The sequence below is a fragment of the Chlamydotis macqueenii genome, chromosome 22 (assembly GCF_036417535.1).
Source record: "Chlamydotis macqueenii isolate bChlMac1 chromosome 22, bChlMac1.mat, whole genome shotgun sequence".
In the NCBI taxonomy this organism is placed as follows: domain Eukaryota; kingdom Metazoa; phylum Chordata; class Aves; order Otidiformes; family Otididae; genus Chlamydotis; species Chlamydotis macqueenii.
The window spans coordinates 7,133,626-7,277,296 of record NC_141577.1 but is presented as its reverse complement, the minus strand read 5'-3'; the positions used below and the strand labels follow the sequence as shown (position 1 = coordinate 7,277,296).

Sequence of the window (143,671 nt, the reverse complement as noted above, 5' to 3'; positions counted from 1 at the left end):
CAGAAACCCAAACTTTTTAGCAAAAAAATAACAACCCACAAATCCCCTTCAGAAAAGGCCCAAAGCAGAGCCCTGCTAAAGCCTGGCCCAGCCCCGTGACTGCCCACTGGAGCACAGCTCTCATTGACTTCCGTACAGCGAGTCTCCATCTGTGCTAACGAGGGCCGGAGCAGAGGCTGATTTGCGGGCTCTGAACGTGACTGACATGCCAGACTGATTTAATTTCCTGCTTCCACCAGCCAGACCTCTCCAGCCCATCGACTTTCTGGGGCTGAGCAACTGGCTAGACATAGCCCAGCTCTGATGTGCTGGCTTACTAACTGGGCAGCACTGATGTGGTGCAAGGGACGGTCCCCTTCTGTGTGTGACAAAACCCAAGGGCAGGCCAACTCCACCACCAAATGAGGGGGAAGGGCAAGAAGCCTACCAGGGTGTTCCTTCAAACTGGCCCCATGGGCACTCTGTCCTTAATTTTCTTTTTGGGCAAGTCTATCTAGTCAGTTACTATATTTTTATGCTTGGTTTCATGAATATTTCAAGTAGGAGACTCATCCTGAATTTGTTTCTTTTTTGTCTTTTCTTCCAGGAAATATATGTGTGCAAACTCCCTCTAATTTATGTAAATATGGAGGCGGAAGAGTTTAATTTCATTGTTGCAAATTAAAAGTTCCCTGACATTTCCAATTAGCTGGAGAGAAAAGCAATGCAACTATAAATACATCACAAAGCCAGCAAGTCTGCTCTGGCGTAAGCAGCATGCTCCCATCGCGACACCGAACGGTGAGGCTGCGAGGCGTGCTTGTTGCAGAGGAGATTGATGGCATGGTGGCCCATTGCCCTGGAAAGGTGTTAGAGAATTTGTGGCAGGGGATGGCTGAAAATTTGAGCACAAGGGCAAGGAAACTGCCTTTAGGGCTAAACCAAACTCAGTGTTGCTCCTCTGGGCTTATCCAAGGCTTAAGCTGAGGAGAGGAGTGTGTTTAGTATGCCAGCACGGTGATGTTCGACAGGGTCCTGGCTTCTGCAAGACAAAGTAGATGAAATGCCCTTTCTTGTGACCTGCAAAGCTGCTGCTGTCAGGATCAAGCTCACTGTAAACATCTCTGCCTGAAACACGTGTGAGTGAGACAGGCAGCTGCACTGAAGGAATGGAGGCCAGGAGTTGGTGTCCTGAAAGGAGAGCAGGAAAAGGACAGCTGCCTTCCCAGAGGAGCCCCGCACCCCTGATTGATCCCTTCCGTGAGGTCCCGTGTGGTCTGGACTAGGGGAGCACAAAAAGATGGAAAAGTCTCCTTTGCCCTTTGGTCTCTCCATACAGGAACCCGTGTGGTGGTGAGCCCAAAGGGTTGTTTAGTCTGTGCTAACCATACTCTGGAGGAATTTATGACACCCTCTCCACCGCAGAATAAGAAGGAGGTGCAGGAGTCATACAGACACCGCAGGGTGGTATGCGCTGCAGCTCTCCCTCTGCTCTCTTCCCCGAATGTTTCTACAGGGGATCCACCCGCGTCGTCTGACTCTGGGCGGCACCGCTGTGGCTCGGAGGGGTTGGAGTAAAGTGAGACAACAAGCACAGGCCTTCAAGTGAGTGGCGTAAATCTAATCCTGTATGATGGTTTTGGCTGCATTTAGGCTTTTTGTGCCTGGTTGCCCAGCTTGGAGGTCTCTCTGGCTTCCCCTGGGCATTAGGATGCCTGGGAATGAGCACTGCAATGCTTGTCATCTCCCACCAGTGCTCCTTCAAATGCAATACTGTCACGCTGATGTTCAGAGGTAACGTCCACGCTGCCTCCCAGGTCATTTCACAGTGAAGGGCACCCTGGCTTTTGGTGGTGGGTGTCTAAAATTCCAGTGACATCATTTCCCGTTTTACAAATCCATCAGGCTGCAGACAGAGTTGGGTACAGTGTGTTCAGACATCCCGCGTAAGGAAAACTAATAATAATAGTGGTGCTCTTTATTGGCTTCACACACCATGGCTTGTACTTCTTCTCCCCAGGGCCAGATAAAGTTAGGTGGTGTTGTTTAAGAAAAAGCACATTTTGGCACCATAGCTGGCAGAAATATTGAGCGCTTCATTTCTTCCCCTTCCCCCTCTCTTCCTCCTCTTGTAATCTTTGATAAAGAAAAAAGTGTTCTCAGAAAAAGGTATGCTAATTAACAATTAATTCTTCTATCTTATAGTGCTGAGACTGTAAGACCTGAAGAAGATGTAGAATAAAATTAGTGGTAATTAGCTTTTTAGAGCATTAAATAAACAGTGACATGAACGATGGAGAATTAATGTTATGCATTTATTTTTAACAATATTTATACAGGCAGTTTTTGAACAAGGCCCTGTGGCATTAGCTTTTACTAATACAGGCAAACCAGCAGTGAGAAATAATTACATTTAGTCTGCATTAAGACAACACCATGCAAATCAAAGGAATAATGAACAGAAGCCTGTTAATTGGGGTTTTGGAGGCTCTGTACTTGAATATAATATCTGGGCTTTGTATTCCTCTGAAGAATTCAGAAATTACCACCCTGCATCATTTCAGGCCACAGGCACGTGGCTCTGTAGTAAATACCGCTGGGAGGACGCAGAGCCGCCAGCCGAGGTGCAGGTTTCCGGAGTGACTGGTGGCTTGGGCTGCGCTGCGTGCTGCAAAGGGGATCGCCTCGCAGGAGCCAGGGAGTGGAGAAGGATGCTCAACTGCATCTCCTGCTGCTCCCTCCACAGCCCAGCCGCAGCCCTGCGAAGTGGGGCGTAACACAATGTTTGTCTCTCCGGTCCCTGTGAAACACCAGAGTGAGGTGCCCGAATTCCCAGAGGGGTTGCTGTCCCTGTAGATGAGGCAAGCAGAAAGGCTCAAGATTGGGTATTTCAGCACTGACAAAACAATTTTTCTGAGTGTATTTATTCTTTGCTGTTGTTGTTTTGGTCTTTTGAGGCACCTCTGTGAGCTGGTTTTCACCATTTTAACACCCTTGGCATGTGCTGTCATCCAAACTACTTCGTTGGTGAGCCCTCCGCATGCTCATGCTTTACTTTCCAGGGTCATTCACACAGATGAAACATCCCACATCCGGACATTTGTAACTCCTGAGCAGAAAGGGACAGAGAAAACAAAAATTTGGCTCCTAATCAGCTGAAACACCCACAGATCATCCATCTTCCATTATCACTCCAGCAAATGTAAGAGAGGAGAATTGGATGATATGTAAAACCTTGTTTGTGTTACACTGTTTTACTGCTAATAGGGTGTACTAATTAAGAAAGGAGCCTCAGCAGATGAATCCTTGACACAATTTTTAATTAACACTCTCTCCAAAGTTAGAATTGGACGGGAGAGAGGGGAGCAGGGGGAAGGGTCCTCCTCAGGTTCCCCCAGCCCAGCACCCGCGGCAGGAGCCCAGAGCTGTGCCTGGTCCCGTGGGCTGGCTTCCAGCCCACCTTTGAAAATGTCCATCTTAATTAAAAGAGAAGCGGCATCGGTGACAGTCTTCAATCAGGCATTTAATGAATAGCTGACATGGCGCTTAATGCAATCAGTCCGTTGTCATTTCAATGACATGACAGCAGGATCTGTATTAATATCATAACCTCTGTTTCGGAGAGATGGCAGGGGATGCTGAACCCTCCCGGCAGGGTTTTGCGGGGCTCGGTCCCTGCTCTCTGCGCTGTATCGGGTGTGTATGACAGCCTGTGAGACATGCCGGGTCTGCAGCCTCTGGGTGACCCTCACCAGGGCAAGGACACCCTTGAGGGGCTGTGGCTGTAGGTGACCAGTCTTTGAGTGGAGGAAAACCAGTAACAAGCAAAGAGCAGCATCACTCAGTGCCTACAGACTTAGATGGGGTGTGAGGGGAGGGGGGAAAAGTGTTTGGTTTTAGCTGAGCCCTGGGGAATGGGAGGTAATGTGTTTTCTTAAGTGTTTTTTAATTGTCTTCTCTCTTTTTTCTCTCTCTCTCTTTTTTCTTTAAATACCCAAATCAGGCATTGGAAGTTGATGTTAATTGTCAAGAAATTAAATTAAGCAAAAATTCCCCAAGTTGAGACGGTTTTGCCTGCAGCACGCTGCTGCGGAGCACGTCCTGATCTACTGCTCTGTCCTCCACCCTGCATCGTCCTCTTCCCTGGGCTGTCAGCTCACGCACAGAGGGTGGGAGCTGGTTGTTACCATTCTATTAACCTCCTTGCTCCTTTGGTTCACATATGTGGAACATTGTTGGGCTCCTGGGTTTGCCGATGTAGATCGGATTAGAAAGTAATGATTGAGATTGTAATGTCTGGCAGTAGTTTCTGTACCTTCTAAAGCTGATCACTCCTGTTAGTGTTTAACTCTTTGGTGTAACTATCAGTTTGTGTGCTGTTGGTATCGAAAAGGATTGGGTCCAACCACCAACACCCCTCACCCCATCTCCTTCAGTAACCCCATCCAAAGACCACGGCAGGAACCAAGCCCGTGTTACAGCATTCCTTCTTGCAAACAGGGAAACCAAGAGTTTAAAATAAACAGAACTTTCTTGGGGTGGGAAAGCAGCAAAATAAGAACTCAGGGTGACTGTATTTATATGTTAACAATCCTCATCGAGACATTTTTCCCCTCTCTGTTTCTTGTAGGGGGAATTTTATTCCCTGATGGACAGCCTGGAAGATGATGATACTCCCCTTGCAGAATGATTGCAAGGTAGGCAATGATGGTTCAAACCTGTGCCTTGCTCTTGACAACACTAATGGGGCTGCCAAGAGGGCACGAGAGTGTTATTTTCTCTCCACAGTCCGTTCAGAGCCAGCCTTCCTGCAGAGACAGCCCCAGAGTCGTAGTTAGGCTCTCGTTGTTGTGATGACTGTGGTGTGGCTGCTTGTCCTTTATCTTCAGACCCACCTGTCTCACTCCCATCTGGGTCATTCGGTGGTAATTGCAATCCTGTGACCGGTTAGGCTCTTGGGACATAAAAAGATCCATTCCTTCCAATAAGATAGAGGTCACAAACCACTCAAATCACGTTCACTTATGGGGTCATTCAGGGAAACAGAGCTGTAGGTGAGGCTCAGAGATATCCCAAATAGAAATCAGACAGCAAAAACAGGCAGGCAGAGAAGCCTTTACAATGCCCTCCTCTTGGAAGAAGTGCTGACAGATTCACTGGGTGCCATTTAGGTCCTTGAGTTGAATCAACTCTGTATTTTTCAAACAGCCACAGCCCGAGGAGGAGAAATTAAAACTGTGCATCCAGTCCTGATCTTGAACAGCCATGTTCAGCAGTATCCGACATAAGGTGCTGTAGAGAGGAGACCAAAAACCGCTGTGCTCCCATCTGCAGCTGAGTCAGACCGAAACGCTGCTCCAGAGAGGAAAATGTTTCCTGAACCCACCTTCCCTGATCATTTTCTGCAAAATGTATTAATTTAACTTACTGCACTCTTCTGATACACACTTTCTTTCTTCCTGCATATTTAAGTTTACTTCCAATCTCCCACCTGCAGCTGAGTGGCTGCACTTCTGCCAAGATCACACATAAAACACAATTAGGAAAGGAGAGATCAGCTAATAAGCACTTGCTATTCATTATGGGAAATTACAGCTTTCATGTCTTCATAGAGTAAACGCCTGTCAGCCCCAAACCAGAGACCTGTTGTGTCTAAATACCTTGCTTAAGTGGGTGGATAGGCTTAAACACACTGCAAATCATTCCTTTTTTGTAGCAAAAATAGCTGCTGCCATCCTCGGTGTCAGGGGACAGACACAATGGTATGTGGAAGGTGGACAGGACATGCTCTCCTCCGCTCTGCTTCCATGGCCTGCAGTGCCTGCTCGTTGAACCTTGTGTGGCAGCACCGAGAAGTGACTTTCTTTAGACCACCACAGCATATTCACCAGCGAACAGCAAACACCTTGAGGTCCGTCCTCATCCAGGTGAGCAAAATTTTCATTGCAGAGGTGGAAGATGGCTACTGAATGAAAGACAGGAGGCAGCTGCTGGAAGATGCCCTGCCTTTCTAAGGCTGAACGTGCATGCTGCTAGCAATAGCTCTGGCAGAGGCACTCTCATCACTAGGCTTTGGTTTGTGTTACAGAGGACGTCCCCTTTCGCAGACATGGGAAACGGAAGTAAAAGGCACATGAAGCAACCTGAGAAGAGCAGATTAGGGAGAAATACGGGATGAAACCCAGAGTCCCACTTTACGTCCAAGTACTAAAAGGGCTTTGCCATTCCTGCCTCTTTCATTTATTACCAGCATATTGCGTTCCTGCAAGAGAGTCCTGTTTCAGAAGGATAACCCACCCAAAGACCATCACCTCTTCTGGGGCATCCCAGGCCCACTGTCCATCCCAATTCAGAAGTTATACTCTGGCAAGCCAAACCGATGCTTTCTACAGACATATTCAAAGCAAAGAAGGTAGGAGTGCTGGCATGGTTGGGTGCCCCATGAGTACTCAAGGTCCAGGGTTTATTTAGGATGCCTGTGCCTTGTGTCCTGTGCCATTGAATCTGAGAGGAACACAATGTCTGATTTATATGATCAAACTTGCCTTACTTGCAATATTCCACCCTCCATTGCAGTTTACATCAAGCTGCTCTGTAAGAGGTATGGAAACTGTCACCCTGTCAGGGCAGGCTTCTGCCCTCTTGTAACAGCTTTGAATGGCAGAGCTTTTGAAAGTCAGAGCTTTTGAATGTCTATTGTAAGAATTTCATAAGCAGAGCAATGCTGTTGGCCCATTGTACGAAGAGGAGAGCTGGGGAAAATAGCTGTTTCGGGTGCTTGGATGTCACATCTAGCACAAAGTCTCACTGCTTTTCCACCCCAGCTCAGGGATTTTTGCCAAACTGCGTTTTTGGGCTTCGCAGAGTGCCTGTTTTACAGAAGATATGTGAGGGGACCTACCAGGGAGAGGTGAGTACCAGTGCTGTAGATACTCACCAGGGAACTACAGGACATAGGGTACAAATCCAATGCCTCCAAAGTTCATACAACCCAGACCAGCAGTGGAGCAAAATCCCAAGAGCTCCAAAGTACACAGCTCAAATCTGGGGATGGTGAACACTGAAGCCACAATTTCTCCCCAACTATAGAGCATCACCTCCACTGCAGGGCTGGCTGCAGGACAGGGATCCAAGCACACCGTGTGATAATTCACAACCAGCAAGGCTTCCCAGCCTGGACACGCACTGCGTGCCTGGCTTCACGCGTTAGGCAGGGACACATGGTCACAGCTTTTGGCCAGTTCCTCCTCTTACACGCTGGAGCAGAAATAAACAGAACCTTGTCAAAAACGAAGCCCTAAGTGATGCTGGGAAGCATCAATTGCCTCTTACATAATGTAAACCAATCCGTCATGCCCCAGGTTTCTTCCCGGTATGTTTTGGAGCTTGCACAGTGTACCAGGAGGTGTAGCTGTTGCTATGGCTCCCTAATTACCTTCTGTGAGGTTGCCGTAGAGAAAAGCCCAGAGCTGTCTTTAGAAACAATGGCACTTCAACTTTGTTTACATGGACTTTTCAGTTTTTACATAAAACTTTACATGAGCCAGAAATTGAACCTTCAGCCCACTGCAGAGCAGGGAGGATTTTATCACTGCAGAAACTAAACAAATATTTCAACATTTGCTTCTCTGTTTCGTACCACACCGAAACAACACTATTTTGAGAGGTGGGGTGAGTTGCTTGGTTGGCTAGATAGTGATTTATTTGCTTTATGAGTTTTCTTTTTTTCCTATTGAGAGACCAGAAAAGTTGAGAGTTGTGTCCAGGAAGAGACAGTAACCATTTGGGAGTTCAGCAGAGACAGTCTCTGCTCCAAGGCTCAGTTCTAGAAATGGAAAAGCTCCAAGAGAAATGCATCAGCAAGGTCACACATCCAGAGTAGGTGACAGGGTGGCAGCAAGTGCATTCTCCTGGACCACAGAAGAGACAGGTTCCAGTGCAGACATTGAAGAGGCCCTAGGGACCCCTCAGCCTTTTGATCTCAGTCATAGTTAGCCGGAAAGAAAACAGCCTGGTCTTTGATTATGTTTACTATTTCTTATCAAAATGAAGTAGGTATTGTAGGTCTAAGAAATTTTTGCTTACAGAAAAAAATGCATTCCCTCAAATAGGTGAGGTTTGAACAAACCCACATTTCCAAACAAGAACCAGCTTGGCAGCAGAATGTCTTTGTCCAACACTACCCACTGCTTTAGAGCTTCCTGTGAGGGCATGGGATGTACAGATCTGAGGCAATATAAAAGCTGCTGATAGTCATGACATTGCAGAGTGACTTTTTTTTAGGAAATAACTTACATTTACTGCACTGAAAATCCTTTTGTGTTGCACAAGGGGCATAAACAGTTGTAGCACTCAGAAAAGAGAGCCAGCTCCCATCAGCAGTCCCTTGGTAATGGGATTTGTGCAGGTCGTTAGGTAGGAAGGGAAGTGAAGATGCCACTTGGGATCGGGTGGTTGTGGTATTTTACAAAAGACATCTTGGGACCAGAAAGCACCTCATCACCGTAGTTGGAGACTGCCTCCCCACATCACTGTACCCTTCCATGGGTTGACAGCCCTAGGTCCTGAGACTGCCCATTCCAAAACCTGACTGACTAAAAGGTTGACACCAGGATAAGCTAGTCATGCAGTCTCCCTTTATTTCCACACCTCACCCATTTCAAGAGAAGGTGACGTGGGTGACCCTCTGACAGTATTTAGATTGCAGCAAGGGGGCTTTCTCCAGTACAAGTAGATATTTGCAGTGAAGGCCTCTGATGTAGCTCTGGTTGGCAGAGTCAGTGCTGCCGGGGGTGTGTTTTATCTTGTCCTGAAATAGATGTCTACACTGGTTAGAAGAATTGCTCCTCACAGTGCCTGTCTCTCTTCACTGACTTTGAAAGGAGTCTGTAGGGTCTACTTCAGCTGGAGTGGCACACTTCACTGACTTCTATCTAAGTGAGATGAATCCTATCCTGAACTGAAATGCTAGCTTTAATTTTTCTAATATCTAAAGTGACTGTGCATTTTAGAGGTGAGGCAAACATGGAAGATCCACCTCGACTTCATTAATTGACCTCAGCAATAACACTGACTGTGGAAACTTTGACGGACATTGATAGATTTCAGCATTTTGAGAAAAGCCAGATGAAGGTGGGCACAGTTAGTAATGAGCTGAGAAGTAAGAACTGATTCTCACAGAGTATCACCTCCCACAGCATGGTACAAAAGGAAATCTACAGATCCTGAGGGAACTGGCGGATGAAGTTGCCAAGCCACTGGCCATTGTATTTGAGAAGTCGTGGCGGTCTGGTCCCCAATGACTGGAAGAGAGGGAACATAACCCCCATTTTTAAAGAGGGGAACAAGGAAGACCTGGGCAACTCGAGGCTGGTCAGCCTCACCTCTGTGCCTGGCAAAGTCATGGAGCAGATTCTCCTGGAAACCATGCTAAGGCACATGGAGAGCAAGGAGGTAGTTGGTGACAGCCAACATGGCTTCACCAAGGGCAGATCATGCCTGACCAATTTGGTGGCCTTCTGTGACGGGGTAACAGCATCGGTGGACAAGGGACGAGCAATGGACATCATCTACCTGGACTTGTGCAAGGTTTTTGACACTGTCCCAGATGACATCCTTCTCTCTAAACTAGAGAGACACGGGTTTGATGGACGGACCACTCGGTGGATAAGGAGTTGGCTGGATGGCCGCACCCAGAGAGTGGTGGTCAACGGCTCGATGTCCATGTGGAGACTTGTGACAAGTGGCGTCCTCAGGGGTCATTATTAGGCCCGGCCCTGTTCAACATCTTTGTTGGCGACATGGACAGTGGGATAGAGTGCACCCTCAGCAAGTTCACCGATGACACCAAGCTGTGTGGTGTGGTCGACGTGCTGCCATGCAGAGGGACCTTGACAGGCTGGAGAGGTGGGCCCGTGAAGTTCAACAAGGCCAAGTGCAAGGTCCTGCACCTGGGTCGGGGCAATCCCAGGCACAAATCCAGGCTGGGCGGGGAATGGATTGAGAGCAGCCCTGAGGAGAGGGACTTGGGGAGTGATGATGGATGAGAAGCTCAACATGAGCCGGCAATGCGCCCTTGCAGGCAGAAGGCCAACTGCATCCTGGGCTGCATCAAGAGGAGCGTGGCCAGCAGGTCGAGGGAGGTGATTCTCCCCCTCTACTCTGCCCTGGTGAGACCCCACCTGGAGTACTGTGTCCAGTTCTGGAGCCCCCAACATCAGAAGGACATGGACCAGTTGGAGAGGGTCCAGAGGAGGCCATGAAGACGACCAGAGGGCTGGAGCAGCTCTGCTGTGAGGCCAGGCTGAGAGAGCTGGGGCTGTTCAGCCTGGAGAAGAGGAGGCTCCAGGGAGACCTTAGAGCGGCCTGCCAGTGCCTAAAGGGGGCTGCAGGAAAGGTGGGGAGAGGCTGTTCAGCAGGGCCTGTTGGGATAGGACGAGGGGTAATGGTTTTAAAATAGAGGGAAGCAGATTTATATTAGATCATAGGAAAAAAATTTTTATACTGAGGGTGGTGTCACACTGTCCCAGGTTGCCCAGAGAGGTGGTGGGTGCCCCATCCCTGGAAACATTCCAGGCCAGGTTGGCTGGGGCTCTGAGCAACGTGATCGGGTTGGAGATGTCCCTGCTCCTGGCAGGGTGGTCGGACTGGGTGGGCTTTAGAGGTCAACCAACCCCAACCATTCTGTGAGTCTATGAAATTCAGAAAAACTCTCCTTGCTGTTGCAATGATATACATAACTTTTCACAACACTGTCAGAATGACAGAGAATGCCGTACCCACTTTTTGGCATCAACAATATAATAGTTTATTAATACTGCAGTAGAATAAGTTAATTGGCTGGGGATAAATTATGAACGTGGCAGGAGGCAGGGGAGGTCTGTGTTCCTCTTGCTCACAATAAATGAAATTGAGCATTATTAATACAGAGCAAGATTAAAGCAATTTCTGTCTGATTCATGGCTCCTGCTTTCTCTAAAGACAAGTGAGGCAGACAGAATTGTCTGTTCCTGCTTTCAAGTCTCAACTATTTCCATCAAATTTGCACTTGCTTTCTGTCCTAACGAAGAGAGGACAAACAGTTTCTGCTACCACCTCAACTCAGACAGATGTGATCAGAAAAGCAGGAAATCCATTCAGCACCTGTGGCATCGTTTTGTGAAAGCTTGCTGTAACTTTTCATCTTAGTTGATCTGTCTTTATCAAAGGATAAATAATAAGTTGAAAATTGATTTTATATAATCTAGATTTAAAAACCAACCAACCAAACAAACAAAAACCCCAAAAACCAACGAAAAAAGCCCTCGGTACAAATGAAGCTGACTTAACGGCTGCTGGTGAATAAAAGTACTGGTGCTGTTTTTCACTGTGTGCTGGCATTGAAATGCTAAATAACCTGCAGACAAGCGACACTTCCAAGATGCCCTTCGAAGAGAGGTTATTAGCCCTTCACAGAAACAAAAGGAGCAATTCAGTTTGCAAACAAGCTGGAAAAGTTGGAAAGCAGAAGGCCAAGAAGATCACAGGGAAGCCAGCAACCAACCTCAGAGTCCCCTCTGCTGAAAGGAATGCATCATATGGGGAGGGACCTTCCTTAAGAAGGCGCAAAGATGACAGCAGAAGAGGCTGGCTTTTCAGGATTGGAAAAATGACACGCTATCCATCCAGACTTCCCAGAATAATCCGTGGTTTCTAGAGAACCAGAGGTAGTGGTGGACCACCTGCAGGTGGAAGCAGATGTGAGGACACAGGGACTGCTGGTGATTCAGCTAGGTCAATGGTCCTTTTCACCCAAGTTTGATACTAATGCATTCATTTTGCTCATTATTTGAGAGATCTTAGAATGGTTAGGGTTGGAAGGGACCTTCAAAGGCCATCCAGTCCAACCCCCCTGCAAGGAGCAGGGACATCTCCAACCAGATCAGGTTGCTCAGAGCCTCATCCAGCCTGGCCTTGAATGTTTCCAGGGATGGAAACGTTGAGGGACGCCACTTGTGACCGGTCTCTTATGGACATATTGCCATGAATCGAGTGTCTTTGGCTTAAAGAGTGTGGCAAAATCTCCCTCTAGTAGTTGCCCCGGCAATGAAAATTGCTTCAAATTTATTGGAAGTGAATTTTCCTTTTCTCCTTAGAGAACAGTTTTTCACCCTGAGGATGTTTGGTTTGATTCATAGTGTCTATACCTCTTCTGTATGGGTCACTGCAGTATCTCTCACTGCAGTGCGTAATGATGCATAGCAGTGGTCGTGGCCACTGAAGGAAAAATATACGTTGTGTGAGAGCAATAAGGATCCAGCTCCATCTCTCCTGAGCTTACTGTTATCATTTACATAAGTAAACTTGAGACCAAGGGAAATGTGAGTCATTGCCCTCTGATTCAGAAGCATTTTACACCCTGCCTGCATGAATGGAACTGCCCCAGAAGAGCATCAGGCAACACAAGATCTACCAGCCATGCAACCAGATATACAAATGCAAAATACAATGTCAGGTTCTCTCTCCATGTACTTTTTGTAATACTTCACCCCAATTTCCTTTTCATAGCTCTGCAATGACTGGGTGCTTAAAAGCTAGTCATTTTTTTCCCCTCAATGATACCAGCTGTTCTAATAGACGCTATTACCTCTGCCTGCAAACCTTGTCTCCATGGAATCCTTAGACCATCAGGGTCAAAGCACCACTACTATTTTCCCCTCTTGCCCATCCATCTCATAAGCACTCTCCCATTGTTCAGGTTCCTCACCACATTGTCCTCCAGGAGACTTCCAACAGCCCTCACCTGCAGATCTGTCTGCCCCTACTTGCTGCAGGTTTATACCCTTATGCCGTCTCTTGTTCTCTGTCACGTTTCTCTCAGTAGCCCGTGAAAAGTGTCAGATGTGTGACCTTTTTTACAATACTGTATGTGAGAGTACACTCCCATGCCTACAGTCTCTAACATTCCCTCGGTGTCCCCTCCAGAATCACAGGATGGTTTGGCTTGAAAGGGACCTTCAGAGGTCATCTAGTCCAACCCCCCTGCAAGGAGCAGGGACATCTCCAACCAGATCAGGTTGCTCACAGCCCCATCCAACCTGGCCTGGAATGTTTCCAGGGATGGGGCATCCACCACCTCTCTGGGAAACCTGGGCCAGTGTTCCACCACCCTCAGGCACCCCTCCTCGTCAGCTCCTCTATTGCCTGCAGGAGGAAGTTACCTTCCCCCTACCTTCCCCCTTGGATTTCACATGGTCCCTTGGTGGCCTGTTGTGACAGAAGGTCAGTGAGCAAGCTGCAGTCTCTACACCAAGGAGACCCAGGTGCCACAACATTTCTTTGGTTTTGCACTTTTCTTTAATCTCATACCAGCAAAGAATGTGCTTTTAGACATGAGATCCAAGGTCCAGCTACTAACACAGGAGTTGCTGCAATCAAATCCAAATACATCTGTCCATGCTCGTCGTATGAATTTGTTTTATTTTCTTCTACAACCAGGAATCGGAGCTCTCTGTTTCTCTGCAGAGCTGTAAATTGAAACTAAAGGGTAGATTGAAAAGGAGCCACTTGTACGATATAACCAGTGCCCTTCCTGAAGAACTTTAATACCTGAAACATCCTAAAATTTGTTTTGAATCAGGACAATATCACCTCAGTGCAAGGCAATCTCTGTATCTAAGAAAGGCTGCAAGGAGGAACAAGCTTGTCTAAGCAAGACTGGCAGTGTTGCCGGGAGGGTTTTGATTACTGGAGCGTAGATATCACTTCTCCCTAGTGGGATAGATTAAAAGCTTCAGCTGTGTTGTCCTTTACATTGGGTCACTGTCATCTTGGGGTATTGTGTTGGGTTCTGGTGGTGGACGGGCTACAGGGGTGGCTTCTGCAAGAAGCTGCTAGGTTTTCCCCTATGTGCCTTGGACCCGGCCAACTCCAGGGCAGACCTGCTGCTGGCTGGGGCTAAGCCACTCAGCGATGGTGGTAACACCTCTGTGATAACGTATTTAAGAAGGGGAAAAAAAGCAGCAGGTGTGGGCCTTGTGAAGAGCAAGGATATATTAAGAGGAACAAGAGCTGCAAACACCAAGGTAGTGAAGAAGGAGGGGGAAGGAGGTGCTCCAAGCAGAGATTCCCCTGCAGCCGATGGTGATGGCCATGGTGGAGCAGGCTGTGCCCCTGTAGCCCGTGGAGGCCACGGAGGAGCAGAGATCCCCCTGCAGCCCGTGGAGGACCCCACGCCAGAGCAGGTGGAGGCCTGAAGGAGGCTGTGGCCCGTGGAGGCCCCGCTGGGACAGCCGTTCTGGAGGGACTGCACCCCATAGAAGAGATGACCCACACCAGAGCAGTTTCACGAAGGACTGTGGCCCGTGGGAGGGACCCCATGCTGGAGCAGGGGAGGAATGTGAGGAGTTCTTCCCCCGACAACGAAGCAGCGACAGAAACAATGTGTGATGAACTGACCGCAACCCCCATTCCCTCTTTCCCCCTGTGGTGCTGTGGGGGAGGCAGAGAAAATCAGAAGTTGAGCCTGGGAAGAAGGGAGAGGTGGGGGCAGATGTTCTTAAAATCTGATTTTATCTCTCAGTATTCTACTTTAGTGGGGGGGAGGTGTTCTTAAGATCCAGTTTTGTTTCTTGTTACCTACTTCGGTTTGATTCTTAATAAATTAAGTTAATTTTCCCTAAGTTGAGTCTGTTTTGCCCGGATGGTAACTGCTGAATGACCTCTCCCTCTCCTTATCTCAAGTCTTGTGTTAGATTTTCTCTCCCCCTCAGGGAGGGTGAGCGAGTGGCTGCATAGTGTTTTGCTTGCTGAGTGAAGCTAAACCATGACTGGTATGCATTTTTTTTTTCTCATGGGGGTAGGTTCATCACTTCTGCTAATGCTAACAGGAATCACATGTTGGCAACAGGGCCACAAAAGTTACCCAAATCCTTTTACCCTCAAGTCATGTGGGAGATAACTTTGTCCAGAATAATAGAGTGCATGTACCAGAAAGTGCCTCAGTCTAAAGAGGGTCTTGCAGTATGTTGGAGAGAATCCTGTGCTGGAGGCCTGTGGTGATTTAGGGTGAGTCACTTACCCTTTGCAGTGCAGGTTTTTTTACCTGTAAAAGCAGGACAACCCCCCTTCTTCCTGACCCTGTTTTTCTCTTAGCCCGCTTGTACTCTTCACAACATGAGTTGGCTCTTGCGAGCAATTTGAATTGTACCTAACACAGATCTGAATTTTCCCAACATCTCCACCCTCCAAGAGGAAGCAGGACCTTTGGAAGCAGAAACTCTTTGGAGTTCCACAGCATGGACTAGTGCTTAGGTTCAATTTCGCAGGCCTGACACCACTATTGCGCAGTGCCCTGAGTGGAAGCTCCGTCAGTCATGCCGATACCCGGATTAACTTTCTGGCATACCTACCTGGCAACAGGGATTCCCACAGGCCTTCCAAGTGGCTGCAAAATGTTGTGATGTACGTGAACCCTCAACTTGTTTCCCAGGAGTTGGTGGGCTCCCAAGAAGGAGCATTGGAGAGAAAGCACAGTTGCAGCAGCAGGGTAGTGCAGTCTTGCTGGTCCTCCCATCCCTGGACCGTGGATGCTGCTGGTGTCAGCCATGGGTATTCTGCTCCTGCTACCACTCTGCAGTGGAGGCATTCTCATTCTGATACTTAGATCATCTCACAGCTGCCGCATTTCTGAGGGTAGGCCAGGGAGAAGCTGATACTTTGCAGCTGAGCCCACTGGCTTGTCAAAGAAATCTAAAAAAAAAAAAAAAAAGAGTAGGAAAAAAAAAAAGAGTAGGAAACATGAGGCTGCCAGCCTGGGAGCAAGCAACAGCTGGTGCTGGGCAGCACTGACACCAGTGAAATGAGCTGACAGTCAGAGGTCACCAAGGGTCACCAAGGTGGACACTGTCCCCTGTCCCAGGCATCACTTACCTCAGTCACTGGGGAGCCAGCGCCGTCTGCAGACTCAGGCCATTACTGTAAGAGCGGCCCGTGGCAGCGAAATAGCTGCGCTGGGAACCTGAGCTGCAATGTTGAGGAAGTTCTGCCCCACTTGGGTGCTGACAAGATTTTGGTTTGTGCTTGTCAGCAGAGGCACCATGCTAAAACAGCTGAGGAGCCTGGAGATCTTCTTCTGCCCTTAGCTTTGTGCCCAGGGCTCAGTGGGCCAGAAGTGCGTGAAAGCCTGGGTGAAGGTTGCTGAGGCTTGGACTCCCAGCCCAACACGCTCTCAATTGGCTATGACCAGAATTTGAAAATATGAAACTGATTCTTCCTGGTCCCAGCTGAGCAACGATACCCCATGAGCAATTAATGGCTGTACTGGCTGTCTGAGTTCCTGGGAACGACTGATCCGTGATGTCAGCCAGCAGTCGCCAAGAGGAGCAATGCTGGAAACCTAGCTGAGACACAGCTCCTACAATTTTCCCCTGCAAAGACATCCTCATTTTATCAATTTCTCTAGTAATAAACTGAAGCTGGTTTTCCTCCTCTGCCAGGGAACATTAGGAGATCTTTTATTTCTAACCTTGCCCATGCCTAGATGATTTGCCCTTCCCTTGTATTTCCTGACAGCTTCCTCTTTGGGAGTCGTCTTCTGCCCTAGGCTGCATCGTCCCCTCAGGCACCTCAGCACTTTCGTCCTGAGAGGTGGTGGGTTAGGAATGATGATTAAAGAGATGAATAGGAACAGCTTCTTGCTGTTCCTTCTTGCTCTCTTTCCCTGTCCTTACCCTGGATACTCCAATTGCTGTCACTCTCATGAGCCGAGCATCCTCCATTCCCAGTCAGGCCTGAACTCTGTGATGGATCACCCCTCCAGGCAGCTAAACAAATTCCTCCATGAGCTGCCAGAGCCCTGGCAGCGTTGCACTATCAAATTGAGTCCGTGGTACCTGAGGCTGCTCTGCCAATAGACTTCCCAAGCAGCTAGGCAGGCACGCCCTGCTGCTCAGAGGATGCTCTCCAGAATGGGTGATGGCAGGCGGTGCAGATAGGAGGGGGGAGTTTGATTAATAAAAGAAGCTATTCTTACTCCCCCGCTCTCCTCCCATTACTGGCATTTGAAAGGCAGGATTCACATTTCTTCTCAGCTCTGATGCTGTGTACAGATGTGAAGCTGCGTCTCTTGGGAGTGCTTCCACCAGCAGAATTCAGATGGGAGGAAATGGGCTGGCGACAGCCAGCAGACAATAATCTATTGGAAATATCCTCTGCAGATGTGCTTCCTCTTCATCAGCACTTATTATTATCAATAAGATTTCTTCTCTTCTGCCCCATGCTAAAAAGGGACTGATATTTTATCTTGGTTTTTATTCCAGAAGGATGACACAGATGAGTGAAAGAAAAGCAAGAAAATGTATCCGCTCTGGGTGGGACTGACTCCCATGCAGAGAGGATGAATGAGGCTTCTGGGTGACACTGTTCCACTGAAGCCTAGACACGAGCTGTACAAGGCCACATCTGTAGATCAATGTGGTCCTTTGGTTTTAACTGTGACGTGCCCTATGCTAGCTTTCACTCACTGAACAAAAGCATAGAGCATTTTTTTTCCTTCAGAAACTTCTCCTGGAGAGGCTCCAGCGCTCCCCTGAAGGTTTCAGTAGCTTTGTGGTCTGTTCCTTTTTAGCCAGGCAAGCCTGTGGCAGGGCTGTCATCTTTCTGCTCTGTGGCCCTTGTACCACAGAGCTGTGTTTTAGCAGTCAGGCTGAGTTCTCTGCACACAGCATCTCTGTCCTGTCAGAGGGCAGCACCCAGTTCATCAGCACCTGAGCTCAAGTGGCCTGAGAGGCTGATCCGCCCGTACGGGTGCTCAGCCTGCTCGAGATGCCCCTGTACCCCCAGCTGGCGCCTGGGGTTTTGTTGTCAGCTCTACCCAGCACTGATGCTGCTGAGCCTTGCTTATGCCTTTCGTTCTTCCAGATGTGAGAAAGGGATGCTGCGGTGGGGTGGTGTGTGAAATGTTTTGAGGTCTGCAGGACGGTGCAGAAGTGGAGATGGTGCTATCTGAACCTGCAATGTGATGGGCTGAAACTGTGAAGGATTGTGGAAAATTGAAGGTAATCAGCATTTCAGAGGTCCTGCAGCATGAGACCTTAGTTTAGCAGAAGTTCCTGATGCCGATCTTCGCAAGCAGCCATCCCTTAAAGTCTGTGAGGAGCCTTCACCTGACCGAGCGGTGAGCAGTCTGATGGCTGGGAGGTGTGAAGGGCAGAGGTCTGCTGGCTGTGGAGAGGCTTGGGCCATCACAGAACTCCTCAGGAAGCCAACACCTTTCCAACAGAAAATGAGGTAAGAAAACCTTTGGTTAGAGGTGTTTCAAGTGAGGGGTGTTATTTTGTTGTACTATGTGTAATTTTTTTAAGTGGGAGGAACATGAAACTTTGGGGGAGGAGGGAACTGAACCCCGAAATGAAAGCAGTTGGCTGTGTTTCACACATTGAAGTTATACTATTTGTTTCTTTTCAACCTGATCTGTGAATCTTTTTTTTTTTCTTTTTTTTTAAGAAAAAATAATTTTTCTGTGCTAATGTTTTGTTGTGTGGCCTTCCTCTCCACTGTCTTGGGTTTACTGTATTTTTGACTGCAAAACAGTCTGGTTTTCCAGTTCCAAAATCCCAAACAAAACATAATGTTACATTAGTTTGAGTCCAGAATTATTTTCTGATGGTTCTTTTTGGAAAGCTTTTTTTTCTTTTGTAGTAGAGTTCAAATATTTTCAGGGAAAAACAATGGCAAAAATTCATTTTTAAAAGGGAGATATTTTATCTAAATACTTCATTGAAGACACAGCTCCAGTGTGTTTTTATTTCACTGCATCTAATTTAATGTATTAAACCTTCTGAGAACTGGCTTTCATTTAAATGACCCTTTTTCTTTATTTGACTCAGAGAGGATTAGTGGAAAAAATTAGACTCTTTTTTGAGGGAACAACTGTAGGAAAAGGTTTCTTTCTTGAGCAGAATGAAAATGAGAATTTGAATGCCTTCTCCCACCCTGGGAGCTCTGGAAAAGCTTTAAATCCAAAACAAAACAAAGAAGAGCTAACCTCAAACAGTTGTTTGTGTTTGAAATAGTTTATTTTGTTTTATTTCCCCTCCGGAACAGTACCAAGGCTCTGGTTGCCCAGACTGCAAAATACAGGGGCTGCCTCTGGACACGGATCTGGGAAGGGCATGAGGATGCCCCATGGTGCTGCAGCTACCGAGAGGGTCTGGAGGGGATGAAGGACACTCTTGCTCCAGCTCAGAGAGGTTGGAAACCCTGGAGGTGCTGGCCCACTGCATTCCCTTGGGTACCACACTGCTTGCTGGGGAGAGGTCAGGCTTTAAACAGGATCCCCCTCAGGCTCTGGGTCCGTAGCACAAGGACTTCGCCAGGGATTTGGCCTCTGGTGCAGTCAGCTGGGAGCTGCTCTGGCCGTTACTGGTTTCACACAGGCCACCAGACCTGACCAGTGTGCATCTGGGACCCTGCTTCAGGGGCCGAGAGTGTGCAAGACAGGAAAGCTGGATTTTCTTTTCCAGTCTTTCTTTGTCCTCCTCTCAATTGCTTCACTTCTCTCCCCATCCACCACTAAAGCAGATATTTCCAGCCCAGACCAAGCAGATGATCCCTGGCAAGCCAAGCTCTAGCTTCACCACCATGTAATCCCTGTACTGAGCCAGGCACAGCTGGGTGACCCCAAGGTGAATGCATCCATCCCGCGGTGCCAAGGAGCTCTCTCCGTACCATCAATATTTTCCTACTTCTCATGCTGCTCTGGACAAAACAAAACAACAACAAAAGAAAAGAGACAAGCTGCTTGATTTTGCAATCTCCATAGATGTTGGAGGTAGAGATGGCCACAGAATAAAGATATCCTGTTCTGAGGAAATAAATAAGATGTTGATTGGCAAGCTAAATCCTCCACAGTGTCGCTGCCCGTATGACTGGAATCCCAAATGAGCCGAACTGCAACATGTTTTATCCTGTTTCCGCACTCCAAATGCATTTTTCAATCTATTTCCTTAAGCCTGCAGGACCCCTGTCTCAGATTCCACTTCCCATTTCTCCACTTGGACAGAAACACTAAATACAAGCTCTGCTTAGCGACGGCACCTTTCATTTCATTTCTCAGATTTCTAAGCACATCGGAAGGGTTAGCATCTGTTAACAGAGCCATTGTCATGGGATAATGGCCTGCTATTAGAGCTTTTTTTTTATCCTTTTTTCCTTTTGATGGCTGTGGGCCATTTTCCTATGATGTGAGAAATGATGTCTTGCAGTTTCTGGATATATTCTGGGATCAGCCTTGTCACGCAGCCCAATCAGTTCTCTGATCTCTCTTTTGAGAGAGAAAGGAGAAAACAGTCCCCCTGGGATGTTCTGTGCTAGCATGACAAAATCAGGCCACTGAAGAGGGGGTAGCTGATCCCAGGCTGAATAAACCCTGAGCCGAAAGACCAGCATCCCCAAGGAGGACACTGTGCAAAAGCAGGTGCCGAGGTCTGCCACGAAGTCACCCTCTGCCTTGAAATGCAAGCCTGTCTCCAAGGGAAATGGAGCTCCTTGTCCTCTGCACAGCCTGGAGAAATGGAAAGCATCAGCCTAGGCAGATAAATGCTGAGGTCAAAGTCTAAGAATTTATCAACTCTAGTTACAGTCTCCACTTGCCTCTCTTTAAGGAAATAAAGCAGCTGAAATGACCTGGAAATATTAAGTCTGAGATAAGCAGCCAGGTAAAATAAGACAGAAGAGTTGGAAAAGGGAGCGTGGGCAACAAGGGACAGCTTAGAGCTGCCAGGAGGACCATCTGCAGCCAGCTTCTGCCCGAGGAGCAGCCTGGCTTCCTGCATGACCATCCCTGTCTGGGGAGCAGCCCACCACGAGTAAAAGTGTTCTACCTGTCCCTGATAGAGTTGGCTTTTTTTTTTTTGTTTCATCCCCAGATCATGAGGTCAGGGATGGAGGTTGCCCCGATGGAGAAAAGAGTCCGTACAGCCAGGCACCCAACCCCTTCCCGTGAGGTCTGGCTCATGCACCATGTTAAGGGATGCAGACAGGGAGATGAGGGGGGATCACAGCTTTCTGAGCCCTCCTGAAGTCTGAGTGGAGAAAATCTGCTTTGGCACCAGAAGCCTGCTGGCCCAGGCTTTAGGTCAAGACACGGGGGTTACAGAGGATGCTGTAATGCCATTAATCTTCTTGCAAGGGCTCCTGTGCAGCATTGCGGAGTGCTGACAGCCAGCTGGGTTCGGACAGCAGTGGCCAACTTACAGGCTTGTTCGAACAGGGGCCAGAAAAACGGCTGGAGGAGAGATGCTAGGACACGGCTGTATGCATGGGAGGGGACCTCTGGAGCTCTCTGGTTCTGCGCTTTGCTCGGAGCAGGGCAAACACACGAGCAGGTTGCTCAAGGCTGTGTCCAGCTGACCCCTGAACACTTCACGTGTCCCTACCTTGACCCCCCTGCCCCTACCCCGCTGAACCTATGATAACTGAAAATCTCACATCCCTTCTTTCCTCATGGCCAGCCCATGCTGCTTAGTTTGGCCATCCTTGTTTCCTACCTCCAACATGACTCCCTGGACTTGGGGACTTCCCATTGGCTCTGTGCCTTCCTTTCCCTCACCTGGAACTACCTGGCAGGCACTCAGACAGCCCTGATCAGCCTCGGGGTTAATTAGTGCTCCCAAGCATGAAGGATGAGGTGAGAGCAGTCATTATTGCCAGTTCTGACTGGGCGCAGCATCATTTCAAGAAGGAACCAGCATCCTTTCCTTCCCGTTCCCTGCAGGAACAGGGATGAGAAGCCAGCACAGAAGAAGAGTCCTGTCAGCCAGGTGGTGCACAGAGGATGCAGGACCCAAACAGGGTGCGTCAGACTGGGGCGAAGCAGTAAGCAGGGCCTCAGCGCGGCCGTCCTGTAGCCCCACGTTACCGCTGCTGCCGTTGATTCCCTGTTCAGTGCCGCGCACCCCGCAGAGGTGCTATTTATTTATTCAACTTTTTCTTTTGATGCAAAGGTTAAACAAATCAAACATTACTGCCTCAGTGCAAATGACAAAGGGCTAAGTGGTGTTATCTTTAATTACTGTCAGTGTCAAGGAGAACAACCGGGTAGTGTTGTGTGGGTGTGGGTCTGGCCGGGGGGGGGGGGGAGAGCGTGGCAGGGTTGTAATTTGTGTTCAGACGGGGACATCTAGTGACCACGGTGACATACTGCAACGGTTGGGCGTCCCAGCGCTGCGAGATGGAGGGGGAAAGCCTGGCCGGCAGCCCCCTGCTGCTTGGAAAGCAGCTTTTGCACTGCTGGTACTGTTCCCCCACCTCACCCTCACTGCTGCCGCCGTGGGGCATCCTTTGGAGGGTGTTCCCAGGGCAGTGAGGTCTTAGGCCCAACTCCACTGCCCCCACAAGGACCATGGGGTTTTGTCTCTCAGGGTCCTGTCTATCTTGCCATTCTGTAGGGCTCCCCCAAAGCCAAGTCACCACCGCGAGTTCCCTGCATCCAGGACTGTGTGGGGCAGGGAACGTGCCAGGATGTGACATGGAGAAGCAGAGGGGATGGGCTCCCCACTCTCCCAGTTCAATTCACAGGGCATTAGGCGATGTCTGCTCTGAGTCCCTCTGCGCCTCCGGATCTGTCCCCTGGTCCAACATGCTGTCACCTGGCGCCTGCTCCACATCTCCCTCATCCAGAGATGTTTCTTCATTCAAGGCGTGGCAGAGGCTGTGGGTGGTCACCTGGAGCCAGGCTTCCTGCAGAGCAGATCTGCATCCGACCACCTGGCTGCATGCACGCAGCGCTGGGGCCTTTGATCCCAACAGCTGCTCTGCTGGGGGAGCATCTCCAACCCCTCCCACTGTAGCTGTTGTCCCAAATGTCCTCTGCTCAGGAAAACTTACCTGAAAAGAACACACACAGTATTTTTTGTTTTATTCATGCTCTAAGGCAGACAGCCTCATCCGGGCCAGGAAGCCATGTGCATTTTAAAGCAACAATCCTTTCCCTTTCACATCTATCACACTCCCTCTTAGGCACGCAGACAGCTTTCTCCCTCCCTTGGTCTTCATGCTCTGGTTCCCAGCTTATGGAGTGTGAGAGTGTAACCCAGACCTGCCCTCAAAGCCCCCACTGCCCATTGGAAGAGTACATGGTTCTCTGAGCCCAGCCACTTTGAGTGGCCAGTGTGGTGGGAGGAGAAGCATCCTGGTCCCTTGGGACACCCTGGCAACTGTCAAGGCCCAGGCTGGATCCTGTTTCAGCCAAATTGCCTCTAGCCCTCACACCTCAGCAGAGCTCTTGGGGGTCTGCAATGCGTCATCTCAGGTGGTCCATTTTTGGCAGACAGAGTTCTGTTGGCTTACTGCTGGTCTCATCTCGCCTTTCCCTCCCCCTAATTCTGATTTTGGGGACCAGCCCCTAAAAAAAAAATCTTTCTGTCACTACCTTCTCTCTGTGAGTTTTCTCTCTCTGCTCAGTTATTACTAAAAGAAAACAACCTCTGGGTTTGGGAAGTTTCCATCACTGTCCTATATGCTAAAAAGATTGCACTTCTGTTCCAAATATGCTTCCACTTCTACCATCGTACCTCTCTTCCCACATTAATGCCTACCTTAACTTCTTTTCCCCTTACACCTGCTGCTATCAAGATCTCCTACATGCGTATTTGAAATTAATCCTTTATTTCCCAAAGCAGCCCTTGCTATCAGCTCTAGCAGTAGGGCCAGTAATTACTTTCTTCCTATTAGTTGGTGAGACACCATGGCTAATTTGTGGGTACGCTGATAAAAACCAGACGTGTCAGGTGATTACACTGACATCTGCATGAAAGGTCAGGAGGCTATTTCCCCCATGTAGGTGGTTTATTAATTTTATGCCTTTCTGAAAGGTCTAGCGACAGAGTCCCTGTGACTCCGAGAGCCCTGGCACATGATCAGAGTGCAACCACTGCAGTACCCGCTCGTGTTCCTCGCTGTCTGCGGAGATGCCTGTACACATTAACTCATCAGGCAGTGCCGAGGGTTGCTGTCTGGTGATTGTGGATGTGTCTCCATCATCCAGGGTGGAGAATAAGATGTGTGTGGATGTGCTCAGAGGTGCAGGACGTAATGCACCCCATAGCTCAGCAGCTTTAGGATGGCCCTGGCCAGCAAGGACATTCCCTCCCTACCCATCCCTACAGCGCTTTCCGTGATGCATCAAGCACATTACGATACTGCTGTTGGCGTTCACCTCCATCCGGAGGAGAGGGCTGGCAATCTGATCTCCACCAAAGCACATAGCACTACCTGAGGACAGATGACTGTTCGGCATTTATTTTATCTCTAGTCTAATCTGTGCAGTATATAATAATGGGGGTAGGCCACAGAACAGTAAAGTACCACAACAACTGTAAAACTTGCAAAATAGTTCCTGCTGTGGTTGGTGATTAAAATCTAAATAAATCCAAATGACTATCTGAAGTATGAAGCCACTCACAATTTATTGCCAGAGCTCTGGACCTTAGCAAGTTCATAATCATAAGAATTACGCAGGGTGGTGTACTCTGGCTTGTTGAAGCCTCTTCTCAAGTTGAACATAAAATGACAAATAATAATTTGCACAACAAAATTTACTAGCACCTTAAACTGTCTGTTCATTGAATTACCTCAAAGGGCTGAGAGAGAGGAAGCTCGCTGCTTTTCACCAGAAATAGTAAATTCATACTGCCAGAGACAGGTTTCGCTGCCTGATGTTGCTTGGAGAAAAATCATAACAATAACTGGTCTGCTACCTACCCATTCATTAGCAGCAATTACACTGGATTAGTGTTACAAATTGCTATTGAAAGATGTTACCAAGCTAGAAGCCCTCAGTTTAATTGAAAGCACTTTTTAATTTGATTACTAATGGCCCTGTGTTATAATACCAATGACCTGCGTGAGAAAATTGCTTTCCCAGAGGGATGTGGTTGGCAGAAGTGCTCCGCTGGAAGACAGAGCTTCCACCCTGCCTTTGGGAGCAGGGGAGGCCTCCGGCTTTCCAGGGCGTGCTCAGCACCCACAGGGAGGTACGGGAAAAGAGGGCAAGGATTTTTTCCTTATCCAAAGCACAGCATCCCATAAACTATTTTGCCCAAAGATCTAAAGGAACTTGGGACTTGGTGGCAGCGTTGAGAAGGACTGGTCATGTGTAGGATGCAGCAGCAAAGAGAGGGAAAATAAGTTCCATGTCTACAGAGGGATCCTTTTACAACCTCCAGCAAGGTGGCTTTCGCTGTAAGCCCATCACTCCACGATTAGGGACATACAAGTGTTTTTTTTTCATTGCGTGCAGCATCTTTTGTTTCCAAGATAAGCAGGTAATTAGCTGAAAGAAAATGCAAAGAGACACTCATCAAGTAGGTTTCCATCTTGCTGCCGTTGGCAATCTATTAATGAAGCCTAATTACAATGTCAAAAACCTATGTTCTAGCCCAGTGACTAATTGACTTTGGAGATGCAAGAGCTCTTTTGTTGTTTTAAGGGAGGAGAAGGGAGGAAAAATAATTGTTAATTAGTTTAGTTCTGCTTTATCTGCAACACAAAACAAAATATTAGTTACAGAAGCAATTCTATGCCTGTTAATATATCTTGGCTCTCCTACCATTGCAGAGCATGGAAAAGCATTCTTCTCTGTTTAGACCTGCAAATTATTTATGGTCCACTCCTCTGTGTTCCTTGAGGAGGATTTTACTGTGGGAAGTAGGCTTGGTGATGCCAAAAGTTTAGCTTGGATTGGGGTTTCCAGTGAGTAAGGAGCATACATAGAGAAATATCAAGACTGCTACTTGACTGATTGGATGGGATGGATGGATGGCTGGACAGATAAACTTTAGGAAAGATAGGGAAAGACAGATGTAATGGTATGCTCTCCAGAAAAACTGAAAAAGAGAGCTGCTATGTCTGCATGTAGGGCCATTTCTTTGCAGCGTCCAGGAGTATTGTACAAAAAAAAAAGGAACTTAGTGATTTAGGAAGACACCATGTCTCCTAGGTTCTTCCTCAAGGTGGTCTGCAGAGATTTTAAGGAGCAATGCTTGGTGTAGCAGCCCTTCACATCCCCATTTGAGTCACTAGCCCCTAGGCATGATCCTACCTGGATCAGCCTCCCTAGAAAGGGCTGGGGATGGTTTTGCTACCCAAAGACATGAACAACATTGAGTTTTATTGAAGTTGTTGGATTGAACTGGCAATGGGCAAGGAAGGCTGGATGGATGCACTTTTCTGTGGAGGTGAAAATCCAGCACTCACCTAACATGAATTTATCACATTGCCAGAAAAAGTCAGCCAAACAGTTTAAACTGCAGAGTGCCAATAGTAATATCTTATCATGTAGACATTTCCATGGGTGCCATGACAGGAATTAAAATCAAATCCATCTTTTAGTTCCTGAGACTATGAACTTTTACTTCAAGGCATTTAAAGAATAAATAGGCACATAAGAAAATTAACTACAGGAGCTAATTTCCATGACTGGCAAAGTGATTATAACTGAAAAAGAAAAATAATGCTGTCATCGTCTTATCATATGGAAGTGAATTGCCTCTGATGAGATATTAGATTGAAGAGGCATAGAAAAAAATGGAAAAGGAGAAAAACAGAGCAAGAAATATGAAGTCCAGAGATATGTCAAGGAACCTGGACGTTAAACCATGTGTTCCCTGGGGATGAGATGAGTGGTAAGCTGTATGAATATGACAGAACATGACAGAAATGGCAACTTTACTGGCAAAAAAAAATGCTATTCTCTTTGAAACCCTGTGTCACAGGACAATAGTGTCATTTCTGAGAGTCATACATGAGGCTCCCAACTACACCCATGACTTCATCGCCACCTCACCTGTTGAGATTAGCCTGACAAGCAGTGAGGTTTCCAGCCCCTGAGCTGTGGTTTGTGTGGATCCCTCTGCATTTTTCAAAGCCCAATTACTTCCTGCATTTTCCTCTGGCCAGGAACTGCTGTTATCACTTTTCCTGGCTTTGTTGTGGTAAAAAAAAAACCCTCTAAACTCATCCCTGGGCATATGGTGCTTGAAGGATTTTTGAGCCCAGTCCATTACCCAGTGAACACAGTAGGGACCATGGTGAGAATTGTTAAATATTTCCATAGTAATGTTTTCTGGGCTATACTTGAACTCTAGTTTCAAACAGGGAGAGATAATAGGATCAACAACTCATTAAGCAACAATGAAAAGATGATACATAGGCTTGTTTGATCAACTACTGGACCTCCAGGACTTCTCATCCACATGGTGACATGAACAGTGGGGTAGAGTGCACCCTCAGCAAGTTCGCCAATGACACCAAGCTGTGTGGTGCCGTTGACACGCTGGAGGGGAGGGATGCCATGCAGAGGGACCTGGACAGGCTGGAGAGGTGGGCCCATGCAAACTTCCTGAACTTCAGCCAGGCCAAGTGCAAGGTCCTGCATGTGGGTCATGGCAATCCCAGGCACAAATCCAGGCTGGGCGGAGAATGGATGGAGAGCAGCCCTGAGGAGAAGGACTTGGGAGCACTTGTGAGACCCCATCTAGTGTATTGCGTCCAGCTCTGGAGCCCCCAATATAAGAAGGACATGAACTTCTTGGAGCAGGTCCAGAGGTGGGCCACAAAGATGATCAGAGCACTGGAGCACCTCTCTTATGAGGCTGAGAGAGCTGGGGTTGTTCAGTCTGGCAAAGAGAAGGCTTCAGGGAGACCTTAGAGTGGCCTTCCAGTGCCTAAAGGGAGCCTACAAGAAAACTGGGGAGGAACTTTTGACAAGGCCATGTACTGCTAGGACAAGGGATGATGGCTTTTAACTGGAAGAGGGTATGTTTAGATTAGACAGAAGGAAGAAATTCTTCACTATGAGGGTGGTGAGGCACTGGCACATATTGCCCAGAGAGGTTGTGGATGTTCCATCCCTGGAAGTGTTCTAGGCCCGGTTGGATGGGGCTTTGAGCAACCTGATCTAGTGGAAGATGTCCCTGCCTGTGTCAGGGGGATAAGAGCTCAATGATCTCAAAGGTCCCTTCCAACCCAAGCCATTCTATGATTCTGTGAGAGCCATTCTGGATCCATTGTTCCTGAGTCATGAAGATGAACCATCACAGCTCTCTATATTTCTCCTTATTTTCACACCCACCTCCTGGATTGCTACTCGCTTGCTTCCTCACTAGTCCTTTCCAGACCTTGTTTGTATGACAGTTCCTGTCTGTGAGTATTCAGAATCCCACCGTGCAGATGGGTTTGGCTGTGACACTGTGCTGATACACAGGTTTATTCAACAACAAGGTGAGATTCTGCCCTGTGTCAGGAGAGCAGCTTCTGGTAGTCCTAGCTAAAAAGAGCGGCTGAGAACCAGAGCATGAAGAAGCTTCTTTTCTTCTGCTTACTGCAGAGGATTTTCTTCCCCCGTTATAAATATATTCTCCTTCAGATGGAAAGTGATTTTTGCATAACCATAAAAAACGTTCCTTGGATGGGAGCAGAGGAGACTGAGTTGCAGCAGGTGAGGTGTTTAGAAGGTAAATGTGGGGGAGTCATTATAACCTATAAAGAGAAATAGGCTCATGTCCTGCTTTGTCTCAGTAAGACGTGCACGTTAGATAATCCTGACAAGCATGCCCTGTGGTGTCTGTTTCTACTGAGAAACTAATGAGAAGCTGAAGCTTAGAGGTCTAGGTTTTATATGTGTAAAATTAGACAACAAAAATCTCATCCCTGGAAGTTCAGGAGTTGGTTACTCTGGGATCTGGGGTATACAAGATTTGACTGAGAGGATGAGGTTCTGCTGCCAACAAATGACTGTAGTCCTTGAGCTAGTGCTTGGAAATGTGTTGACTCATTCCTGCAAGTCCAAGAGGACAACAAATTATTTTTGTCATGAAAGAAGCTTTTTGTTTTGAGAGAAGGGTCTCACTTTCTTTATGGAACTGCTTCTTCTCTTCCATTCAAGTAAAAGATTGTGACATGAGATGGAGGCTTTCCTACCCACTAACAAGACTATAGAGGGATGGTGTTGTCAGGCAACTACCTCAAAGTTTATGCAAAGAAATAAGTTAAATTAGTTTTTAAAATTTTCAGCAAACTTTTAATATTCACCCAAACCACATCTGCTATGGTGACATTTTTGAACAGGCCAAGTTATTCTGAAAAGCTTGTCACATAGACCCATGTATAAATATTTTGATACAAAAAATAAAAATAAAAAACCCTTCAAATCCAACCCCTTGTGCTCACGTTCAATGGTGTGCCATCGTACCATGAATAAACACGGCCTCCTCACTCTGTGCCTACCCAGACTACAGCTGTAGGAGACAGGCAGTGTAGATGCTTCCAGCCCGCATTGCTTTTCTTTGTCTTGCCAGTGCCAGGAATCCAGGAACAGAAGAAGAGTCTGAAAGGTGTTGAGATGAACTTACTGGCTTTGAAGGTGCTTAGAGGTTTAGGATAAGGAAGAAGCTGGTGAGCCTCTGGTCAACACAGTAATGAAGGCACCACTTCCCTTGGCAGCAGCTCCAGCAGCAGTTCCCTGTGTTTTGGGTGCTGATGATGTTTTGTAGCTTCAGCTGAGGATGTGGAGACCAGAGAGCTGAGGAGCAGGGGCCCATCTCCTGGGGCTGATGTTACCAGTACTGCCTTGTGTTGTACAGAGCCACGGCCGCTGGCTCGTTGAACGTTGTCAGGACTTACCCAGAACAGGTCTAGCTCAGACAGGTGCTAGTTCACCGAGACATTGTGAGAACATTCTCTGGCTAGGAAAGCTGATCTTTTTTCCTTTCTATACTGTACAGCAGCTATGGATAAACCCAACTAGCAGGAGCATCCTATCCTATCTCGTCTGCAACACACGCTCAGAGATAATGACTATATTTCACCTACTTACTGACAAATGCATCATGCTTACAATAACAAGCTGATCAGCGGCTTTGACATTTTACACTCGGTGTCTGAGTTGCTTTTAAGTCACTTTGACTTTTAAATTAAATTACCTCATGCATAGAAACAAAAGATGCAGAAGAACACAGCAAGGATTCACAGAACTCATAATCAAGTACTTACTGACACATATATATATTAAGCTTTAAATCAAAACCAAATCTTTCCTTTTTTTTTTTGTTTAATATATGCACTCTATACAATGCAACAAATGTTAGCAGGGTCTAGCTCTCAGTCACAACCAGGGCTCTGCCCCTTATACGACATCTGCTCTACTGTTATGCTTCTTCCCTTTTAACAACTGCAGGTAGACTAGACCCTTTAAAAAAATACAATACACTGGGGCTGAGCTGCCCTCCTTTGTAAGTGAAGGAGTTCTGTTACGTTAGGAAGGAGGAAATAATCTCGTTTCGGGATCTTAGATGATCTTGTTCTCCAGGGCTTCGATCCTTTTTGCCACAGCTTCCAGTGAGCAAGAGTTAAGGGGAAAAAAACGACAGTGCCCGTTAGTGATTCATTGCTCAGGTCCTGCCCTGGCTTGCAGAGCGATGCTGAGTGGAGGTGCCTTGCTGGGAGCAGGGAGCAGAGGAACACTCTCATCGTCTCCTCTGGCATTTTCAGAACTGCTCAGGTTGATGGACTTTTACTGAAAGCAGGAAATATTCATGCCTGCACACACACTCACGTGCACTATACATTTACTGTAAAGGAAGAGTGAAAAAGGTGAGAATGATGGGAGTGTGTTTGGAGTGGCTGACAGGACTCCTGACCTTGAGCAGCACTGGTCGCGTGGAGAGCAGAGCCGGATGCTTTGCTTAGAGTTCTGTAGTGTGTTGCAATTTTCTGCTCTTTTCACTAATTACTTTTCATGGTGTGCCTGGGAATGGCAACCTGCTGGGTGAGAACTGCTGATTTTCTCTGACCTTTTGCATAACATAAGTCATGGATTTCACTCAATTTAAGTTAAAGAGTAGAAAATATACTGTGCAACTGACATAGCAAAGCACAGAAATGTGTGAATAAATTAGAACATTGATTTTTAAAACTATGTTCTCTCCTTATTCTCAGTAATGTAAAATCTCTGTAGTCCTGTGTGAGCCCCCTCAAGGTTTCAGTAACTCCTCTCCCCATGAGAAGCTTGGATCTTATTCACAACTTTATAATTTTTCTTGTTTCTTTTCAATCACTTACCTGTGGTCTTTCTGCAATACGGCAGGACCCAGCCTGGCAGAATGCAGTCCATAAACTCAGTTCAGATGGGGTCCAACTCACCTCACTGGAGATTTTTGCAGCGAGCAGTTATTTGACAGACAGTCTCTCACAGCTGAGGTTGAGCCAGCCGGGAGAAACCGGACATGGCTGAACCAGGTTAAATCCAGTTAACTGAGCGAATCAGCTGCACCTGTGCACAGTGGTTTTGTCTGCTCGCAGTCCGGTGTGCTGCTCTCAGCCCTCACATTCTGGCCTGCTTCACAGCACCTGCAGCTTGCAGAAGCAGCAGCATCATCCCTGGCCTCCACCATAGTTACACTGGCAGCATTGAAGCATCTTTCTAAAAACTGACCTAAGTCTTGGTGCCCACGGCTCGTTGCTCTCTTGCAGTGGTTTGACTTATTCTACTTGGCTCTGTTGGGTTTGTTCCACTTATTCTTTGTCAGAGCAGTGGCTATGCAACCTGGTGCAGGGATGTTACATACGTTCATAACCCAAGTGTCTTGTTTCCCAGCTTCCCAAACACCTACCCAACCTTCTTCCCCCACACATAGACATTCCCCACTGGTCCCTCTAGAAAGCACAACCCAACCCACTGAGGTCTGTGCAAAGACAGCTTCCAAAGGATATATTTCTGCTGCAATGAATTTATGAGGTCTTCTACTTTTGTCTGGAACTTCACAATAGATTTACACTCGCATGGATCCTCCTCTGTGAATCAGAATATCAAGAAGATGAGTTAAGTGATACTAAAAAAAAGGGTTAAATCAAAATCAATGAGACAAGAGAAACAAAGCAATTATTAGTTTATTTATCATAAATATCAAAATATAATTCCTTCTAATTATCTGACTGATCACTTTTGGCTTTAATCTCAGATGACTAGAGAATCTCACATTTTCTTGTTATATAGGCTTTGCTCTGTGCAAAACAAAGTCTTTCCTGGATTTCCAGTTTCTGGAAAACGCACTGAGCTCTACTACTGATGATTAAAGTTTACCCCAAAAATTTGAATCTGACCAAATATGGTGCTCAAAGCAATCTCTCTTTGCTGGTCCTCTTCCCAATAACATTACCATGGTGGGCCATAATCTTTGCTGCTTCTAAACTTTTGTGAAATAAAACTTTGGAGGCACTGTTCACCATCTGAGAATCAAGACTTGTTTGAGCTTTGCTTCAGCACTCACTCCCTTTCTTGAGCAGATGGAGCAATGTGCATTAATCAGTTTGCTAATCTATATTAATAATTTACATATGTTCCTCAAGAAACAAGAATTTAAACTGGAATTGGAGTGAAGAAGGGTACTGAGCTGACTGGGAAAAGAAAGGAGATATTTACAAGACTGTGTTGAGTCAGCTCAACTGCCTAGCAAATGGAAGGAGTAAATAGGAGAAGGACTTTTTAAGGGAAAGGACATCACTTGCACAAAACCACAACAGGATTAAACCAGTCATGAGTAAACTAAAGCTGGATATTAAGAGAAGATTTCTAGCCACCTGTTGGTAAATGCAAGCTGGCACTGGAAATCAAACAAATACGAATACAAAGATTTCCTTTCTTGTTTTTTAAACTCAAATGTTAAGATTTTTTTTTTTTTTGCAAGCAACTACTTTTTCTGAAATTTATATATTTTTACATTTTTGAATGCTGAAACCTGAAAGTGTTTGCTTTCTTGAAAGATATCTAAATACAACATGTTAGAGATTTTCATATAGCTCCCATCATCTTGTTCTTGGATCGACTCTTACTTTTTAAAGTAGTCATGGCAAACAGAGTGTCTGTCTTGCAAGCCTGGCTACCAGGGTCTGCAGACACAGGACCCTGCAGGGTCTTGTCCCTCTCAGACCTCCCAAGGAGGAAGGAAAGGTCCCATCTTTAGGGATCTGGAGAACAGCGCACTTGCCCAGCATGACCCAGGACATCAGTAGTGAAGCTGGGAGCTGAATCTGATTTTGCTGAGGCAAGGCCTCTGACATCCCAAGTACTTTTCCTCTCTAATATAAAATCAGGGAGAAAAACCAGACGAATCGCCTGCTGCTAACACACTAATATTTACATGGATATCTCTCGGTTTGGGCACAAATAACAATGTTAGACGTTGCAAAGAAAGGGAAAAAGGTGATCAAAATTTGTCAATATATATTATTTATTTCAACCAGTGGATGCTGTAGGACGTCTCCACATGCCATGGGAGCAGCGGACACCTCTGCATCACGCGGGGCCACGGGGCACTCAAGGGCAGGTCTACACCCTCATGAGAAGTAGAACTGAGCTTGGCAGAGCTCTAAATGGCTAAATGAGCCCCATTAGAACTGGGTGAAATCTATCTTGCACTGGAAGGAGACATTTGCCTAGCAGGGTAAAGGACCCTGAGCACCTGGACTCCTCACGAGTGCCAGGTTCCTGACGAGCCTGGCAGTGTGGCTCTCAGAAGTGCTGCAGGGTGTTCAGTGTCTCAAATGAAGCCTGAGCGTTTGAGATCCTCCGTGATTTGCCAATCAAGTAGATGCATTGCAAAGGGCCAATATTTTGTAGGAGGCATATAATTCCTTCAAAACAAAAATCCAAAATAACGGTAGTAGTTCTTTTTTTTTGACTGTGGTTATTCTTTACCTCCTCTTGTCATGCCCATCTCCCACTCAGTGTTTCCCTAGGCTATCCAAATGTGAGCAGTGTAGCATTCGTGTTGCCCAAATTTAGACACCTATGAGTCATGTGGAAGATACTAGATGCTTATTTGAACTTGAAATGTGCCACCCCTGTGGTGCCTGTTTGACTGTAGAAGTAGCCAATGGCTACCGAGCTTCAACTCAGATGTCCAGTTTTGTGGTGATCTTCAAATTAAGCCAAATAAATAAACCTGTAGATTCTCTTTTAAGAGCAACTATTCTTTTCTTACGTCACTTTTGGCTGTTCTCAGGACCCGGTACAGCCTGAATTCATCATAACTGAAAAGGAAGGGAGAGAAGGGGAGAAGAGTGGAGGAAGAGGGAAGGAATTGGCAATTTGTGAGAGGGGGAGATGACTGAGGTGTAGGGGTGGCTGTAGTCCAGGTAACCACTCAAAATGTTGGTATCTCATGATCCTTCCACATACTCTGCAAACTCGATACTCTGAGAACTGAAAGCTCTTTGTAAGATCTATCTGAAGGGACATTTTTGTCCTTCTGCTTCCAGCCTTCAAATGCTGTGATTAAATCCCCCCTCGCCCCAATCCCCCACTCTCACCAATGCAGATTTTCATTTGCAGCTTCTTCCCGATCTTGCTGATGGTTCTGAAGTCAGCTGTGTAGAAGTAGTGCTCAGCTACTGGTTCTGAAGCAATTTCTCTCAGCTCATCCTCAACTGCGTTGCCAACTCCCACAGCAAACATCCTAAAGCCTGCAACCAACAGAAGCCTGTCAGTTGGGCAGCTGCGGAGCATCTTGCTGCTCTGGCACCAACCCCTTCTCAGTTTGTACATCCTTGCCCACTTTCTGGACCCACAGTCTCCACACAGCTCTGCAGATGTTAACTGGAAAGTTAACTCCTTTACCCTCTACGATTACAGACCTATTTCAGCCAGGTCAGCCAGGGTTCCAAAATATTTTTCCAGACAAAGTCTTACTGGAATTATCCAGACAATGACCATTATCACCACAAGAACAATGTTTTGGAGATACAAGAAAGGACAGGTAATCATAACATCTTGACAGGATCATGCACCAAAAGAATAAGGAATTGATAAGACAGCGAAAGGGAACAGTGGAAGTTTTCACAACAGCCTGCGGCCGCCATGAATCAGCCTATGTCGTGGCAAAGTCCCCTGTGCAATGGAGACCTGTGGTTCAGCAAAACTGTAGCTGAATCTCTTTCTAAAATTGCAACTCATACAGTCTGTCAAAAGCAACACATGCTGTGACTTAAGAACACGTCCAGGTACCATGTGTCGCTGCCAAGGGATCTGATTGGCCACCTCTGGCCTAAACCTGTGTCTATCAAACTGAACTGCAGGTTTCCTGTTGACTCGAGTGGTGATACTGGTTAACCTCTGTTTTGAAGCACTTGTCTCTACTTAGCCGTGTCTAGACACTGGTAATGCTTTCCCCTCCTCCCTTTTTTTGTCTTGCTTTTCTTCCTCTGGATCTGTCCCATATTGGGATTTTTTTCAAAGTTCAACTCAAGGGACACATTTAGATTTATAGCATCTTGTTATTTACCCCACCGGAATCACTTATGAGCCGATGTTGGAGATATCTGTGTAGGGATAGGAGAGGAAGGAGAAAGAAGGCAAAAAGTTTTATCATCACAGGGGAATAAATTCTGTAGACACAGTTTATAAGGACCTTTTTTTTTCCAAGAGCTAAACATCCACATAACATGTCACCTTGCTTTGTAAACAGCTTTTCATGAGCTCGTTCCTGACCTCTGTTGTTATGTGCTAGCCCCTAGTCCCATCTAGTGGTCAGGACCGAAGTTAAAAGCCGGTAAAGGACTCAGCAGTTCCTGAGCGTATTCGCATGGGCTGCCTCCACTCAATGCAGAGGTGTCAGAAACCAGGAACTTTTCAGCAGGTCAGCGAGGGGGCAGAACTCAAGATAGTTATACTTCATGATGTTTAGACATGTAAATATATCAATGTGCGGCCACTATGCCCTTTCCATATTCCAGCAGAAGCTGAAGAAAGTTTATTATTCGTGTGCCTGGACGTGTCTGGGGTTTGGACAGGGAGTCCAGAGTAACTCCCTTAATCTGTGTTTCCACTTTGTTTATTGTTTTATTTCTTCTTTTTCTTTTCCAGGCCTTGAGGCTGATACAGCCAAGCCACACGTGGCCCTACAACTCCCATTATTCTCCACGGGGGCCTCTGATGGTCGTCTTTGCCTCACCATAAGTGCCATTGGTGCTGACCTGACTTTCTTTACCCAGATCAGACAAATCCTCAGCTTCTCCCTGCAATTTCCTTCACATTTGTGTGAAGCATGCTAGACCAGGGTGCATGCCATACCAAACGCTGAAACTCCATCTTGCCCAGTGGAGAGACTTAGATCAAAGACACACAGGGGCTGTGGGAACAAAACCTAGTTGCTGGCAAACCAAGATTCATCTGAACCCCAGCCAGAGTTGCTCTTTACGAGTGTGCAAGTTCCTTATGAGCGTACAAGGGCAGTAAGGCAACACCTCAACAAGGTGACTCTATAGTAACCTGTTTCTATCCAGGGAAGGAGTCATACCTAGGTTGATACTATATGCAGTACCTGGTCCAAGGGAGAAATAAGCCACTGATATTTCAGGAGACCTACCTAAGTCTTTGGCTTTCTTAGCAGCATCAGTGATGTAATCTTGGGACCGTCCATCAGTGAAGACTATGCCCACCTTGGGGACTCCAGGCCTAGCTCCATTGACAATGGAAAAGGAGCTGTCAATGAGGTACTTCAGAGCCTGGCCTGTCATCGTTCCTTTCTCCATGTAGGCCATTTTCTTGACTGCTGCTTTGATGTCCTTCTTGTTCTTGAACTGCCCCAGTGGAAACTCCTGTCTGACAGAACTGGAGTACTGAACCAGGCCAACTTGGGCCTGTTTGTCTGAGACCTCCAGCGAGTCCACAATTTGGTTGATGAATTTCTTCACCAGCTCAAAGTTCTCAGGCCGCACACTCTTGGAGCCATCGATCAGGAAAACAAGATCCAGAGCAGATCCTGACCCACCACTGCAAGCTGAAACAAAATATGAGAACAGGGCAAAAGAAGACAGCAACTAAGACCCTAACTAATTATGCAGGAAATGATAACTCTAGTTTCATTTTATCACTAATGAAATAGGTTTAATCAATCAAAACTCAACAATGCTTCACACTGATGTTTTAAAAATAATTTCTGGTTATAAATGCTTGGTTTCCTTTTACGCCTTTTCTGAACAGAACTTGCTTACCCTGTCTCAATACTATCCCCACCGTACCACTGCAGATCACAGCTCAGCTCAGCGCAAATGGAAACCATTACATACCGCTGCAGGTCTTCCCATCGCTGTTCAGTGTAAAACCGTCTTTACAAGCACACTTGTATGCTCCTGGGCTGCTGATGCAGATCTGCTCACAGTCATGGTCTCCAGTGGCACAGAGGTCTGACACCACTGTAAGCAAAGATGCAGATTAAAATTAGAGACCATGCCAAGGCTTCTCAACCCAGAGCCTACTTGTCCCTTCCACAAAGCGTCATATTTGTCCCATACACTCAGTGATAACAGCACATTTGGAGAGGGCTGGAGAGGGTCCAGAGGGGCTGGAGAGGGTCCAGAGGGGTTGGAGAGGGTTGGAGAGGGTCCAGTTGGAGAAGGACCTGTTGGAGAGGGTCCAGAGGAGGCCATGAAGACGATCAGAGGGCTGGAGCAGCTCTGCTGTGAGGCCAGGCTGAGAGAGCTGGGGCTGTTCAGCCTGGAGAAGAGGAGGCTCCGGGGAGACCTGAGAGCGGCTCCCAGTGCCCAAAGGGGGCTGCAGGGAAGATGGGGAGAGACTCTTCAGCAGGGCCTGTTGTGACAGGATGAGGGGCAATGGTTTTAAAATACAGGGAGGTAGATTCAGATTAGATATTAGGAAAATTTTTTTTACTCTGAGGGTGGTGGAACAGAGAGGTGGTGGATGCCCCATCCCTGGAAACATTCCAGGCCAGGTTGGCCGGGGCTCTGAGCAACCTGATCTGGTTGGAGATGTCCCTGCTCCTTGCAGGGGGGTTGGACTGGGTGGGCTTTGAAAGTCCCTTCCAACCCAAACCAGTCTGTGATTCTGTGATTCTACAAACATGCTCTGCCGCAAGACAAAGCAGCAGCAATCATTACTCTTGAATAGTCACTGAGATAGAAGAGGCAAGGAGATATCTTCACAAGCTCCCCGACTCCAAGGCACAGCCAAGACTAGAAATAGTCTCTATGCTGAGGGCAAAACCCATCTGTCTGTCGAGTGTATCACAATACACTTCACTCTCCAAAGCTATGTACTGGATGGGATTTGATTTCCAATCTGCCATCTGGGCTGGCCAATTCCCATTTTTTCCCGCTATGTAGCACAGTTATGATCAGTGGGTTCAGCCCCATGAACAGTTGTCTTTTCTGGATGGGATTCATGTGCAAACATACTTGGAATTAATCTCAGAGCTACCCTTGCATGTGCAGCTTTCAGATTCGCTGTCTACAAACACTTCTGCCTGCTGATCTTGACCTGGATCTGAGGTGCTGAGCAAACAGAAGCTGAATCACAGCCACCTGAGCCAGCAGTGTGCGGTGAACTGACAGCACTGTCACGGCTCCAGCAGTGATGATGGAAAACAAACTCAAAAGTAAACAGATCTGCTTGAAGCAGTTCATTTACCAATACCAGGGAAATCTGTGCAGAAAAAGGAGTATTTCTAGTTCCATCCTAATGATGGGAGGTGGGGTGAAGTCTTTCAAAGTTAAGGGGCTTCTATTCATTATTTCAAATTGTTTGTGTTCTGCTCTGCCTGTGTTTTGTACTTCTTCTGGCCTTCCCAATTCACACGTGTGCCCATGGTGCCAGCACTGGTAGATCTTTCCGGCAGCTATGTAGCTGATAGAATTAGGAATATTACTAACCACGCAGATGGCTGTAACACTGGGCTCTCAGGTTGAGTTATCTGAAGCCTACAGAGATCTCATTAGTCTAACTAGTGGCTGGATCTCCAGGAGTCTCCCTTTTTCCCATGTGTTTGTTGAGCATTGTGGGAAACAGCTTGGACAGTGCTGCACAGTTCCTCCTGCTGTCGGTGCCCACAAACCGTGCTCCGCAGTAGCGGGTGGTGGTTGAGTACATCTCCAGGGACGGTAGTGTGCAGCTGCTTGCAGAGCACGGTAACAGCCCACTTGGCAGTTAATACGGTGCTGTTCTCTGTGAGCTATAATAATCCCTAGCACAGTGCTTCTCTTGAATGCAACTCTAAGGGTTTTTACCATGGGGAGAACTTCATCATCTGCATGTTCCAAATTTGAAAAGCAAGGCACAGAAAGGGGTTTTTTTTTTGTCTTTATCTTTTTGAATGACACCACTGCCAAAACACATCGTCATGCCTCTCCGTCTCTGTCAGAGTCCTGACGCCAGGGCAGCCAACACAAACTCCCACAAATATTAACTGCCTGGATTCCACTTTCTCAAATTTTGTCTCTATCTCCTCTCTAGTATGAAGTATTTGTTCCCCTCTTTCATGAGCTTCTGGTGCAGTGACACCTGATTACAATACATGACTCGCTTTACATTCAAAATTTTCCTCCTTCCTACAGAGAAGAAGATTTTTCCTTGGCAAAAAGCTGCTCGCTCCCATCATTTTCAGCCTGAAAGTTGAATCATGAAATTTTACACCTCTCGAAAAAAATTGATCTCAGAGAGTTTTGCAGGTCCGTCTGTGTGTATGTGTTTGCAATGCCTTGCCATAGGCACCCTGGTGTGTCACACCTTTTAAAAAGTGTTGCCTCACGTCTGAGCTTCAACGGGATGGGCGTGTGAAGCCCCTAGGCCTCTCTTGCTGGCACATAAAATGATATTTATAGACTGCCTCCTACAGTCTTGTGGGTATGTTTGAAAGTAATAAAGCTTTCTCACTCCATTCACCAGCTCATGTAGGAGTGAATATGTGTTTGTAGGACAGCCAGGCTCTTTTTATATACTCTGCAGAAAGGCATTAGAGACTGCACCAGCCGGGAAAGTTTCCTGCCTCACAAGGCTTGCAAAAACAACAGCATCGTCAGGCAAAGGCAGTTCAGGGAAGTGAAACCATCCCTTGCTCAACCGGGAATTCAGAAGACGATAGTTGGTGGGGGAAATTGCAATCCAGATTCTCAGAACTGCCCAGATGGGCTTAAACACAAGGAGGATGATTTTAACGATATAAAGATCATGTTTTCCAGGTTTGTTTTCAATGCCGCAAGGAGTACATGGGTCGTATTTACAAACCCTTCTGAACCAATGAAGTCTGGAGACTTCTTTAACTAAAACTCGAAATTCCCTAAACAAAACCAGAAATCCTTGAAAGGCAACTTCAAAGAGCATCCGTCTTCCATACTGCTTTGTGCTCCGGCAGACCCAATCCTTGGAGCAAGGAAGCAGATGGATGGCTGATCACACATACAACTTCCACGTGAAAAGCTTGCTGGCAGCCCCTTGCAGCTCTTGGCTAGGAGCCCAGGGGCTGTGGCAGGGACTTACCACAGAAAGCTTCTTGAAACTTGTGGGTCAACTTCTCTATGACGCTGTAGCTCTCCACGTAGTCCACATGATCATCCAGGGGCTCACTAGCAATTTGCCGCAGTGTGTGCATGTCCACCCGGCCAACCCCGATGGCAAAGATCTCGATGCCAGCTGCTCTGGCCCTTGCTGACACATCCTGCACTCTGTCCTGGGGACGCCCATCCGTCACAATGATTGCCACCTACGTAGAGGAGGGCAGAGACAAGATGTGTGCTTGAGTGGACATTAGTATCACTATTGCTTGTGGAACAGCCCGAGTTAGTAAAGAAGGTTTCATATTTTTTTAAATTAAAGAAAAAGGAAATGCCATCCTCTCCTCCCCCTCTGCCCGTTCTTCCTGAAATCACACACGAGATTCTTTTATGTGGGGTTTGTTTCTTTCTGAGGTGGAAAGGTTAAACTGCCAGGGACCTGACTGATTTAATTAAGGGACAACTGGTACATCTCGCCCCTGAGGAAACCAAAGTAAAGGTTGTGTTCTTCATACACAAACTAGTGCACAAGCCAAACTCTAACTGTCTTCATGAACCCCCAGCTGACACTAAAGACAATTCTGACTTAGTAGGGAACTTTAAATAATCTCAGGAAATGTCACGGAAACATCATGAGATGACGACTTTTCCACATTTTGTAGGTGGAGAAGCTGAAGCAGGGAAAGGGGAAAAGATCTGCCTGAGGCCACCGTGTGTGTCAGTGCCTGCCAGGATTTCTGGTTTCCTGACCAACAATAAATAGCAGAGGTGAAATCCTACCCCTGCTAGCATCAGCATTAAAATAACAGCTGGTTTAAGTGAGAACTGGGTTTCACCCTGGATTAGATGGAGCCCTGAACCAGTAGAAAGCCTCCAAGAGTCCTGCTCCCATTGCTAGATTGTCCATTTTCTTCTTTATTTTTCTTCTGATAAGTGAATTGTCACAAAATCTTCACTTCTGTTCTTTGCCAATTCATCTGCTCCTGCCACTTTTCCTTCCAACTGTTTTATTGTGACACCACTGTCAACTCCGAAGCAACTGATTGGGATGTAATGTGGTATGGAGAAATATAACCAGCAGGAGCAGGTGAACTACTAAACAGAAGAAAATTCCACACCACAGACAAATACCCTCAGTAATACAGAAAGAAAAGAAATGTCAAATGAAAAAGGCGAAAAAAAAATCTATCTATCTGGCAGTAACAGTGAGTTTGAGTGAGCTACCATCTTGTCATCAAGGCAGTATTTGTTATTCTCCCCTATGCCAAATATGCCCTTCACCTTTCTGAAGATAAAATCAAACCCACCGGCTGCTCAGTTAGGACAGTGTGATGGTTGTTTTACATCCTCAGGTGGAAAAAAAAATCATATTGGGTAAGGTGAGGAGTGAGTTTTCCTGCCCCATGTGCCCAAGGGGCCCTGGCCATGCAGATGAAGTGGCTCCTTCCCCCTCTGCCCACTCTTCAGCTGAGGGATAGAATCATAGAATCACAGAATCACAGAATGGTTTGGGATAGAAGGGACCATTAAAGCCCACCCAGTCCAAACACCCTGCCAGGAGCAGGGACATCTCCAACCAGATCAGGTTGCTCAAAGCCCCGGCCAACCTGGCCTGGGATGTTTCCAGGGATGGGGTATCCACCCCTCTCTGGGCAACCTGGGCCAGTGTCCCACCACTCTCAGTGTGAAAATTTTTTTTCTAATATCTAATATATCTAATATCTAATTTTTTTTTAATATATCTAATCTAAATCTACCTCCCTTTATAGGAGGGAAGATGGCTGAATGCTGCAGTCATTTGCCCCACAATAATACTGCGATACCAAACTAATCTGCTGCCCCATTCAGGGCTTTCCTTCTGTACAAAAGATGGGTGAACCTGGAAAAATACAGAGCTTTTCAGCCATGCGTCTGCCGGGAGAGAGAGCCCTCGGCCAGCGGCAGCCTCGGTGCCTCTGCCTCCTGCATGCATCCAGTGGCTGGGAGATGGGGGCTGCTCAGGACAGCTTCTCCAAAGCCAGTCCGTCGGGGAACCAGACCAGGTTGCTGTCCTTATCTGCATATCGTTCTCTTGGTGTTCGTCACAAGATGGGGGTGTTGCATGTCCTCCTGGCTTTTCTCTGCCTAAATGAAGTGATTCTCCAAGTTTAATTGGTTTCTTTCATTATTAATGTCAGGGTGGCATCTTCACATAGGCCTGAGCCTCAGATAAGACTGAGGAGCTGTCTGGTAGCAGCATCCACACCTGGATCTGACAGGAAAGATCTTAAATAATGAATCTATGTGAAAATCTACTACAGAGCATTCAAAATTCATGTTACTTTCTGACCTGCTGTTGGAGAAAGCAAAACTTCTGGGTACAAAGAAGATGGGGCATCAGGAATTAATCAGGGAACCCACGGCTGAAATGAATGTCACAGTGAGTCAGAGCTGTCAGGAAACATGTCTGTGACTGTGGCCAGGACCCGGTTCTTACAGAAAGGGTGTAAGAAATAGAACAAGCACAGAGTGATCCTGATGTCATTTATAGTTATCTTGATAACCAGGAAATCCTGATGTCTTTCCTAGGATTCCCCCTCTAGATGTTTACCCTCCCTGCCAGCCCGAGGGAGTGAGTTCCAGTGTGAAAAAACCCAACACCCTTTTGTTGTAAACCTACCTCCAAATTATTTGCAGTCACAGGATCTCTGTAATTTTCTGTGTTATGACCTTTTCTCAATGACAAAGCTGAGAGCCCTGGTATGTGCCTTGTTTGGTAAAGAGCAAGAGACAGGTTGGAGGAGACGAGAGGCTGACACGGCGCTGCAGTGAAGGGCTTGTGCTGACCTTAGGAGGTGCCCGTGTGAGAAGAATGAAGAAAGGGTGAATGCTTTTGCTGACTCAAATTGCTGAACAAGATCTCCAGTTTTGCTCTAACAAAACTCAGAAACTTTCACTTTTCAAGGTCAAAATTTTTACTCATTTTAACCACTCCCTTTCATTTTCCTGCAAATTCCTAAGTTTCTGTTTCTGTTACTTCTGTGGTATAGAAATCCCCCAAGTTCTTATGACACAATTTGTTCCTGGTTAACTAAGACACCAGAGTTTTCACGGGCATCCCTAGGTGTTCACGTGTCAGGGCTGCGGTGCGTCAGCAATCCAGCAGCTAACGAGGTAGCTGTGTCTCATTATGCGGCGCGTAACGTGAATGTTCTAATGGCACTGAAAGGGAAATTGGGCAGAAAGCTGAATAAGCCCTTGCTTTTCTCAGCAATTTGTCAATCTGTTTGTTGTTCCTCCTAAAGAAGGATAAAAGTAATTGGGCACCCCCGTTGTTTTTCATAAAGGTATAAAGAGACATCACTCTGAGCTCCTACAGAAACACGAAGTGTTTTTCCCAGGCCTGGGGTGACATTTGCTGCACAAATCACAGCAAGACTGAATGATCTTGTGATGCTTTGACCAGTGTCCTACATGGTTGACAATCATAGCACAGATTTTCACAAGGTCTTACTGGACTTCTGCTGTGTGAAGGAGCAAGGACCATGTCCAAAGTTTCTGGAAGCTTCATCTCCTTAAATTACAGCATGACCTATTCGTCCTCCTAGGCAGATGATGAGGCCACCCTGAACAGCTTGAGGGTCACAGAAGGGAAAAGTTTGCTGGACTTCAAGGCATTGTGGAAAAAAAGCAAAAAATAGCCAGGGAACTAAGGAATGCAAATGGTTGTGGAGTCTCCCACCTTGGAGGCATTCTGAAGCCATCTGGACATGGTCCTGGGCAACCAGCTCTAGGTGACCCTGCTTGACCTCAGGAGGTGCCTTCCGACATCAGCCTTTCTGTGATTCTGTCTGTCCGACCAGATCCAAAGTGAAAGGAAAGAGGGAAAAGCCTGTAGTGATTATTTTTCCTACTTTTTTAATGCCTAAGATAAATATGAAAAAAAAAATCACTGCTATTCTTCTGCTTTTTTAGATATCCAGGTAACAAGGTTTCAGGGAGACAAAGCAAATTTAGAGTTCTTTGTACCTCTGTCCACAGAAACGCTGGTGGTTTAGCCATTCTACTGCAGTAAGCCACTAAATAAATTTGATTTTTTTCCCCAAGTGCTTGGATATTTGAACTAAAGGCTTGTTTGATGTGTACAGCAGGGCATATTGAAATGACAGGAAACCACAGGGATTGCAAAAGCTTGTTGAGTGAGTTGTCTGGCAGCCCAGCTGCAGAGTAGACAGGAGCAGCAGAACAGTGCGTGAGGAAGGGTGTCACTGAAATGGTGTGGAAGAGATGAGTTAGATGAAGAGCCAGGCATTTTCATAGACAGCTCAGTGAAAATGTCTCTTCAATCTACAGTAACGGTCAATGCTGCGTGTAAGGTGTCAGGCTGTGTTAAGAAAAAAAAATAGAGACTAATACTGAAAGTATTCTAAGAGTATTGGATAAATCAGAACTGTGTCCCAGCCCTGACCTAAACATGGTCTGAGGGACATGAATGGATTGCGTAGCAATCCTAGAGGAAAGCGGATCTAAAAAAGATCCCATTATGTGTTCCATTTGAAAGGTGAAAGGAAGGAAGGAGGCGAGGCGAGGCGAGGGGAGGCAAGGCGAGGCGAGGGGAGGCGAGGGGAGGCGAGGAGAGGAGAGGGGAGGAGAGGAGAGGAGAGGGGAGGAGAGGAGAGGAGAGGAGAGGCGAGGAGAGGCGAGGAGAGGGGAGGAGAGGAGAGGAGAGGAGAGGAGAGGAGAGGAGAGGAGAGGAGAGGAGAGGAGAGGGGAGGAGAGGAGAGGCGAGGAGAGGCGAGGAGAGGCGAGGAGAGGAGAGGAGAGGAGAGGAGAGGAGAGGAGAGGAGAGGAGAGGAGAGGAGAGGAGAGGAGAGGAGAGGAGAGGAGAGGCGAGGCGAGGAGAGGCGAGGCGAGGAGAGGCGAGGCGAGGAGACGAGAGGAGAGGAGAGGAGAGGAGAGGAGAGGAGAGGAGAGGAGAGGAGAGGAGAGGAGAGGAGAGGAGAGGAGAGGGGAGGCGAGGGGAGGCAAGGCGAGGGGAGGAGAGGAGAGGTGTCAATGGGAGCTACCTTCCTGCAATAAGACTGGAGGTCAGACACCTCCTTTAGGATCCTTCATTCATGACCCAGGTACCATTCTAGGTGCAACGACAGGCCATAGGTTTCCTGTTTCTTGATTTCCCCCACCTATCAAGTGAGGATGTTTGCCCCACTCAGAGATTGGAGAACTTTGGGGGTGTTGCTGGAGCTGTGTCAGGGTTGTGCTTGGTGTGGGATCACTGATGCCATGGAGGGTTCCAGCAATATGCTCCTCATGTGGAAGATGGCAGATGCATGGAACAGTCTTGACTCTCTTTGCTATTCCTCTGCCACCCTCCTTTGCTCACAGGTCAAGTGTCGAACAGAGAACAGCTTCAGCCACCTTGGTGCCCCTGACTGTTTTTCCCTACAAGTAAATCTTCTGGACAGATGAGGGTAGAAGGGATGGAGCCTGGCGAAGAGCTACCTTGAGCTGACAGGTCCTACTTAATGGCAGATTAGCAACTGCCTGAGATTTCAGATGATGTGCAACCATGCAACAACGCCCAGCTTTTGGAAAGAAAACTTTGTGCAGGGACTGGCACCCTTCACTCACCCTTACCCATCTGTAAAGGTGCTCAATGGCTTTGAATAGAAGTCTGATGACATGAGACATGGAAATGAACGCTCCAATCATTCCCTTAGACCATCTCCAAGGAAAGGAGCAGCGTCCACCCCCTTTCTTGATTGCTGCTACGTTTACTGATACAGAGTGGGCACTTGCCGCTGACACTGTAGGAAGCAGGACAAGTACAGCTGAACCTCTCTCCTGCTGGGAGCTTCTGGCACTTCTGGACATTGGAGCAACAATTAATGGGGTGAGATAAGAGAAAAGCTTTCTGCAAGGACATATTGAAAGTAGCGAGAAGTAAATATCTCTTTCGCCTATCTGTACTGATGAACTGAAATGTTTCTGTGGTCTGGCATTCAAATGTTTCAGTCATGGTCAAATCCAGAGAGAATGAATGAGGTATCCAGGGGATAATTTTTTAAAGACTGATCTTCATGGACAGGGAATCTGGGTGAGGAGCAGCGATGCCCATTGCAGCCACATGTAGAATTAAGGTGACCTTATACCGGAGCCTTAAATGTTAAATGGTCAGTAAAGTCTGTGTACCTGAGGAGAATACCCAGAATGGAAAAGAGCCATCAGCCCGCCTCTGAAAATCTGGAAGAGCTGTGGAGGACGCTGAAACAGTACTTTGCTTTCTATCTGCAACTGGAAGGGGCCATTTCGAAGGTTGCCTCACTTTCTACCATAGTGGATGCTGAAGCGTCTTTATTACAGTATTTTGGAGAAGATGAGCATTGTTAATCCCAGCATGTTCACACCTAGCAAACCTGGCTGAGATCATCATCTCACAGCGGGATGTTGTTGCAGGCACACTGGAAGCAGGGAGCCATGGCCCAAAGGACAGACACCCCAGGAGAGATAGTGAAGCTAGATGAAACTTAACTTGACAACTTCTGGCCAGCTCTGCCCAAAAGGAAGTTGAGCTTTTGTTTTCAAGAAGAGTTGGGAGGTTTCCACCAGCTGGACAAAGGGTCTGCCACCTTTGACAATTAGCCCTCACTTGTCCCCACACACTCAAAGCATGCAGGAAAATCACCTTTCCTCCTTTTCTGATTTTTCCAACCACTCCATGATGAGCCACATGAAAGAAGGAGCATCCAAGAAATGGATAATGTGCTTACCTTATTAAAATTGGGAGACGTCACCCTGGCTCCTTCTGAGTCACTAAAAGCCCGGCTAATGGCAAACTGGATCGCCAGACCAGTCATGGTGCCTGTGGAGAGCGGCTCTATCCTCTGCACTGCTTGCAGAAGCGCGGCTTTGGTTTGATAGGTCTTGAGGGAGAACTCGTTCTTGACAGAACTGGCGTAATTGATCACACCCACCCGGGTGGAGTTGGGGCCCACGTCCAGCCCCTCGATCACCCGGGACATGAAGACTTTGACTTTCTCAAACTCGTGTGGGCGCACACTTCGGGAGCTGTCGATGATGAACACCAAGTCAGTGGGTTTGGTTCTGCACAGGGTGCCTGGAAAGGATAAGAAGGGAGGAGAAAAATAAAAGAAAAGTATACTAGAGCAGCAGCTGAGGCTAGTGGACCTGCAAGCTTCAATCCTTCCTCTGCCTGTGTCAGAGAGGCCAGTGAGACCACTTTAGCCTAATATTGCTGAACGTTCTTTTTCCTTCTGAGGGAAAGTGTCTGTAAGAAAAGCAGTTGCCGGCTGACAACATGCACTTCTGGGGGAGCGAGCTGGTGAGATACTGGAGCTGCACTTGTGGGAGCAGGTCACCCACTTGTCACCCGGGGCTGTTGCTAATGTCTACACAAAACTTAATTCGCTTGTGGCAGCGTGGAGGGAGGAGTAAAGCTGTGGCCTGAAGCCTCTGCGCGCACTTCTGCATCAAACAAAGTCTCAGAAGGAGTTATTGCATTTCGGATGCGGATAAGCAATCCATATGGATATTAATTAATGGGATTATGTCTGCGTCCTGCATGACCAGAAGCAGGCATGAAACTCAGCAGTTCGTATTCAGTTGTGAATCAAGACATTCGGGTTAGCTAACCAACATGACGTGAACCAGCTGTGTGTTTTTCAGCTGGTGGCACCAATAATGAATACTGTAACGCAGCGAAGAGCCGCGCAGGTTTATTTCTGTGAGCTGGCGAGGGAGAATACAATAGAGAGGTGTAAACCATGTAATTGATAGTTTGTCTCTACAACCTCGTAGTAAGACATGAGTACCCACTGTAAAAGGTAAACTAGCATTGCAAAGAGCTGAGAGTTTTATTTTTTTTTAATTTCTTATTTGCATGCTGTTTTCCATCCTAATGTCCAACTGTGGCAAAACATAAAAAGGACTGATTTTTTTCGTGACTTTTTAAATGAATTGTCCCATTTTCCCCACCAGAACTACAGCATTCTGTTCTTTTGATTTTTTTTTTCCTGTCATTTAGCCTGCCTCTGTAGGGGCATCAAGCGCTCTGTTAATATTTGATTTCCGCAGAGAGGGACGATATGGGTTATATCGTAAAGGAGATTTCTGCAGACAGATTTTTAAATGTCAGCTTTTGGGCCAACAAATCTGTTCCAAATTATGACATAAATATTATAGCTAGTCCTCAGCGTGAAATCTAATGGAGCTTTCTGTCTTTCAGACAGATGAAAATAAATACCCTGTGATAGATCTATAAAGAATATAATCAGGCTAGTTTCCCGAGAGACGCTAACACTGGATGTGCTTCTGGCTCCCAGGAAGGTCTCTCTACGAGATGCTGTGTGTAGAAGGGAAGCCGGCAGTGTCAGATGCTCTCGTTTCCACTAAAATGCAATATAACCTTGTCCCATGGGGGTAACTTCTGCTTTGCCACCGTAATTCATTGCAGAGGAAGGAAAAACTCAGTTGGCAGTCCATCTGCAGCACTACAAATCCCTTTACCCGGGGCTGGTTGTGCCCGTTCTACAGGTGAGAAATGAAGGTGCAGAGAAAGGCTCAAATTCTTGCAATCAGCTCCTCCCTTTGCCACTATAGCTAATGAATCAGGTCTAGTTTTAGTGACAAACCAAGGAAGAAAAGTTTTGGTGGTTGTTTTGTTTTTTGTTTGTTTGTTTGTTTGTTTGTTTTTCCCAAGGAACAGTTGGATCCAATAGAAGTTTTGCAGGGGTTTGTTGTTTTTTTTTTTTGGGGGGGGGGGAATGGAAGCTCTGTGATTTTGCCCTAAATAACATTTTAAATCTCTTTTTATGAGAGTGAAGTACGTTTCAGTGAAATGAAGATAAAAGAAGAGATATCAGAGGGAAGCGTTGGGATCTCAGCCTGTCTGGTCACAGCCCTGCACACACGTCAGGGGCCAAGGACAGGCTCTGGTTATCTCCAGAGGGTGACAGCCAGGCACACTTGCTCTGAGTGTTATCTTGACTCAGCATAGTTTATTTTAAAGTTGGATTAAACCAGAAATAAAATCCTCCTCTATTTAAAAAAAAAAAATCTTGAAGTTGTTCAGGAATAGCTGAACTGCATGCACAGATTTGGCAGAAAATGTCTCTTAGAATATCTTTGTCATACTACTTTTAAAAGACCAGGAAACCTGCCTAGGAACTCGGAATTGAAAGATGTTTATTTTAGAAATAGCAGTTGCTCATGGTACAGCAGATTTGAATGACTGATCTGTTTAGTTTCCTCACTTCAGGAGTGCTCAGTGTTTCTGCAGCAAAGATGACTCTCCTTTTGCAAATGGCTAAGGAGAAGCTGTCAGCACATCAGAAAACTCCCCGTCACAAGCGGCAGCTGAGCCTGCAGTCACTGCCCAGGTGTGTGCGTTACGCATCATCATAAGATCATTCAAGCATTTTTAAAACCCAGCAGTAATTTTTGGCCACCTCTCCTGTGGTGAGTTCCCCAGGTTGGCTGGAGCCCCAGCAGCATCCCGCCCCTGGCAGAGGAGAGATGCTTCCTCGCCGCTGGACCCTCCAGCCCTTCCCTCCGTGCTAATTGCGGGTAAGAGTTAGAGACTGTGCAACCTCCAAGAGCAGGCAGCTCATCTCCCATCCCACTGCTCTATATTGCACTTGGAAAGACAAGCAGAGCAGGATTTTGCTCAGGAACAGATGAAGTAAAACCTAGGAAAGGCTCATCCTCAGGAACTTGACCCAGACCTTCCTGCTCAGTGAGGTTAACCAAAGCTTGGGGTGTCTGGCCAACTCTTCCTTGAGCTCCCACAAGGCCAGCCCTCTGCAGAGAGGAGAAGCAGTTTTGGAAGGCAGAGGAGAGCCCTTCTCCTCCCCAGGCCACCCTCAGCAAAAAGCAGTGAGCCCACTTTTGCTGTGCCCCTGTACAGACTTCCCACCGTTTCTCTAAAGCAATGCAACAGGCAGAAACAAACGCGTCTCCAGGTTTTGCTGCCTTGGGAAAATATTTGAGAAACCTCCTTTGCTTCTCTGACTGATGTTGAGCATTTCTTTCTCCTCCCCAGTCCCGAAGCAGGCTGGTGGCAAGGAGGTAGTGGACTGACACCGCGCATCCCGCTGCTGAGCTCCCCACTTACCTCTCGGCTGTGGGGGTGCCCCGCAAACTCCATAGCTCTGGAGGAGAAGCAGCAGAGAGAGCAGCAAGGCAGAGAAAATCCTGTCCATGGCTGCGGAGGAGCCGGAGGCTGGATGCAGAGTGGCAAGCAGGAGCCTTGGCCCAGAGGTATTAACCTGCCCTTCCTCGGGGAGGCATGGGGCCAGCCCCTGACACGTGTGAAGTGTTGGGGAGGGGGGCACTGAGGGGAGAGGGACAAGCAAGGACTAGGAGAAAATATTGCACGAAGGTGGGGAGAGGGAGGATGTCCAGCCCTGCCGGCCCCCAGCCCCTCCACAATGGCTCCATTGCTGGACGAAGGGGATGGGAAGCTATAAAGAGACCTGCATCGGCGTGGTATGTGGGGAATCTGGGACCGTAACAGTGAGACCAGTGAAACCAGCCTTGGGGAGCTGGGGTTAGCCTGTCAATCACCAGCTCCCCTCCACAAATCCCGGGCTTTGCCACAGAAAGCAAACGGTCTGTGGTGTGTCAGGCTCGTGTCCTTCCTCTGGCAAAGCCCAGGGAGGGGATGGTGGTGGGAGGGGGGGACTGCAGTGGGGTCACACAAACCATCCCTCAGTCCCCACGTTTGCCAAGCGCAGGGCTGGAAACCAGCCTGCAGGATCAGGGGGCTTTGCTTCCTTGGCTTAATTCGCCGGCAAATGCTGTGTCGTGGGAGGAGGGGAGAGGAAGAGGAGAGCAGGGCTTGGGGAGGCACGGGCAAAAGCATAGGATGCAGAACAAATTTCTTCCTGCTGGAAACAGTTACTTCTCTATGAGGTTGTGCAGGAGAGAAGGGAGGGAAAGAAAGAACTCAGTAGCCTAAAGTAGATAAATAGACGAGACACTCAGGATAGACAGACAGATTAGAAGTTTGATGCATTTTTTACAGTGTAGCGTTCAGGTCTATACACACGAGGGAGATACAACTCCTGCCACAAAAAGCCAATAATCTAAATCAACAAATAAGACTGATGATGCTGCAAGTGAGTAGAAATCCAGTGTTTTCTTTATGGAAGAGCGGCAGGCAGATTTGGTACCAGAGTAAGATGAATTTAATGATGGGTTCATCACAAAGCAGTGCATCTATTTTCCTTTTTTTTTTTTTTTAACTACTGTACTGCACTGTTACCAGTTGATTAAAGCCCATCTCCACTGATGGATTAGTCCAGCCGCACACCCTTGGAGCACTCATCCGTTTAATCTGCGCTGTGTTAGTGCAGTGCCATGGCAAACCACCTTTAATTCAAAGCCTGGTTTCTCTTCCCGTAGCCAGAGTCACTCTTTACACCCAAAGTGCTTCAACAGGGACGGAGAGCTCTAGTGGAGAAAGGCCCTTTGATTAGGAAAAAATGGACCTGTCCTTAGGGAAGTTGCCAGGCTATTCTTAACTCTTTCAACATTAAAAGTGTTAATTAAAATGTTAAAAGATTACTATGTTCTCATGCAAAATCAGCATAGAGTTGTCCCACTGCTATCTTCCCAGGTACACACCATCAAGCACAGGCTTTCCACCCTCTCTGGAGCTAGCTGGAAATTTTGAGCCAGAAGGAGCAAATACTCCAGATGAGCTTTTTTTTTCCCCCTGCCATTTCACCTCTTTTTGTTATTCAGGCCGTTTTCCAAGCTTGGTGGCATCTTATTGTATTAGCTTGTGATTTCAAAGCCCCCTGGGATTGAAAGGGCAGGATGTGAAAATTGCAGATTGTGATTGTGGATTAGTACAGAAAACACACGCAGACCTTCACGTATACATGTGTATGCCCAAAAAGCCCGGTATAAAAATGTCACGTGTGCCTGTGAATGGATGCATGAATACATAGATGTATGACATGCATATAAACATGTATGTTCTTATATCTGTCGATGTGTATGTGGGCACATACGTGCAGACACATAATGGTCCTCCATGCATGCTTTTCATGGATGTGTTCATATGTGCATGGATTTAGGTGAGTGCTAATATGTATAAATACTCTTCAGTGATATCCTTGTGTGCCTACATGCACACAGGTACGTTTGCTCCCCAAATTACACACATACAGTGACAACTTTTAGAGAACAGAGTGAAATAAAAGCATAAATCTGGGAGATTTTGCATCCAGCCCTGCCTACGATGGGATTTCTCCTGTAGCTCTGCCATGCGTAGAAGGATCTGTTGTTGCAGACAGCGCTTGCCTGCCATGAATGGGGATCATTCAGAGCCCTCTGTAAATGAAGGCTCTATGGCTGTTCTTGCTGAGGAAAATATAAAGTTTCTATGTGTCATTTTGCTGCTAATTAGCAAAGAAAGATAAATACATTTCAGGTGAATATTTTTACTAGCAGAGGTTGTGGCACACAAGCAACATTAAAGCTTTGAAAATAAGGCGAGAGGCAAAGGTGTGCTAGATACTCTAGGTCTGCATTTATACCTCCGAAAAAGCAATGTTTATTTTTAAAATATGAAACATAATTTTTCCCCAGGCCTCCAAATGGAAAACACTGGCTTCAATATTTCAAGAGGAAAATATGCATTTAAAGCTCTTCCCGAGCCTGCTTGCAACGTAAACAGACAAACCATTAACAGCTCACGCTGGCCCCAGCGCAGCGCTGCCATTCTGCAGAGCCGCTATTGTGGGCCTCACGTGTCCTGGCACAAGGAAGGTCTGCCTCTCCCTCCAACACACTCACCTCCATGTCTCCCTACTGAAAAAGGGCTTGTTCTAAACACCAGAGCCCCTCTTTCCTCCCACTGCTGGATGGGCAGCAGGAGATCCTGGTCCAACCTTGCTCCTGCTGAAATTAAACGCTTTGGACTGACGGGAAATTGTTGTATATAGCCAGGGTGTTTTTTTCCCCCAAACAATGGTGTCATTGTGTTGTTATCTGAGTGCAGATGAAGGAGAAAAGACCTGTAGATGCTTTGTTTCAAGGCAAAGATGGTGACAGTGAAAGCCAACACCTGCACCCATATGGGTTCTTCTGACCTGACTTTGCACCGTGGTCCGTTGCTCTCCACATCTCTGCTCAGATTATGGCCATGGGGACTATTCTCAGGGTGGAAGTGACAAATATAATTTTTTTGAGACATCTCCAATACATGATGGGATGATCTGCTCTGCTCCACCACCACTATGAGTAACAGCACTTTGCCAACGGCTGCAGCCTCCGTGCTCGGGTGGGCAGAGGGGCTGGAGCTGCCGGGGCCACCTTGTCATTGCCGGTGTCGGACCATGGTTGCTGATGCCTGTTGCTGGCAGGCTCAGATGGATGAACTTGGCTGCACTAAGCCTGTCTGCAGCGTCTGGATATCACAGCACGGATGAGACACGTTTAATGACATGGCAGCGTGAAGCTCACCGGCAAAGTGCTTAAACTGCTGGGAGACTTCAGCTGGAAAATAATAACATTGTTGGTGCTTAGCGGGGCTGGAGAGCCTTTGCACTGCCCTGATGATGCACACAACCTAACTACAGCCAAGGCCTCTGCCTGCAGGTGAGTGAGATCGAATTAAAATAACGCAATAGGAACAACAGCGCTCAAAACCAGGCAGATCAAGTCATAGCATCCAAAGGTGGTCAGGTCCTGCAGGAGACCCCAGCGTGAAGTCAGGAGGTGTGTCCTCTCCAGCAGGACCCACTGGGGAAGCACGGTCCTCTGCACCCAGGCAAGTGAGAGGTTTAAGAATAAGTACTAAAAGTGCTAAAAAGCAAACTCATACTAATACAGGCAGTGTTACAGCTGGAAGAGGTGGTAACTTCTAATTTGTCGTAAGACAAGCAAGTCTGATGGCATAAACCACATAGATGCAGATTCTTTCTCTATCGCTACATGCGTAACATTTCACAGGAATGTAGATCAGATGGGAAAAGCCAAGAGAAATGACATTTTAGTTTTAATAGTGCAGATGCTTTTGTTTTGATTTGGCATTTTGGTTTTCCAATTTGTTTTGCTCAAGTTTTATTTTCAAGCAGCGTTTTAGCTTTATATTTACATATTTCCAATAAACATACCATTATTGCATTTAATATCTTAGTATAAATTTCACACTGCAACAAACCAAACAGATAAAATCAAAATGAATCGATCCCTAAGGTGCTGTGTAAATGAGCCAGAAGAATGTGAAGGTTTTCCATGGAAAAAAGGAAATCAGATTTCAGGGATCTCAAGACTTCCAAACTTCCAATAGAGTTCAAGCAGAAGGCATTTAAATATTGGGTTTTTGTTTTGTTTTGTTTTTAAAGGCACAGTGTTTGTAGCCCTGGACCATAAGTACTTCTCAGAAGGGATCTGGAGCTGAGGCTAGTTCACGCTAGTTGAGGTAGCAGAACAAGAAGAGGGTTGGGAAGGGACAAGCAGCCAAATCCTGAGTAGTTTACTGTTGATTTGTATTTAATTCTAAACAAACCTGTTAGTAGTAGTAAACACAGCTGTCTTGCCCTCCAGCCACCAGAAAATGTCAAGGTTTAGCAAAATGTTCAGGTTTTTTTTCACTTTTTCAGGCTTCATTTGATGCTTCTGAGCTGGATTCACAGCCTCCGTTTTTCAGCTACTCAGAGAAACAATGACAAAAGCTGCCATTTACTCAAAGCTCCAATTCTCATATTTTATCCCCACGGTGTTTCTATTTCAGTGCATTACAGGGAGTCCCACCCAGCCTGCTTCATTACCAGAAAGGACAGTCACTACTCCACCACTGTGTTGCCAAAGCAGTATTTACAGCAAGAGGGATCAGTGCAGAACGTAAAACAAATGATGTAAACGGTGAAAGACTGGAGAGAAATGAATGGCTTTAAATAGAACCCTTTTGACAACTCAGGATCAAAAGAACTGCTGTTTATCCTTTTAGCTGCAAACGGCTGGCAAATATCCTTGTGCTCTGATGCTGTAAATAGTAAATGCTGTTTATGGCTAGTCAATGTTGATGTATTTTATGGGTCACATTTATTTCAGAGGGATCATTCTTTATTTGCCATGTTAACCTTGCCCACATCTTCCCCCTGGGACCAAGTTGCCTCCTGGGCGCTATTCCTGGCTCTCCTGCTGACCACCTGCAGAACTTTGGGCAGCTCATGTCCTCCCTCCACGCCTTGACTTCTCCACCTGCGCAACACCACCAACAATGCTGGCCTGGCCCCAAAGTCCCTAAAGTTATTTATATTTGTCCTACTAAATTGCTTGAATGAAACATCAGTATGAGACTTATAATTTGTAAAGATGAAGGTGACTGTGCAAGGAGCACTTTTTCTCTTAAGCCAGCATCAAGGCAACCTGTACAAAAGGACTAGAGTAGGAAGATGTAGTAGTAAAGGCTCTAGGATCATCCAAGAGGAAGATTTTTGTAAAATAGCTTTCAATAGCAGAAATGTTACAAAAATCCTGTGGGAAGACACATGGATGAGAGAGATCCTCAGCTGTAGTACGTGGGGGCATCTGGTCTGATGGATAAGCGTGCAGATGGAAAGCAAACGGCAGCAAAAGGATTTGTGCTGAAGTATGGTCACGATGCCAATTTCTGCCATTCTGGGCCCACCAATGGGGACAGCAGTTGCAGCAACTTCGTTTCACTGATACAAGTGAGTAATTACCTTGATGAACTGTCTGCAGGAAAGCTAAAGGAAAGCCTGTCTTTTTTTCTGATGTTTGATTTATGCAATTATAATGGTGCCTGTCCCAGCTCGAGGGTCTCAACCCTGGAAGGTTTATAGATTACTTTCAAACTAAGGAAGCAAGAAAACCAAGCCAGACAGCACGGTCCCCATGGTGCAGCACGGTCTGCAGTGACAGACTCCTGGAGAAACACCATACATCCATCACCCGGGATTCCCTCTGCCGCTCCAGGGCCAGTCAGCACATTGGCTTACGTCAGCTCGAGGGGATGCCAGGGAATACTGCCAAGTTGCTGTCTTTGCCCTCTTCAAAGTCTATTTATACCCATTCATGGACATCAAAATAGCCTTGGGATAGGAGAGACCTTTCCATCACAGTGGATGCTGTGGCTTGAGCTGCCTGATTTGAGCACTGTGGTTCCTATTGCATTGTGCATTATTTTTGCCAAGTTGCTAGCAGCTCCGTTGTGTTTCCGGATGCCATTTCAAAGTCTGATAGAAGCCAGCACCAGAAAAATGCTTCCAATCCTCCCCAGGCTTTATTCACACTGTATTTTCTGCCAGCGTTGCCACTGTTTAACCTCCAGGTGGATTTGTAGAATCAGAACTTTTACTGAGCTTCCATGTCAAAGCATCTCCTATAAAAAGGTGTGTCCTGGATGGTTGGACCAACCTGTACTGGTTTGCCTTCACCAGAAAACATTTCCCATTAGTGGACAGGTTTATCAAGCATTTGACTAAAAGGCTATGAATGGCATGTGGGGGTACTTCCAGCACACAACTGGGGTTTGCAGCATGGCCTTTTTGGGACCGGCCCACGCCTGAGGGAGAGAGCCTTGAGGAGGGCTATAAAACAGAATACTTCTGCAACGACATAGAGATCAACACCATCTCCCCCAGCCATGAGGACTACCTGCAGGCAGTCTCTTGGGATTTGCTTGGACCTTAAGAGGCTTTTCTTGCTGGCTCAGGTACTGAGCCTGGTTTTGAGAACAGACCAGGATAACTCCCATCCATTCTGCAGTGTCTCTCCCACCTCTGACTGAGTCCATGATATTGCACGAGTTGTCTCCTTTTTCTTCATACCTCAGTTTCCCTTTCTGTGGAATAAGGAGACCAGTGAAGTGTGTTTGGTTGTTTCTTTTTTTCAGAGCAGAGGGAGAGGCACGTCTCCTCCAACTGAAGGCAGTGGCAACAGAATGCCTAGAGAAGAACAAGAAAGTAAACAAAGCAGAAGCACTCAAAGCAATAGGAAACACACAGACACTCACAGAAAAAAAAAAAAAAAAAAAAAAAGCCTTTTTTTCCACTGGAGCTTTTGCTCTGGGTCAGATGGGGGAAAAATGTCACAGTCAGTCCGGTAATCTAACGGACATCTCTGGAGTCCTGGAGCATCTCCATCTCCATGAGATGGTGCTACTTCTAAAGGTGATCAAGTCCCTCTTACATATCTGCTCTACCAATGCTGAAATCATCAGCTCAGTCTGCTCTCTAAATTGAAGAATTACTGCTCGTTTCTTCTCTGCATTGAAAAAAAAAAAAAAAAAAAGAGGAATGTGTGGAGGAGCATTGAGCATATTTGTGTGAATTGGTTCTCAGCCTGTATTGGAGAAACTCACATCAGTAAATCAGTTTAGAGAAGAAAAAACAGTATAACAGTAGCATATTAAAAGGAGTCTTTTATCAGTCTCAAAACCAGCATTGATAGTGCCATCGTCTGACTTATTAACAGGCTTGGGACAGCCTGTGCTCAGTTTGTGTTGGCCAAATCATCTAACATTTCAGAAAACCAAAACCACTTCCCGTCTAGAACTCAGCCCCTGACCTGGCTGGAAACTCACAATAAATCTATACATTTTATCACATTTCAGGGTGTTTTTTGGGCCAGGCGTTCACGGTGAACTATTCCGAGCCCTGGAGAGAACATACTGCATGAAGCAGAGGGATCGTCCGGCTTGCTAAGAGCCATGAAACATCAGGTTCATTTAGAAGATCAGGTGCGTACCCAAAGGGTCGACCCTGCATACCCATTGAAACAAACTCTGTCTCTGCAGGAGATGTATTGAACATCCTTTAGCTGTGTTATCAGTCCATTAAACCACAAGGCTTAGGGAATGTTTAACCCTGGTGCAGTGACTAAATAGCCAAAAGCGTTACTAATTGGAATTTAACCAGAAGTAGAATTTGAACCATTTAAAGAGATGGAAAAGGATTTTTAACACAATTTAGTTGGATCACATTGCGGAACCCTCTTCCGGTTTAGAAGCCAAGTGCATTTCCAGCATTTCTCCTAACAATATTGTGGGTAGACCCAGCTAATGGGCTTTTGGTCAATCCTGGCCAGTGGAATGCAGCCTAGTGAAGATGTCTTAGTGCTGTGACGGCTGTCACACACCATCGTGGCACCTACAGGCTCTGCTCAGGAATATTAAGGGAAGGACTGTACTTTCAAATATCTCCCTAAGCTAACAAGGAGAGAAGCTCCACCAGGTCCCCATGGCCTCCTCCAGACCTGGCTTTGAGCACTGCAACCAAGGTGGGCAGGTAGCTGGTGGGAGATGAAAAGCAGCCAGTTTCAGCATCCAGCCTAATCTTCAGGACTATGACCAAGGGGGCTGACAGGTAATGTCTGAAAGGCACTGTAGCCTATTGATTATTCATATTTTCAAAGATACTGTTTTATCTCTCCGCCTAATTAAGAATGCACTGTACCTTGAAGCAAGAAACTAGGCTCTTCACATACTTCTGCAAGGTTTTCTGGTTGAATATTGGGTTGGTCTCTTGCTCTCTGGTCACAGATAAACAATTGCCAGATTCAGTGTGAGAAAGAAATTATTTTCTGCTTAAAGAATTAGAGAGGTTTGTAAGTTTAGGAGTGATTTTGAGGATGTTTAAAAGTACTGGAGACATTAAGATGTCATTGTGGTACACTCTCACAGACTTCATGTCTGTTGTTGAGTATCCTGGTCCCCAGAGCAAGGGAGATGAAGCACAGAGAATGGGAATCATCACCCCTCTTCAGTGGTGAATATGTATGACAAACATAATTATCTTCATCTCCATATACATAAATACACATCTAGTAAAAAGAACATGGGGTAGCACTGATGTTTTTTGTTTACACTTTGGCAAATCTTCCATTGAAGCTTTTTGGATTATTTTTTTTTTTTGTTTCAGAGCAGAACAAAGACCCCAGGCTGCGATCCACATTGTGGATGATACCAGAATGAGCAAACGACATTTTCATACTGAGTTCTTTTAAAAACCAGACAATGATACAAAAAGTGAGTACATGCTGAATTCCAGCTGCCTCTCAGCTATCACCAGCAACACCATCCGCTAACATCTACAGAGACCGACCTGTGCAGAGTCAGTCGTGAGTGTGCCAGACAAAGCATGCCTGGGACAGGATCTTTATCACTGGTGATAATGTACAAGAGGAAGGAAACAAGATAGATTTTTTAGATAAAATTGCCAGCTTGGCTGTTAGAAATACCATCTTTTCCTTTGTGAAAAGCACACACATGAGATAACATTGGCCTAAGCCCAAAGCACCATTTTGCTAACTAATCTTTTTTAGAAAGCAAACTATTGCTTCCTTGTGACATCCCTCAGGCAACAACGACAGCACTGTTCAGAAATCAGACAGCAAAGTATTGAAGCTATTAATTTTTTTTTAATTAAAACTCATCTTTCAAGTCACACTAAAAGCAAAAAATGCAAACATTTAGGTATGAAATGGCAGAGCATTACTGTGACAATTCCAGCGTGCTGCAGATTCTCAAGTATACACTATTAATCACCATCACAGACAGACAGGATGAGAGCTGCATCACAGTTCATGTAACATCTTCATTCTTTTGCTGATCCCTTTCCCACAGGATCCTCATTAAAAGATGCTGGTTGGCATAGCTTCAAGGTTGGACTATCTCAGCAAAAGGGTTGTTGCCTGTTTTCCCCCTATTCCACTTCCTAAAAGTCTCAACTGCTGAGTTGGATGTGAGACAGACAAGAAACAGCATCTTGCTGGCATAAAGCAAGCCTGACAAGGGATTCAGGCCAGTGCCTACAATTGACCTTAGCCAGATGTCAGAGGCCAGTGATGGGAACCTCTGTGGTGCCTGGTGCCAAGTTTATTAAAATTAGCACTGTAGCTTGCTGGTACCAACTCAAAACTCCCAGTGTAGAACTAGGCACCAACTCCAGTGGTTCACCGTCATTCTTTGTAGGCTCATAAAGTGATGTGGATTGTAAAAAGCATGATACTGCTAAAGTAAGGACTTCTCAATGCGGCTGGCTATCTGACAGAAGGGGTAAGCGGCACCAACAGCAGTACTGATGTGATCTTCTCTCCGTGAGTGGAGCTTAGATTGCTACATAGGGTGGTGGGGATTCCTTGGAAGGCAACTCTACAGCTTCTTCATACGATGGCAGCACAGCCTGAAAGAGAAGACCATTAGTTATGCTTTGGGGATCACATGAAAGGTTTCAAGTGGGTTTGATCTTGGATGTGTTTCTCTACCTTTTCAAAGCAGAGTAAAAGAACCACATGGGCTATAAGAGATAAAGGGCAGACATCCAAAAGAGTTGGAGGTCAGCAGCACTTTATAACCGCTTTGCTGCCAGTCCCACCTCCTTACCCCAAAGCATGGCTGCGATAAATGGACCAAGGCTCGTTAATCTCCAGAACACAAGCCTCATTGCCTAAGCAAAGAAGCTAAGCTCAGATCATTGCAGAGGCCATGATGCATGCACAGCAGCAGCACACACTGCTGTCAAGACAAGGCTCATCATATTTGCCAAGTTTCAAGACAAATGCCTACACTTAGTATTCCATATTCTCCCTCTTTACTCTTCATCCATCTTTACAGTGTCTCTTATTTTTTGAAGGTTTTCAATATCTTTCCATTGTGTCAGAGCAGCTGGATACTGTTATTAAAGAGACCATCAGTAATCTAAGTAAGGGCATTGATATTCAATATTTAGCAAATTGTTAAGATTAAGGGCAATGCACCAAATCTCTCAGCTGTTGATCCAGTGAAAGGTGAAGACAAACAGTTTTAAACATGGGTAACACTATTAGGCACAGGAACTAAAGCTCAAATTCAAAATATATCTCTGGATCAGACAATAAAGTTATATATTCCCATTTATCTGCTTTGCCTGAAGCCGAAGCTTCAGGTTCCTTATAGATACCTTTGACTTTGAAAGGTTTTATACAAAAGTAAAGTTAAAGGAATACAATATAATTGGAAACTGGTTATTAATATCTGTTAATGCACATTTAAAGGGTTGAACTATACCTCAGACCATCAAAGAAGCGAAAGGAAAGATCATCAAGCATCTCATCAGTCTAAATCATGCCTTTCCATGGTGTGAGTCTGAAGCAGTCTTTACTCACCTTTTCAACTGCTTGTGAGTCGACTTTTACCTCCTCTCTCTTGCTGGCTTTAATATACTTAAAGCAGCTTAGGACACATTTGAACATATAGGCCTGAAAAAGAAAGGGAAAGGGAAGCCTGCCATTGCATTACAAGTCAACAATAGTATTTCCACTTTAGTCATCAGCCTGCTATTGTCCTACTCTCTTCTCTGGAAGTAGAAGCCTGGGACAATGCGTCCCAAGGCCTTAAATCACTCTTTCTTGATCCTTCAGTAGAAAGGTGACAACTCCGTCTGCTGAGAGCAGCACACTGGCATGGGAAGTCAATAGATCTGATAATAACATTAAATACAAAGCCCATGCTTAAGACCTCTGAGAGTGCAATGTCACCAGGTAGGAAAGGAAAGCATGTTTTTCATATTATTTTTCTGAGCAGGCTACAAAGTTTGGATGTCTCAGAAAAGCACCTTGTGCATAACATCCACCTTCCAGACATCCAAGGCTTCCTGGTCAACTAGAACTGACCTGAAAGGTCAGCTCATTCAACAAAATCCTATCCTTGCATTAGTCACACTTTTCTGACAAGACCACCTTGCACCTCCCAGAGTTACAAGATGTAATAAATAGAGCCATTCCGAGAAAAAGGGATCGATTGACGGATTGTGGCACAAGAAACTAAGCAAGGCCTGTGAAACATACCATTATTAAATAAATATTTTCCCTACTCTGTGCAGTGAGGCAAAGTCGTGTGCCTCATGTTTTTGTTGGCGTAAGACTCTACTTTAAAAACAGTTAACATTTCCAAAGGAACATAGGGAGTTATATGCCCCGAGAGCAAGCCGTGTAGCTTAGGATTTCCTAGAACAATGAGGACTGTTTGTCTTGACACAAAGCCAAGACAAAGAATGAGAACAAGGAATGAAGTATCTGAGTTAAAGGAATCTGTCTCTCAGAGATGAGGAGGTACATCCAAACTTTGACCACCTTTAGGGAATACTGCAAAAACCTTGCCTCTTCCAAAAGCCTCTTCATACAGACAGCAAATATGCAAGACACTGAAGCCATCATACAAACTGTACAAAAAACCCCAGTCATCCCAGAAAAAAACTCCAATAAATTAAAAAAAACAACAAAAACAAACAAAAAAAAAACCCCAACAACAACAAAACACAACAACAACAAAAATCCTTTCTTTAATTTTGACTCTGGAAGAGTTTGCTGCAGTGCCAATCCAATATCTGCACCGCATTCAATGAAGTTGCCTTCAGTTAAGGCTGCTGCAAACAAGAACAGGTTCGAGCAGAACGCGTTAGTACACACAGTTTATGCAAAGGCAGCCAGTGACCTTGGGTTCATCCCATCACTGGCTAACTCAAAACACTCAAGAGTCACTGTGGGATACCGTTCCCCACACTGAACTGAAGAGGGAAATCTTCCCTGGCAGCCATTGAAATTATAAGTGGATGGGAAGGTTGTCCTAGAGGTCAGGAAGCGAGCTACTTCAGAAGTAATTATGTTAAACCCTTTCTTTCATTTCCCATCAGAAATGTTCTATTCCCCTTGGTTTCTGCATTCTTATCACCGTGGTGGTGGAGGGGGATGACTTTATGATACTGAGGCAAGATAAAGATTATTTGTGGATGCACAGATCAGCGAGGGAGACTACCCTAAGTGTGCTGTGTAAGCATCACCCTTTCACTCATGCTGCTCTTTGAATAGTTTGCATCTCTGAGGAACTTAGGCTTGAACAACTGATGCTATCACTGTTGGGGCTCTACAGGTGAGCATACAACCAGCCACTACACTGGTAAGCTGTGAAGTTGCGTGGAGGCACTTCCATGTTGCAACAGGACATGTTCCTTGCAAAGGATGGTGTTATATGAGAAAGGAGGGAGAGGAGCATTACCATCCCCCTAAGGATTGTCAGAGAAATCTTTCCTGCTAAAAGGGTGAGCAAAGTCTTGCAGGTCTCTGTGAGATCTCTGATGGAGGCATGAAGCAGGGCAGGTGCCCTGTCTCTTCATCTGACAGACAAACTTCCAGCTGAGTTATGCTATGATGTAGGATGCAAATCACTAATTTGGGACATTAATTGCAAGTTGACAGGCAAGCAGCACCAGATACACAGAAACAACATTTTAGTGTAAGAGCAATAAATTCTTGCAATGGGTCATTAGGCAAGTCAATTTACACAAAAAGATCCCAGGCAAGTCCAACATATTTAGATCCTACCTTCGTGTGGGTATTTGGGGAATTGAAACCGATGGCCTCTAAAAGGCCTTTTTAATGTTAAAATGCTTCATGCATGTTCCTCATTGAATCTGTAACACTTGGAAGGAACACTCTCAAGACAATGGTTTTGCTACATGCAGAAAAGAGAAGGGATTGTCACTAAGTTTAAAGGATGGAGTTCCTAATGACTTGTTTTGGGAAGTTTAGAAGACCAAAGAGTACTTGTGCCTGTCCGTTTTTTTTAATTATCCTTCCCCTGTCCCTCCTCCTATAAACTCCAGCAGAAGAAATCATTGCAAGTTAGGCAATCTTGTAGATAACCCTGTGGAAAATTCAAATCAACTGATTTGCCAGGTCAGTGAGATTTCTCCTGAAGACTCATGCTGCCAGCTGAGTTTCAGGGTTCTCTCCACTCCTATTGCTCAGTTTATGCAAATATTAGACGAAATGATAAAGTCAAGTCTGCATTGCAATCATACAAGGCACTCCACTCCACGCTGGCTTATCTGGCCACCTGGGAAGAGTCTGAAAAAAAAAATGCTTTCCAATTAACAAGTAGCGTTTTTCACTGTGATAGAATCTACTCAAGTACCTGGAAAGATCCAGTTTTCTTAGCTGGTCTGAAACTCCTCAGTGAAAACCCTGTTCTCTGATCCATTGAAGCAGGAGGAATAGAAACCATCTCACAGTGAAGCTTCCCGAGATGTAAGCAGGATTTAGCAGCTCACAGGTTTTAATTAAATTTCAGGGTATCAGTGTGCATAACTCCGCTTACATCAGTGTGCATGCAGCAACTTACCCAAGTGGAAGATCTAACATGCTGCTAATTTATTTTTGCACACAATAGCAGAAGAGTTTCCTCTATTTATTTTCAAACATCTTCTAGAAATGAATGAGGAGTAACAGTTTCTGGATAAGACAGAGATTTTCCTTTATAACTCACATCTGCAGAAGCATAAAACCAGTGATTTGAATATTAGACCTGCCTCAGACACTATGCTGAGGCTGAGTTCCTATTAGGCACAAGGAGAGACTAACAAGGCTTTCCAATGCCCTGGCAGATTTAAGAGAGAAGTAAAACCAATTATTCTATCCCCTAGGCAAGAGAGCTTCATTTCAGCCTCACCAGCCATTTACCTTCAGAAAGAGAACAGCAATGAAGGCAATGGTGAAGGTGATCATCACTTTGGCATATTCCTCTGTTGGTAACTTCTCCACCGTTGGCAGAAACCCCTGTGAAAAGAGGGAGAGGATCTCAGTCAAACACTGGTTCCTTCTACCAGGATCACACAAAGCAGTGGATGCCCCAGCAAGTTTCTCAGCATGCCTCTCAGAAAGGTGGGACAGGCCACCTTCCTTTCCCAATCAGAGGGATTACGGGGATATTTTTTTCCTCCTGCTGTTTACATTCCTTTGGCAAAGATTTTCAGAGGACTATTTAAATGAGAACGAAAAGCGTGACTGTTTAATAAAGATGAAAAGTTGATGCATTTTCAAAGCATGCAGGCAGGCTCTATCCAAATCATTTTGCTCTGCAATTTGCATCCATAAGATTCTTACAAGAAAAACAGGGTGTACTTTTAAGAAACACACGCATAAGCAAGTTGTCAGTCAAGAAGACTGTGTTGGTGAGAACATACAGAAAATCCTCTTTTGTCATCAAACAGAGCAGTTCTGGGTATACTACAGAGATTGGAGAAAGGTTACTCTGTCTTAACAGCCACTGAAAGAAGCTTCATAGGAGTTCAGAGCAAGACAAATCAGCTGGGCTGCTCACTACCTACCCTGTTGTCTGAAGACTTGAGGCTGAGGTAGGTAGGGACCTCCATGTAAGAGCTGCAGAGAGTGAGAATACTCAGGCAGAAATCCAGCAGCTGCAGAGCCAGGAAAGGGATCTTTGAGTGTCCCGGCTGCAAGAAGGGCAGGGAACAGGAATTTGGTTATGATTACAAGATTGCAGTCGCTTCTATAGATTTTCCCCATTTTACATAGGGCCTGTGCTTTGTTCACATTGACAACCCAAGCTATTTAATTCACTTATATTAGCCAAAATGACAAGCAAACCATCTTATTGGGCTCATTTCTATAGGCTCCTCAGAAGAGGCCTCTAGCTGGAGCAGTGATATTCCTAGTTTATCTCCAGCAAACCCTACCTAGCATGGGCACACCCAGAAAAACCTCCCCAAAGCCCCGAGGCACAACATAAAACCAACAGGAAGATTCCCAGACAAAGGAAACTAAACAATCCATCCTGTCTCCAGCCAGGGTAGGAATTGCCTTGCCGTGAAGAACCGTGGTCAACGATAATGATCCTTTATTGCTACATTAAGCATCAGTCTCCATTTCATAAAGAACAGAGAAGATCATCTCAGAAGTGAGCTGTTACCTACCGTGTGGCCCAGAGAAGACACAGAAATGATTGCTGGGACTTGTATGTAGGAGCTGAACATGGTTAGGAGGCTGAGGAGAAAGTCCATGACTTGCAGAGCGAGGAACGGGATCAGAAGACGTTCCCTCTTCTGAGAAAGAAAAGCAATGGCAGTTATTTCTGTCCTGAATGGAAGAATGAGACCAGCTAACCACACCTGAAAAGACATATGTTAAGGTACTCCAAGGATAATTACTTTCCTGGGATTTCTGCATCTAATTCCACATACTGTGGTGACAATTGATTCAGAAACAATGAAGGGAATCAACATTGATCTTTTTTTTCACCTTCTTGGAAACTTTCTGTGAATTTTCGCTATGCGACATTAGCACGTCAGCCCATCAGAGCTGTCATTCAGCTGTCCCCAGAGTTTACCACTACAGAGAAAGCTGCCTTCCCACACCAGTGCATGGTCATTTCTTCTGAAATGGGAAATAAATCCCTCGTGTAATAGAGGAGTTACAGTTCCCCTCCACGATCTGACTTGCAAAAGAGCAAGGAAATGAGGCAATAAAACAACATTTCCAAATCAGAACATTTCAATTCCTTGACACGAAAATAGTCCTGATGACAGTGTCACCCAGATCTGGTAAAGCTGGTAATTAGCAGCTTTGCAGATGAGCCTGAGACTGCAAACCAGCCCCCTTCCCCCTCTGCAAGGGAGTAGAGATATTGATCTGCTTTTTTTCATCATACTTCAGCATTCTCAGTGAGCATCCTCTGGTGCCCTCCTCTAACCCCTCCTAACTCAGAGAGGCCTCAGCCAGCAGCTAAATGTCACTTGTGGAGAACATACCTTCACCACACCAAGGAGGAGATTGAAGCTGATGACAAACAGTAAGATGATCAACAGGAAACTGGTGATGACATCACCTAAAGATAATAAAAGTAATTACCACATTACTAAAAGCTGGAGCCTGATATCCCAATTCAATCACATCACACTTTAACCCTTAGAGGTAACCTGGCAGGAAGAATTGTGTATGTGGGGGACTGAATGCCATGCAGCTGGAAGGCAACCCTCTTCTCCCTCTCTACATCCACTTTTTTGTCTGTCTTTGAAGCTTCTGTTTCTTTAGCCATCGGGTTGAACAGGCTCTCAGCTCAGGCACACGAGATCCAAAAGCCTTTATTGCCTGGACTGAAATTTTAAATACCCTAGGCTACAATATTAAGGGAAAATGAATTAGAAAAAAGGCAGAGTGCTTTTAGCTAATGATTAATATGTCTGAGTTGGGAATTATTTTCAGACTCAAAGATAGATAAAGTAACTAGCAGTGAAATCTAGTGAAAGACCTGCAAGATTTGCAAGCAGACAAGAAGCACAAGTTTTAACCACCCACCGCTGGTACAGACCACAGAGTTTCAGGGTGAAAGATCTCACGTCCGCTCTCGTAGTTATAAGATGCAACACACACATTAAAAATAAATGTGTAAGGAGAACAGCATGAGACAGCTCTACCTACAGGACTGAAGATAGTATTTGTCAGCTGTTCTGGGTGCAGGAAGGTGATCTCGTCCATACACGAGCAGTTCCCAGGAAGAAGTTTTCTCTCTTGGTGTTGCAGCCAGCCCTGATGAGGGCTGCCAAGCCTGGCTGGCACCGTACAGCATGTGCATTTGGCCTTCCTAGCAGTCTAGATAATGTACAGTTTTTTTGTAAAGTTAGCTTGCTTCTCAACAACAAGGGCAGCTCACTCCAAAGGTAGAACAGTGATACTTTCTTTATCTGCCTCTGCATGATCAACAGTCTTTCACAGTGCCTCCTGCAACTCACTCTCTGATTTCTTTCTTATTGCTTTACCTGACTTTAAAATAGAAACTGTCTATTTGGGGTATCCAGCTCCCAAAAGCTTGAAATAAAGGTTTAATTTTTTTAGAAAAGAGCCAAACTTTTAACTTCTCTGATGGTTAAAAAAACAACTGATCCTTTCCATAGGCACAGAGTTTCCTGAACATCAGAAAGGTTTGACTACTGGTTCACCGTCCCCCTCTGTCAGCTGCCCAGTTTATTTTATGGCTATTAAATAAACCTAGTGCCCAACTATTTTTTTTTCCATTAGCTCTTTCACTTGTTTTCATAAAGAAAACTAGAAATTGTACTTTAGCCTGTTTGATCCCCAATACATTCCAACTGCTCTGAAATCCATCACTGCTCCGTATTACCAATTTTTTTTCTCCATGAGAACACCCCTTCATCTCTCTGAGCTTTGAGCATTTGCCTATAGCTTTGGTACCATATGAAATTTTTAGATTTATATTTTACATACACCGAAGTATCCTTAACTGACTTCCAAGCTTTGCGTAACTTGGAAGTTACGAAGATGTTGAGGCAGAGAAATCCATCCTTCTTTTTCAGGCAGAGAACACCAACATGGCTCCTTACAGCAACGAAACATTTGCACCAAGGCACTCACAGCTATACCATAATTTGGCTAGTTACTGTGTTTGAGGGAGAAAGTGCAGCCATCTCAAGTCAGAGGGAGAGCCATGCTGGAGAAGGGCAGACCTACCACGCAGCACTGCCCAAGACGTCTGGCAGGAGATGAGTGCCCAGTAGACACAGCAGCTGCAGCCCATGCAAACTGTCAAGTACTGCACCCAAGGCCCTGCTAAGCAATGTGGGTATTGACAAATGCCAACTGAGGAAAGGACCAAAGACGATGATGAGAAGATCTGGAGCCTTTCCAGGGTTGTAGAGGACCTGCTGTGCTGAGCCACATCTGGCAGCAAGGAGAGGGTAGGTGGCACCAACAGCCACACTCCTCATATCCTTACTCTGCTAGCAGAGAGTGCACTTGATTTCATTTAAACACGTTGATGCAAGAGATATTTTAACTTCGTTTGCTATCTTCTCAAGAATTAGCAACATACTTGAGTCTCTTCTAGAAATGAGATTTGCTGAAGAAGAACCTTCAGTCTGAAAAGAAGCTCTGACCAGCACTTCCTTCCCTGAGCATGAGTCGCCTCTTCCTTTATGGGGCTCAAAGGGAGAAACCCTTTGAGGATGCTGCATCCCTCCAAGAAGCAAAACCAGCTTATCTCCAGAGAGGGAGCAGCACCACGTGAGATGCTGCACATGGAGGTGTCAGACATGCAGGACCTCAGGCAGTGATCAAAAGTATCCAACAAACACTTAACCTACTTCAGGAAAAAAAGAGTTTTGACGGCACAAAACAAGAAAATAGCTTGTACTTATAACCTGATAAAAAAAACCAACTGCAAGATCTGTTTACCACAGAGTAATGAGAATTGAAATGCAGAAGAAGAAGTCTTAAGAAACAGCAAAGAAAGAAAACCCAAATCCAGCAAACCCTGAATGAGAACAGCAAGGACAATGGACAAAGGGCTTTCCTGCAGAAGAGGCTGCTCACAGCTTTGCAGCTCACAAGGGCCACGTGAGGAGCCCCAGTTTCAAGGCAGAAAACCAAACCCACCTTTAAGAAGCAGGAGAGTAAAGACAAGTCTGTGGGCTAGTGCACAAAGAACCAAAGATTTACATGAGGACAGCATTCAAAACAAAAAGACCTTAACAATGAAGACAAACTCAGGCTTTGTAGGAGCAGCCATAAAAGGAGACAGTCCCAGTCCCAGTCCCCGTACACCCCAAACAGCCTGAAGCCATTTCCCCTGGTTTTCCTCCCAGGACCAACCATCAGAAATTTGGCCCAGAGAGGGTTTATCTCTTTAGCACAGTGTATCCTTGGATTAGAGACAACTGTGTTTTTCTGCCTCTTTCTACATGGTCTCATGCTCCAGCTCTCTCTCGGCAGGCTCGTTAATTAATTGGGCAACTGGTCGTTGCTTCTGCAAGCTAATTGCTGGCAGAACCCAGCTGAATTTTCCAAGCAGAAGCTAGATTAAAAAAAAAAAAACCTAAACAAAATAACAAAGAAACACAAAGCCCACAACCCTATGGACACAAAGGGATGGAAAGAAAAGGAAAGCCAAGAGAAAACAACTTTCCACGTGCTGCCTGCCTCCTGTTTGTTCAGAGCAAATCCTCTCTTGCTGGCAGCAGATCTCGCTGTTCCAGGGATGTTTTAGCACCAGCAGATTTGATCTCAGTAATCAAAGATTTTACTTTAACAAAATAACTTCATCCTTTGTGAAAGCGTGTCTAGCAGATGGGCTAGAGGAGTGACCCCCTCAGACAGCGGTGGCTGCTGGCACTTAGCCCCGTCTGTGCAAACCCTCTGTGAGATGGGAATGCAGTACATGAGACAGAGAGGCCAAACGCCACCTGAAACACTTTGCAAGGGCTGGTAGAGTGGCAAGTTACTTTGCAGGGCCAGCAGTAGATCCCTGGGGATCCCTGGGGCACGAGGCACTTGCAGCCACAGCAGACCCGAGAGATGGGATTGCTCTGAGAGCTCCTTTTCATACCCAGCATCTCTCTGACGGTCATTCTTAAGTCTCTTCAGCATTTCTCTTCATGCTTACATGGTCCTTGTGGGACGAATGTTTGCCTCTTTTCTACTCAAAAACCCTCAGAAAAGGGCAAAATTTGGGAATCTTGAACCAAGCTTGAGCAGCTGTATATCAGGGAGCTCTGATTCCTTATAAAGAAATCCTATATGTATTTTTTCCTACTGTGTCATGTGAAAAGCATTTTCCCATAAACCTTCCCTTGTTTATGTTCTTGGTCTGTGACTACAGCATTGGCATTATATATTCTGAGACGTGCTTTAATCTGGCAGGATCTACAAATAGAGCAGCAGATGCTGAGGGCACTGACAGAACCTCACCCCAGATTGTTCTCCAACTCTTCCGTTTGGGTTTTGAAGTCAAATTGAACTTTTTGTACTGCTTTGCTATATTGCTTCCCTGCTAGTTTCTGGAAATAGAAGGGTTGCAATGTTTTTATTCCAACTATAATCAGAAAACACTCAACAATCTTCCAAGCAGAGTCCTTTGAAGTGCTGGGGGAGAGAAGCCAAGTGGAAGTGCTGGGGATTTGATTATAAAATGTTCCTTTTTGTGTAGGAAGCAGTGGAAGCGGGAGGAGGGGGAAGACCTGTCATTTTGATTGTGTGGGAAGAGGGGGGTGGGGTGTTAAAAATGGGGGCAATTTCCCTCAGAATGGTTCTATTCTTAAAGAAAACCCTCCAGATCTGCAGAAAGGCATGTCTTGCTTAGAAAGCATATAAAGTTTTTGTATGGAGATTCTCTGAAAAATCCATCTCAATGATTTGCTTTATTTTTTTTCTGTAAAGGATATTTTACTTCCATACTTGAAGGAAAGTAAAAATTATTGGCCTTGGATATCTTTCTGCAAAAAATAATGAAAAACAATTGTCATTTTTACATAAGTGTATCTGTGGGATACAGTATTCTGTTCTGCAAATATCATGTTCAGTTTTCAGCTGTTCACATCACGGTCGTAGTCAGAATGCACGTGCATACACCAACATCAGAATAAAATATTACCAACTATGCCCGTGTCCAAGCCAGGTATGTCAAAAGAAAACAATACAAAAAATGAACAAGAATACAAGCCCAAAAAAGGGAGGAAGACCTTAAGGTCCTGTTCTTCAGGTTTTATGTTTAAAATTAAAACTAGAAACACATACTAGAGAAATGGAAAATCAGATTCTTCCACCTCTGTTGTGCTGATCCCAGTGACCTGGCAAACAGCGGGGTGTTAGCGCCTGCTCTGCGCATTGCATGTTGCCCCGCTGGGAAAGCTCTGCAGAAAGCTTTTTCCAAAGCAGTCACCGTGCACGTCTACGCTGGGTGCTGAGCTGAGCCCCAGCTGCAGAGGGACCTCTGTGAACCACAGCCAAGCCAAGTCACCTCCAACTCACGCAGACTGGGCTGCTTTGGAAGGAATACCCTGCATGAACGATGTGAACCATGGCAGCAGACACTCGCTCGGTGTCTTGTTAGCAGGACTCACTCAAATTTCCGTTTCCTTCTCACCGTGATGCCTTTCAAATCAGCCTTGGTGGATCACAGTGGTGCCTCCTAAAACCAGCTGGGCTTTTTTGAAAAATGTAAACCTATCTCTTAGCAATAACTTAACCTAGAGAGTAACTATGCCTGTTCTAGTGCTTTCCACTGTGTCTGACTCCTGCTGCAGGAAGAAGCGAGTTTGGGATGTGCAGGAATCTGCTGTACTTGATTTCTTTTCTCCTCCACTTACAGGGGGCTTCTGTGCATGCTTGCAGCTTGGGGAAGGACACACTGGAAATGCAGGGAACAGGCAAGTCCTTGCTGCTGTGGGTCCGCAGGAAGAAACAAAGCAGGGTGTGGGAGCCTGGTTTCTGTCTTTGTGCACACAGCAGAGAAGAGTTATCTCAACTTGTGGTTTTACACTGAAGAGTGGCTAAAAAAAGGAAAAAGCACCCTGTGTTTGTTGCTTTCAAACAGTTTCACTCAGCATTAGCCTGGTCAAGTAATATTTGAGGTTTGAGGATACTTCTGAGCTTAAGCTGTAGGAATTCAATCAACTGTGATGAAGGTGATGCTTGTGACTATTTGTGGGATATGAAACAGCCTGGCTGCTTCTTTCAGATAACTAATATTCTGCAAAAAACACTGGGGATTGGGAACATCTGGGGATAGGGGCCAAAGGGACAGGAGGGAAAGGGAGGCAGGCTGGTGTGACTCTCTGAAGTGCCTTCAGCTGTGAGGTATGAGACCAGTGCCTGGCATGATAGATGAGGAGAAGAGGATGGCTCCATGGCATAGAGGGCAGGGTAGTACTGGCAACGTCAGGTAGACCATGCACGCGTGGGATGTAGTGTGAGACTGCGATTTCTCCCCACCCTGGGGCCCCGAGGTCACTGGACAGACTAGGACCACTGAGGAGCTGGTCAGACACTTCAGTGATTTCCTGGAAAATGCCCAATGTGTGAAGGGAGTCATGTAACTATGTAAGGCTTAAGCTATATACAGTTGGCAAAAAGAGAGCAAAGAGGAAACCAAGGTTGTCAGATTAATGTAAAGTATATTGGGAGGGAGTGGGAAGGCTGGAGGAGTAGGAGGGTGCTGGAGAGTTTGGTCTGAGGGGTGATCCACTGAAATAAAGACAACTTCACTGGGCTCCACATTGGTCTCCAAAAAGTCAACACAGCCATGGCGTAAATGAAAATCCAAATCTTCAGAGCCTAGTTTTTGTTTCTGAGTCTGAGCTTTCAGCCTATCTGCTCTGAATACCAGTTTCCAATGTGATGAAAAAGAAAGAGGGACCAACGCAGGTCTTTGGGCTCCACAGACCCCTGCTGCTTTCCAGCATCCCTGTGACCTACCAACTCTGTAGTAATCCTTGCCCAGGTCCTTGCAAAAGCCTTTCCCGCTCGCCACCTCCAGGGAGTACTCAATCAGCAGCAAAACGCTCATAACCTAGGAGAACAAAAGCAAAAGACAATTCAGTGGGCCCTGGGCCAACTTACTATCAACAAATGTATTTCCAGGGAGCATGCAATGGCCACAGCCCCAAGTGCAGGATAAGTCTCCAAGTGAGGCAGTCGTGAAAGGTTTAAATCCTTGATAATGAAACATTGAGGCAAAAGTTATCAGTTTATCCATGGTTTGGGTTGAACTGTCTTTTTCTGACAGCTTCCGAAGGAGGATGGAGGAATTACAAAACTAATTAGTTTCAACACTTTTTATCCAGAAAGTCTTGGCTTTACATTTTGAAATTGCAGTTTGCTTCAGAATTGATCTAAATGTAACAGTACTATTATAAATTGTAAAAAGAAACACAAAAAGAATAAGCAACTATCTGTAAGTCTACCTATACTACTGCATTGACGAAAATACAGCTTTCCTTCTTTAATTGATTTGAGAAAATTCTCCAAATGTGCTTTTTTCACATTGAACCACAATGATTTTCTCTCCTTTCCCCACCAAGTTTCTGAGTTGGACTATCAAGCTCTAGCCTCCATGGTCCATCCCATTCTGATTTCAGCATGCTGTGAGACGGGGTGAGGTCTAGAGCTGTAGTCTCAGTCCTAACACCGAACTTCTGTTCCCAAACAGTGATTATCTGCAGCAAAAAAAAAAATCAATTTCTAACCCCCAGGTTAGGGAGAGCTCCTGTTGCATGTGGGGCACTGGGCAGTCAGGGGCTGCAGAAGCCCTCTATAAGGCTGGAGACCTCACCATGGAGCACCTCAGACAGCAGGTCCAGGGCATTTCTGTGTGCGTAAAACCAGGAAATGAGTAGCCACAAGGCCAGACACCCCATCACATCACTCCTAGGGACAACCCCCCTGCCAGCATGTACGTGACAAACAGCACATGCCAAGGGGACCAAACTTGTGGATCCAAGAACAAGAATTCCAAGGCCAGAACGGAGCATCAGTGGCTGCCTGCAATGTAGTCAGAGCATATAACACCTCTTGGGGTAAATGCCTTCTCCGATGCCAGTTGTTGCTCCTTCATCACCTTACCGACAGTTTCAGCACTGTACAGCGAGATGGCACATTTCTGATTGCACTATGCATCTCATCTTGTTCATCACTTTCTTTATTCTCCACTCTCTGCTGTCCTCCCCCATGCATGGGCGGGATTATGTCTTACATTTCTTCTGCATTCTTAGGCTGTAGCAAGCTGGAGCACAGCATGGTCTACCAGTCCTATACCTACAGCTGCACTTTCCAAAGCAGCAGGGTATGTGATGGGTTATATTAAAATTGGCTTTACAGTGCAGGTGGCTGAGGAGGAAGCCTGCTGCTGTGTTCCCCAAGGATGCAGGGAACACAGGCTTGTCACCCCACAGCTGCGTCGCGCTGTCTGGACAAGCTCTCTCCTGCAAAGAGCTGCCACGTCTTCTCTGCCTGATCTTTACCTCTCTCCAGGAGGACCTCTTGGCACAGCAACAGGGCACAGCCTAAGAGCAGAAAGCAGGAGTCTGACCAGGAGAAATGCAGGGACCATGATGCCCTGTGCATTTTTTCCTTGGAGATGTGGGAACTGCGTCTGCGGAGAGGAAATTCGCAGGTGTTAAAAAAAAAAAAAAAAAAAAAGAGGAGAAACCTGTGCCAACATGACTCTCCATCTTCAACACCTGGTCCAGCATTGGGAGAACCCATTCTGCAGACAACCAGGGACAAGAGCCATCAACAAAAGGACCACCACCAAAAAAAAAAAAAGAGGTTGTTGTGAAGAGATAAGGAGAGGAGCCATTTTACCTGGACTGCACAATCTCTGTCTGTGAGTCATCTGTACCCCACAACGATGCAGGAAACAGGTTTGTATCTGCCACCAGGATCAACACAAGCTCAGGTAGCACAGAGCTGGAACAGCTTTTTCACAATAGCTATAGCAGCCTTTCATTTCAACAACGGCTTACAGAAGTGATGCAGGCAAGGTGGAACCGGAACTGTTGTGGTTTGCACTTGTGTTTGCAAACTTTGTGTGTGGGAACCAGCACAAAACCAGCAACTGCAGGGAGATGGGGCAAACCTAACTGTGAAGCAAGCAGAAGAGAGACTTTTTTTTTTTTTTTCTTTTCCAGAGCAATGGTTGGAGGTACCACATGAGATCCACACACAGTTCAGATCAGATGTGCTAGGGCTAATGTTGCAAGCAAAGAAAACAAAAAGACGTGGAAAGAAAGGCTTTACACTGCCCCAAAAATGGGGAAGCAAGGCTGGGAGGGGTGGCCTGCAGCAGACACAGGAACCGAGTGCAGACTCTCTCAGTCTCTGTGTTGCCTGCAGAAGACCTAGAAACTATTTTCAAAACCAAATTCATCAACTTTCTGTGCCACAAGCTGCAACTGCAGTTCCCAGAAGAGCTGTAGCCCATCTCCAGGAGCCCTTTGCTTCTGAGTGAGTGTCCACCAAGCCACACTCTCACTGCAGTGGGGACTGGGACCCTGTGTCCCACCACGAGCCTTCCCTCTGAGTTTAAAATCTGCCTAGAGTCTGAACTGGAAGAAGGGATGTGTCATGTTTTCTCCTGGCCTCTCTGAAATCAGGTTGTTTGACAGTTGTCAACATCTAGTTGAAGATGTCCCTGCTCCTTGCAGGGGGGTTGGACTGGCTGAGCTTTGAAGGTCCTTTCCAACCCAAACCATTTTGTGATTCTGTGACAGCTACACGAGACACACTGCTCTTTTTTTCACTGTGCAGTAAATGAACTTTTGTCATAGTTTAGCCCCATTCAGGACCAAGCTATGCAGTCTCTCACACACTCCCCTCACCTTCCAGTTCCTCCCACAGGGAGGAGAATTGGTAAAGAGAAGAAGGCAAAACTCATGGGTTACAATAAAAAAAAAGTTTAAGAGAACAACAGAAGAAAAGAAAACAGAGGTAGAAAACAAACAAACCAAACTCCAGTAACAAAAATTACTTCAGCACATAACATACAGTACAGTAGCTCACAGTTGATCCTGATACCCAGCTTCCTCCCCAGTAGCAGGAACCATCCCCTCAGCACCCTCCTCACACTGAGCACAGTGTCCCATGGGATGGAATGGCCCTTGGGCCAATTTGGGTAAACCCATGCCAGCTGTTGGGTAATTGGTAACCCATCCCAGCTGTGTCCCCAGCCACAGGGGCCACCAGCTCCATCTCCTCTCCCAGCTCAGGTGAGAATTAACTCTGTCCTAGCCAGAACTAGGACAACTTTGCAATTTGTGAGATTGATAGAAAAAGGAGAAATATCTAGATGTCATTACATGAGGACACAAAAATGTTAACAGGAATTCAGCTTAATGTAACAGTGTTTGAAGTCCCATGGAAGCACTGAACCTTGTTAAGGATGAAATTGCATCGACCTAAAGTTTCTTTATGCTTGACAGTCTCCCCTACGATGTAAATGATCTCTTAACTAACTACACATGGAGATCACATGCTGTCCTAAAGTGCCCTAACTTCTCTGAGAGGTTCCATTTTCACGCTCCCAAAAAGATTTTGCTTCCCTTATTGCTACTGCTGGTCAAACCCCTCAAATGTCAGCATGGGAAACAGGAAGAAATTGCTTTTTCAGGTTGCTGTTAGTTGGAGGCCTGAGCAAAACAGATGACCTGGTCCCTAAATGTCAGTTTCATTCCTGAAAGACAAGTGAAAGCAGGACAGCAAATCCCAAATGCTCCCATCCCAGACGGGAGCCAGAGTGGAACCAGAGTCTAAACTTCAGTATGAAGAACATCTTTAAGGTCTTTCAAAGAGAGGAACAGTAGAGCAAAAGAGGCCTTGGTTTCCTTGCGGATGTTGAAATGAGCCACACACCAGATCACCTGCAGTCACATGAAATAAGAACACATCAGATAGAAAGCCCAAGCTCAGCCTGAAAGATTAAAGAGAAGACTTTTAAAGTGAAAGTTGGTTTAAACTTTCCATTTAAAAGAGCTTTTGCATAGAAAGAATGAGCCACTGAACTGCAACGAGATAAAACAGACAAAGATCTCTGGGGCTTTCCCTCAGCTCTCCATCGCAAGTGCTGTGGACACCTCTCCATCACCCGACCTTGGCTTTGACATGCTGCTGCCTGGCATGCGACAATCTCATTTATTCCTGTAGAGAATATACAGACGAGGTGATGAAACCTCCACGGTGGGCTGCTCGCCTTATGCTGAGAAGAAGGTGAAGAAAGACTGATGTGGTGTCTGCCCAGCACTCCTTGCTCTGCAAGGCTGTATATACTCTCACTCAAAATTCGCCCTCCAGCTCCAGAAAAACCTAAAGGTTCCCATTTCAGACAGACAGGACTGCCCAGACAAGCAGCCAGTTCCCTTTCTTATTACTATGTCACAGCAGGAGAGATGCAGGCTTAAAATAGGAAATTTCACCTCCTGATGCTCAATTTGCAGCCTCCTTGATGTACTGCAGGCTCCCAGCCCTGCCACCAGCCGGCCCTTCTTGTTTTATCTCCTACAGCTGCAACGTATGGAGGACACCTCTCGTCTTGTTGCTGTCTCTGTTTAAAAGGAATGCTTCAAACGTGTTGGTAAAAGATCCGCAACACCACTAAATTAAGTGACTTAACCAAATAGTGTGGGACGGAGGCAGTACCAGTCATTAAAACCAAGCTAAATTGGGGTTGTCTCGCGAGGCAGAGTCTTAACAGCGTGACACACGCAGCCCCCGCTCCCCGGTGGATAATTTTGCTGCAGCTGCAGTAGGGTTAAACTGCTGTTAGAGGTTGTGTCATGGGCCTTTTTTTTTTTCTGAAATATGTGCAGCTTGACTAATCTCCAAATAATTTATCTTTATGCTCATGGCCTTGCTGTGATGTCTGCTCTTTTTTTTTTTTCACACCCAGTGTTTCGGCAAGAAGAGCTTGAAGCCATACTGAACAGGGGTCAACGGGGACAGTGACACGTTGCTCTGGGGGTGTTGCAGAGGTTTCTGTCAGTGATGTGCACAAGCAGGTGACACCCAGCACTTGGAAGGCAAATTGCACCACACAGAAAAGCCGTACTTTCAGTGCTTCGCCTTTTCTTACTTTAATTTAAAAGTGGTTGTTGTGGCAGGGTAGGATGAAGTGAGGAGTGTTTTTAGCTCCCATTTGGTTTCCTTTCAAAACATTTCATATTTTTCCTTCCTGCTGCCTCCTTCTCCCTCTTTTGTTTGTGCAAGGATGAGGGAGCACCACAGGGTCTGCTGAACATCTCAGGTCAGCCACAGCCTGGGGAAAGCACAGTGAATTGCAGCTCTGTACCACAGGTGAGGACTGGACCTGGGGGAGGTGCCAGAGATGAAACTCTGATCCCTGAATGAAAGAGCTGCCAAAGAGAAGAGTTCAGACGCAACAGAGGCTAGACCAAGCTGCAGACATGCTCCTTTCTGAGACCTCCTTTGGCTCTAATCAAGCAAATGAATTGCAAGTTTTCTGCCCATGCTGTATGCACAGAAGCAACTTTCCATCCTTGTTCTTCACCCTAATGCCCAATAACTTGAGGTCTTTTCATGCCTGGGAGGAGCCGATGAGCAGAAGGACAAACTCCTCCATGCTCTCTTTGAAAGTCACCTCACAACACCTAGTGAAGCTTTGCTAATCACACAACTCTGTCCCCTCCTCATTCCCCTCTTTCTCTTTCCCCATTTGAGAATGCCCACAATTTATTTCAACTGTCTATGGAGAGATCAGCAGTGAGACAAATTTAATTTATAGGAGGACATCACCACAAAGCCTGAGAGCTTGTGTTTGATGGCATTGCTATCAACCAGCATCACTATGATTCATCGCTAGGATCCACAGCAATAATTTATACTTATACAAACCAACAATAATGGTGTAGCAAATCATCTAAGTCACTGCTGAGGTATAAATCCCCTTTTCTTTTTCCCTCCCTCTGCCCAGCTGCAGCTACATGGTCGAAAAGGTGGAGAAGTGGTAGGGAAAAAATGTTTGCTAGTCTGTGTTCTCTCTTAAAGCAGTAAGATAGGACAACCTGCTCCAAAAATCAAACGGTTTCCCGGTGGGTTCTGTGTAAAAGCCCACTGAGATGACAGTAGGTACAGGAGCACAGGGACCTGCAGGGACTCGGACAGTTACAGGTATTGCAGTGATGGTCATTCTGTCAGGAGCCAGCAGCAGCAGGGTTGAAGAGCTGAGGGCTCAGGCTCCCCCTGCCCACTCCCCATGTCCTTTGCTGGTTCAGCCCCAGTCTTCAGGAGTATCTCCGGCTCCTTAGTCTTGCATGTTAGATGCTAATGCTCCCAGGACCACATGCCCTGTGCTGATCTTGCACATCATGCTTGTGCATATCTTATGGTCATCGCTGTTCTGGTTTTGCAATGATACACCACAAGGTTTCAGAGGGTGACCCCAAACCCTCCTGACCACCAGCCACATCTAGCTGGTCACTGCGATGGTGTTTGAACTGCATAAAAGCTGTCAGGGCTTAGGATCAGTCCTTTACCCTCTTTTAGTGAGCAATGCAAGCAATCTAAGTGTTTTGTCAGGTATATCTACCCTTTTATAGATAAGGTGTAAACTACAACACCTCAACTATACCACACATAATTTCTGACTTGAGCCACGTCTCCACTGCTAGCAGTCAGGAGAGGGATAACATTCACAACAATAAAAAAGACCTTGTATGAAAACAGCCTCACAGAGAGCCCTGTTACACTCGGGCTTGTCAAACTTGGAAAAGAAATGATTGAAAAAAAATATGAGCAGAACAGAGCTGGAGATTATGAAACACAACAGCTAGGAAATGTGACAGTTTTCATGTAACCTCAAACTCAGTAAGTCTCTGAAGTACTGACTGCAGAGGATGCACAGGGCAGGGATCACCTGATGCCCTGTCCTGCTTCCAATGCCTTCTTCTCTAAGTAGCTGCTACTGGCGATGGGCTGGGAGGCTGTTGGACTTTGGGGCTGACTCGGGACATCTGCCTTATGACTTCTGCCTTTGCCATCTTGCAAAGAAAAGCGGCTTCTCTCGCCTGCAGAGAACCTTCGCACCTCTTCTGCAAACTCTTTCCCGTCAGAACTGTGAAGGCTCACGCTAAGGCTTTCTGCCTTTTGCTGTTCAAAAATTACCTGGTGTCTTTGACAGACCCATAAAACTTTTTTGAAAGAACACATCTTTCATACAATGTCACTGGTACTTAAGTTTTCCCTATTAGCCACCAGCACCGAGAGGTGGTGTCCCATTCTCTTCCGTCACGTACTGGTGCAAATCAGGAATTTCTGTTGTTAGTGGCATCATAGTGAAACACTTATGAGAAAAATGTGCCTCAGTTCAAAGCATTTGCTGACTTCTGAGAAAGACAGAATGATTCACCCTCCCAGCTAGGAAAAAATAATGCATTTTGTGTATCTCTGCATCTTCTGTATCACCACTGATAACAGATAGCTCATGTCGCACAGTGTGCTTGTAGTTCTGTGGGTAAAATGTGTTGTAATTCATAGAATCACAGAAGGGTTTGGGTTGAAAGGGACGTTAAAGCCCATCCAGTCCAACCCTCCTGCCAGGAGCAGGGACATCTCCAGCCAGATCAGGTTGCTCACAGCCCCGTCTAACCCGGCCTGGAATGTTTCCAGGGATGGGGCATCCACCGCCTCTCTGGGCAACCTGGGCCAGTGTGACACCACCCTCCGTGTTTAAAAAAAGTTCCCTATCTTGTGTTTCCCACCTTTACACAGACCCTTAATTTTGCCAGCTGCTCTGCAGATTTGGCTGTACTTCCCTTGAAGGTCTCATTTCAGTTCACAACCATCCCTCTGTGATGGCCGCATGTTTAACTGGTTGTCAGAAATTGCTTGTGCTTTGCTGCAAACTCTCAGCTCTCATAAGTTTCAATTTTTGTGTCTTGGGGACATGAGAATGCACAAGAAACGCAGCAATTTCTTTTTGTTTAAAGCAGTGGGATTGTAAGCTTTGAGCTTCTGGCAAAAAGACGAGTAGCCTGCCCAGGGTGTAGTCTAGATGCTCAAAAAGCAGAAGGCAAAAGAGGCTTTAAAACTGCATGATTCCTTTAACCAATCTCGTAATGTTTTTGAAGTCCCCAAAAGATTAAAATATGGCATGGAAATGCCACTACAGTGCCTGGCTTTCAAGTAATGCCAGGGGAAAGGTGTTGGCAATTTCTTTGCATGAAGATACGGTGTGGAGCCAAGTTTTTTGCTCTCCTGCTCTGGGCTGGCACGGGGCCATCTCCTGCCCCAAACCAGGGAGGTGCAGAGATGCTGCGCCCAAGAACAGCCGCCCTCCTCATTCACCACCTCCAGCAACACACAGTGCTGCTGCTTCTGGCATCTTTATAAAAACTCTTTAACTTGCTATTCAAAAAATATCTTTTTGCCTTTCATTTCATGACTGGAATCCTCCACCAATGTACACAGGAATGGCATTGTGGAAGTCAAGACCATTAAACCAGCATGTTGGACCGCTGTCTTGGATTTCTGTGCGTGAGGAGGGGGCCATGGTGCAGCGAGGATTTCCTGAATTGCTCCTGCTGCCCCAGGAAACAAGACTGGTGTCACAGGGGGACCATGGCATGTCCTTCCCACGTGTGGCACGGCTGCTGTGCCCAGCATACACCTGCAGGCTACAGCTCCCAGAACTCCACTTCTCCCATGCAGGGAGCATGTTAAGAGGCCCTGTTAACCGCCATCACTCTGGAGCTCCCAACCCGTAACTGCGCATGCTGAATGCAACAGATGGGATTATTTTAAGTATCTCCACCGTGCAAGAAACAATATCCTTAGTACGGCTTAAAGCCACCTGAAAGCACCTCTGTGCAACCAGATGGTGGGGAAGAAAACGTCCCTCCGGGCTCTGCCGCCTCTGCTTGCTGCTGTCTGAGACCAGCCCCGAGCGGTTACACCAGCTGAGCACAGCCACAGATCTGAACGGAAACCAAACGGGTGCAGATAGCGTCCAAGTGGCCGTAGAGAGAGAAACGAGACAGCCTTGCCCATCCGCCCTTTGCTTGCCTGGGCCCCAAATCCCTCCTCCCTCCAATCACCCGTAATTTCAGCACTCCCACAGCTTCCATGGCCACTGTGCTGTCCAGTCTCTAACCAACAGGTCCAAGCAGCCGTGCGAGCCCTGGCCAAGCTAGACACCCCTGCATGGGTAAGAGCTCCTGCATTGAGCTGCAAGGGAGAAATAGGAAGCAAAGTGAGTTTCCATGAGCTCCAATTGGTATAGCCAGGAAAAAAATAGTTAAAAAAACCTCCCAGTACAATAAACCTCTTCCTGCCCCCCCTTCCCTTCTCCTCTTATGTCCTTCCCTCTTAAATCATTGTTTTTTCTCTTTTGTGAACTCAGAAAACTCAGCAGTCAGGAAACCTTGTGATCTGCAATGATTTACACCTTCTGCAAAGATCGCATGTCGGCCTCTCTTCTCGTCTCCCTCTCCCTGTCCTCCCTTCCAGTCCTGCAGCTTACCATGTGGAAGATCCCTAGAGCGACGGTTGCTGTCTTGATGTTGAAGAAGCAACATCTGGGGGGCTCGGGGGTCGTTTGGGCAGTCATTTTCTGATCCCTCTGCGCAGCTGAGTTAATGAGGTTGAATTTGCAGCAGCTGCCCCACTGAAAAGCGAAGCGAGCAGTGCAGCTCCACTTCCTTCCTGGTCTATAAACGTGTTAAGTCATCTACAAAGTCACATGAGGTCTTTGATTTCTCAATAATAAAGAAAGCAGAATAGTGTTGCTTTTCTAACAGATCTTTAACTGCTTGCGCATCCCAGATGACAAACGTAAGCGCAAATGCTGCTTCAGGCAGGTGGTGGCCAGTGGGTGAAGTATGTGGGGAGAGAGCTCCAATGCAGGGTGCAGCTTTGTCCTACAAAAAATCATCAGAAACAAAAGCAGGGGGTGAAGAATTTCACCTTAAACTTGACCTGTTGTTTTTGCAGTGAGGCATCCAAATTCCTTCATTTGAAGCAGCTTGTTCCTTGCCAGCAAAGTCACCGTTCCTTGGAAGTGCTCCTGGGAGCCAATGCTTGAGCAGCCCTGGACTCTGGGACCAGAAGGGTGGTGGGACTGACTTCAGAGAGATCTGCAGATTTGCTTCTGGTTACTGGCACAGCTGGTGTGATTTATGTTCATCAGCTCCTGGAAAAGAAAAGCAACTGGTGACTTAGTCACCATGCAGGATGTCAGACTGTCTACCCCTGCTTGGACTGACTAAAACGTACGCTTTGCTATATATTTATTTTCATTCTTATCAAAACATTTTTTTTTTCTTCTCTTTTCCTCTTTCTCCACTCTATGGGGTAGAAAAGTCATCCTTTAGACCTTCTGTGGAGCAGATTGACTTGAGTTTCTGGCTTCCTGGGAGAGGTCTGGTATGCCACAGCAGGGTGGCAGCTCTTCAGCAGGAAAATTAATGAGAGAGCTGGGCACACTCAAACAAACTCTCAGGAGACTTCCATGCCAACATGCCTGGTTTCAGCATCTCAAATGAACTCGCTGAGTTATTGTTATGTGCTTCCAGGAGCGTTCCTAATCAGTTTAGCATCAGGGCCCTACAGTGCTGAGGCAGAGGGTTTTCTTGATTGTTCTTATGAAACTAAATGCACAAATTCCATCTCAATGCCAGGAAATAGCTGTTCTGCAGCCCTCCAAATCTGTACAGAGTACTATACATCCAGCTCTGTTATGGGAGGTGTGCTGGAAAGCTTCAGTCCGGCGGAGTGGATGTTCCCAAATGCCACTGAATTTCCACAGCGATGTGTTTTTAGAGAAAGTCATGAATTTTGGGCAGCGATGGTGTGAAATATAAGTAGCTGAATGTCCCTGGAGACACTGCATCTGAGACAGGGTCAACTTATAACTTAAATCAAATGGACCATAGAAGTTTGGCCATGCCTTTATGTCCAGGGTCCCCCTCCAAAGCCAGGGATCTCTTCAGCACAAAGATGTTTCAGGGCAGGGCAGGGCAGGGCAGGGTCAGTGCAGTCTGATCTCATTGAATATTCCCATGATTTTCTTTGGAATCTCACCAAATCTGACGGTTTACTACTTAAGTTCCATAGTTCTCTTGTTCTTTTTTTCTACCCGTTAAGGATGCCTCTGTGTTTTTTAGTCTTGCATTTCCAGAAAACTGTTTGCAAATAAGAGCTAAGTGCAGCTGAATGGAAGAAGAAAAGGGAAAGGATTTTTTTTTTTTTTTTACACTGTTTGGTGATTACACTGCATTTCCACCATCCACTGGTACGACAGAAATGCTCAAATGCAAAAAAAAAAAACCAAAAGAAAACACCACACTAGAAGACTGTGCATCCTGGGAGAGAGTGGAGGTTGAGTCTGTTTTAAGTTAGCTCCAGGGTACTGCAGCCCAGGGCTGTGTTTGATTTCGATCTAAGTCTGTGCCTTCAACTCCAGTTGAAAATTTCCTTGCAAACCCAGCTGAGTCCACACTGCTGAGCCCATAGTGATTAATGCTCACCAAGACAAGAGAGATCTGCTTTCCCTAGCTTTTCATCTAGGGGCCTCAGTGGGTTCTGCAGAGGTGGGCAGGCACCATTACCCCTTCTCTACAGTTGGAGAACTGAGAAATGTGTGCAGAAATGCCCCGGTTCCTGGCCAGAATAGAGCTGGGAAGATAACTGGTGCCTGTGAATTCACAGGCTGCTCAGTTTATGAGGAGAGACTTCATTGCAAGGAAAACATGAAATTTATAGGCACTGAAATTATAGCATTGGCAGAAGATGGCATCACTGCAAGTTATATTTCTGCCACTTAAGACCTGCCTGGCTTCTGAACAGATCCAGATTTCAAGGATACATATTTTATGCAGAGTAAATTTGAATTATGTTTGGTCTCACTCCTCCCCAGTATGAGTTTTTATAGATTCCACCTCTTTTTAGGATGGGAAATAAAGTAACTTCTACAGAGTATAGTTATGGGTCTTGTGTCACAAGATAACCTCCTGCAGCCTCCTGCCTTCACATGCAAAGGCAAATCCATGGCAGCAGCCGGGAAATGCTCCTTCCAGATAGTTTTTGTTTATTTACGGAGGTAGAGATTTTGGCATTATCACAGTGCTGAAGGGTTTGAGCTGAAGCCCCCAAAATGTGGTCTCCTATTTGTTTTAAAGCTATCAATCTTTCTTTAAGTATAACAGGAAATACTTTCAAAGCTCTTTAACCACCAAGGGGGTTAATCTTCAAGTGTCATTGCTGTAGGGTTGTGTTTTTGGGTTGGATTTTTTTTTTTTTTAAACAGAACAGAATTGCCACATCTCCTAGAAATACTTTCTGATCTTCAGCAGGTCCTTTTGCAATAGGATGAGGGGGAATGGTTTTAAAATAGAGGGAGGTAGATTCAGATTATATATTAGGAAGAAATTTTTTACCCTGAGGGTGGTGTCACACTGGCCCAGGTTGCCCAGAGAGGCGGTGGATGCCCCATCCCTGGAAACATCCCAGGCCAGGTTGGCCGGGGCTCTGAGCAACCTGATCTGGTTGGAGATGTCCCTGCTTCTTGCAGGGGGGTTGGACTGGATGGGCTTTAAGGTCCCTTCCAACCCAAACCAGTCTGTGATTGTATCTCAGCACTGTTGATGGGTGTTTATTAACTCTGAGAAACTCAGTGTACTGTTGTTCTACTTGTTTTAATTTCCTCAATTTTAGGTGAGATTAGGGCTTGTCCAGGGGTCAGGACCTTGCTGTCTAGCCTGAACTGTGTACTGACCTCCCTATTACCTAGGATAGGAGACATTTCTGCCACTTCCCCCCTTACCTGTCCTAGGTTATAAGCAGAGCAGTATGGTGCCCTGCCATCTGCCTCTGCCTCAGAGCCCTCACCCTGACCACAGCCTCTGCAATATTCATAGCTCTGTGAAAACTTTGCCTTCCTGTGGTCAGGACTCCAGCTTAATGAGCGCAAATGCCTAATATTAGTCCCCAAGCCTAAAAACTGTCTTCCCCCAAAAGAGACAGCTCTGCCTCATGTGTGGCTCCACAGTGACAGCTTGCATGGAGCGCAGCACCAGATGGCCACCGTCCCTCCAGGGCTCCAGAGACATCCCGCGCTGAGGCAGCAGGCACCTACAGCACCATTTGAGTTCAGTCCATAATGTTACAGCAAGAGATCCCCCTACTAGAGGTACAGTTCATACTGGGAAAATGAGCTCTGTAGACAACACAACTTCTGCCTTCCTAGTCAACATCAACTGGAAGAGCAACACAAGTCTTGTGGGGCAGAAACTGCAGCTCCGAAATGGGGAGAGGCAGGTTTCCTTGAATAGTATCTCTGACAAGAGTGTCTGGGTTTTTTCCCCCTCCAGACACAGTGGGGGAATGTTTTGAATACAGACTTACAGGTTTGTTTTTTTTTTTTTTTAATTCTGAGCAGTATTATGAGTATAGACTTTACTCCACTGTTTCAAAGCTCCTGCTTCCTCACCTCCATGAAACCATCAGGTGGAGAGAGGAAGGAACGGGAGATAAGTGATGAACAGTTGCTATGTTTTAATGGACCTCAGACTAAGTTTAAACTAAATCCTAAAACTTTGAGGTCATTTCGAACCAAATCAGATCACTTTTGAACCAAATCTCTTGTGACCAATAACTGGTAAAATTCTGAGATCACTGTCAGTTGTCAGCATTCTGGCATGCGCTTTTCAGGCTAAGAGTGAGGTTGTTCTAGTATGTTTTTCAGCATCGCCTCTAACTACTATTAAAAAACCATAATCCAGATGCAAAGACTCATTGGTCAATCCATAGTACAACATGAAATTGAAATCTCTCCACATGCAGGGAAAGCACAAAGCACAAGGACTGCAGACAGCACAAGCACCGAGCCCTGCATCCATCAGCACCCCTGGAGCAGGTAAAGCTACATCAAACCACGATAGTGTCTGGAGCATCTTTGGCGAAATAGGATTAAAAATAATATTAGGTTTTAAAAATGGATCTGTTTAAGCATCTTTCAATTACAAATCAGTTGTAAATACAGGCTTTGCTTTACCTTCTCCACATGAAATATGTTTTCTTTGGGGGTTTCTCCCCTCAAAGCCATTTTGTGGGCCCAGCCGAAGGAAGGTGCAGGAGGATCAAGTATTTCCTGCTAATATGAAAAGCTGGTTCATAATCTGAACCTGACTTTACTTGAAAAGTGTACTTTCCCTTTGCAATCCCCCCCTGTCCTTTTAGAGGCAGACAGAGGCTTGCTTGTGTGTTTGAGCATACCATACCCAAACTTAGCTCGAAACGTGTAAAAACAAATAGAAAGTGTGGCCCAGGCTGGGCCATTGGCTTCAAATAGTCCTGAATGCCACTGCGTGTTTGGCTTTCAGCGTTATCCTGCGTGGCCCCTTTCAGTGGTCTGCATACCAGCCTGCTCAGACACCCAGGCCATGGCTGAAAGATCAGCATTGTAGGAAGTCAGTCTGCTCTGAGGAACACAGCTTTGGTTTTTTCATGGAGTTACGGACATATATTTCATACGCTCCGCAGAGCCTAGCCCCTGAATCCTTCCTGGAAGCGATTCCAGGTGGGACCTCTCATTTCAGGGGTCTTGCTCCTCCTCTCCTATTCACAGCCTGCTGCTGTCAGAAACTATCTCCCATCAAGAGCTCTCCTTCAGAGAGAGCACGAGGAGAGGCTGGAGTGGGCCATGTGCCGCTCTCCTTTACACCTGCAGCACCAAATTGCTTCCCAGTTTTGGGTGCGCTGCTCCTCGATGAGAGCAGAGTTAAACCAGAGCGCAGGACAGCCACGGCGAATAAATCAGAGCCACCAGTTCGCCTGCATTGCTCAGAAGGGTATTAACTCCACCGTACGTTCCCTGTCTAAATCTTTATACCTAATTCAGACATCGTTTCAGGCATGCTCTCTTCTTTGTAAGGACAATTATGGAAGAAGTGAGAATCCTTAAAGCAAGAGGTTTGGTTAAGGAGACAAAGCTTTTAGTCTAAAATGCCTGTGTGGACTTCACAGATGAGGAAGCAAAGTGCAAGGAAATTAAGGATCTTTTCCCAGAGGAACAACCAGCCTGCAACAGAGCTGACTTGTACCTCAGCTTTCTGCACACAAACCTCTAACACCCTGCTTGTACCAGGTTCCCAGGTTCCATGCAGCCCTGATCCTGCTTAGCCCTGGGTCTGGCCCCAACTGGTGGGAAATATTTCTTCTGTCCTTTGTAATTGGCTTCCTCCAAAGCATTGCTTCATGTATTTGCACTTTAGAAGAAGCCAAACAACAATGTGAGAGCCTTAATGAGAGAAGTGCTGCATGCCAGCAGAGCAATAAATCTCCAGCAGAGGCTGGCATTGGGTCTGCTACCGCAAATTCCTGTTGCAAACCAGTTGGGCTCCGGCATCTGCTGCTGCCAGAAAAAAGGGAGAGTTTGGTTAAGTGGCTGACAAATGGCTTCTGCTTGCAGAGTCTCCTAATTAAACTAAATGCACTTTCCCTTTTAAACCTATTCGCAAAAAGAGGTTTGTAAAAATGCAGCTAGGAAAGGATGCAACAGGAGCAAGAAGACGCGCAGTCACTGAACCATCGTCGCCTCTTGCCAGATCGCAGATGAAAGCATTGGGCTGGGGAGGGCAGAGCAGCACACAGGGCTTTCTCCAGAACTCAGAGGGTCATGAAAATTTGCACCTGCTTGTGAGCCATGTGGTCCTACGTGGGTTAGAGGTGAAGGGTGCTCATAGGCAAAAATACTCCACAACCACTGAAAAGGTGAAACCTTGCATTTGGGAACAGTCACAGTGTAACGTGTGGATCACATAACAATGATTTTAAAAAAACCCACTTCCATACATGTTTTTAACAAAGGTGGAGAACAATACCCGAGAGAAAGTTAGCCCACCTATGTTTTTCTACCTACATCTTGTTGAGCAGACTGTATTTCATCAGGGATGTTTGGGGAACAAGTACTTGTGCAAGCAAGCACCACAGAGACGTGGCGGTGGATGGGGTTATCGCAGCAGCGAGATAGCTGGATTTCATGAGGCTCCCACCCTCACTCTGCAAGCCATGCTGAACTGTCTTCCTCCTAGGTCTCCAGCCCATGCCTCCTTCCTGCAAACCCGCGCTAAGCCCAGCAACAAAGGTTTTCAACCTGACAGGTTTCCACACCTGATGATAATGTTCAGTGAAAGGTATTTGCAAGTGTCAGATATGATTAGTTTCTGGGTATGAAAACTGGAAACCCCTCCCCATAGTCCTGTGCAGCCAGAAGCTCTCTAAGGGCTCAGAAGACAAAATGATAATTTTGCTTTTTTTCTGAGTGACAAGAGCAATCTATTCATTAATGTGACTTTCATCCATCAGTTCATTATGCTTTATGTCTATGCTGATGTGTGTTTTACCATTTGCTACCTTTTTTATCGCCATTATGTGACATGCTTTATTCATTGCACCAGGATTTATATCTGGCCTGTACCTACTTTATTCTTTCATTATATTTTATATCAGATTTGCTATGCTTGACGTCCATACAGCCTCTCTCCAGATATACCTTACTATATTTTATACATTACTTTGCATGCCTTCTGCTTTACTCAGACATAAAAAAAACAATAATCTTGAGTATATTTAAGTGCTCACAGAGGTAAAAGACTATTGTTTTCATTTAGCTGTATAGAGGAAGCTGCTGTGTTAGCTCTTACTCATAAACCTACGCAAGAACAAAACCATCCTTTGGTTTGAAATAAGGCAGCAGCTCCATCTAAATAGTCATCAAACAAGGAATAAATTAATAAACTACTATTTCTGTTTAATTGTTATTCATATGAATGATTAATGGACAGATCCTTCCCATCTTGATCTAGCCTTGTAAAATTGGGATTCAACTCCCCATTAGGACACTTTAAACTTAGATGTCTACTAAACTGCCAATACATTTTGTGAAGGTCTGGGCCAGTGGTGGAAGCTGTTTAGGTTGCCGTAGACTGGACACTCATGAGGGCCTAGCTCCATTCACCTCTTAGCTCTAAGGGCCACATCTCCATTGCTTCTCCTAAGAGCTTCCACCAGCAGCACACAGAGATATTCCCATCTAACAGCAAAATGCTGCTCCTTAAGCTGGAGCTAAATCCCATCCTGGGTGTCCACTCTAAGATACATGGGACAATTGTCTCCCCTGAATGTGGGAGGCTGGATGCGCAACTGGAACTAGGTACCTTGCTCATTAGCAGAGAGGCATCCCTTTTGCAACAGCAACCGGAGCTGCCTCCACATCATTGAGGAAAACACGACCCAGATTGCCTTCAAAATGGAAAGGACAATTGGGGTACACAAGGACTTTGAGGTGTGTCCTACAAAGTGTCAGCCTCAGAGCTCCTGCGGCTTTGGGAATCTCTGCTTGAGAGGCAGCCGAGAGGTGAGGGATCCACCTACATGCAGACACCAGCACCAGCGATGTGCCACTGGAACAACACGTCCCCAGGCTCCTGCAGCATCAGCACACGTGTTTGCAAATGTCCATTGGACTCCAAAGGACTGAGGGTTCTGGTAAGTGCTGGTCCCCTTCCAGCACAGAGGCCAACCCAGGATGAGGTCAGGCCAGGAGACAGAGGCACACTTGACAAGAGCAGTTCACATCCAGAGCCAAATTCACCTTATTTGAGGGCAAAGGAGAGTCCTGTTCCATAGTTCAGACCTGGACCCTGCCCATTGCAAACCACGGGAGATTTGCCCAATTAGTGGGTTGCTGCTCGCCACAACAGGAAAACAACATATTTCTGGAACTTAATTACCATCTAAAAATCTTGTCCCTTTTGCGTTTTCCATCCCCAGGTTTGTTCATAACCTGCCCTTGTTGCTCACTGTAAGCATCTGCAATTATCTCCTATTAATGATATTTTTGTCCCTAGGCCTGATTTGCTGAGGAAACAAACAAACAAGCAAACAATGGATCATTTAGCTGCAAAAGGGAACAAGACTGCCTGCTGCTACATTTGCAATCCCCAAAAGATTTATTAGGAGACACCAAAGAAGGTGAGTGTTTTCTGCACAAAGCTTGGCAGGACATACTGTATGAATAACTAAATGACCTTTCAAATATTTGCACGTACATAGAAGTCTGTATGGAGGCTGCTTCTGCTCCTTCACCCACTCAAGCTTTCCACCCACATTCACTCGCAGCAGATAGAGACACACTGAATATGGTTTTTTTTAACAAACCAGCCGTGGCCAACAACAATAGCTGAGAAATGTAGGAAAACATGGACAATTTGCCTAGCAGAGTGAAGCCTCTTCAGCAGTGTGAAAGTCAAGTGAGGTCTAAACCGAGCCCAGAAAAGCAGAGTGCTTCTAGAAGTCAGTCACGCCGGTGAAGGAGTTGTAGGGAAGAAGGGCAAATGTGGACCATAAGGCTCCCATTGTCTTGGTTTGATGGGAACATTTGCTGTGTTAAACACCAGCATCTTAGCAAAATTTAACTGCTCATCCTTTCAGTTGGAGGGATTGTTGCCTGTAGCAGAATATGCACCTTTGAAAGTCAACAGAAAGGCTGTCAAGGGAAACTCTTGAGGCGGCGTAGGAGAAGGAACGAGCCTCGGCCAGGAGCGGTGTGTTGCTGAGTCTAGGATGCTGCACCAGTGCTGTCCTCCAGATAGATGTCCTGTCTCTAGAACTACCCTGCAAAAAGCAGGAGGTGCACACAGCCATTGCTGATGCACTGCAAATGCCAGCTCTGTTTGGGAGCCTCACCACTTCAAGGGATTTCCCAGTTTTGACTCCTCACATAATCCCAGGGCACATGGGACGGCAGAGGCCGCTGTGCTTCGGCATGTGAGATTTAGCAATACCTCACCTAAAGAGTAGGTATGCATGGTGTCCCCTGTGCAAAGAGCTTCCTCTCCACTTCTCTCGGCTGGGCCGGGCTGAGTCGGGCCCAGACGGCCACCTGGCGGGAGACGGAAGGATGAGGCCTGCAAAGGCTCCAAGGCTCGCGCCTCCCCCTCTCTGCCCCCCGCTCAACTTCTTCACATCTTCACTTCTTTTTTTTCTGTTTTTCCCCATCTTAAATCAGTTACAGCAAAGGCATTATCAGGGAACATTCTGCTACCAATTAGCTCGGCCCTGGCCAGCAGCGGGTCCGCCCTAGGCCCGGCTGAGTCCACTGAACAAAAGGGAAACAACTTCCAGAGGCTGCTTACAGAAGCTGCCACCATAGCTCCCCCTCACTAAACAAAACCAGGACAAGGAGATGGAGAGATGGCAGAGAGGGACAGTGGGGCAGAAGATTTTGTTATGCAGGGAGCAAGGTGGAGAAGGAGGCGACCTTGCCAATCAGTCCTTGCACTATCACCACTCTTATCTCCTGGGAAACAGAAAGAGGAACAATTTCGTGTCTATTGTGCAGTTCGCAGAAGCAACACCTTCCTGTTTTCTCAGAAGGCTCCGTGTGAAGGCATTTCTCCAAGGCCAGGAGTGCCCTGCTCTTCCTCACCTGGTCTGGGCATGCCTGGCTCCAGATCCTGCTGATCCCAGCCTTGCAGGTGGATACTCCACAGCAGGTCACGAATCACTCTCTGACGTACCCCGTAAATTGCAGCTTCTGGGTGACTTTTTCAGCAAAAGCCCCTCTCAGCTCTGGAGCTCGTTCTGTAGCCTCAAAAATCTGCCTCAGATGCAGGCACAGCAGCGCTGGGTGGTTCAGGGTTGGGATCTGGCACATCTTGGTCAGAGCTCAGCTGTGCCCTGACCACAGCGATGTTCTTGAGCAAGTCACTGCTCTCCTCTGTCTCCTGCTTGCTCCCAGGAGACCATAAGCTTTACAGAGCAGTTGTGTCTCCAGCACAGCGGTGGCCTCTTGATGTCACCATAATACAACAGATCAGTTTCTTGGCTTGGATGGCTTCGGATCAGGCTGGGAGCATTTTTAAGACCATAGGGAGAAACCTTTCTTGTGTTTTTCCACCCATTCCTGAAAGGAAGCATCAATCTTATGGGGTTGCAAATGGGCTTTTCTTGTGACTGTCCTCAGTACCACTGATTTTAAAATATTGCTACAGTTTGTGTGCATAGATCACACAAACAGTCATATTTTCTGCCAAAATGAGAACAATCCATTTTCCCCATATACATCCATGATAACTGTCTATAGACACAGACCCTCTTGTGCAGGTCCTTCATTGGTGCTTTTAGCACAGGATAAGAACTCCATGTTATGGGTACAGAAACTGGAAGACTTGAAGTCTGAGCCAGACTTTTGAACCCCAAAATTCAAATGAGGATCAGCTGGAACCCTACACAAATGTACTAAAACTTTGAAGAGGGTGGGGTTTTTTTTCCCCTCAAGAATCGTCCACCCACAAATTATAAAAATAAGAACATTTTCTTTTGCCATTTTCAAAATGAAACCTTTCACCTTCAGAGGCTGAAAAAACATTTGACCTCAAAATATGTTTCAGTGTTATATATGGTAAAAAGCCCTGCAGCAATCAAATCAAAATGTTTCACTTGACCAGATTTTGACAGTCTTATTTTTCAGGACAGCACATTTTTGAATACTTTCATTTCAGGTTGATTTTTTTTTTGCCCCTTTTCTTCCAAATTTCAGAACTGCCTGAGGACCAAAAATGTAGTTATTCACAGATGTACTGTAATTAGCTAGAGCTTCTCTGTGTCTCTTAAGACTCCAATCAATGATTACTCAAGTGAGCTACAGAGGCCTTGCAGGAATTTAAGTAGGGTAGAGTGCTTAAGCTGATTTTCTGCATAGAGATTAATTTCATCCTGGTTAGAAACAAATGTAATACATCCTGCTGTCTCTGTCCCCTTGTGACTGTCCTTATTAAGGGTCTAAGCTTAAAATTCTCGGTCAGGCCAGGCTCCCACTGAGTTAATGAAGACTTTGAATGGGATTTTGAATTGCTTTTGCATAGAGTGCTTGGAGCTCTGTGGTTTGCACAAAGAGCCCTTCTTTGTTCTCGTTGCAGAAGACCCTCACCTCACATTGCACCCATCTGTCAGCCTGTGACTCTGGCAACAATGTCCCACTGCAGAATCCTACAAGTAAACTCAGTTTTAACGAAATATCTGAAAGTGCCACTCTCCCTGGGCTGGAGACCACTGACTCTGCTGACTGGGTTCCACATCAATAGAAAGATAAAGGCTGTCCTGGCACTCATGTCAAGAGGCAAGATGCTTTGCTACCTGCGAAACTATTAATTTGGGTGAAATTTTCTGACCCAGCAGTTGAGGAATTTTACTGCAATAGAAAGTTTTTCAGCAGAGTCAATAATTCCGTGGGACTTCCGAGCATTTAGTCATAGTGTCAATGGCTTTATCCATGATATTTTAGTGTGTTCACGAAAAACAGGAATGTGAATATAGGAGAAAATAGAATTTGTTGGTCAATCTTGGGACAAGTCCTGTTCAGACACACTCCAGCTGGAGCAAGGCAAAATGAGCATGTCAGCTTAGATGCATATCTCAGCTAGACAAGAGATGCAGAAACAGAAATTAAAGGTTTGTTTCAATGAAATATTTATTGGGTTAAAAACTCCAACCATAATTTTCACAGGGAGTTTCATCACCATAAGTAGAATGTATAATAATTTTAAAATTTTGATCAGAAGTTCTTTAAAATGTACAAAAGAAATTCCTGTGATAGCTTCTCAATCTAGTTGTTGAACTGTAGAGTTGATTGCAATTTTTTTTAAGATTTCAGTGAAGAAAAAGGAGAAAAATAGCTGAAAACATTTAGCAATTACTGAACCATTCTTCTCAAGCAACACAGACAAAGAACAGAACAAAATACAAAGCAACAACTTCCTCTCCTTTCTACACTCCAAGAAAATTGATCTAAGCAGAGTTTTATACAGCTCAGTAGGAGAACAGAGCAGAGATTCTATTAAATTCACTGACGACTTCATCTATTTCCTATGGATACAGTTTGGATGGCCTAGTGATAGGTCTCAATGGGAAATTTCTACAGCACACAAAAAGCTATGTTTTTTACATATTAATTTGCTGTTCCCATGGATTTAAAAGCTGCTATGTGGGTAGCAGCTACGTATGTTTGATAGTAGCAACACAGGAACTCTATCAGCTGGGAGTTTCTTTTGATCCTGGTAGCTATCCAAAATGTTACATCTAATTCCAAGTTTTCTTGTATGTCTTTGAAATTCAGGCCAGGAGTCTCAGAAGAATTGCATTCTGGCAAAATGTCCTATTTCAGGTCTCCTTTGGACCTGAGGAGAGGTCTGGATTTAGCCAAAACTTGGCATCACAGTCCAGCATTTATGTCTGTTCCCTTCCCTGCTGGATACACTGAATGATGTGAAAAGAAAAGTTTGGTCAACTTCTCTTGAAATTTTGGATAAAAGTTATTCTGGGGAAAAAAAAAAAAAAAAACAACTTTTTTTTTTTTCCTGTAAGCCAGTTGTGTCATGTCTAAATGGGATTTTTTTTTTTTCTTAATGGTTTGGACTATTAGACTTCAGATCAGAGAATACTCCTTAAAACTCCTGCTGTCATCAATGCGTCTGATTGCCTCTATTTTGGGACAGTGCCTCAGGATCCCTGGGCAAGGGCTTTTCTTGTCTTCATGGATCAGCCCTTCAAGATCTCAGCCCACCAGAGCATTTATCTCCCGGCACTGGTTACTTAGTGCAATGCCCTGGAGGCATATTCATCACACCAGCACGGGGAACATCTGCTGAAAGCATCGATCACCCTTACAAGCATGATACTGTGAATGAATTATGGAGGGAGGAAGGGAGTGGACTGTGTGGTCCAGTGGTTGGGGTCATGGAGCCAAATTTTCCCAGCGTGAATCAGAAGCAACTCCACCAGTTCTGGCAAGGCGGGTAGGTGTAACATGCAGCTTTCCTTGGAGAAAATCTTTATTTACACCTGTATGAGTCAGAGGAGCATCTGCTCTGTGAGCTCTACGTCTGCCAAGTCAAAGAGTCAGTGTGTGAGCATGGGGAATCCTTAACCTCTTCGTACTTGAGAGGCCACCCATCTAGAAGCTGCCCTCTGAAACCTGAAAAGAGGACACTGGTGGAAAGTCCCACTGACACCTCAGAGCAAGGATTAGAAAACCACATCATATGTATTCAGAGAGGATCCTTGGCCTCACCCAGGGCAGTGGCTTCCCATCATCACAGGCTCATGAGCGACAGATCCTAGCAAGGAAGACACTACTGCCTTTGGTCTCCTTGCTGGCCCAGGTTTAACTTGCTGACTGCACATAGCCATGATTTAAGGCTCCAGCTTGTCTACAAGGGGCCAGATTCTGCTTATTTTTTATTGGTGTCCTTATGATTCTTTTATTGATGTTATTCTATGAGCAATGAATCCAGGATTGTGAACGTAAAGCAACCTCACTTAAGTCTTCTACTAAGAGTGGCTTTACTCTAGTTCTATGCTAGAATAGCTGCAAACTCAATATGAATGAAAGGACAAAATAATTTATATTCCTTGCCAGCTTTTCTTTCCCAGCTCCTGCCCAGAACAATTTCATATCTGTAATGTTCTTTTGCAGCTGTGGGGAATAACAGAGAAACCTACTCCAAGGGAACAATGATATTGGCTACTCCAAAACTAAATTAGCCTCTTAAAAAGTTGGGAAATAAATATAGCTCATGTAAAGAAAAAAAGAAACAGGATTTGTTTCCAGTCAGGCTTCCTAGTAGCAGGTAGAATTCTAAAAGGAAATCCCAAAATAAAGCAGCAAAGAATAATTTTAACATGCAAAATCCTTGACATTTTGTAGAATTGCTGCTATTTCCCTCTCATCACTTGGTAGATGTCTTGGGGAAAAAGAAAAGGTACAGCATAAAAGAGAAGCTCTGATCTTCTAGAGGTGGAATTATATATGCAGAGAATGGGATTCACCTGTCCTAACTAGCTCTTAAAAAGATCATCAGTTAGTCCTAGCAGTCACCTGAGCTCTAGGGAAAGGCACAGGAGCGATGGAGATGTTTCCAGGAGGTGATTTGTCCCAGCAGTAGAGCTCATTTTTTACCAATGATGGGTCAAGCGTCTTAGGTTGGACCTCACATCAGATGAAAAAGGTCCAGTTCTTATTAGAACCCCACAACTTTCCTTTGTTTCTTTAGTCATTCATTTTCTACTTCATCTTGCTTTTTTATTAGTACTATGTTCTAACTGTAGCTAGACACAGAAATGATCAAAGGCAAGATTAAATCCTTTGGGGAGCCATCCTAAATAGGTTCCCTACCCTGGGAGTATTGGTATAATTGCTCTGTATAGGCGTGTATTTGGGATTCCTTTTTCACAAGAAAATACTGCCTTTTCTCATTTGCCCACCTCCACTTATTAACACTGTTGTGTAGCCTTGAAAAGATCTGGGCTTTGTCACTGACAGCCTGCAAAGATTTGTGCCTTTCGATTGCGCAAAGCTGGAAAGCTCATCACTGAAGCTCATTTGGACTTCCATTTGCAGACAGCACATTGTACAGGAGAGCCGAACAAAGGAGATGCCATGAGCCAAGTTCTTTGTTGAGGAAGGGTGGGGTTTTCATTGTTATTTTTATAGCATTTTTTTTGACTGAAGAAATGGGAATTCATGAAAATCCCTGAATATGACTGCACGGTTCAGTTCTGGAGTGTAAGCTATTCCATTGTTGGCTGGTAGAAAACACAGGCCAGTTAAATACCACTTTTTCTCAATAGTCACATGATAATTATTAGATCTGTTGGAGTAAAAGCAATAAAGAAAGGGCAAACAGGACAAAAGTTCAGTACCTGCTGTACTCTGGAGCACATAAGCATTCCAACAGAGCAAAATCGTTAGTAACTTCTGTTACGGGCTGATTTGACAGCAAGAGGACCATGGTGGTTGTCAGTGACCTTATCTTGGGAGAACAGCTCTTGGAGAACACCCCCCAAATATGGCCTTTTATCTCCTAAAACTTCCCCAATTTACATACTAATTTATTACCTGTGCAGTCTTGCATCCCGTACGATACACCTAGCGAGACCTCATTCTCCTGGTTAAGATGACATTTATATCACTTCGACCTTGGCAGCAGCGTTAGGACCACCTAATGCATCACTTTCAGAATTCACAAACATAACAAAATGTTTGATTCATCACAGCCTCACTTCACTGATGTCTCATAAGGACACTTGATGGTAAAATACTGTATTATCTCCTCTCTGCACGCTCTAAATTTACTTGCTAGTATAATACCAGATTAATTGCTTTCATTACTCCACTATATTCATTTTCTCATATTACAGTAAATGTTATACAGTTATTTCTATTCCATATACACTGCTACATCTGCTAAGGAATGTAGCAAATGGTTTCGTTAGGTCAATTAAGATTTTCCTTGGTGAATGTCTATTCCTTTGTCACCATTATTTTTAAAAGACTTAATCTAAACAAATACCTTTCTACAGACAATGCCATGATCGTGTGATCTATGCTGGGATGCAGGGAGTGTCTTTATAGCGAGCCTGAGTGCTGGCAGACGGAGGAGGCAGTCTAAGGCAGGCAAAGTGCAGGCTTTTTTCTGTGTTTTACAGCGTAGCAGAAACCTGGCTGCTTTTGAGGCACCGGATTTTTGCTGCGAGGCACCAGATGATAATTTAGCTCTCCAACTCCAGCTGTGCCAGACACACTTCATTTTCACAACCAATTACATCAGGGCGCTGGGAAGTTTGGAAGGACTGAATATAGAGATCGTATGTCTGTGACTGAAAGCATCTGGCACCAAACGGTGGTTGTGTTTGCATTAGAACCGTATAGATTCAGCCCAGCCTTACGGTGCTGCGCGTATGAGGCCATCCCACTGGTTTTGGTGGCGTTCCATCCCGTTTGCACCACTGCGACCCCAGGCAGAGCCTGCTTCCCAAAATCCAGGCCAGGGAGGAGAGGTGCGGAGCTTTAACCCAAAAGTTTCTTTAGCTCTGAAGGGAACGAGCCAGCCAGCGGCATGACGGCTCCTTCCTCACCTTCTGTTCCCTGTCATCTCTGTCTATCTTCATCCCTCCTGCTCTTTCACTCATTTTCACATCTCCAACAAGTAAACAGTGGGAATCACTGTCATTCCTGAGCACTGGTGCCAATTTTCAGCTCAGAACTTGGATCTGCAGCACAAGCGACCACGGTGCCGCTCACGACTGGACACCGTGAACCTGGCAGCACAAGGCTAAACAAACTCTCCTCTGATCTCTGCGTTGTCCCATTCCAAGCTCATAGCACTGGCCTGAAACCACAGGAGTATTTAGGAATTAGAAGCAGCAGAAACGGTGCATCCGGTTATGGGCGAGCAGCATGCAACAGCAAAAAACCAGAGTATTTGGGGTGTTCCATTAACTCTGAGCACACCTCCTGCTCCAAGGCACTGCCAGGATGCTGTCTGTGTTACGCGTACCTCAGTCAGACCCTGGAGACCAGACATTGTGTGGGTGAGCAAGCTGCCATGTGTGAGTGAGGAGAGATGCTCTTCTATCGAGATCGAGGAAATCAAAGATAGAACTGAAAAAAAATCAGCTCATGGTCTTGTTTTCTCATTTTCTCTACTTTTATCTCTAACCATGCTCAAAAACCAGTTAAGTTCAGCGAGGCTTCCAGCCATCCTGCTAGGGCTTGTCCCGGTGGCCCTCCATACAGTTCTGCAGGGCCTCTCTCCACCCAACGTGCATTTGGAAAGGATGGACAAGGTCTCCAGGAGGGGAGAAAAGTGGAGAATGTCTGAGTTGGTCTGCCCCCAGCACAGGGTGCTGCTGAGAATTAAAAACCAAGGTGAAAGTAGAAAGAATTTGGCTAAGTGTCTCAGGTGTAGCTAAATAATAGGGTGGGTATGTCAGTGAAGTGGGGGATTGAAGGGGTGTGCATGTTTCTGTCCAAGCCAAATTATAAGTATATGAGCAAGAACTTTATTAGCTGTGGTACAGAACTGTTTGAAGCTTGGCCTGGATATCCCACACAACTGATCAGGATTTATTTATTTGTCCCTAATGGAATACTTAGAAGAAAATAGGGGAAAATCCATGACAATACATCGTTTGCAGAAATAAATAAGCCTCTTTTCTTGTTTTTTTTTTTTTGTGAGGGGCGGAGGCGGTGCAAGATCTAAATACTGGCTTTGAAAATGCCAGTGCTACTCCATTGCATACCTCATACTTTCATTCTCTTTACATTCAGCACATTTTCTTGTGCTGAAATTCCTGCAATGCCTCACAATTATTTTTCCTAAAAGGCAGAAGGCCATACGTCTTGGGATTTGCACATAGGTGATTCAAGGAACATATAAATTTAGCTGCAGAATCCAAGTACTTTTTGTTTGGATGAAAAATAATCAAGCTGTTCCCAGGAAAGCAGAGGATCACTAGGAAATGAAATACATATTTAACTGAAAACTTGCTTTCCTTTCAAAAACAGTTGTGATGGAACATTTGCAACAAGATGTAGCAACAGTCAGGCTAATGCAAAGGCTAATGTTTCTTTAATTTTTCTTGACATTTTATATCCTTTTTCTCCCAGAATACTCCTCCTTCTCCTCCTACTCTTCAATAGACTAATTCCCACTGTTATTTTTAATCTTATTAAATGGGCACAGTTATTGTGGCATAACTGACTGAATTTCACATGGTATCGTAGCACCTGAACGTACCACTGACAGGTTGGAGCAGGGTCCTTGGGAATGCTGTCTGCACTTGTGCATCCCTGTAACAACAAGCCAGCTTTTGGTACTCAGTTGTTACGTTCAACAATTGTTTTGTGGGGTTTTTTTAGAAATGAAAGTATCTTGCAACAATCTCCATGAGCGCAGTGCGTCTGTCACTCTGAGCCTACAGCCCTCCTCTTTGACTGTAACTGTAAAAAAACAAGACCTGTTTCATACCGGACTAAATGCTGGAATGCCATAAATCCCACTGCACACCTTTTTAAAAACAGGTTTTTTTTTTTTTTCCAGGTGTTCCCGTGGGCTGGGTAACATAGACCCCGGCGTTGTGCTGTTGTGAGACTTCATGGCAGTTTCTCCAGTCAATTCTTCACCCTCAAAAAGTGATTCCAGCCCCCTTACCCTATCCGCTTAAATAAAGACACCTTTATACAGCATGTTTGTGTGCTGGCTTTCAAGGCTTTTCATTCTTTTTTTTTTTTCCCTTCCCTACTACAGCAATGACTGGATGTTTCTTCTCTAGCAATGGAAGGGGAGGAAAATATTTTGAGGATCAGAGTGGTTCAGAAAACTCTACTGATTATGATTTACGCTGATTCTGCCCCTTATCACCCTTATCCAGAAGTGGATGCTATGAGGGAAAGCGGTTGGGACTAGAGAGGTCAGACTATGGGAAAAAATATCTACTCTCCACATCACTTCAAAGCCAGAAAGAATTGCCAAAGGGAACATCTCTCAGCTCATTTTCCTGGGAGGTGCCCATTCCCCAGCACCCTCACCATTCCCAGCAGGGTGCAGAGGGATGCTGCCGAACCAAGGGGCTCCCAGGACACTCACACATTTCTCCTGCTCTATTTCTACTGAAAAAAACAGAGAAGTTCATCACGAGAATTAGGCAAGAACTACTTTTTCTTTTTTTTTTTCTTTCTGTTGGAAGATGTCAAGGCTTTGGAATACTTCGAATCTTGGACCAAGGCAGATATTAAAAAAACAACAAAACTTATCTAAACCAAAATTTTGAGAAATACATGAGCAAATTAAGGCAAAGCTATATACATATATATACGTATATGTACATATATATACTAACAATTCTGTAGTTCAGAATACTCCTTTTCATTAATTTTCATTTTCAGAAACATCTTCCAAACACAGCGTGAAGCTAAACATCTTTATTATTTTAAAATGTCCAAGCTAGCTGCTTCAGAAGGGTTGTTTTTTTTTTTCACTTTTATACCTGAAATAAAAGTGAAAACGTTGACTAAAGCAGACCCGTTCTGCCAAAAACCTCAAATCACACCTAGCAGGAATTTTCCCAAGGAAGTCTTCCCTGGGAAATCCTATCTCCCCTGTCCTCTCACCCCAATTTCCCCATCTAGAACAGGTAATCTCCACGTGTTTGCACCAGACACCTACATATTCTTGGATATATGTCCAGAGACCAGAGCATTTATTTTCCTTCCCTTTGCTGTGTCCCCTTTCTTAACTCCCTATTATAATCCTATTCAAGATATTCTTTAAAGATGTTAACTTAAATATGCATAAATATATAAATATATGTGTGTGTGTCTATATGTATATATATTCCCACCACAGCCCACAGCAACCATGGCAATTTCCATGTTGGAAAAAATAATACCCATTAAACATTTTCCAAATAACTGTGGCAAGAAGGAGGATTGGTCCATGCTCCCGTTTCCCTCCTCGGGGACTAGATTTCATACCGTGTTGAAGCTTCCGCTAGAAAATGTGTGTGGTGGTTTTGGCAGGATTCTGAGCAGAGGTTTATGCATCCCACAATGCCATCACATAGAGTTATCACTGCATGGGGTGACGGCAGGTCAGGAAGGAGATTTGCCACGTGGGTCTGTGTCACACCCACCCTGTTCCTGCCTGTGAATCCCCCCCTTGCAGGAAAATGTGGTTTTGGTGCCACTTTCACCCATAGACTGCAGCAAAATGGGGCTCTTCTGCGAGGAATTATCACTTGCACTGTCAGAGTAAGTAAGATAATTCCCAAAGAAGGATGGATCTAGAGCTCTTATTTATGAAATAATCAAACTCATCATTTTTTCCTCAAGTTAAGTGACATGAGATTTAAAAAAAATATTAAATAATCAGTTAGTTGAAAGGTGAAAATAAGTCGTGCATTTCAGGTTATGATCACATCCAAAATGACTCATCTCACTCAGGTATTAACAGAATGAACCATACTATTCATCTGGGAGCAAAAGATTTTACATCAGTTCCCAGCTATTTTATGTTTTCCTTTGCTTGGAAATTGGTACAGAATTTTTTAAGAGACACAAACAAGTTTTCATTTTAAAAGTTGCCCAGCTCTTCCTAGAAAAAGAGCACTGTGTTTTCATTGAGCGGTTTTAACAACTGGTTCTTAAATTCTAGGGTCCTGACACATTTTTTTTTTTTCCCACAAAAGAAACCCTTTTATTCTCACACTTCCTTTTATGCTTTCCAGCAGAAGCCAGGTGAGTCACAACCCGAGGGTCTGCCTTTGACTTTTTTTTTAATTAATTGTCTTGATTTATGGCAGCATAAAAGAGAATAGATTTTCACCTTACAACTACACTTCTATTTCTGCATGAAATGAGCTGAAAGCAGCGCATTAAAGGCTAGTGTTTTTAAATAAGTCACTTCATATATATTCATGCAATTTGCGCTCTGAGGAGCTGCTGTGTCTGGATATAGCTTTCATGACTATTCAGTAGATTCCAATCACTTAAACCTTCACATCCCTCCGTGTGGATATGTGTTTGTTTAAATGAACCGGTATTAAAAATATCCAAGGAAGCTATCACTCTCCAGATTAGGGACTCTGTACCATTGATGGGGGCTTGCTGGGTACAAAAGGGCTTTCGTCTGCTCGGAAACCCAAACTGCTCCATAAATAGCAACTCCATAGCGCTGCCTGTGTCCAGGCCTTCATGCTGTGTTTATTCCTGCAACGGTTGACCAGAGAGTGCAAAAAACCTACTCTTGGACAAAGGCTTTGTGGGTTGGATTCGAAAATATCCCCACCTACAGATCCTTCACTCTCAAAATCTGCCCATTTCTGGGAGGAAAACAAGGCTAGATGTCCGTGTAAGCTGTGAAATGGATCCCCAACAGCCGTAAGCCCAAGATCTTGATTTTCAGGTAGCTGATGTGAGTGTATTTCTGGCAGCCCAAGCTATTCTGTGCTGAAAGCAGCTGGAAGCAGAGCATATGGTCCATCTTCTCTGTTGTACCCATACGTCTCACACTGCTGGCCACAGACCCCTCTGCGGCACTGCCCTGGACATGCTACTGCACCAGGCACAATTTAGTACCAGATCCTGCATTCATTGGAGAGGTCACGCCAGCGATGTGAAGGCCAGCTGGCCGTGTGGAAACCCACCCTTCAGAAGCAGCACAGACGCATCCATTGACGGTGCCAATGGTCCCAATATCAGTGCCAATCTGAGATCCTTGAAGATAGTCGTGAACACATCCAGTCTCTGCAGCGTTTGGGTTCACGAATCCAACCACCCACATGTGGTCCTGCAGGCTCCAAGGGCTCTGTCTGTGCTGGGATAGATGGAATTGCTCACACATAGCCCTCCAGTGGCAGAACCTCCATGTCATTCCCGAGGAAATCACATTTGTTTTCCAACTGCTGCTCCAGAAAGGCTGTGTCTCCCATAGGTCCTGAGTTATAGCTGTCAGTCCCATGTAGGCACCTTGAATGCTCTAAGGCATCTGGATTTGTAGTAAAGACCTAATTGTCAGCTACTGAATGAAGTCTTGGATCTTCACTAACTATAAAAAGACCTTAGATTCCTAGGTTATGTGCAGACACCTATATTCATGTGTCTTAATCTGGAGTTGAACCTTGAGATGGCTGTGAGTTAAGTATAAAAGCCTGAGCTGATCACTGTTGTCTCTCTTCATCACCAATGGAGAGGAACAGATACCTCCTGGCGATCTCAGCTATGACAATGTCTGATTTAGGAAGAGATGAGTCGAGTTTCAAGGGCTATCTGTGTCTCAGAATTGGATGGATTCTCTACCCATTTCCTTTGGTGACTGCTAATAATTCACTACCTCTCTATCCAACATGCCTGGAGATTAAAGTTATCTCTCATCCTACATCTGCAAAACACCTAGCGAAATGTCCTCTCTTTGAATACCAAATCACAAACTGCAGAACACGGTGCTGGAAACAAAACTTTTCTCCAGATAAATGCTTTTTAATGATACAGCCTTCTGGAGTACAGATTATGAAATGAAGTAGAGACCAGACTCAGATCTGTACGTCAAGGTCACCAAAGTTTTGGCCTGGTAAGGATAAGGTTTCAGAGTAAGAAAACACCTCTGTCATTATGTGTCCCAGTTCTATACTCCTTAAACATCTCTTTGTATGTGTCAATATTTACTTAGTGATTTTTTTCTGTAGTTGAGGAGGATGGAGAGAAGAGAGTAGAAATGCATCAAACTCACCAAATTATGTTTGAGCTAGCCCGGGGCTAGCTGGATCTCAGCTGTATGATACAAGCTTGGGATTCATTCACATATTTATGAGTTCAGAAGCTCAACCAGTTGACAAGAGGACAAAAACCAGATGCTTAATACTACCCAGCTCCCTCCTCTAAGCAAGCCACCTATGATGGCTTTGACAAATGTTTCATGGAAGAAAAATAAAACTGTAAAGGTGGAGAGTCTACTTTGTAATTTTGGTTATATTGTGTTCTGCTGCTTCACTTCTTCAGAGACATGTTCCACATGACTTTCAAACTGTGCAGGATTAAATGTATTCTGAGAGTCAAGAGCAAACCCATTACAACATGCAGACATGAGACACTTTTAGATCTGCAAAACTGACTAGGTCAGACCTGAGAATTTTCATAGAATTATAGAATCATAGAATGGTTAAGGTTAGAAGGGACCCTCAAGTGTTGTCTGGTCTAACCCCCCTGCAAAGAGCAGGGCCATCTCCAACCAGATCAGGTTGCTCACAGCCCCGTCCAACCTGGCCATGAATGTTTCCAGGGATGGGGCATCCACCGCCTCTCTGGGCAACCTGGGCCAGTGCTCCACCACCCTCAGTGTGAAATATTTCTTCCTAATACCTAATCTGAATCTGCCTCCCTCTATTTTGAAACCATTACGCCTAGTCCTGTCACAACAGGCCCTACTGAAGAGTCTTTCCCCATCTTGGGGAAAGACTCACCTGGGTCGTGGCAATCCCAGGCACAAATACAGGCTGGGCGGGGAATGGATTGAGAGCAGCCCTGAGGAGAAGGACTTGGGAGTGCTGGTGGATCAGAAGCTCAACATGAGCCAGCAATGTGCCCTTGTGGCCCAGAAGGCCAACGGCATCTTGGTTGCATCAGTAGAAGCGTGGCCAGCAGGTCGAGGGCGGTGATTCTCCTGCCCGGGTGAGACCCCACCTGGAGTACTGTGTCCAGTTCTGGAGCCCCCAACACAAGAAGCACATGGACCAGTTGGAGAAGGTCCAGAGGAGGGCCACGAAGATGATGAGAGGGCTGGAGCACCTCTCCTATAAGAATAGGCTGAGAGAGTTGGTGCTGTTCGGCCTGGAGAAGAGGAGGCTCCGGGGAGACCTGATAGCGGTCTTCCAGTACCTCAAGGGGGCCTACAAGAAAGATGGGGATAGGCTGTTCAGAAGAGCCTGTTGCGATAGGACAAGGAGCAATGGTTTTAAAATAGAGTGGGGTAGATTTAGATTGGATAGTAGGAAAAAATCTTTTACAATGAGGGTTGTAGAACACTGTCCCAGGTTGCCCAGAGAGGTGGTGGAAGCCCCATCCCTGGAAATGTTCAAGGCCAGGTTGGATGAGGCTCTGAGCAACCTGATCTAGTTGGAGATGTCCCTGCTCCTTGCAGGGGGGCTGGACTAGACCTTTGAAGGTCCCTTCCAACTCTAACCATTCTATGATTCAATGATCTTTCCTGTAGGCCCCCATGTGGTACTGGAAGACCACTAGAAGGTCTCCCCGGAGCCATTTTCATGTTTTTAATTAGATATAAGGCTGTTGGACAAAATGTGGCACAGTCAGTGATAGTACTCTTGAGGTTGGGAAATAGAAGAATAAAGAATGGGTTAAAGGAATTAGAAGATGTGGGGACTAATTCTCTGAAGACATGATACCAAATATTTTGTGAGATGCTATCATTGGAAAGGGCCCAGAATGAAATCAATGTATTAAAAGCAAGTGAATGTAGAGAGTAGAGACAGTGCATGACAGGGAAATTGCTTCAGAGGTGCCAAGAAATGACTCACATGCAAATCCACAAAAGCTTTTCTGGAGAAATGAATGGTTTCACTACAAAACAAAACCTGAGATGACAGCGCTTAGAAACATCTCTGAGCCTCACGAGTCCTTTGCTTAGCACGGAGCAGGATTTAGAACAGGAGGGAGATGGGCTTTGACCAGAAATCATGGCTTTGGCTGAGGTTTGGTTTATTTTCCAGATCTAGACAGAAAAAAATAAGGCAGATCTTTCACCTTTTTCCCACTAATATCTCTGGGAACTAAGGAGGGCAGCTTCCACCCACCTCTCTAGTAATTTTCCCTTTGTCATGCGATAATAGTTACATTTAACCTAAAACTTTTATTAGGGTGATATCAAGGTCAGTAAAACATTAAAGATTTTTGCAAGTTCATGTGTATAATTATAATTTGGATTGAGAGCAGCCCTGAGGAGAAGGACTTGGGAGTGATGGTGAATGAGAAGCTTAACATGAGCCGCCAATGCGCCCTTGGGGCCCAGAAGGCCAACCGCATCCTGGGCTGCATCCAGAGGAGCGTGGCCAGCAGGTCGAGGGAGGTGATTCTGCCCCTCTACTCTGCCCTGGTGAGACCCCACCTGGAGTACTGTGTCCAGTTCTGGAGCCCCCAACACAAGAAGGACATGGACCAGTTGGAGAAGGTCCAGAGGAGGGCCACGAAGATGATAAAAGGGCTGGAGCAGCTCTGCTGTGAGGCCAGGCTGAGAGAGTTGGGGCTGTTCAGCCTGGAGAAGAGGAGGCTCCGGGGAGACCTGATAGCGGTCTTCCAGTACCTCAAGGGGGCCTACAAGAAAGATGGGGAAAGGCTGTTTAGTAGGGCCTGTTGCAATAGGACGAGGGGTAATGGTTTTAAAATAGAGGGGGGTAGATTTAGATTAGAAATTAGGAAAAAATTTTTTACGATGCAAGTTGTAGAACACTGTCCCAGGTTGCCCAGAAAGGTGGTGGAGGCCCCATCCCTGGAACGTTCAAGGCCAGGCTGGATGAGGCTCTGAGCAACCTGACCTAGTCAGGGATGTCCCTGCTCCTTGCAGGGGGGTTGGACTAGATGACCTTTGAAGGTCCCTTCCAACCCTAACCATTCTATGATTCTATGAATTTTATCCTTCGGGATATCTTAGCTCAGGACTGGTTAGGTCTAATGGGTCAAGAGAAACTTGGACTGTGCCTGTTCCACAGTGCTATCTGTTCTCAAATTTCCCACATCATGATGTTGCACGTCTTAAGTAACATGAATTTCCCATGAACAGAAGAGAAGGGACTTGAAAAAGGAAAACTGTGGTGATTCTCTAAAGGCAGAAATCTGTGAAAGGGATCTTGTCAAGAGAGGCGACTCTTCAGAATTCAGGATTAAAAAAGACCAGATGGTCAAATCTCCAAACTCAGAGCAAAGTGTCAAAGGAGCTAAGGGAGCTGCTAGAACTAGAAAGACGATGTATCAGAAGCTTCCTTGGAAAATGGAAAATTAACAGTGGACAGAAGTGATGTGTACACAACACCTGTCAAAGTAAAATGCTGTAGGGAACAGCAGAGCGAAACGACATGCCTGTAAAGACTGACATTGCCAAAGGGGAAGATTCTAGGGAAAAAGGATGAGGGACAGATGAGAGGGAAAAAAAAAGGTAAGTTTTGATTTAATTAAAGAGAACAGGCCTGGATTCACAAATGGGAGATCATGTATAGCAAGCCAGGTGAAGCATTTTTGGCAGAGGGAGCCATGGAGATAGTTTAATGAAATTTTAGGAGTGCGATGCAGTGAAAGCAAACTTCCAAGGTCACCGCATTACTGGAGCTAGACATGAGAAACAGGACTGATGAAGAACAGTAGCCTGGTTTGATGATTTGGAACAAGCTGGGAACCTGAAGGAAACATTTAAGCACTCCATATTTGGATTCAGTTTTTTTCATGGGTTCTTCTTGAAGCTGCTTATAAACCACTCCTTGCTAGACCTTTCTCTCAGGCGGGCAACATGCCAAATAAGGATTTATCTTGATAAAACAGAGGTGTAAAATCTCACAGAGTGTGAGGCAATAGGAATGATGTGAGCCTGGTACCTATTTTGCCCTGGTCTAGGTTGTACTGCCTGGGCTTCCCCAGGTTCTTAGTTTTGGAAATAATACAGAAAAGGTAAATGTATGCTAGCAGTGTTGTTCCACCTGTGGGCAGAAGCAAAGGAGGCTGTATTGGTAAGGTCTTCCCCATCACTTCTCCCTGGCTATCGATCAATGATCCCAGCATCTGTGTCATTTCTGTTCTTCTGCCTAATATTTTTGGTACTGTTGTCAACAACTATGGCCACCTTTTATCCTTTGTTCAATTTTATGATGCTAACTAAAAGCTTTCCCCATTTACTCATGCAGAGATTTAAGATCTATACACATTGTACCCAAGGGCTCCTTCCTCATAAATTCCCAGGCTATTCTCTCCTTCCACTTGCAGGAATCTTAAATTTATATACTATCTTTTGGAGGGCTGCTAAGTTTATTTTTTCTTGTTCTTTCCACCATTTATTTGCTTCATTTGTATCTCACTGGAGTCTGAAACCAAATTACAGTAGTTCAGATATTCGTTCCCAAAACAGGAGTGCTGCAGCAAGGGAAACTTTTTGTCCCCTCTTTCCATGGCCGATCTCCAAACACAGCTCCAGTTCCACCTCTAGGCATGGCAGGCACAAGGTTTGGGCTACCAACAGGCTGCATTTGACACGTGAGGGCTCAGGGTGGGAGAGGAGCTGTGGCCACGTTCAAAGCCACCTGCACAGGAAACCTCCCTGTTGCTATGGATCTTCCCCATCCCATTTCTTTCCACCACCTCCCATGCTTGTCTGCCTTGGCATTCCATGGGCATGCAACGCTCCCATGCTGAGAAAAACTGAAGAGAAAGCAGCAAAGTCCTCAATTTCCAGTGCAGCATGCAGGTTTACAGACACACTTAAACATTTCACCAAACCCATCTACTTTTCATGCTTAAATTATGTTTTGCAAGTAGGTGAGGTGAGAAGCCTGGCTGCAGACTCTCCTGATGCGTTTTGAACAACTGGCAGGATTGAAGTAATGAGGTTTTGAAGTCAGCTCTTGGCCTTCCCACGGATTCTCACAGCTTTTATTACTCCTGCATCTCTACCAGCAAATTCATCTTACGTTCCCAGAATGCAACAAAGATATGAAAACATGAGAGCTAACTCCGGGTGTGTAGATACATCACTGACTGAACAATAGCAGTTTTACAGGAGTCTGTCTGTGGGCTAAACGCGATCAGAAATGAGGCAGATTGTCCTGAACTGACTCAAGCGTTTGCTTTTGCCTTGCTTTTTACTTCTGCTCCCACTCACTTTGGCTGATGTTGCGATTCAGCCCACTGACATCAACACCGCTAATCAAAACAGGACTCCGTGCAAACAGAAAGTCAGGCTGACACAGCAATATTCAGATTTTATTTGTGCTGGAGCTATCCCACCGACTTTTAGAGCCAAATTTACAACAGTCCTTACAGAAGGCTCACGTACTTTCTGGCAAGCAATGGTCTGTCGTTATTACATGCTCTACCATCTCCTATGATGCAAAGCAGAGATTTTCTGATTCAGTAATATATGCACGGGGGACTCAGGTATGCTTTAATGATGATGTATTCTAGATGTGTTTTGAGCCAGCGTTTCTTCTGTGCTCTTCACGAGCTCACAAAGAACCATGGTCACAAAGGGATATCTCTCTACTTCAGAAAGACTTCAGGGTTTGTTTGGACCTTTGGAATAAACTTGAATCGGCTTATAACACCTAATAATTTTGTTTCCAAAACCACTAAGATTAAAAAAAAAATAATCTGTGAATTGTGTTCTTTCACAGAATATAGTCTTACTATATAATAGGGATGGAAATAGCATGAAAAAAACTCTGTCTGTTTTGAATTATCTTCTTTTATTCTTTTATCTCCTGAGGATTAAATATAGAAAAGGATAATATATAGACATACTGGGTAGCTAAATAGTAAAGTAAACAAGTAAAATGTAATAGAGAGAGACAAAAAAAGTATATAGTTGTTAAAGAAAAAGCTTAAATATTAGGCAAGGGCTCAGGAATCATCCTCAAATGAACGATGTGGTCAAGCTGTAAATTAGATATAGCTTCAACATGCCAGGTTTTTGATTAAGCATGCCACATTGGTTGATTTTGGTGCCAGACAGCATGACATCCTATTACTGGAGTGGAGACTCTCAGGTATTGTGATACAGATAAAGCAATCACATCATCTTTACTGGGTCCAAGCTGGTGTGTGGCCCGAATGGGAAGCCCAGGTCTGGTGTTCCAGTATCTGGCTGTGGTCTGCAGCTCACCACTCCCCACATCGCGTGCTGTTATTCCCCACTTTCAGAAGGGAGGACAAGCACAGACTAGAGCTGGTTCTCATCCAAACAGGAACAGGACAGGAAGAGTTCTCAGGTCTCTATCTGTACTGTAGCCAAAGCTTAGGGTCCTTAAGGTGGGCTCCTGATGTGCCTCCCTGGGCACGTGCAATGAACACACCCATGTCACCTATGTGTACGTGATTCCTTGTAGTTGGCGTGTTCCTAAGTCACCTTGAATACCCATCCATTAAATACCTCTGCACCTAGTGTCAACTTAAAGGCTAGCCAACTGAAACTCTGCCATGGGCATTTCATTGCACTGCACGGGACAGCAAGAGCAGCATCATGGCTTTTCACCAAACACCTTGGGAAAGGTGTTTATCGGTGAGGTGTTAGCTCAGTGGTTTAACCTTCCTTAAAATACATTAACATGGATTAGCTGCTGTAAAGCAAAATGGACTTGAGTTCATTTTCCACCACTGTGACTCTTAAGGAGCGCTGTTGCCCACTTTTGTTTCCCTGCAGACTGTGCCTTACTGCCAGCTATTGAATTGTTTACTTATTTTGTGCCAGTTCAAAAAGATGGAGGCATGTTCATGCATTTCAGTGAGTTCCCGAAGGGACTAAAGGCTTGACCTCAGATGCGTGGTCAGCTAGGTCCATGGCCAGCATGTTTCTGAAGACCATTCAATACCTGTATGAGAGATAAGTTGCATGGTGCAGTCTGAGCCCCACTACCTGACTTGCAGATGGAAAAGTTTGCTTTGACCTGGCTAAACTACATAGCTGCACTCTCTGTGGAAGGGATAGACAGTTTTTCAAGTTGTTTAACCTACTTTGCAACCTAAAACACCTTAGAGACTTCTTCCTCCCTTTGCTGTGTCATGTCCCTCTAAGGTAAGACATGGGTCTCAATCATTTTACGTATCCTCGGTATTGCTAATAAAGACTTTTGCCTCAGTAATAAGTATTTTTTCCCTAGTATTTTTCTGAATAAGTTTTCAGGTTTAGAATAATTATTTTTGTTACTTTTAGAATCTAGGTTTCTAGCTTTAGAATCTGTCAGGCTATATTCATACCAGTGAACATGTAAATCATGCTTTAGAGCAGGAATTTAGAGAGCATTGAATTTAGGTATTTTTGTTATGGAGCACCAATAATGCATTTTTCTCTTCATTTTTAAGTGTCTGGCCATTTGGTAGGATGGAGTAAGAAATCAAAGACTGCATCCAAGCTTGCATAAAATTATTCTCAAGATGATGAGATAGCTGTCCTAAAAGCAGGATATAGATCAATGTAATAATGAACACATTTTTCTCAGCTGTGTCTTTTTGCATTAGTGTTTAACTTTATGGCTTAGAAATATCTATATTTTAACATACAGTAGACATGAAGTGACACTAAGTCTTATGCCTAGACTCCTTTCATTAAGGAGGAAGACTCTGCATAAACTGCAAATGTATGGAAGTGACAGCAGTTGCATGTCACCTACAGTCAAAAAAATGTACATGAGAACAGTGTGAGACAAAGTTCCCAGGATCATTCGTTCTTCAGGGACTTTCTGGGTTATGCAATAAAATGAGCTCAAATTAGGTGTCCTGATAATAGGTTTGGTAGATTTGAATAAATATTGAGATGTATCTGCCTCCAGAAGCATCTGCATTGACAATAAATGGGTGACTGAGGTTAGAAGCCTAGTATAAAAAAATCTAACATTAGGGAAAAAAAAATTTCTACCCAGCATATTCAAACCAGGGTTGAAGGTTTCTACTGTCTTGCTCTGGGACATGCTTCCTCTTGTCTTACAGGAGCTTTTTTCCACTGACATTGAGATGATTTGACTAGGCTCTCTCTGCCTGATCTTGCACTGTGCTGTCCTGGGCACTGAAGCCTTTTGAGATCAAAATGAAACCAAACCCACTGAGTTCACTGGAAGAATCTTGTGGAGGCTCATTAACTGCCTCAAGGCAAAGTCTGCTCATGTGGCTTAAAGCATCTTCAAAAGGTGACGTAGGTGACTTTGCATCAAAATGCTTGAAGAGCAACGATATGGCCAGTTCCACCAGTTCACCTACAGAAGTGGTGACCTCCTGGAGAGGAGGTGTCACAAATACCTATCAAGGTAGGAGCCTCTTAAACCACTCCAGCATCTCTACAGATTTTGTGTGACCACACAAGTAGTCCTCCATGGTAAAGTAACTCTGTACTCCTGTGAGGTCATTAAGCACATCATGTTTGTTCCCATCTATTCCTTGCATTAAAATACAGTATGTGATGCAAATCCAAAGCATCAAGAAACTGAGCCCTAAAATCTCTCAGGCATTTAAGTGTGGCATCGACCTGAGATTCCTGCCCTTTTCCATCTCGGTGACCACAGTTTGGAAGTCACCCTGGTTTCTCAAGCACCTGAGAAATGGTGCTGTGATTTCCCGTAAGCCTTTACCTTCAAATCCTAAAGGTTTGCTGCATCATGACTATACGTACAAACTGTTTGCTGGCTCCGGCCTTGGGAGTAGCTGCCAATGTTTATCAACAGCCTCACTGGGTGCACTCAAAGGAAAACAACAGCCGTTCCTTCAGATCTGCTTGCACATTCACAGGCCTTTGGAGCAGGATGAATGAAACCTCAGAGAGGGACTGTTTGTTTTTTCCTTCATCGGACCGGTGCCTCTAACACCAGGCTGTGTAGATCCCAACAGATCACATCTGTGCTCCCTGAGCGATTTGTGGGAATAGAAAAACGTCCTAGAAATGCAAATTCTGGTCCAAGAACACACATCTCCTGGGGATATGGTCTCCTTACGTGCATGAGGAAGATGTTTTTGAAAACCAACTCAGAGTCACACAAAGGAGAACTTGTGTCAGTCACTGTGTATGCTTGGAAGGGGCTTTTGGACATCTTGTTATCATAATAAACCTGTTTACAGAAAGAATTTACACCTCCTCACACCTGCCTGCATGCGAGAGGAATGCATTCTTGCTGGTCTGTCCACAACTGCACGCATTATATAATGTCCCATAGACTCTTCCAACCCTGATTCTTTCTGAATCTGTGAAGATCCCTAAACCCCCCCAGAGCTGTCTAGCATTGCCCAGGGAGAGGCGATGACCAAATGACCATACCATGATCAAATTGTTGGCACACATCAGAGCCCCCCTTTACATCAGGGATAGCTCAAATACAACTGCTGCGCTGCCTGGGAAGGATTCATGAGACACATGGAGAAGGTGTACAAGAATTGATTATTCAGTGCCTAATCCAAAATGAGAGCCAGACGTTATCAAATCAATGTAGCAGAAGGCAGAGTCAAAGCAAAGAGATGTTTCATCACAGAGACGAACAGTCTTACACACAGCTGAGCAGGAGCAGAGAGGGGCAGGCGCGAGCCTTGTGGGCCTTGCACCCCTCACCCTCTGGCCTCCCGCCAGGTGGCCAACTGGGCCCAACTCGGCCCGGCCTGGCTGAGAGAAGTGGAGAGGAGACGAGATGTGAATGAGATGTAAAAAGGATCCTGAGAGGCGTCTGCCAGCCTGTTGTGAGGAACGGCTGCAGACACCAAGGTCAGTGAAGAAGGAGGAGGAGGAGGAGTAATGCGGCTCCTGGCCAAGATTCCCCTGCAGCCTGTGGTAATAACCATGGTGGAGCAGGTTTTCCCTCTGCAGCCCACGGAGGACCCCACGCCAGAGCAGGCGGGTGCCTGAAGGCAGCTGTGGCCCGTGGAGGCCCCGCTGGGGCAGCCGTTCTGGAGGGACTGCACCCGTGGAAGAGATGACCCACGCCAGAGCAGTTTCACGAAGGACTGTGGCCCGTGGGAGGGACCCCACGCTGGAGGAGGGGAGGAATGTGAGGAGTTCTTGTTCCGACGACAAAGTAGCAGCATGAAACAACACGTGATGAACTGACCGCGACCCCCATTCCCTCTTCCCCCCTGCTGCTCGTGGTGGGGAAGGTAGTAGAGATAATGTTAAGCCCGGGAAGAGAGAGGGGTGTGGGGAGGTTATCTTGTTCTCTGTCTCATTATCCTGTTAGTTTTAGTAATAAATGAACAGTTTTCCCCACGTCAAGTCTGTTTTGCCCGTGACAGTAACTTTAAGGATTTCTCCCTGTCCTTATCTCAAACCTCGAGCCTTTTTTCCTTATATCATCTCCCCCTGTTCTCTCGGAGGGTGGGGAAACGAGAGAGCGACTGCATAATCTGGTCCCGATCGGGGCTGAACTACGACAGTAGGTAAAGCCATCCCCTTGAGTTATCCTCAGATAAAGCCTTATTTTGCCACATTTCCCTTCAATGCACTTGACTGGAAAGAAGGAACATGACATAGAGCAGGGACAATATTTAAAACATGCTGCTGTATTTTAGTTCAGTCCTCAGAGGAAGTAGTAATCAAGAACATGAGTAACTTGATAGTTTATTTTCCCATGAGCTTACATGAATATTTTGGTACCTGTTTTGAACTTCTTCAGCTCTAGCCCTCCTCCTCACATCACAGTTTCAAATTGAATGCTGGAAAAACCAAGCACCCTATGTGCAACTGACTTGCAGGGCGAAGCCACGAAGTTCAGATCTAGACCGAGGTTTCCTCCATGTTGAGGTGTGCAGACAGCTGCTCTGCTGGGACAGCAAGCTTTGAAGGTGGTACTCACACCCCAACATGGGAAGGCTGCTGAAGATCCATTCTGAAGTTGTCAAGCAGCATTTGAAGTAGCATGGTGTTTTTTCTTTTCCCGCAGAGAACCAGACTTACATCAGCACCATATCAGATTCACTTGAAATTCCTGAATTTTAGCATTTTTTCAGGCTACCTCTTCTATGGGTGCAGCAGTCTCTGCAGTGGTTAAATTTAGATGATTACATTGAATATTGAAACGTAGCTCAAGTTTGGAAACCTCAGGCTTTTAATTGCCTTTTCAGACCTGACGCAGTTCAATCCCTTCCTAATTAACCCTGACAGCAGAAAGGACCCTACAACATTCAGCTATCTCAGAGTCATTATGAAATTAACAGGATGCCTGATTTTGCTTTGAGGTTAGTGAATTGTATCTGATGTAAAGGTTGAGACATGGTGTGAGGCCACACACTCTTAATATCTGCAAAATGATCCGATAATGAAAAGATTTTTATAAGCACAAAATGTTGGCAGAAGTCAAAGATACTGAATGGTACTAGAAAGGCAGCAAAAGTCATAATGAGATCATAAAGACTCACATCTCGATTCTGAAGGATCCCATTAGGAAATACTAGTTGTAGGACTCATCTGACCTTATTTAACCTGTCTGAAAGTTTGATGCTTGCCCCAAGGCAGGTATCGCATCCTGGACATGCATAACACAAATGTTCCTTTAGAAGATTTTGGCCTAACTCACTAAAAACTCCTGTTGCCATTAACATCACTGTAAGCCCAGTGTTAACGCACTGATTTCAGATTTCTACACCAATGCCACAAGGGAGAACACAGCCCAGTGAATTTTACAAACTACTTAGCAGCTTTTTGGCACGTATCTAAGTTCAGCAAAAAAAACCTGGAAGAGAAACGGCACTGCATGTCCTCCTTCCAGCAGGAAAAAAAAAAAAATATTAAACATTCTCATTTTCAGGTTCCAAGGGCAGGCGTTACACACAACAGCACAAGAAGAAAACCCGTTTTCAGTGAAGCCTGTATGGTAAGCCTGTTGCAAAGCTCCTGGCTCCTCTCCCAGCACTTTTTTCTTCCCACTGCTGGATTGAGTTATATTTCTTTGGGTCGGTCAAATCATTCACGCCAGGGTCAGCTCACATCAAGCATTCTTCACCTCAGCTCACCCTGGGAGTCACTGAAGCGGCTGGCAACCTGTGTCCTTGGAGTGGAGGAGTAAGAACGGCTCCCGTGGCACAAAGTATTTTGAAGGAGTTGTGAAGTAAGGCAATATTCAGTAAAGAAAGTTGCCCCATGCTTTCAGAAGGCATGCAACTGTCTGGAGACCACATGGTTTCCTGTTCATCTATCTATGGAAAAGGTCCTGGTAGAGATAGATCAACAGATCTCACTTTTGCTTCTTCCTGGAATTTTTCTTAGGCAGTGCCTTAGCAATCTGAGTGGCAACAGCCTGTGATCCAGCCTCACTGTTGAGCTGTCTTTGTCCTGTGTGCGTGAGCTGTAAGCATAAATAAGGGAGGTGATGAAGAGAAAGAGTAAGATAAAAAGCCCAAGTCCAGTTACTGGAGATGTCTGAGATCAGAGTCACAGAAGTCAGTGGCAAAAAGCTTGGCTCAGGCAGGCTGAAGGTATGGAGGATGGCATCCAGTTTCAGGGTGAGCCTGGATGGGTGTGCAAGGAAAACACTGTGAGACTCCAAAATACAAAAACATTTCCTGGATTTCATAGCATCCTTTTGCATGTCTTTGAGCAGGTAGAATTTGTCTCCAAAGGATCATAAATGTATGTGCCCACAGTGTTTGAGTTCCCATTAAAGATCAACACATCTGCTTAACCAGAGGTGTCTGGGGCCATTTCAGATGCTCAGATATCTGCGTAGGGATGGAAAATGTGACACAGAGCACTTACGTGCCATAGGAGCAGGATGGCTATCTCTGATAAGGCAGACACTTTGTGGGCTACTGAACTGGCCCTGGCATCCGTGAGCCCATCAAAGTCAGTGAGCGCTCAGTGGAATTACTTCAGGAGGTGGCACCAAGGAGCACTGCAGAAGTCTGGGGACAGCTGAGATGTCTGAGCAGAGCTGACTGATGTGAAGGATGCCTTCCATGGCTGAAGGTGCGAATGTGAAGGGAGGGTACAAAGGAATGGTTCTCTGGCAGGAGCCAGGCTCTCCTGCTGTCCCTGGATGGGATGTCCTGCTGCCATCATCAGAGATAGCCCTGGCCTCATGAGCCATTGGTCTGCCCTGTAGGCATTTCTTACCATCTTAGAAGTCATCCAAAATCCATTATTTTATACCATTCTGATATTTGTAGTGTGTCTCCCACTACCTTCCAAAATTCAGGAAATGGCTTTAGGATAGTTTGTTCTCTCTGCTAATCGAGAGAAATTCACTGACAACAGGAGGATTTCCTGGGCAAGAGGGGAGACAAGCCTTCCTTCGAAGGAATGCAAGCAGGGCCATGTTTATCATCTAAAGACAAAGCAAAGCACCAAATTGCTACTAATTTAAATGAGGAGAAGACCATGTCCCCATCACATATTTCCAGTCTAGGACAGATCTGATAGGGACATCACTGGGCCTCTGGCCACACTAAAATGTTTATTTCTTGTCTACCAACTAAATTAACTCAACTTTTTTTTCTTTTAGTGAGTTATTTAAAGGTTCGTACATTTGGCCAGCCCTACTCACTCAGCCCCTCAGTGAACCTGCAGGACTGAGTGAGCCAGCCAGTGCTCTGGGTTTGGCAACCTCTCCCACAGCAAGTTAATTTGTAAGAATAACCCTGCACTCTGGGGACTTCTCATTTGCCACTGGGTATTAATGATGAGGGCTGCCTGGTGAGTGACACTCTGAGGAATTCAGGTCTTCTCTGGCACAGAGTGAAATGATGAAGTCCCTGGCGGGATTAGTATTTTCCTTTCTAGCCCTGTTCCAAGAAAAATGAAATGCATTGGTTTCACCTTAAGCTGTGGAGATATTAAAATCCTATTACCTCTTCACGGGAAGTCAGGGTACATTGGTGTGGCTGCTGTTAACTCTCAGGGCAGAAGCAAAAGGCAAGTCAGGCTTCCCAAACAGACTGAGCAAATCAGCTCATGTGACGAATTTATTTGCCGATGAAAATGACCAGCAGCTGACAGAAAGCATTTGCCAACTTGAGCAGTACTCATCAAATAAGTCAGCTCAGAAAAACAAATGGGAGAAGAATTCAGATGTGATGAAACATCTTTTCCTGCGCTCTGATGTAAAATAAATGGGTTTTCATTTTCCAATTCTTAGACAAAGATGGCAAAACATCTTGTTCAAAAGGAAAAGCAAGGAAACAAAGTTGTGTCAGATCAAAATGGAATTTTAGGTAAGTTGAGGTTGGTTGAGAAAATGAAAATGTTTTCATTTTTAACAAAGAGAACATAGTCTTGTTTTTAATTTTCTGAGCCGTAATTTGGACAGCCCTGCTTTGGGGATCCCAGGACTCTTGTTTTTTCCATGAACACATTTGGACTAGCATTTGCAAACTTGGATAAATAAAATCATGGACCTTCCAAGGGGACCTATGCCCCAACACTCTCAGATGCTGCAATCAGGGACAGGCAAAGGCTTCACGCACATTTCTCAGCCTAAATGCCTCAGCATTTTCACATCCACCAGGCTCTGGCCATCTGCTCAGCTGAGACGAGTCAAGCCAAAGGTTGCTCATCATCTTTGACCCTTTTAGTGGCTTTTTTTGGGCCACACATGGTGAGACGCTGCTGCCCACAAACCCACGTGCCGTTGTGTCGCTGCAGGTCCATATATTGCGCTGGTTGTCGCTTCTCCCATCAGATCCTGACGCCTCCAGGATGCAGCCCAGGGATCCCCGCTGTTCCTCCCCCAGGCACCTGGATTTCTGTGAGGACACTCACGTGTGCGAGCTGGTTGGCCGCACTCTGAGCAGATGACGGTGATGGGCACTTAAAGGACCATGAGGTGCTGGAGCCCGGCACGGCCTCTGGCCATGGGCACACAGGAGCACTCGTCCAGAGAGCCCCTCCCTACCTAGGGAGACCAAAGCCAAGCACCAATGCCACCATGCCAAGACTATTCAATCCTGCTTTGCAGCCCTGTGAATAGCTAAGGAAATCAAGGAGCCAAATCTGCTGTATTTTTACCACTTTTTGCTCTGATACCATCTCCAGTCAGCAGAACATTGTTTGCTGCCACATTTCCCTGTCATTGCAAGGCAGGACATGTTTGTTTCTCTGCCAAATGCACCAGGTATTCCCAAGAACAAGGAACTTTATGTGTCCTGAAATGTCCCCAGAGCAGCCAGGTACAAGGCACCTGCTCCCACTCACGATCCAGTCGCATTGAGGAACACGGGACTTGTTTGGTTGCCAAAGATGGCAAGCGCATTGGGTTAAAAGACATTTGCTTAGCAAAGCACATCCAGACAGAAACGACCTGCTGTGCTTCTAGATGCGTTAGGTGAATGAAGGTGAAACAAAGTGATCCTTCTTTAAAGAGGAGGCAGAGGGCAGGAGACCCACTAGCAGTGCTGCTTCCTAACCTGCTAGCTGGGAGCAGGTCGTTTCCCTTTCCTGTGCCTCAGTTTCCACAAAATGGGAAAATGGCTAATGATTTCCTTTCCAAACCACTCCAAGGTTCTGCTGAATGTGTACATGAATATTACGAACCACCACATCCGAGTGAAAAGAAAACACACGCTCTGCGGTGCCTCCAAGAATCCCAAGTGAGCTTTGGCGGAAAGAGCCAAGTGCGTACAACCGACGGCTCTGTTACAGGGCCCAGCATAGAGCACTCATCAGCAGATTCTGCCCTATTTTTGTCCTGTTGTGCAAACACACTGGTGGTATGTCATTACTTCTGTCCTAGGCATATTTTTTAATTAGAAGCTAACGAGGAAAAATAGAAATGAGAGGAAGCACCTGCTTTTAACAGCAGAATTAGTAATTTCAATGTCAGTTTTCAATATTTATTAAAGAGAAGAAAGAACATTTCTACCTCTCACTAACCTGTGAATTTAATGCTTTTAATTGTTTACAAACAGCTGCTCTCTAACACAAGGAATTGCCTGCATTATTCTGTTAAGGGGAAAAAATATATATATTTTCCCCGATAATACAGGGCTATTTCTTTCCTGGCTATTTGCATTTGAAAAATCTGACTGAATTAATTTCAGACAAAATGTAAATACGGCACCTGGATTCTGATCAGGAGAACAAACTGTCTCCAGGATTTTTTTTTTTTTTTGTGACTGAAGCAAAATATTCAGGAGAAAGAACTGGCTGGCACCCATCTCCTTCCCCAAGCGTGTGCTTTCATAATGTGCCTTCATTAAGCATGGGAGGAAAATGAAGCTGTATGACAGATATGGGACAGGTCTTGTCTTTCCATCACAGGGGAAAAAAAAAGTCCTAAATGAACCATCCTTGTGAGGTAACGAATGCAAAGATCATCAAGCTGTTTGGCTTGAAAGAAAGCATTTTTTGTTCAGTGTGTACTGCGCTGAACTGCTGACTGGGGGGGTTTTGGTTCCAGCTGCATCTGGATTACGTCTCTGAAGAGCCAAATATCTCTCGGGTTCGTAGCTGTGGCTCAGTGCGAAGGTCTGAGAAGACACCTTTGGTTTGTCACTTCAGAGGGACTCGTGTCCGAATCCAATCCCCGCAGTTGTGTGGAAAGGCTCCTTACTTTACACTGGATAAATGACTCCTCGCTCCTCCCCAGCAGGTCACAAGTGTCTCAAACTTCCCATTGGGGATAAGGCATTCATCCTGCTGTGCTTATGTACTGAGAAGAGCTCAAAAATCTTTAAAAAACCCAAACAGTGCCCTAGCACCCCAGATGATGTACATACGTTTTTCCCATGGAGGGTGTTTCCCACAGAGAGCCTCAGGTGAGGATGAGCAAAATGGCAAAAATTAACTTCCCATTGTGGCCAATAACTGTACATGCTCCTAAGACTTCCCAGAAACGCAAGAAAGATATCTGCTCTGCTGCTTAAAATCAGGAAAAGCCCTAAAAAGCAAGCATTGAGATAGCTGCAACCTCTGTAAAGACACAGTCTGTTGTCCACAGTGTTCAAGCCCCAGACTTGTACGCCAGGAGCTGGCCATGGGCTGGAGCAAGCTGCAGCCCACAGCAACATCTGCAGGCAAAGCAGCATGCCACAGGTGATGCCACACATCGTTTCGCTACTTGCAATGTTTGCATCATTAAACTGGCTCGGCCTAGCAAAGCGTAGCTCCAGGGGTGGGCTGGCGAGTCAGTGGTCTGTGCAACTTCCTGAGGGCTCCAAGGCAGAAGTGTTTTGCTCTCTACGGTGAGGAGCAGAAGGCAAATATCAGCATGAGAAAAGAGAGGAAAAGAAGGGATTCCCCTAAAGGGCAACATATCTGATGGCAGAGAGGGAGAGATGGTTTTAAACACCCTCTCGTGCTCTCAAGAGATGTGCTATGGTCATGGTTTCATTTTATGGAAAACATGAGAGAGGGGAAAGAAAGCCTAACTCATAAGAAGTTAAACTAGAAATTGCACAGGCACGTTCACCAGGATGCTACAGGTGATCCAGCCAGGCAAGCCCTGTGGGATGCAGCCAAGGGGGTTGTGTGTCTCCATGCAAAAACCATGACCCCCCAGTGACACCCAATCTTTAGGACTGCTCTGTGGTGGTAGCAAATCCACAAACCCTTCTACTGCTGCTGCTGTCCTGCCAAGCACCCTGAGAGGTATGGTTGATCCAGTCTGTCTCCACGCCCATCTCCACTTTCAGCCCCAATGCTCTGCTCACAAGGACATGTCCAGGACACAGGCAAAGTCTCAGGGTCCACTTCGGTGAGCAGAAAGGTCTCCAGATCTCCACTGCCTACTGGTGAGAAGCTCAATGTGGCTGCTCATGTACAGACATCCAGTGCCAATTAATTGCCCTAAGGTATCTCACATGGCCTCCTAAGGTTCCTCCAGAGGAGAAATGGTCTCCTGAGATCCTGTGTCACATTTTCCAGGCCACTGCACGTATCTTGGGTGCCCTCAGGGTGTTCCAAATGACACAAATGCTTAAATAATTGCATTGCACCCAAGATCTCTATTGACTCTGATGGGAGGACAGGCACTCAAGCACATATGGAGGCATGTACATTAAATCACCTTAATCTGCAGATGAATCTTTTCCAAGCAAATGAGTCCCATGTACTTACACTGGCCCTTTTAATCTCTGTGTTGATGGACATTTTTTTTGTCCCCTTCAAATCTCTGACCCTATGGTGACAGCTTTCAGCTGAGAAGCTGGTTTCCAGCCTTCCCCTTCCTAAAACCATTGGGAAGGGAGTGCCTCCAGGCATCACTCTGCAAGTATTTCTGCAGGCTTGCAGCTTTTTTGTGGGCTTCGCTCATCCCCCCTGTAGCGAAGGGCCATGATGGCTCTGTGCATTTCCAATTATAAATTTTGCAGCATCTGGTCTCATGAGAATTCACTCCATGAGCATCACGCTGAAACCTCAGAGCTGAAGATACAGAAAATTTGAAAATGTTTCTTGAGGTGGAATTTGCACAGCGAGAAGAGGACGGGGCTGCATCTGTTGAGTTAGATCAGGGCAAAATAGCTCATGGCTGCACATGTAACCCAAAAGAAGTAGTGCATATGTTTCCCTAAAATGCTATGGCAAAAATGATTAATACGAGTGTTAACTGAGCAGAGAATGAGTATCTTTCCTACTTGTGGGGAAATGCTGATTTTTGTTGCGTAATCTTTTTTGGACTCCACATAAAACCATCCCAAGTCTTACGTAAAAGATGGTTCCAGGGCTACAGCTTCACATTTCTAATCCTGTTATCCAGCATTCAGTGTGAAGCTGAACAATTAAAAATATTTTCCTCTTTGTGTGCTTGCCATTGTTGACAAAAATGGAAACATTCAGTAAAAAGTGGCTTTGGAATGAAAGTTTCAAAATCCTTGTTTCTGCAGGAAAAGAGTTCTCATGCATCCAGTCCTTGCCCTAGTATTTTGCACCACTGCAAAGAGTGCTGCGGGTCAGGTAATGGTTAACGCCTTTCAATCAAGGCAAAAACCTCAGAGTTTGCAATTTTTTACTTTAGTCAATTCTTTCCCCCTTCCCTTGCCAGTGGTCTGCCTTTGCAGCTGGATCTTGCAAAACTTGTGTTCATTAAATGGGACTGACTTTGGAAAAGCCAAGAGAAATAGGAAAAAATTAAATAAAATCCCCCAAATCTTTGAGTTGGTTTCCTTAAGACCACAGCCCAGCTCGACCAGAGAGACTCGGCCACAGGGGTGAGCATCCTTTGCTTTGTTTATGCAGGAGGGAGAAGAAATCTCTGTGGATTATTTTTATGAGCAGAAAATCTATTAAATGCCATGCCACCATTGTTCACAGCCTTTGAACCTGCCTCCTCCAGGCCCACTGGTCTCCAGCACACCCAGCCACATGGTCCATGGTGCAGCAGGGGAGCAGAGGGGAAGCTCCAGAGCTGGAACAGCTGGGATAATTCAGCCTGCCACCACTCTCCCTCCCTTTTCACGAGCCCATCATCCCCCTCTGCTACTGGCCTCTCTGCTTTATTACTGCTGAGTAAAGTATTCCCTCTGCTGACTGTATCAAGTAACTCTTTATTGATGCACCAGGGGACAGTGGTTTTTTTTGGTACGACAAAGAATCATTTGCTGAATCTGCAGTAAAATCACAGAAGCCAATATATCTAGGGATGAATGAGCTAAATAAAGTTCTGGGCAAGTTTTTCTGCACTGAAAAAAACTATGGATTTGCACCCAGCTATCAATCAAGTTGTGTTTAGAAATCTTAAGAGCTTGATCTTCCTCTAGGTTATGTTTGATGAGTGCTGAAAGCCTAGATATTAATTTTAAGCTAATAAACTGGCACATGTGGCCTGCCCTCTCTGGCTATGTAGCACTGTTGGCATTCAGAAATGTTCCAGCTAAGCAGTAAATTTTACTCATAACTCTGTTTGCCTCTAGAGGACCCAGTTGTTCACTCCTGAGTTATCTTTATGTATTTATTTTGACCAAATTTCAAACACAGTAATGGAATGCTATAAACCAACTGAATTCCAGCATAATGCACTATCTGCAAACTGCTTTTGGTTTTTGAAGGAGGAAGGTATTCGTCGTTGTTGTTTTTAATAATATTTAAAGTTTACATCAAGGAGAAAAGCGATGCCTGCCCCCACGTAACCACAACCACAAGAGAAGCTGGAGACCTGTCTGCACAGGCAATAAGGTTTGCTTACCATTCATTATGCCCCAACTATACCATCGCTACTCCACTCGTGTGAGTAGGTGCTGGGGGGGTCATATCAGGGATGTTACTAAGAGAGTACCAAACCTCGTACAGCCCACAGACTATTATCTACTGCTGGGGTTTCACATGGGCACCAATGGTGCAGCCAGGAGCAGCCTGAGGAGCATCAAGAAGGATTACAGGGCTCTGTAAGCAATGGTTAAGGACTCTGGGGTGCACATGGTCTTTTCATCAATCCTCCCCGTCAAAGAGAAGGGGCCTGAAAGGGCCAGTCGAATCTGGCAAGTCAACAAATGGCTACAGGAACGGTGCTACAGCCAGAACTTTGGGTACTTAGACCATGAGACTTGCTTTGAAAAGCCTGGTCTACTAGGGGCTGATGGGGTACACCTAACAGAAGGGGAAGAGTATCTTCAGCCAAAGGCTTGCCAGTCTTGAAAAGAGGGCTTTAAACTAGTGTTGTTGAGGGAGGGGGAACACAATCCAGCCCACCACTGTTGGTATGGTGGATCACATGTATGTACAAGAGAACCTAAAATGCAGCCCAGGAGAACTCCTATTGCTCCAGCCAGCAAGTCAGCTTTGTTGGGAGCCCAGCTTAAGTGCCTCTGTGCCAAAGCACAGAGCATGGGGAACAAACAGGAAAAGCTGGAGATGGGTGCACACATGCAGGGCTACAATCTTGTTGGAGACATGGTGGGATGACTCCTATGACTGGAGCGTCAGCATGGAGGGATACAGGTTTTTTAGGAAGGACAGGCAGGGGAGACGAGGAGGGGGTGTCGCCCTCTATGTCAGCAACCAGCTGGAGTGTGTGGAGCTCCGCCTGGGGATGGAGGAGGAGCTGACAGAGAGCTGATGGGTCAGGATTAGAGGAAGGGCAGGGAGAGATGTTACAGTTAGGGTGTGCTACAGGCCCCCTGGCCAGGAGGACAGAGCAGACAACGCCTCTACAGGCAGACAGGAGCAGCCTCATGGTCACAAGCCCTGGTCCTCACGGGGTACTTCAACCACCTCAAGATCTGTTGGAGGGACAACACAGCAGGGCACTGGCAGTTCAGGAGGTTCCTGGAATGCATGGACAACAACTTCCTCCTGCAGGTGATAGAGGAGCCGACAAGCAGGGGTGCCAACAAGGAGGGGTGCCATGCTCGACCTTGTGCTCACCAACAGGAAGGGGCTGGTGGGGGATGTGGAGCTCAAGGACAGCCTTGGCTGCTGTGACCATGACACGGTGGAGTTCAAGATCCATGGGGCAGCGAGGAGGCTACGCAGTAAGCTCTCTGCCCTGGTCTTCAGGAGGGCAGACTTTGGCCTCCTGAGGGACCTGATGGGCAAAGTGCTTTGGGAGGTGGCCCTGGAGGGAAGAGGGGCGCAGGGAAGTTGTTCCATGTTCAAGGAGCACCTCAAGCAAGCTCAACAGCCATGTGTCCCAATGAAGAGCAAGCCAGGCAAAAAAGCCAGGAGGCCTGCGCAGATAAGCGAGGAGCTCCTGGACCAACTGAAAGTAAAGAAGGAAGCCTACAGAGGGTGGAAGCAAGGACAGGTAGCCTGGGAGGATTACAGAGAGGTTGTCTAAGCAGCCAGGGAGCAGGTAAGGCAGGCTAAAGCCCTGATGGAATTGAATCTGTCCCAGGATGTCAAGGGCAACAAGAAAAGCTTCTACAGGAACATCAGGGACGGAAGGACATCCAGGAAGAATTCAGATTCAAATCTGGAACCAAGAGCCCCTGAGTTCCAGGGGCACTGGCTGCAGAGCTGTGGACACAGTCCAGCTTCCATCCAACAACAAGGCAGGTACTGGAAAATTACACTTAGGCAGCTCATCACTTCTTAACACACCCTTATAAATCTACAAACACTCCAACTCCAGATGTGTGTGTTTGGGAGAGCTAATTCTGCAACATCAGGACATGCTGAAGTAAGTCCATATCAAGGTTTAGCACAACTCAGCAGCTAAAAAACCACAAAGTGGCTCACTCACTCCCCCCTCATCATCCCTGCAGTGGGGTGGGGAGCAGAGTCCAGAAAGAAAGCCAAAAACATGGTTTAACAGAACACCAGAAGAAGAGAAAACAGAGATAAGAAACAAAAACAGTAACAGAAAATACATAAGTACATAATTAACAGCACAGTAACTCACCATGGATCCTGATGCCCAGCTCCCTCCTGAGCAGCAAAACCCTGAGCTCCATCCCCACTTTATACACTGAGCATGGGTTCCATGGGATGGAACAGCCCAAAGAAAGTTAAATTAAATTTGACTCCTATATGCAAATCACAGCACGGTTGCACACATCAGTGAGAGCATAACCTTAAACATTGTCCTCCAAATAGCACTAGGGGATGAAATATGTGCAACTCAGAGTTAACCTTAAACCTTCAGGCCTTGGTCAGTCAGGTATTTTTTTAAACCATCTGACATTAATTGTTGCAAAATGGAAATTTTATTTTAATGACTTTAAGGTCTCCTTTTCTATTAGTAGCTCTGAAGGTATTTTGACCTCTGGGTGGAACACCAAAGCGTTGCCTCCCCGTTGCACCAAAGGGGTTGGGGTATGCACACCTCTGCTGTCCATGGGTTGGGGACGAACCACCCACTGCACAGCCCTCATTTAGTGGACATTCCCCTTTTGGACAAGCCTTCCAGGTTCTCCTGTGGCCACAGTATGAGCTTCTCTCTGTTCTACCTGTCATTTTGACATTCCATGTGACTGCAGCATACAGTTTAGTGACAGGTGGGACATCGTCATGGGGCGTGAATTTATCACAATCCTGATTTTGCTATTTTCTAGTGTTAACCTAAGCAGAGACAACCCCGATACGCATTTTAGAGCTTTCTCAGGAAGAAAATGCCCTTTGAGGATTGCTTTTTAAATGCTAAGGAGTTTGCTCACAAAACCAAATCGAAAGACATTGCACAATAAAGTTACCACCCCCCGTGCCACCAAGCCCTACAAGGCTAGTGTTCAATTAAAATGTAATCATATCAAAGGCGGTTTGGAGTTGTATGACAATGACTGTACACAGCACTAATGCTGTAATGACAGAGTAATCAAGTCTCAGTGGCATCCTATTCAAGTCCCAGCTGTTCTGAGTGAGGTACAACTTTCATCAGAGCTAATTATTTCATAGTAATCTCAATACTTTAGCCCATACAGCTTTATAATATGCAGATAATGAGAGTTCTCTTGTTGATGCTACAAACAAATGAGTTGAACGTCCTCTGCAGCGTAGCCATAGGAGAGAGGCAGAGTGACTGATGGAGACAGGGCTCCTGCGGAGGGATATGAACAATTTAATTGTGATTGGGTTTTATAATTGGATTTTATTTTAATGGTTCATGCTGCTCCCAAAAGGCTCTTGGTGAGGGAAGTGTTTTATAAATAACATGTATTAATTGTTGTAACCTCTTTTTCTTTCATGATGGCAAAGCTTTCTGAAATCATCTGTGCCATCCAGAAGTCAAGTACAGCATCTTCCAGAGCGCTGCTTCCTCTCATGAAGCGGGCTTTTCAGTGGGGATTGAATATCAGCTCTTTCCCATTCACGACTCCCATTTCTGCCACCCGAGCAGAGGAATTAACCCAGTGAGTTTCGAGCAGGAGCTATCTCTGAAGTACAACAGCCACTTGACGGATCCTGTGGCAGTTTCGGTTACTTGCACGGATGATTAGTCATGAGGCTTTAGGCTTAAAGCTTTAATCTCGTTTCCTTTAAAGTTGATGGGAGCTTTGGCCCTACGTGTGTTAGGGTGCACATTGCTTATGGCAACTCTGGTATAGGTTGCAAACCCTTATAAATCCCCTCTTTCCACAAACTCTAACATTTTCTGAACTTTTCATCTTTTGGGCTGAATTTTTCATGCTTGGTCTATGCCTGGAGATTGTTTTTAATGGATGATTTGAACACAATCCCTCTAGCCATTTGAGTTCAGGGACAGTTAGACACACAAAGGCTCTTCTACATTTAAAAAAGAAAAAAAAAAGTATTTTATAGAAGTGAATCAACTTAAAATCAATCTTCTACAGACACAAACTGGCTTATTTCAGTATAGCCATATGCCATAATTTTCTGGAGAATAGACAAATTCACATGCCCTGATTCCAACATGCGTGTGTCATCATTTACACTGCGGTGACAGTGCCAAGTACAACTGATCTTATCCAGCTGTGTTTCAGAACTGGTTCCCTCCATAGGTCTGATTCAGACCCATGGACGGCAAGAAAATGAGCCCCACTGCTGCCTCCTGGAATTAGAAATTCAAAAATGCAGTAATAGGAATGGGATGAAATTTAGTAGCATGCAGTCCATGCATTCAGGAGGCTGAGAATAGGAATTTCTACCCTAAACTAGAGCTGAGCAAGGAGGAAAATTCCAGAGTGCGCTCAGCAATCACAAGGTGGCTCTGAGATCCCATGTGGGCAATGGTCATGAGACACGCTGGTGTGATTCTCAGATGAATGAGGGAATGACTGCACGACAGTAAAAATGATGTAGATGCAAGGCCATGGCCGGACCTCCTCAGGAGAACGCTGCATTTTGGGGGGGGGCTGCCCAGGTTTGAGAGTGATGAGTGGATGTGCAGAACGACTAGACTGACCAGAAGAGCTTATTCCCTAATGAGCTTGTCCACCTGCGCACGTCATCGATACGCTCACACACCCTCATGAATACACTCCACTAAGCAATAAAGCCACTCATTTCTACAGAAGAAAGGCATTCATCTCATTGCAGAAAATTGGCTGCGAACTGTTATGGTCTTCGTTATTAAGAGAAAGGAAAAGGGGAGAATTTTGCACCAAAAACACTGTCAGACAAATAGCTTTATTATTGTCAATTAACGATGTCTGGGGACATTACTGGATAGCATCAGCTTGTTACCTGTTTCACAGATGGAGAAGTAATGTGGCCAGGTGAAAAACGGCTCTTCACACATGAAATCAACAGCCAGGTTGCAAATAGAAGTCCTGATCTCTGGTCTGTTCACTGGTTAGAGAGGCTAGTCATAAAAAATTGTGATTTGTTCCAGAAGATTCCAGCATCTCTAAACCAGCTTCCACTCTGAAGGCAATCCAGAGGTGCAACATCAGGATTTCCTGGGAAAATGCCATTCCCAAGCATTTTAGCTCAGAACTGCCAGCTTATTGCAGTCACATGGAGCAGCTTCTCATCGTGATGTCCACATTATATGTTTTGGTGTGCCATATAAATACTCCATCAGTATTAGAATATAAAAGTCAGGGCTAAATGGAACAAGATAATGAAGTTGCAATGATGTGTTAGGCACAACTGCAAAGAAACAAATCACTTCAAGCACTTTCTAACCACACATTTCACCAGAATTGCGAAGTTCAGGCAAAATAACCTGAGATAAAATGACATTCTGAAGTCAACAAGACTTCATCAACTTCCAGCTCCTGGAGACATCATACTAATTACTACCTCTGCCTGCAAATGTAAGAAAAGAAGTGGCTTTAAATGCAAAATAATTGCTCTGACTTATTTCTCTGAATGCTTACCACTCTTTGAAATAAAACCCCAACACCCCTCTCATTGCACAACCAGATTTAAAATCAGGTAAAAGAATAGCCAAGATACATCTAGTTTGGATATGGTTGAAAGGAAGCAGCGGAGGATAAGGGCCAGATCCATCACTGGTGGGACTCGAGAGCCATCAGCAAAGGTAATAAGCAGAGCAAGGCTGGGTCCGGAGTAGTTCTTCTGAAGAAGAGCCTTCAGCATATGCTAATGGCAACAGCTCACGGTGTGTATCACACAAATCCTATTCATGTCCAGAATTCCTATCACTCTATTAGTGTCACAAGTTATTAAAAGGACATTTCAAAAATAGGTCTCTCCAAGTGGAACCGGTAAGAAGTAACCATGGCTATTTGATATAGTCATAGCAACAAAGGAGCATCACCTTGGCAACACACCAGGCTTATTTACCGAGCTGCGTGTCAAAGCATATTAAAGTCATTTGTAGCTGAGTGAGTTCTGATGCCATCTTCTAATTTTCCAAGCTCCCAAGCAGCCCCGCAACAGCTATGGAAAAGTAATCAAAGGAAGGGTTTGTGTCATACAGCGTGTACCACGCTCACAAATAAAGGCATTTTCATTTCTGTCAGATTTCTGACCTGTTCGAAACTAATAACTTGCACGTGACTGAAATAATAAAAGCATTGCCTGGAAACAGCTATGACGGAAATCCTTGAGGTGCAAATTAAATGTAGAAATTAAAGTGGACTAGCACATGCTCCTGCCTGGAAATCAGAAAGGGAGAAATCTGGAGATATTCCTTGTAACTGGGACGCAGCAAAGACCCGCTGCTATCAGAGGTTACATACAGAGCCCAAGCCAAGAGATGGCAAGCTGGGCATCATCTTACCAAGCAGGGCCGTCTGCAGCACCACCATCTTCATCTCAGCTAGCCGATGAGATTTCTGGCGTTAAGCAGGAGGCGACATTTCTAATCAAGCCCATCGAAAGAGACAAATTATTTCCATCCAGACTGGCTGGATAGCATATGCCTGTAAGAACTATGCATCCCTTCCAAGGAAATATGTAGCATTGAGCCTGTGGGATCATGATGCTTAAACTAATGATTTAAAAAGAAGCAGCCCAGGATCACTGCAGCACAAGACCCAGAGGAATAACAGTCAGTTTGGCACAAGCCTGCCACTGTGCGCGGGAGTGAGTGCGAGCCCTGGCAGCATCAGAAGCACACAGCATTTGAGTGTTGCGTGGCATTCATTTCAGAGCCCTCTCCGCTAAGCCTTGATGGGACTTTGACACCAGCACCTTTGTATCCCCCCAGGACCGCAGCAGCAGGGCCCATTGTCATTCACGTGCCTCTGCAGTGGATTAGGTAGCAGAGCAAAATGCATCTTAATAGCATCTTGTGTGGCAAAGATGCTTTAACAATTTAATGCAATTTCTTTACAAGCATGAGGGGCAACAGAAGCTTCTTAAACGGTCACTGAATTAGCTTTATCCCTCTTCATCTGCTGAAGTTTACTCACACAAGGTCACCTTGAAGAATTTGTCTTTTCCTGACTTGGCCTCTTCCCCACGGCCTCAGGCATTCAAAGAAACTGTGGAAAAAGAGGAAAGAGAAATATCTTTCTTTAATTCCATCAGGTACCACCTCCTGTGTGGCAGCATGGCCTGGAGAGCAAGGCACAGCCCGTGAGCGCGGCGTGAGGCTTTTTGATCCCTCTGAGCTCCACACAGTTGAGAAAGAAGCCACACGACACTTGTCGTACCTGCCGGTATGAGATTGTCCTCCCACCTTTCCTCAGAAATCTCTTCTCCAAAGGCAGATCAATTCCCACACTCCCTCCAATGCCTCCTGCATTAGAAGTCGTATGACCAGAGCTCTCTGAGGTGAGGAATTGCCCTCCGGAGGTTTCCAATCCTCCCAGCTGACTGCTCAATGTCCATGTGGAGACCGGTCGCGAGTGGCGTCCCTCAGGGGTTTGTGTTGGGCCCGGTCCTGTTCAACATCTTTGTCGGCGACATGGACAGTGGGATAGAGTGCACCCTCAGCAAGTTCGCCGACGACACCAAGCTGTGTGGTGCCGTCAACACGCTGGAAAGGAGGGATGCCATCCAGAGGGACCTTGACAGGCTGGAGAGGTGGGCCCATGCAAACCTCCTGAAGTTCAATCAGGCCAAGTGCAAGGTCCTGCATGTGGGTCATGGCAATCCCAGGCACAAATCCAGGCTGGGTGGGGAATGGATTGAGAGCAGCCCTGAGGAGAGGGACTTGGGGGTGCTGGTGGATCAGAAGCTCAGCATGAGACGGCAATGTGCGCTCACAGCCCAGAAAGCCAACCGCATCCTGGGCTGCACCCCCAGCAGTGTGGCCAGCAGGTCGAAGGAGGTGATTCTGCCCCTCTACTCTGCCCTGGTGAGACCCCACCTGGAGTACTGTGTCCAGTTCTGGAGCCCTCAACACAAGAAGGACATGGACCAGTTGGAGAAGGTTCAGAGGAGGCCACAAAGATGATAAAAGGGCTGGAGCACCTCTCTTATAAGGACAGGCTGAAGGAGTTGGTGCTGTTCAGCCTGGAGAAGAGGAGGCTCCGGGGAGACCTGAGAGCGGTCTTCCAGTACCTCAAGGGGGCCTACAAGAAAGATGAGGAGAGGCTGTTTAGTAGGGCCTGTTGCGATAGAACCAGGAGTAATGGTTTTAAAATAGAGGGAGGTAGATATAGATTGGATATTAGGAAGAAATTTTTTACACTGAGGGTAGTGTCACACTGTCCCAGGTTGCCCAGAGAGGTGGTGGAGGCCCCATCCCTGGAAACATTCCAGGCCAGGCTGGATGAGGCTCTGAGCAACCTGATCTTGTTGGGGATGTCCCTGCTCCTTGCAGGGGGGTTGGACTGGATGACCTTTGAAGGTCCCTTCCAACCCAAACCATTCTATGATTCTATGATTCTATGACTGTAAAGGTGATGGGTAGAGGCAATTCACCCCTCTGGCTTTTTGTTTACTCTCCTAATCTCTGTCCTCTTTGTTCAGGCTGATGCTCAGCAAGGAGTGACTCATAACAAGCCTATGCACGCACTCCAGAAACACAGTGAGATCTTTTGACTGCTATCTCTCCATTATAGCATTTTAAGGGTTTTATAATGGATTGGATCATTTCAGGTTTGTGCAGCATAGCTAGCTGGTAAAACACAGCAAGAGCTTATGGACATGTGCGAGGGAGGTAGTATTTACAGCTTGCTTACACTCAGGACTCACGGAAATGTCACGAGCCAGGCAGAGGTGAAGCAGTGCCAGACCTGTTCAAGGCTATTATTGAGAGAAATGACAGAATTATGATTATGCCTGTGTCTGCACAACGAAATGCCGGAGAGAGAGAGAGAGAGAGGTCAGCAGGGGCACCGAGGAAATGAAAACACTGAGACTCACTCATTGCAGGAAATTGCTGCCTGTGGGACAAACTCAGCTCTCGCAGAGGCAGGCACAGCTTTCCGCCTTGCCCCAGTGAGACCGTTCCACCACCGCTGGATACGGTCCTGTCGTGTGTGAGCCAGGGAGCCTGTACCTGGCAGGAGGAGTTACATCCAGAATTCTTGGCTCTTTCTGGGCTTCTTCTACGAGGAATCATAGAATTGTTAGGATTGGAAGGGACCTTTCCAGGCCATCCAGTTCAACACCCCTGCAAGGAGCGGGGACATCCCCAACTAGATCAGGTTGCTCACAGCCCCGTCCAGCCTGGGCTTGAATGTCTCCAGGGACGGGGCATCCACCACCTCTCTGGGCAACCTAGGACAGTGTGACACCACCCTCAGTGTAAAAAATTTCTTCCTTGTATCTAATCTGAATCTCCCTCCTTCTATTTTAAAACCATTACCCCTCGTCCTATCACAACAGGCCCTGCTGAGCAGCCTCTCCCTGTCTTTCCTGCAGCCCCCTTTAGGCACTGGGAGCCGCTCTCAGGTCTCCCCAGAGCCTCCTCTTCTCCAGGCTGAACAGCCCCAGCTCTCTCAGCCTGGCCTCACAGCAGAGCTGCTCCAGCCCTCTCAGCATCTGCGTGGCCTCCTCTGGACCCTCTCCAACAGCTCCACATCCTTCTGATGCTGGGGGCTCCAGAGCTGGACGCAGTGCTGCAGGGGGGGTCTCACCAGAGCGGAGCAGAGGGGCAGAATCCCCTCCCTCGATCTGCTGGCCACGCTGCTGGGGATGCAGTCCAGGATGCCACTGGCTTTCTGGGCTGCAAGGGCACACTGCTGGCTTATGTTGAGCTTCTCGTCCAGCATGGAGTATGTTTCCATCCCAGTTGGACAGCAGCCGTGAGGGTAGGAGGATCAGGGGAGACTCCCAGCCCTGCCAGGGAAGAGGCCAAAAAGCTTTCCAAAGATGCAGGGGCTTTGTGGGGACATGTGCTGCAGGTTGTCGATGGAAGGAGGTGATTCCTAAGCTAGATGGAAAGACGGAAATCCACATTTCTGGGGCTAGTGCCCACCCTGGTATCAACCATGCTGTGAGCTCAAGAAAAATGCTTCATCTCCTGCTTTGCAAGTTGAGTATGAGGTCTTTGGGGCAAGAGCTCTTTCTCCCTGAATATTTGCAGAGGACCTAGCAGAACAGAGCTTCTGAACACCCCTTGAGATAGGAACAATCTGACTGAGCCGAGGAGGTATCTCTGCAGCTAAAAGACAAACCAGCTCTTGCACCACCACGCACACACCTGCAGCAACCCCTTCTGTGCTTTAACCTACAGCTTTCCAGTAGCCAGGAGGATCCACAAAAAGTGGGGAGTGGAAATAGCTCACTCGCTAGGGCTACTGCTTATTTGCAATCTCTTCATTTCATTTGTGGGGGAAGAGTTGCCTGGGAGCCTTGTAGATTTGCTTATGCTTGGTGGTGGGTTTGATGCTTACTAATACCCTTAAAAACAACAGATTGCTCTGCAAGGAGGAGACAAAAAGCCTATTAGCAGAAGGCATAAGTTCATTATAACAGACCCCTATCCTGCTGGACAAAGTGCTGGGGTCTGCAAGTGTTGCAAAAAGCTAAAAGAAAGAAATATCTGGGTCGCTTAATGTTCAGCAAACATAAGAGCAGTGAACACGCTGAATGGAAAAGGGAGGTTGCTACCCTCATTTCTGTGTCCTGCATCCCTGAACATGCCTGGCAGCTCTTTAATTTACACTAAAGCCTCTGCTTTTGCTACCCACAGGATTCATCCACCCTAATCTGGGCATCTTACATGAGTCCCTGTGTTGTCTTGTCAATAAGCAAGAAAAAAAAGCGCTGCGAGAGTGCGATTCCTCCACCCTGTGTTTGACACCTGCCTTGGGATGTGATGAATCACTCTGGAGCTGCCTGTTTCTCTCTGCTCCCTGTTCCAGGAGCTGAGGGAGACCAGCTCAGATGATGTAGACATTGAAATTTTTCTCTTCTAAGTTAGGCATTTAAAATCTTACCCTTCGGTTGGGAACATTATACCCCAAATCCCCCACCCTACGTGTCCTCTCGCAGGCTCACTGGTGCACAGATTAACTCTCCCTCTCTCTGTGGAGATTTCATTTGTGTTTCCAGAAACTGAAATAAAAGGTCTCCTAGGCTGTAAACAGATGTTTTGCAAACACGTATTTTTCTCTTTGTGTCTACGGAAAAGAACATAATGCCAGGGAAGTTATTTACTTCTTAAGTCATGGCTGAAACATTTCACGCATAAATATAAACAGCCTGCAACAGAGCAGGGATTCAAATTCACAAATCCAGTGAAATACTTTTCCATGAGTCCTCAGTGGGGTCAAGGAATTTATAAGTTATGTATTCTTACTTGCTTGTATGCTTACTTGCTATTGAAGACCATTAGAGATTTAGCCTGCCTCATATAGATCAGCTAAACAAATATAGTTTCCTTTCCCAGAAATGCCATTTAATCAAACAGCCATGGGCTTTATGGAACAAGCTGGGCAGGTCAGCCCGAGTAGTGCGAAAAGGTGAGGCACAACCGTAAATAATTGAATGCGTGACAGAATTCAAAGGGAGAAGGATTTGTGACTGATCTTACATTCAATTTACATTTTCAACATCTCTTTCTTTTGTTAGCCAAAGCAAAAGCCTACAGAGGTACCAATACAGAAACACACTTATATAAATACCTAGATACATAAAGATTTTCCCAGAAAGCTTCACTTACATTCTACTAACTCCATGTATCCTCTATAAACAAAACCCACATGGGCCACTTCTTTGTAAAAAGCACTTTCTTTGGAAAAAGATTTCAAATGTGGTATGTGTAATAGGGCTGCTTCAGATGTCTTCAGGCATTTATCCAATCCTTCTTCATGGAAATGGGTTGACAGCTTAATACTTCAAATTTAATAGCACTTTTCCATTTCTTGGGTTTGTTTGCTGCCTTTTTTTTTCTTTCTTTCTTTCTCTTGGCTATATCCTTGATTTCTGTTCAGTGAAAATGTTCCCTCACAGCTCTGCTGTTTGGTGATCCCCAACAGGCCTTTATTCTGCAGAGAATGACTCTGGAAATGGGGTGCTAAATGGTCACTTCTATCACAGAGGTGCAAAAAAAGGCCTCATGTGGGACCCTGGATGCCTCTGCACCAGTGGGACAGAAACCTTCCCCAAAGCCACTGGAGAGCAGCCCACGCAAAGAGCGAGCTCCTGGGCAGCGAGAAAGGAAAGGTGATGCTGCGTAAGGCGTTTGGGCTTCGCAGCTCTGAACTTTCAGGAATCCCTGAAATCTCCAGTCTTTCCTGCAGCCCCCTTTGGGCACTGGGAGCCGCTCTCAGCTCTCCCCGGAGCCTCCTCTTCTCCAGGCTGAACAGCCCCAGCTCTCTCAGCCTGGCCTCACAGCAGAGCTGCTCCAGCCCTCGGGTCGTCTTTGTGGCCTCCTCTGGACTCGCCCCAACAGGTCCATGAATGTCAGAGAGAGAAAGAGTTGTGTCAGCTTCATTCGATCAGGAAAAAAAAAAAAAAAAAAAAAAAAAAAAAGCTTAAAAGCCCTTTTCCCCAGGGTCTTAGGGTGCAAGCACTAAATGAAAAGCAGCTCCCAGCCCACACCTGCCGAAGCCTTCGGGGTGCAAGTCCGGACGGTGCACCCCGGGCCCACGGGTGTTCAGCCACCAGAGGGAGACCCAGGCTCCCGAAAGCACCCGGAGGCTCCCGAGGTCTGGATGGGGGCCGCGACCCTCCAGCCCTCCAGCTCCGGGCATCCTCCTGCTCCCTGGCCTGGTGGAAGTTAAAGATGGATTCTCCATGCCTGATGACAGGAGAGTGTTTACCTCAACTTCGGAATTAAATGACACTTAAGATTTGTTGTTGTTGTTGTTGGGTTGTGGTTTTGTTTTTTTTTTTTGGAGACCTTGATATTAATGAGGTTAATTTTGCACCAAAGTGACAAAGAGACCTATAAATAATAAATGAGATTTAAATGGACCTGTCTCTCAGAAAAGAAAAGAAAATACAAGGAAGTATTTCTTTTTCCTTACTACAATGTAAATGGAAGCAGGCTGGGTACAACTGACCCCTCTATGCTACAAGTAATAATTGCTTAATTATCATGGATAAAAATATCCCATTATCCACATGCCCTAATAAGCCTTGGCAATACTGCAGGGACCTGTATTTGTAAGGAAGAAGAAGCATTACAGCCTGGAGCCACATCTGATGAAGCCAAATCTGCACGTGGAGCAGCACACTGTACAGCCAGTCCCAGTAATGTCAGTGAAACAATTCGCGTGAGTCAAGCAGCCACACAACCAGCCTATGGAAAGCAATGGTTAATTAAATGACAAAGTTACCAACCACACACTTAGGAAAATAGTTTCCTGAGTTTCTATCTGCTGCCTGGCTCCAGCGAGCACCAGTTGTTTTCGCTGTGCTTGCTTTGATGATTTCCCCAAACCCCACTCCCCTGAGGATGTGATTTCCACAGAGCGTTTCACCTGGGCAGGGTGCCTCCCAGAGAAAAGCCTGGTCTCGACTACATGCACTTTTCCACCTTTTGGGGAAGGTTCCTGCCTGCACGGTGAGGTTTAGTCCACAGCCCTGTCACCAGCAGAGGGGGAAGGAGCAGCGGAGAAAAGGGAAGGATGGTGGAAAAGCAGAGAATGCCTTCCAACCTCACTCAAACCCACCTCCGTGCAATTCCAGCAGGACTTTCCCGGTGAGAGGAGGTGGATTGGAGTACGAGGTCTCCTGGATGGAGAGCGGGGTGCAGCTGTTGCTGGCCTGTGAATTATTTTTTTTTTAAATTGCTTTTCTATTAGGTGGATTTTAAATAGGCTTTTACATTAGCAAACTGACTCTCTGGGCTTCTCTTCCAACTCATGGAGACACTGGCATCTGCAGAAAGAGGATGAATCCATCCTGAGGACAGGAAAGATATTGGCCTTATATGGGATATGGGGGACATCTGTCCTGAAGATGTGGTTTTTCCTTCTCTAGCGGTGTTGCCGTTTAATTTTTGCATGGCTGAAGTTAGAGTAGAAGATTCCTGTGTTCAGATAATACACTATTTCCCTAAAGATTCAGAGTAATTTTCAAACTTAGATGCACTAAACTTTCAAAAGCCATGAGATTTGGGTTTTTTTTTTTTTAGGAGGGAGAAAAAGAAACTATTTCTATATTTCAAGGAAAGGAGATGGTTTTCTAGGTGACAAAAATCTCCCTCCTTTTTCAATCAACTTTTAACAGAATTACTCTGTGTGAAATAAATATTCCACATCAGCTTTATTTGATCATAATTGAATACCCATCAACCCATCTAACCATCCTTGCATGGTGCTGGGAACACCAATCTCTGACATAACTGCAGGCTTGTTGGAATTTAAAATTAAATTATTATTGTCATTGTTAATGGAAGTTCATATGCTACAATGCTGAAGGTATAGAAGAAAATTGATAGTTTATCTAGATAGATCTGACCCATACAGATAACATTCAGAGCTGCCAATGAAGGCACAAATTTTCCTGCATGTCATTCTCTGCCTTACTATCTATGCAATCAAGGTCTTTCCAGCCTGAGGAATACACACAAGGCATTGTATAATGGATTTTCCCCCCTCCTCCCATCAAAACGATGTTCAAGCTGTACATGCCAGCCTCTAAAATTATATTAGAGCACTCTAAGCTGCAGAAGAGTTATCGTCATCCCACTGCTGTATTTATTTAGCTGTGTTGTGTCTGCTGGAGAAAGACTAGGCAATTTTAAAAATTGGGCACCTGTTGGTCAGACAGCTCAGGATGGATGCGAAACTGCGAACCAGGCAGATTCTGTAGTGACTTGTGGGTTAATTTTCCTTCCCTTCATTTAAATTCACACCCTTTGCCTTCCTGCTTTCAATATATTCAGAAGCCAGAAGGGAAAATTGCTCCTGTGGAGTTTACTGTTGCACATTCGAGCACTGGATTCCTCCAGTAAAAACTCTTTCTCGGCTCCAAGCGTGAAACACACAGGAGGGGATGGGGGTGCGGGACCAGGCGCCCTGGCTGAGCCCATTGAACCAGCTCTGGGGAAAGGTTGTGAGGGCATAGCGCTCTCAGTAGCTCTGGGAAAAAAAATATTTCAGGTGGAAAAACCTGAATTTCTGAACTGTTATAGTTGCAATCAGAGTCCTTCTGTGAGATCTGAGCATCTCTGAATGCAATACCGCGTAGGCACGAACTCATTCCCCGGAGGTTTGCAGTCTGGCAACACGAGCAGGTAGACACACAGCGTCCTCATCTCTCCTCTCTCGGCCTCTCTGGCAGCTGTTTTACCCACTTGAACAAAAAAGGGAAGAGTTAAATGGCTCTTGACTCGTTCTCAACCTGCTCTACAAAAAGAGCTATGAATTTTAAAGAAAGGGAACAGGGAAGTTAATTAAAAGGAGCATTTGCTTTTATCCCAGAGAGCATTGTAGTAGGAATTCAGTGAAAAAAGGAATAGGGGAAAAGGGCACAGTCCCTAACAGAAGTGTCCAACCCTTGCACAAATGCCCAGTCCCCATGCCTATCCCTTTCCCTGGATTCACCTTCCCGCATAGCATCCACACTTCTTTGGCTGGGATTTGGGCAGAGGTGAGAGCCGTTATCACCCTGGTTCTAGTCTCCAGCCATTTAGTTGTGGTTCCCTAGCACATCTGGTACCACCTCCGAACCCTCCAGAGCTCCAACTCACTAAAGAGTTTTAAAAACTATCCCAGCGAGCCAAGTCCAGGAGATATCATGTAGGCAGGACTTTTGCCTCTGGGCAAGTATATCTTAATATGTTACATTTACATTTAACACCCGAAGTCAGCACTACCAATCACAGGAACAATTACACGGCACTTGACAGTGCCACAAGGTGTTGCCTAGAAATTATATAAATTATCAGATTTGACTGACAAGAGAGGGCTTCCCACAACCCTCACTTAGCCATAAAGTCCTGGTGATAGAGGTGTCTCCTCTTCGCTTGGTCAAGCCCCAAGGGCTCATAAACCCCTAAAGCAAATGAATTGCTGTATTGTGTCTGCAAATAACTGATTTTATTTTTTTTTAAACCCTTGTTAGCTTTGCCCTGCCTTTGTGGGCGAATATAAACAGCAGGAGCTGCCTGAAGCTCTCAGTCTTCCAAGCACTGTTGCATTTTCAGGCTGTCGTGATGCGATTATTTCCATCACAGCACACAATCTGCAGGTCATAACCAAAACCAGGGTCCTGCTGAGGCAGGTGTTGTGCAGAGCCACAGCCACTTCCCACACGGCTGAGAAAACAACAGTGGCAGGGTTAGGAATTCATCTTGGATTCCTCAAGTCCCAAACCTGCTCTCCAAAATGTTTTGAAGGTGCTCATGCACCGTATGGACTGCATCTGCCATACAGGGAAGTGAAATTGTTGTCCTTCCCGGTCTGGACAAACTTCAAGCCCTCAAAAGAAATATTTCTGCAAGGAATCTGGAGTGTTTGTTATAGATGCTTCAAAGGCAAAAGCCTTATTAAAAAAAAAAAAGAAAAAAAAGAAAAATCAAGACTTCATACATCCCTTGCTGAGCTCTCTACACTTTCCCCCACCCCCTTGCCAGCTGTATCTGACGCTGCAGCAGATAGCTAACTGCCTTGTTAGCGCTTTACACGGGTTTTCCCATGAATATCACATAACCGTAGACTCTCGGAGTGGGGTAATGGAGACGGCTACGCTCTCTTGCTTGGCCACATTACAGAAAGGATTGCTAAGCAGAGAGATGGCATTTGCATGATTTACGGAACTTAGAAATTCCTGCTGTGGTGGAAACACAGCCTCAGATCCGCTGCTCTTCTCCTGTCCCGCTCAGGCACAGCCCTTCCTCGCTGCCAGGCCCACAGATTCCAGTGGGAAGGAGATTGCCAGCAGTGTAAGTAACATTTTTCTCCATCTTTACTGGGGGAAGCTGGGAAGACATAACCATGTCATGAAACTGCTGATGACAACCTCAGCTGTGGCACACCTCTCCTCTGCGTTGCTACGCATTGGTTTCCCTTGCTCATAACTTTACAAACCTTCAGACATTTGAGCTGAAACTGGGCATTTGCAGAGCTTTAGAGAGGTGGTTGAAGTGCAGCCTGGCATGTCTGTGCGACCCAGGCTGGGTGCCAGGTCCCCACCAGCTTCAGCAGCTCGGTATCAGAAGCTCCATCCATCAGGGAACAAAAAAGTTTGGTATATGCCTTCCAGTGATGTTGGAGTTCCTCTCCCTCAGCTCCCTTCTGGGTTCACGGGACAGAAGTCCGCTCTTCCAGAAGATGTCTGGACAGGCAGTCTCAGCACAACTTGCTGACCAGGGCACAGCCCGGTTGCTTTTGCTAACCTCTCTAACTGAAGGGTGCAGGTAAAACCCCTCTTCCACCCTCCGCAAAGAGGCCCTGTCCATCCCACCTGCCTGGAGCAGGCCCTGGCCCTTGCTGCCCCCTAAATTATGCAAAGTGTTTTCAGGGAGGGCCATAATGATTAAAAAGCCCCACTAACTCTATCTGTGCCTCTGCTCTTGAGTGAAAAATGAGCCAGAAGCAGGAATAATGATCAATTGTCTCTTCTTGTAGGTTTAGTGCCAAGTCTGATATGGTCTTGTCCCGAATTTCAGCTGAGGCTACTCAAAGCATCCTTACAGCACAGGGAAATCAAATATCCGTACCAGATCTGCGTGCTCCACTGAACTGAACTTTGTTTTCGGGGAAGAAATCAAGGCTGAATAACACTGATGAGTTGCGAAAAACAGTAACTCTGCTGCTCTCAAGGGGATGGAATTGACACCAAAATAAAGAAAATAACACAATGCAGTGTGTTTAGCAGGTTTGTTTCACATAGGTGGGAAGGTGCAAGGTCAGCGGAAGGCTGCAGATTGGCACACAGAGGCTCCGCTCCCTCTGAGAGTGCACCTTGGCTTCCAGGGCTTAAATAGCTTTATAAATGACAAAAATTGTGTCTTGGTCTAAAACTTTATGTTCTGCGAATTACTGACATTCAACCTTTCTTTAACATACTAAGGGAATTTCCTGAGAGAGCAGTAGCTGAGAACAGCTGTTACCTGGTGTAAAACTACATCAGTCCCATTAAGAATCCCTTCCCCTTCCCCACGGAAGTGTACAATACAGGCTTTCATCCCAGAAACCGTAGTTATCAGGACGTCATTA

The 143,671-nt window shown here is 45.8% G+C and overlaps 2 protein-coding genes across 2 annotated transcripts; both read right to left on the bottom strand.

The window, feature by feature from the left end:
- Nucleotides 1–30,304: 30,304 nt before the first annotated feature.
- On the bottom strand, nucleotides 30,305–50,499 carry MATN1 (matrilin 1). Its single transcript, XM_086765100.1, has 8 exons — nucleotides 50,411–50,499; nucleotides 47,049–47,395; nucleotides 40,286–40,508; nucleotides 37,084–37,209; nucleotides 36,381–36,794; nucleotides 34,327–34,479; nucleotides 31,729–31,809; nucleotides 30,305–30,354 (listed from the first exon to the last, which is right to left on the bottom strand). The coding sequence occupies exons 1-8, from the start codon at nucleotides 50,496–50,498 to the stop codon at nucleotides 30,305–30,307; spliced, it is 1,482 nt and encodes a 493-aa protein (XP_086621226.1). The 5' UTR covers nucleotide 50,499.
- A 9,178-nt stretch (nucleotides 50,500–59,677) lies between these two features.
- Nucleotides 59,678–83,029, bottom strand: LAPTM5 (lysosomal protein transmembrane 5). Its single transcript, XM_010129298.2, has 8 exons — nucleotides 82,871–83,029; nucleotides 73,318–73,411; nucleotides 66,861–66,937; nucleotides 66,027–66,155; nucleotides 65,421–65,546; nucleotides 64,774–64,869; nucleotides 61,423–61,515; nucleotides 59,678–60,461 (listed from the first exon to the last, which is right to left on the bottom strand). Exons 1-8 carry the CDS (start codon nucleotides 82,955–82,957, stop codon nucleotides 60,387–60,389), a joined length of 777 nt encoding a protein of 258 aa, XP_010127600.1. The 5' UTR covers nucleotides 82,958–83,029; the 3' UTR covers nucleotides 59,678–60,386.
- Between the last annotated feature and the right edge of the window lie 60,642 nt (nucleotides 83,030–143,671).

What these genes read in the sequence shown, in the direction of transcription:
- LAPTM5 (XM_010129298.2), bottom strand. Translation starts at nt 82,957, where the DNA reads ATGACTGCCCAAACGACCCCCGAGCCCCCCAGATGTTGCTTCTTCAAC. An exon ending in TGTCTTCTCTGGGCCACACG is followed by an intron (nt 65,547 to 66,026) that starts GTAGGTAACAGC and finishes CCCTTCTTGCAG; the next exon opens with CCGGGACACTCAAAGATCCC. An exon ending in TCAAGTCTTCAGACAACAGG is followed by an intron (nt 64,870 to 65,420) that starts GTAGGTAGTGAG and finishes CTCTTTTCACAG; the next exon opens with GGGTTTCTGCCAACGGTGGA.
- MATN1 (XM_086765100.1), bottom strand. Translation starts at nt 50,498, where the DNA reads ATGGACAGGATTTTCTCTGCCTTGCTGCTCTCTCTGCTGCTTCTCCTC. An exon ending in GGCACCCCCACAGCCGAGAG is followed by an intron (nt 47,396 to 50,410) that starts GTAAGTGGGGAG and finishes TATCCTTTCCAG; the next exon opens with GCACCCTGTGCAGAACCAAA. An exon ending in TAAGAAAGCCAAAGACTTAG is followed by an intron (nt 34,480 to 36,380) that starts GTAGGTCTCCTG and finishes TGTTGGTTGCAG; the next exon opens with GCTTTAGGATGTTTGCTGTG.